Raw genomic sequence first — 124,743 nt, 5'->3', positions numbered from 1 at the left:
CATCCCTTCCTTGTTTTCTTAGCAGAGTATAGCTTTTTTTAAAAAAAAAAAGTATATTCTTTTAGCAAATTTTGATAACTTTATTTTATTTATTTATATTTTTAGATGGTGCTAAGAATCAACCCTAGTGCTTCACACATCCTAGGCAAGTGCTCTATCACTGAGTCAAAAACCCAGCCCAGGTATAGCTTTTATCTACTTGTTTCACTGGAACTTTAATGGTTATATTTCTCTAGGAGGTACAGGTCTATTTGGTCTGTTAGTTCTTGCTTCCTAAACTTTGATTTGCTGTGTTTTTCTCAGGACAAGTTTGATATACATATTCTTTTCCTTTGTTTAAGAAAGTTGGCAGCTACTCAGACAATTCTGAGAAGATGTGTTTTCTTGCAGATTTCTTTCTGTTTTTCAGAAGTGTGTCCTCCCTAGATGGTGAGAATCTGGTAGTAAAGAGTGTTAACAATTTTATAATTTTAGCCAAAATAGTATGTAGCCAGGTATTTAAATATATTCCCTAAGGCTGAGAAATTTGAGGTGGAATCAGACACAAGAGGTTCATACAATGTGATATAAAGGCAAAATAATATATAGTTTTAGAAGTGAGGATATTTATTGTTCTCAAAGAAACAGTTATTCTAGCACTCTCATTTTTTTGTTTTCATATGGATGATGATTATGTGGAACCACTAGAAGACCCTCTTTTGTGATGAGTTGAAGAGGAAAGGTGATGGAAAGGGAAGAGAAAGAGGTGCAGGTAAGAAAAAACAGGCACCTTGACTCTTTCACGGACTCACTTCATCAGACTACCTTTATCTTTCACATAATCTCTACCCAGAGGAAGAAAGAAAATTTGCAAAAATTAAAAAAGGAAGATTAGGACTTGACTATAAAAAGCATAATTTTAAACACATACAGATCATCCTCTTTGGGACTTCAATAAATTGAATAGATAGATGATTACATATGAGATTTTTTCTGAAAGAACCCAACATTGTAAAATTTTACCCTCCACCTTTTCTATTCTCCTTCTAACTGCTGGGTGTGCTTGGATAGAAATTGTGTGACAGGCCTTGATATAATTCTTAGTATCATCTTCAATTGTTCTGTAATAATTTTTTAAATTATTTAATTTTTTAATTATTCATTTCTCTCATGGGAAAAGAAAAGAAATCCTCTCTTAATCCTTTCTTAAGAAAAGAAAGCCTCTCTTAACACCCAGAATGAAGGTGCTTCATCACCCCTCTCCTCATGCTAGTGCTGCTGTATAAGATTAGGGATTTCTGGACAAAAGTCATCCAGGTGTTTGGTGAATGATTTTCTCTTTCAGATCTTGATTCTAGTCCTCATGTCCTCATGGTAGATCCAAAAGATGAAGGAATAAAGATAATATGCATAGGCAAGGGACGGTTTCCCCAGCATGGGGTATAATGGAAAGATGCAGAAGGAGAGAAAACACCATCTCCTTCTGAAGATGAGACCTACCTCTCCTTTTAAAAGAAATACTTAAGAAAGAATTTCATAAGCTCTCCATTTTCTTTGCCTTTACAGAGGAAGGGGAGTATTTCCATAGTGGGCATTTGGCATCAGGCAGTTATTTCTTTTCAATCAGAATGAAGGGATTATATCAGCAAGGTGAGTTCTATTATGTTACAATTGGGCCAACCATTTTGTCTGCCCCTCTCTTCTGATCCCCTCTTATTCACCCAGTTGGTGAGAGAGAGAACCTCCACCCTAAATTGCACAAGATAACCAAATGCATTATGCCCAACAGTGGACAGATGAGGTTGACAGCACTTTATTAGCTACATACCCTGGGGACTAGGGAAGAAGAACACTGCATGCCAAGCAGGATCACACAGGGTTGTAGTTTGGAGCTGAACAAACCAACTAGGGATGTAGGTATATGGTGAAGGAATAAGAGGTTTCCATCTGAAAAGGGAAAATTAAAGGAATCCTCCAAAGCAATTGTTATTTAAGCTGAAATTGGAATAATGTGATGGACTCATTCATGTGAATAACATTGGCAATGGGTTCAGTCAGGAGGAAATCTATTGTGTAACTACCCCAAAGCAGAGGAGAGCTACCTTAGTCAGAATGGCCCCTGATCATCTTAGTCTTTCCAGGTTTGTGGGTTGATTATCAGTTTCTACTAGTCTATGCTACTTTATTCTACATTGTAGTGACACGCCCCTCCTCTACCAATGCATCTCTTAATTTAACTTCTCCAGAGCCCTCACCACAAATATTCTTGTTAACAAAATAATAGTCAAGATCTCTGCTGAAGGGCTCCATGTGGTTATATGCCCTAATTCTTGTTGCTGTTCTATCTTGCAAAAACTAAATTTAACTGTAGACTTGATGGATGTACTCTGTTTTTGTGGTATACCCTGTAAAATCCCTCCTGACTGTTCTAAGAAATGGGAAAATAGGCACCTTCTGAGACCCTTGCAAAAATGTACACCTCCAAGCCCCCGCCCCACCACTGGGTATAAAGTTCAAAGAATTTCTAGACTAATGATCCAGAGAATGTTTTAGGTAAAAGCTCCATTTGGACCTGCTGCATCCAATAAACCTGCTTTCTGCTAATTCCTCTGGTGTATAGCTTCTTCTGTCCTACTTCAACATATCATTGTATCCACATTTCCTAATTAATTTAATATACAAAAATTCAAACATTATGATCCCCATATTCATATCCTTTGTGGAAAATCTTTATTGATGACATTTGGTTTTTAAAGAAGCAGACTGATTACTACTAGTTATTAGTACTATTATACTGGTATCAATGTTATTTGTAAGTATTAGAAGCTAAAATTTACCACGTGTTTACTAGGGACAAGATATAGTACTCAGTTTTGTATACAGCATCTCATTTATTTCTCTCTATATTCCTGTACTGAGGCACCTTAATAGTGTACATCATCATGAAGGTTAAATGAGGTTGAGAGAAGCAAAGCAACTTCACCACAATCACTGCCACTAAGGTGAGGGTTATTACCAAAATTCAGAAATTTCTGACTTACAGACCTTCATATCTCAATGATTAGAAACAGAATAAAGGGTAGTACAAGAAGAGGATGACTTAGTATATAAGCCCAAAGTAAAAATGATTATGAAGAGTCTTAAATGGAAGTAGACACACCAGGATTAGAAATATGACAGGATAATAAAAAAGCAAGCTACAAAATTTTAGGTATTTTTAAGGAAGATGGAGAGACCTAGTCCTGAAATGCCTGACCCTGACTGTTTCAGATGCAACAGCCATCCTGGCTAGATGTTTCTGAGTCTGTCTAGAACAGATGGTTACCTAAGGTCCTGTACAATCCTGGCCTTTATTATTTATACACCATGTGTCTTCTAGGATAGAACACAAGTTATTTCTGCTCTTCCTTTTGTCTTCCTCCAATGTCCTCGCTCAGCATTTACATCTTTCTTGATACCAACAAGACTCCATAATGCACTGAACTCCCTCCAGTGCTACACTTCCAGTAGCTATTTGTTTGGATTCAAACACAGCTCATTCCAACCTCATCCTATATAAGAGTAAAATAAATGTTTCTTCAATAGTGAGTGTTGCTCAAAACTGTGATGCTCTGGCATATCAAGGGTGAGGGGAACCTGAAAAAACCTTTAGTGTTCTGGGTCAGAATTGCTTTACCCCAGGGAAACATTATTGGGAGGTAAAAGTAAATATAGGGACATAATATTGACCTGCAACTAGGTGGGCTCTGGGTGTTTCTCAGATATAGTGAGGAGAAAGAGGTGGTTTGTAGAAAGTCCAGATAAGAAATTCTGGGTAGTGTGAGGAATGTAAAAGACATGGCTTTCACCACTCATCCAGAGCCTCTTTCACTAAAGCAGACCTCTCATAGGCTAGGAATTTTTCTGGTTCTTTACAACATGGTTCATGGGCCCCACATCTTCCTTTGCTGGAAACACCTTCTGTGAGACTCTCTGCCCTTATTTTTGCCTTTATGTAGACCTCTGAAAAATGTGAATAACGTTGAATAACAAATGCTAGCACCCTGAAGATCTATGATCATCTAGATCTATGACTATCTGCTTAGCTTTAGATCACACAGAAAGTATTGCTAATTCTTCTCCAAAGACCTCCATGACTCTCTTAACAAATGGTACAGAAGTTCCCTAGGAAGCAAACTCCCTTTATCCCCATAAGAAGTGAAATGTTGCTACCACCCAAGCTCCTTATAGTCTGTTCTCCAAGAAAGTTGTCCTTGGAAGGTAAGTAGATCAATGAAATCACTTAGTGTGATTTCAGCCTTTTTCAGAGAGTGAGAGGCAGAAAGAGCAACAAGAGAACTGGAAAAAGTCTACGGGGATCTGCTCTAGTTTTACCATTGGGAAAATGCAGTCTCCTTATGGGCAGCAACAATTCATTACAAGAAAATTCTGAACATGAGATCTCTCTCGTGTTTTGGTGCTGTGTGTTGAAATAAATACTTTTGACTACATTTAAAGAGAAATACATATTTTTATACTTTTTGTTGCTATCAAACCATGTAGGAAAGGTGGTGTTTGAAGGAGGGATTGTGATCAATTGTTCAATGAATTTTCCATATATGCTCCTTCTGTTGGAATTGCAAAGAAATCTGTTCAAATGTTTTGAAAAAGCTCAGCTTGTCAATTCTTCAGCCTCTGTTGTCCCATTAACATCTAATATTGGATTTTTTTCAAGGGATGGAGCAGTCTGGTATGTAACCATAAATCATTTGAGAAGCTCAAGATTTCTGGAGAGAAAAGAGTGCTTATTTTTAAAAGGTTCTCACTGGTTAGCAAACCCAGTTTGTGTGCCATCTGAGAATGTAATTGAAAAAAAATTGCTATTGTAGTTCAAGTTTTCAAAGAGAAAACGTTAGGTAGGAAAGGTGAAACATTTGTAGTCTTCATGGAGAAAGAGTCATTGTTAACATTGGTATTTTCTTTTTCCTTTCTAACCACATTTTTCCACATTGCTTCCCTTTACTATATCTAGTTTTCTCCAGTTCCTTATCACAAAATTTATGTATTTGAGGATATAAAATATGAGTTTCTCCTCTCTTTCCCATATGGAAAAGATCCACTTAGATTTTTCTAATACACCAACAGATGTTTAAACCTCTCACAACTTCTCTTGGAGATGTACCTACTTGGTGATATTTCCCCTGGCATACAGTCAATGAGTAGCAAAGTTATTGATTGAACCTTGGAAGAATAAATCCAGGGCCCAAAATCTTGAATTTACTGACAATAAAAGAGGGCCTGTATGATTCAAGAAAGAAATAGTGAAGGCAGAAAGGGGGTAAGCAAGTGGTGGGAAAATATTGGTAAGTACAATCAAATGGACTGGTGGGTGGAAAGGGATTTCTGGACATGAAAACTCTATACAAGGGAGTAACAACAAAACAAGAACAAATGGAAATGGAACTCCTGCTACAGAACAGGAGATAGTGGATGTGGTTTTAGATATGTTACTTCTGTTGTACACTCAGGACATTTATAAGCATGAGGTTCCCAAATGAGTTCTAAGTGTCTCTCCTACAGTACCTAAATTTGTGGTATGTTCTCTAAGAGTCTTCTGTCACTTCTCCACTAATTTTTAATGAGTTTTTGTCCTTCTTAGTTTAGAGATTGGGGAGAAATGGCTGAACATGGACAACAAATGAAAATGAGAAGGTTGGTGGTCTGTTAGAATCAGAATTGTAGAAATGTCAGGACTAGTAATGTTCATCTTATCCTCATCTGTACCTGTCAGCAAATCAATATGCAGTGAAGGGTCTCCATGGATTCTGGCAAAGTAATGACTTTGAATTCACTATCTGATCTCATCAATTAATTCTTTATTATTAGACTACCTTGTAAATCCCATTTTGAGTAAAGTTTAAAAAAGCATGATAAAGACTTGATTAGAATAAAGGAATACCTGAGGGCAGAGAGTAGGATTATATCTCTAGTACTAGCAGTAGTGAGTTCTACAGTGCTCAAGAAATACTTATCTATGAAATTATTTATGCATTTCATAAATGTTTATTGGTCAATTAATATAAGCTGCTTTTGAGGTTGGAAGGATACACAAAAAGGAAGAAAAAAATCATTGCCCTGATGGATATTTATATTCTACTGATAAATGAGGGGAAAAAACAGAGTGGTTAATTAACTTAATCTTTTAGTTTCCTCCCTGAAACTGAGATCCACTCAATTTATACATCTATTGTGAAAGTCACCCTGCTCTGCATGACTACATCCAGCTAGTCTACACATCAGGAATGAGAAGGAACAGATCCTTGATGGACCAATCAAATTGCTTATTCATTAGCCAGTGGTTGATACTGTCATCCTCAAGCTGCAATCCTACTTCTTCCCTATAGTTTTTCTAACTGTAATTGGGATTGATAAAGTAAATTAGTCATAAATTTTGGAAGCTAAAAGTAATTATGTTCTTTTATGTATAGCAAGGGAATTGGTGTGATAAAACATACACATATACATTTTCATGAGTCTTTTCTCTAGCTGATCCTACACATTTATACACACAGCCTTCAAAAGCACAGGATAGTAAGCAAAAAGCTGGATTAATAAATTAAGATGAAACATTCCTTGCCTTCCACCAAAATAGCAGTTAACTTTCAGGCATTATTAGTAAAACATTTTAAATTACATTAAGTCAAAATAGAGTAACATGCTGAAATATTTTCAAAGATACAATGTTTACTAATAAATATATCTTCAAAAATATAAAGGGTGTATCAATGTATCACAAAGCATAAATAATTTGTCAAACCTTTTAGAATGTACAATTCAAAATGTGTGCCCTAGCCTGGCGCAGTGGCACATGCCTGTAATCCCAGGAGCTTGGGAGGCTGAGGCAAAAGAATCATGAGTTCAAAGCCAGCCTCAGCAAAAGTGAGGCACTAAGCAACTCAGTGAAACCCTGTCTGTAATTAAAATACAAAATAGGACTGGGGATGTGGCTCAGTGGACGAGTGCCTGAGAATTCAATCCCTGGTACCAAAAACCAAAAAAAAAAAAAAAAGTGTGCCCTAATGTAAACTATGGACTTTAGTTGAGATAATGTATTAATATTGGTTCATCAGTTGTAACACATTAGGAGAATATGTTAATAATAAGGGAAACATAGTGTTGGAAAGGTGTATGGAAAATCTGGATTTGCTATTCAATTTTGCAATAGAACTAAAACTGTTCTTAAGCATAAAGTCTGTTGATTTAAAAAAGGAAGTAAGTATTCATTATGGCTTGGATGAATTTTGAAGATATGCCAAATAAAACAAAACACACACACACACACACACACGCACACATGTGCATGTGTGTACATTTTCTGCAGGACAGTTTTCTGGGTGAACTGATTCAGTTCTCCCCCTCCCTTATTTGCAGTTTTCATGAATGACTTTAGAATATTCTGGGAGTGCAAAATCCTGATAAGGAAGTACATGAAACAGACTGGGCCTTGCTCCTGTTCCTCTTGGGTATGTAATATAATGAGTTAGGGGAAACTGCCCAGGACAAAGTGTTGCTCCTCTCATCACTAGAAGGATGTCCTTTAAACCTTTGCCTAGTGAGTCGCATGGTTCTGAGGTATGCAACCCTCGGTACGCTGCCTTTCCAGGTCCTGTAGCTGTGGTGCAAGTGAGACTCAAGCAGTCAAGGATCCATCCACTTGAGCAGCTTTCTGGAGCATTGGGGCACTGGCTTATGATAGATCTGAGACTTTTTGTGTCCCTTGTTGCCTATCTGTAGGCAGTAAACCTGCTTCATATACTTTCATATAGATCACTCACTATCTTAAAGTGTGAATGATTTCATAGCACAAACAAACAGGTAATCAGTGCATGGTGGAGCTAAACAGTGTCCTGATACAGTGTATAGACTCCTGCTTCTGGCAGAGTGATGATCTTCCTCTCCTCTAGGTGATGGGAATTCTCTCATGGGATTGGTAATTAGCGAACCTGCTTTACATTTTATGATTACATTTGTATAAAAAATCTAGAGTATAGAAACAGTATAATTTGCAGAGACAGAAAGTAGAATAGTAGTTGCCAGGGACTTGGAGCAGGGAAAATGAGTAGTAACCACTTAGTAGGTATGACATTTCTTTTCTGGAGTTGGTGGGGGAATGTACTGAAACTATATAGTGAAGATGGTTGTACAACATTGTGAATGTACAGAGTGATACTGAATTACATGCTTTAAAATGATGAATTTTATTCAGTATGTACTTTACCACAGTTGAAAAAATAAAATAAATTTGTAAATACTTGAGAGACTACCAATTTCAAACATGAGCTTATGAGTTTAGAAACAGAAAGAAAATGTTATGACCCAAAAGATAGCCTCCAGAATGCTGTAGATGAATGAATGATCCTCAAAGGACAGTGACAACTTTGTGATGTTTGCATCCTGGAAAGCAGCAGTGTCATTGTCAGATATCCCTCATTCTCACTTCATGAGACTTTAAGACTCTTTTTTAAAAGATGTAACAAAACAATTTATAACTACATTTTATATAGTGTAATATTTAATCTCATACAGTACTTTGAAGGAACATATACTGGAAAGTAGGCCACCCCAACCCATCACCTTCATCATTGTCAATGTTCTCTAATTTAACTGTTAAGACTCTTTCTTAAAAATCTTTTTTAAAAAACAACCATTCTTTCTTCTTCCATATAAAGTTTCTCTTCTTTAACTTATTATCACTTTACTGTTTACTACTTGTTTCATTTATTGCTTACATTTATAATTATTAATTTTAAATTGTGCACTTTAATTTGCTTTAAAAATTAAAATGATTTTGTCATACACATGATACATAATTAATTTTTCTCTTGGATTGGTATTTCTAAAAATTTTCCTTACTCCTCGTTCTCTCTTAACTTTTGGAAAAAATCTGCAGTAGAGATTTCATAATACAGCACATTATAATTTTAAGATTATATCTTAGTGATCATATTTTTCTCTTTATATACAGCTGTTTTCTCTCAGTGTTCTTTAACTGTATTTTTTGTTTTCTCAGCTTCACTTACATGATCAATTTAATTGCCACCACCTTAAAATAACTGATCGGATATTTCTTGATTGCTTTCATTTCCTTCTATGTGCTAAATTGCATTTCCTATTGGATTTTGTAAGGATTTGGTCATATGATATCAGAATGTAATCAGGAGTTAGAATATCACAGAACTTGGACTAAGACAGGCCTCTGATGGGATCAATGGTGACAAGAGCCCCCTTCCAGCAGTTGGTAAAAGGAGGACAGTTCCAGGACTCTCGTTATCATCCTGTTTTCCAGAATTCAAGATTGTTGTTTCCCTTGGAGATGTTGAAGGGGTCCTTCTGGGTGCAAATATACAGAGAACCTATATCAGGGGACACAGGATGAAGAGTGGGTGCAGAATTCCAGAGAAGAAAGTTTGGGGAAAGGTGTAGAGTGGGCTCTTGTTGATCATGTTACAAAAGAAAGATGTCTAGAGGCACAGTCAGGGAGACTCTGACCACCCAGGGGCCACCTCAGGAGGAGAAGGTTTGGAGGAGGAGAGGTGATGGCCCAGTACACATTTACATAGCAACTATTGCCCAAAACCCATGATGGTCAGAATTTGTTTACTCCAGAGAAACATTATTGGGAGATAAAAGTAAGTATAGGGACAGAAGAAAGACTGAAACTAGGTGGTCTCTGGGTGTTTGTTAAGATACACCAGGAGAAAGGAGTGGCTTATAGAAAGTCCAGATAAGAATTTCTGGGTAGTGGAATGTCAGGTGACACAATGATGACTGTGACACAATGACGACTTTTCCTCAAGACATTGTCCTTGATACCAGGGACCCATCACCTGACCCCTTCCTCTCAATACCACCTTATGGATGTGAGCCATTCATGGTTCAGCAGGTAGAGCAGAGAGTCAGATCTCTGTGGGATGTCTAGCTGCATGAATGATCCTGGGTCATATCCTTGTGTTCCTCAGAAAGACTCAGTTTCGAGTGAGTTGTATTAGGATCAAGGGTCATATTCAATCTAAAGAAAAAAATTCATTATGATAATATATCAATTTCTAAAAGTATTAATTTCCTGCTATTAACATATAAACAGGCGAACAAGCTTTATGACAAAAGAAATTTAAAGTAGACAAACTTTCTGGGGTACACAAAATAACTTGTCAATATGTGAGATGACCTTCATCAATAAAGCAGGAATCACCAATAAGTAGGCCATTTCATTATTACAGGTCTTAGAGAAATGTTCATGCCAACAGAATCTCAGTGACATCTGAGCTCTTAGCCTTGACAATAGGATGACTATGCTACCAACATCTCTTCTTCCTTTCCCTTAACTGACTATCTGAGGAATGGCCCCAGGGATTCAAATTATTGTTTTTTTTTTTAATTCTGTTGCTTCTAATATCACTGTAAACCCCAAGTTCATTCATCATTGAGTCTTGATTACATGAATGTAGACTCATGCTTCATTAATTACCAAATATTCACTGAATGCCTCCCACATGTGATTGCTGAGAAGAGAGGCCAGGAAAAAATACATTGTATGTTCGACCACAAAGTGCACTTCACACTGGTCCTGTTTTCCTAACTTACCTTTCTTTTAGTTCTTCCTCCAGATTATGCCTATGGCCATGGCAAGAAGCAATCCCAAAACAGGTAGTATTGCCCATGAAAATGTCATCCTGGACTCTGAAATGGAAATCCCCAAATCCCAGTAAATCATGAAACTAGGAAAATACCAAGTGCATTTTTTTATCTGAGCAGTTCCTGGGTTGGAGAGGAGGAAGAGAAGTAGATCTCTCAAGGAAGCAGTGGGTCCCCTTTTCCTTGCTGAGGGAGGGAAGACTGTAAATTTATGTCTAGCTAGCTTTAGTGTTTGTTACTTTCAGAAATGTACATACACAATTATTCTCCCTTCTCTTTTTCCAATCATATCACAGTCACTGGAATAATGGCAAAATAATAAAATTACCCAGGCCACAGCCATAAAGATAGTGTTAAGGAAAATTATTTTCTAATCCATAATAAAATTCACCAGAAAGGAAAAAACAAAGTGCTAAAATTCTTTTCATATCAGAAGAGAATTTGTAGATACAGAGAATTAGAGGCAATAATTAGAATTTAGTGCACAGCCAACAATAAATATAACTTTAGAGCTGTATCTGGGTTATAAGCAAGAAACTCAGAGGAGTAAGATCCCTATGTGTCCTGAAGATAAGCTTTGTCAGAGATAGCAGGATATCTCATTAGAATTATATATAGACATGTATATTTTTATATTCGGATACAGAAAGCAATAAAATGAGAACATCTGAGTTGGTCTTAGTATTTAATTCCAAACCTGAGAGGAATATACAGAATCACCAACCTGAGAGAGTAAAAGCCGCTGTTTTCTCCTCACCCAGAGGGAGGTTGCTGATGGAACAAGTCACATTTGCCAATGAGCTGTTAGTGATCAATAGCAATGTCTCCACATGGAACAGCCCATGGCTGTCTGAATGCAGGATCTCAGAAGCTGATGGTATTGTCTTTCCTTCCATGTCCCTCCATTGCATGTGGGGTGGTGGGAACCACCCACTTGCAGTGCACATCAGCTGTACCTCTCCATCTGTCAGCACCTCCATGGTGATCCTCGGGGAAGAACCCACAGCTGGGAACAGAGACCAAGGAAACCAAGAATGGAGCCTCTGCTAGTGGTTGTGTTATTGGTGACTATGTTTGAGAAGGGCTGGGAAGATTCAGAGGGCTTGCAGGAAGAGAGAAAAATCTTAAGGGGAAATGACACTCCACCTAGAGAAAGACTGGCTGGAGTGTTTTCTTGTTTTGTCTTATTTATTTATTTTTATATTCCTGAATCATCCAGGGACATATATAAAGGTAAAATTTAAGATTTTAAATTCAACCTTTTTTTGCCTGAGAACAAAATAACTGACAGGATAAAAGAACCTAGGTAAGAGAATATTCTTAAAGATTAAAATTATAAATGTTCATATCCAATGACAGAAAAAGATGGGCCCCTTTAACTTCTCAACGTGTGTTTCTGTGGATATTCCCTAAATATGTTTATTAACTTAGATTGAAAATCCATGGGAGACATATTTCAGATATTCAAGATTTTTACCTGTGTCCTCAATGACATTTGCTAAACTTGGAAAATAAATTCTAGAGAGTGATTTTCTTTCTTCCTCCATTCATACCAAGATTGTCAATCCACATTATTTCTGTTTACTTGGTATATCTAGTTTAGTCTTCAAATTATTATACTTCCTGATATATTTCCCAGAATTTTAATAACATACTGTGTGAAATAATGAATCCTGTATAAAATAGAGTAAAATTCTCAGACCTCTTTAAATATATGGTAATTTTGTGGACATACTCAGAAGTATACAAGTTCCATACACAAAAATTAAATTTGGTTTGTTGGAATTTGTGGATTTTAAGTATCTATGATAGTTCCTATACATTGGTGGTTCAATATAAATCTGATAGCAAGTAAGCATTAAGAAAACTTTCAGTGCTACAGAAATTATCTAGTAACATGTTAAAGCAGTAGGAACAGGTGACAAATTCAAAACATCTATCTAGAGTCCTTACCTACCACCTTCAGATCCAAACTGGCTTTCTGGTAGACACCATCTTTTTCAAAAAGGCACTGGTACTGCCCTTCATCTGAAGTTGTGGCATTGTGTATCTGCAGGGTCAGTCTCCCCTCGTGGATGGCATCAGTCACCAGTGTAGTCCTCCCTCTGTAGTCTACCATCTGCTCTCGAGCCACATGGTCCCCATTCATATACACATAAACTGCAGGATAATGGTGGGCTTGGACCCACCTCACCTCCATGCTCTGTGCATTAGTCTTGGGGAACAGGGAACAGGTCAATTGTATGTCTTCTCCCACTCTGACAATGATGGGCTCAGAAGGTCCAATCACTTTTAAAGATGCTATTAAATACAGAAGACAAAATACAAGGAACAAATCAAAATGGAACAAATAAATGTCACCAACAAGTGAATTTCTAGTGTGGTTTAAAACCCATAACTTTCCTATGTTCATATATGAATACATGACCAGTGAAACTCCACATCATGTGGAATTGCAAGAATGGGATCCTTGATCCACTTTGAACTGTTATGTATATCTAAAAAAACAAATAACAGCAACAATAATAATTATAGAATGGGATCCTAATTAGAATAATTTATATTCTGTGTATGTATAATATGTCAAAATATACTTTACTATAATGTATATATGCAAAGAAAAATAAATTTTTAAAAAATACATTCAAAAAATTAAAATTAAATATATATCCCATAGGCATCCTGGGGGAGGTATGAGGCTTAAGGTCATCTCTTGGAAAGATGAGATCTTGTGATATTAAGATACAGGTTGTCCTTGTTCCAAGAAGAACCTTTCCAGGATGTATGCCAATCTGAAAAAAAAAGGGTCACTACCCACTCCTTCCCAAAATTTTATGCAGTTTAAAAACAAATGATAGAATAAATTTAAAGTTAGCACTCCCAGAATAAAATAAATATTTTTATCACTTCAAAGCTGGATGACTACTTTCTAATCTGAATATGCCTCCGTTTCTTAAACTATAAATTTTGCATATTACTGCCCAAACCATAGGATTGTTACACAGTTAAACAAAATAACCTATATAAGCCGGGTGGTGGCACACACCTATAATCCCAGTGGCTTGGGATGCTGAGGCAGGAGGATCGAGAGTTCAAAGCCAGCCTCAGCAAAAACCGAGACACTAAGCAACTCAGGAGACCCTGTCTCTAAATAAAATACAAAATAGGGCTGGGGATGTAGCTCCATGGTCAAGTGCCCCTGAGTTCAATCCCTGGTACCCTGCCCCCCAATAACCTGTACAAAGCACTTAGATGACTGTGCAGCATGAGCATAAGCATAGAGACCTGAAAGTCTTTTAACTACTGTAGGGAAATATGAAATGATCCCTCCAAAGCACTTATATACATGGCATGTAATTAAGATTTCCAAAACTAGTCATTATTGTTATAAGTCAATAAAATTATTTGCCAGGGTATGAGCTCTGGAAATAATAGGGTTGAGAATTGTGTTGGCCCATGGCCCTTTGCATGGGTGCTTCCTCTGAGCCCCTAATTATGAGGATACCACAGAGGCAGCAGCTATAGAACTCCTGAACTCTTCAGTTACCACAGCACATCCTCCCACCTCCTGGGGCACAGCCCTCCCCACCTGGCAAGGAGCAAAGGGAAGTTCTGTGCTTTTATCCTATATAATTGTGGTCCTGGAAGGTCATCAAAATTTAGGAACAACACAACATAGGATTGTATTTTGTGTGCTGGGTCTCCAGTGGGCATGCTGAGTTGGCTCAAGAACTCAGATGCGTGACTTTTTGCCTAAGACTTTCCTGAGGGACAGAGACTTGCGTCAGCCTGCCCCAAACACTGGCTTAGCTTCCTAATGTGTCACTAACAAGTTCTTCTCCTTAAAGTTTCTGTCTGATCAGGCACATTTACTGCCCTAGGCAGAGGGAGATCCTGCTGGAAAGGCTAAGCTCACAGGACTGGGTTTGTCCTCAAGTTGTGGAGCTATCTTTGACCTTCCTGAGGCTCATCCCTTTATATTTGTGGCCCCATGGAGTCAAAGGTGTCACACTAGATTCTGGCAGAGACTGGAATTGTGTTTACCATCTTAATTTCCCTCAAAAACTCCTACATGGGTTAAATAAAGTATGCTTAAGCCCTTTACAATTGCACGCACAAACACACACACACTTCCACAGGTGACTTGATGGACAATGGTACAGATGAAGGATATAATGAGCCATTCAGGTTCATGTGTATGTAAATAGAGAGCAGATGCATCATCATGGGCTAGGAGAAAAGCCATAGAAACAATAAATTGGAAGGAGGTAAAGGAAACTGAAAGGGGCTCAAACATCATTTGGTTATTTTTTAAATTACATCTTAGGCATGGTAAAATAATATCTGCTGTTCAACTACCAGGTAAAAAAAATAAGTAAATAAAAACCACATGAAGAAAAGGAAAATTATCACCCCAGTGGCAGGATCTCAGGTGCACTTAACAGCTTCCTTTCGATAGTGATGAGGTTAAGGACCTTCTGGGGTGAGAAGCAGGTGCAGGACCCATAATGACTAGAGGGTGGGAGTTGTGGGAGGTGACTTCCACTGACAGTGCCCTCACTGGCAGTAGGAATATTTTAAAAGGGCCTCTAAAGCTGGCCAGCTGACCCATACCATCCTGTGCACACGCCAAAGGCAGCTCCCTTTCTTCTAGACCCTGGCAGAGATGATGTACAAGTCCCCAAATATGTCATCTGGGTCTTGATTGGATCCCCATGATCTCCCAAAGTAACAGGTTACATAGCAGAAAATTCCCCAAAGGGGACTGTGGAAGACTGAGCTTTGCTGGTCTCCTCTCATATAACTTAACAGGGCACTGGGAAAGCCCTGCCTCGACGTCTCATCCAGATCCCAGTTCCGAAGCAGCTCCATAAGCTCCGCCCTCCTCTGGGGCCAGAGAAGTGCACCACCACGCCTGTGGGTCCTACTCACCCAGCTCACTCTGGAGTTTCTCTGGAAAAAAAAAGTGGGGTGGGGTGGAGAATAACGTATTAAGGAATTTGGTGTAAGGGAAAGGAGAGAAACTATTTCCAAGAAATAAAAGCCAGCTCTATGAAATGTGGAAAATATTTTTTCTACACATCATATGGTGATCCCATTTGCCTTTCCTTTTATCTGCACAACAAAAACGCTATCAGATCTATCAACCCAATAATGCTGTTTGTTTCTAATGATATTTATCTGTTAAAAAATAACACATACCTGTTTTTATAAATGCATGGAAACTATAAAACTGTACGGACATAAACAAGTATTGCTTATAATTCCAAACTAAGAATATAGAATATTGGTTTTTTAAATTTTAATATGTAATATCATACTTTTTATTTTAACCTATTTATAAATAATAATAAATCCAAATATTTAGAGTGTGCCACTTATAAGTTATTTAAAACCAATAAGTTTTTACATGATTAGAAATGTTTATTGATAGATGGACAGACAGATGTAATGTTTATCATTGAGTTGTACATCGTGAGATTATTTAAACCTCTAAAATTCTTCAAAAATGTTTTTTGTCAATATTATAGGTTTTGTAAAAAAATATTTTTTTTTTAGTTGTAGGTGGACACAAGACATTTAATTAATTAATTAATTAATTTTATGTGGTGCCGAGGATCCAACCCAGGGCTTCACACCACTAGGTAAGTGCTCTTCCACTGATCTACAAACCCCTCTTGCTATAGGTTTCATTAACATAAGACACACAACACTTCACTATCCATTTGGGTTTTTTTTTAGTATTTTATTTTTGCTATTTGTAAATAAGATAATAATTTAGATGCTGCTGTGTAAAGACTTCTATCTCTGATTACTAACATATGACAGATTCCTAGGGGTAATTGGCACAACACAGCATAGGAAAACATTTTAGTTGAAATGATATCTACAATGTAATAAATACTTGTAAGTAGAAAACATCAATGCAAATAGATGAAAAGGTAGAACTTGAAAATTACTGAAGTAATTAGTGGCTATTTAATCAAAATGCAATATATATATATATATATATATATATATATATATATATATATATTATAGTGGTAAATGTTTTATGCATTTTAATACATATTATTAAATGGTAGTACTTTTCCTGACAAAAAATATGAGTTGTTGCTGCTGCACAGTTCTGAAGTTCTGCTGCTGACCTAGGCATCTGGTCCCAGAGGCAGAGCACTGACCTGGGAGGGCAATGACTGCCCCCTTGACCTCTGTGAGGACAGGGTTGTAGATGAAGCAAGACACAGTTTCTACAGACATATTCCTGATCACAAGGGTGTCTTCCACGTAGAACAGGCCCTCTTCATCTTGGATGTGATGCTCGGAGACAGTCAGCAACCTCTGTCCTGTGATGTCTTCCCAATAGACCTGGGGCTCTGGGAACCAGCCCTTTGCAGTGCACACAAGCTGGACCTCACCTTCCCTGGGTCCTTCCATGTGGATGTTAGGGGCAGACCCCACATCTGTGGAGGGAAGTCACAGCTCTGAGCTCTAGAGCTCACAGAGGTACAAACTCTGGAGACAGATCTCAGTGATGTTGCTCACAGGGAGATGGTGGGAGCTCAGGGATTGGGGAGCAGAAAGTGTTCCAAATTTTTTTTCCTATTTAAGTTGGAGCTCTGATACATTTTGCTTGTTCTCCAATCTGATTTTTAAATTTTAGAACTTGAATATTTTTTTCAGGACAGGAAAATAAGAGGGAAGGGAGGCATCATAACATTTCTTTGTGTCTCTAGTACTGTAAACAAATGTGCTGTAATTTATTCATTAGATCTTTTATTCTCTGAACACTTTTCCTCTTAATATTGTCTGTTTCAGGCACTTTGTCTGAAATTTTGAACGGTATCTGGAATCTAATTTAAACAAAATGTTTAGGACAAATTTAGAAATCACCTCCATGGGTGATTCTTTTCATTTCTATTTATTTTGTTTGTGGTTGTAATCTTGGGATGCAGTAGACAAACTGCATGAAGATTCTTGTATTAAAATATTCTATCGGAGATGTTCTGTTAGGAAAAACATTTTTAAGAAATCCTAAAGCAATTAATGTAGTCATGAAATCCTTTCTCTATTCAACACTACACCTCTCAAAACCAAAGGAGACTATATTTTCTGTAGATGGATATTTTGTCTTTATCAATTGTGGATAGAAAGAGATCTACTCCCTTACCTGTAGTAATAGAAAAGTTTTGCCTTAATTTTAAATGTCTCAGAAAGTGCAGTGCATCAGTATGTACCCACTCCACTCATATCTCAGAGTCCCATGATTCCTTTGTTTTAAATGATCTTGAACATAGTAACCATTCATAATCATGAGTAATAAAAAAGGTGTTAGGAATAAAGTAAATCAGTGTCAGAGATGTTAAAATCTCCAGAGAACTGCTCTCCTGTTGAGGTAAAGAATTTGCCTGATTTTGCCTTAAGCACAATGGAGGAGCTATTCCTGTCAGGTTTACTTTTCAGATATTTCCCCACAAGATAGACCGTTATTTCCTTCCTTCCCACTCCTTCCTCCTTTGCTAACATGATAGCATTCTGAAGAACCCTGCCATCCATGGTGGGTGCTTCCAAAGGCACTTGTGAGCCCCTGATTCATTGAATATGAAATATTATAATCTCTATAAAAGCACAAAGCTCCTAATTTCTTTTGCCTCATCAGCTGATTTCTAATAAGGGGCATAAGACAAAAAAAAGTTTCACATTTCATTACTGCATAGATGAGGTTGGTAAAGTGACAACCCATTCCACTGAGATACAGATGCTGGACAGTCAGATGGCCATAGCAATTGACTTGCTCTTGTCCATCAGCCTTATGTGACACGAATTTGTGTCCTAGCAAAATTGTTGATGATTACATGTCATGGCTTTCAAATAATCCTTAAGGACTGTCAAAATTCAGGTGAATTAAATTTTGGAGAAAACTTTTTGTGAGCTTCCTTTGGAGATTCTGGAACCACCTGTTTTCAGATGGCTCAGGGTAGAGGACTGGGCATTAGGAAACTGCTATGTTGATTCAAAGGGAATTCTTCAACTGACATTAAACTTACCATTAATTAATATATTTCTCCCTCTGAGACCCAGTTTTTGCCCAGGTACTCACTTGCTACTTTGAGCAGCAAGCTTGTCTCTTCATGATAGTTCCCCTCCTGGAAATGGCACCAGTATTGCCCATTATCAGATGGCTGGAGGTTGTGTATCTTCAGAGTCACATTTCCCTTGGCAATGTTGTCATCTATCCACTCTATCCGGTCTCTGTACTCCTCCACCTGCATCTGGGTGACCTCAACTCCATCCCAGTGTGCAATCACAGGTGTGCCAGGCTCTGAGCGGTACCACCTCACCTCCATGTGCATTGCAGTCCTCTTGGGGAAGAGCTGACAGGTTAGTAAGGCATCTTCCCCAACCCTGGCCAGGATAGGATATGCAGGACCAATCACTCTAAAGTCATCTACAAAAAAATGAAAAAGAAGAATCAGAAATGCCAACCAGAGGAACAGTATGCTTGCTTTTTGCGTGTCCAACCTGTTAGAATAGAGGGATCTATTCTAAATAAATTCAGCATGATGATTTGCATGTTTTCTTGTTAAAGAGAAATGTGTTCTCCAAATAAAAGTAATTAAATTTGAGCATGAATGCTGAATCTATCACTTAACAGCTTTGGGAGAAAATCTGTTATTCTTAGTGAGACTTTGACATTTGGAATCTTAATTTCTTCATCTGTAAGGTACTAAAACAACCTGAGTTTCATTCTCAAGTTAATATGTAAATTGATTTTTAGTTGGGAACTTTGTAATTGTTAGTAATTAACATTTTAGCCATTTTCCCAGAATTAAAGTAATATATTGATTCATGAGATTTTTAAAGTTTTTTCAGTATCGCTTGTGTCCTAAATAAAAAACTTGAGGTTTTTTTTTCCTTTGTGGAGAAGAGAAGACTCTAATTAGTGGGACTGTGAACAAGGCAGTTTTCACAGAGACATTTTGTGGTGGATTAAGGGCAGTGTTCTGAGTTTGAGTCTTTTAATAAAATGTTAAGTCATGTTTTGACTTCTTCCTTGTTATCTGCAAATTGAAGTGATGTTTGATAATTCTGTGTGTGAGTGTGTTTAATAATTGCATATGTTACATATACTATATTCTTTCTCAGCCCAAATGATGCAGGGCCACTTGCCCTTTTCTGTGCAGATTTCAGTCCTCCTAAGACTAAAAACACATCTTATTGAGTTGCTGCTCAATATAAAACAGATGCTGCTCAAGAAGTCACTATAGAACTTGGGACATAGAGAAAGATAGTGGTGTAGAGGTGGTTGCTTTTCAAGTTGTTCTGTGGTGTGAGATCAGGAAAGCAGATAAACAGTGTCTCAGTGAAATGTGTGATGAGAGGGACTTTACTGGGATTTAAATACTGGACTCTTAGAATAGCTTAGGAACTCAGAAGTTTGGATATAATAAAAGAAAAGAAGAAAAATCCATAGGCCAGCTGGAGCAGATCTGTCTGGGGCAAATCAGGGAGGGGGAGTAGGAAGACCCACATTAAGGTGGCACTGTGGTGTGTCTTGATATGGAGAAATCAGAGATTAGGATACTGTTGGACTGATCCAGTGGGTGAACTATACTATATCCTTGTGAGGGAAAGACACCCAAGATGGGTTGTGGGTGTGTGAGTGGATGTGACTGGGTGCTCAGAGATTGAGCCCAGGAGGCTGGGAAGGGTAGGACCCACAGGTGGCTGAGGGAGAGGGGCAAAGGATTGGCTCCTGCACTGCACAAAGGGAACTCAGGGGAGACTCCCAGGGTGCAGACTCCCAGCATGGATTGGCAGCTGCCTGGCTCTGGAGGTGTGCTGAGTTAAAATCTTCAGAACAATCACCATTCAGCAAAGCATCAGGGTACTAAATAAACCTAAACCCTGCCTTTAGGAGCTCCACCTCTGGGAACTCCTCTCCCAGAACTCTACAGTGACCCCATCTTGAGAGTGAAGCACACTCTCCAAACTCCCCCACCTCATACTGCCCAGAAGAGAAGCCGAGAACTTTTGAACTCCAATTGGCAACTTGAGGAACAACACAAAAAGAGGAAGATTTGACAGACTGTGGCTACTATTCTTGTGCACAATACATACCTTAAGAAAAAAAAAGTGGAAAGAAAGACACTTGGGAGCAGACAACCAATATATATTATCATTGACAATTTTGATCACTGCAAGGGAAACAACTCCTTAACATTTTATCAAGAATATTTTCTTTATCTTTCTGTCTTTTTCTCCTCTCTCCTCTCTCTCCCCCACCCCCACTCTCTCTCTCCTTCTTTATTATGTGCTGAATGGTTCATGGACATTTGTACATATATATATATATATATATATATATATATATATATATATATATATATATATTTGTCTTACTTTTCTCATTTCTAGAATTTTTTGAAGGTAGTTAATTTTCATGTCTCTGTTAAGGGCTAGGGTCTTTGATTAGCATATTTTGGTTTGGTTTTATATTGTTGTTCATCTGTCCATTTTTCTTTATTCTCTTTTGTGGGGAGCCACAATGAATGACCCCACACTTCCAGTCCTGATGCCTCAGATTCTGACCAACTACTGCATTTTCTGTGGCTTGGGTAGGGTCTAGCTTGAATAGCAAGGGGTCTTCTTTGTGGAATGTGCCCTTATGGTTGAGTTATACTCACTTGTCCCTTGTAACCCTGCCCCTTCTGCCCTTTTTTGGATAGAACTTTCTAAAAAGAAGAGTCCTTCCAATAAAAATTCACTTCCAAACATTCTCTCTCTCTCTCTCTCTCTCTCTCTCTCTCTCTCTCTCTCTCTCTCTCTCGCCAGCCTCTCATGATTTTCTCTTGTTCTCCCTTTTGGGGAGCCTGAGGCCAAGAGCAGGGAAGCCATCCTTAAGCTTATGTAAAGGTAAATTGTGTCTGTGTTTTATTTGGTGTCCCTGCAAATTCAATAAGCAATCTAGCAATCTTAATTTCAGCTGCCCGAGTGCTGGTCAGGGGCAGCACTCTTTCTTTTGTTAACAGCCAAATTCTATTGTTCTCTTTTTATTCTTCCTTTAATTTTTTTACTTCTACTTTCTCTCCTCCCTCATAATCATCATATCTTACATCTCTTCTGCATTCTCCCTGTTTACCTTTTGAAAGAGCAGACCCTTTGAAAACTTATTGTTTTTACTGTTGGCTTACCATACAATTTCTGTTTATTGTGCTAATTAACCTTGTAGATATCATAATAGAAATAAGTATTTAGTTTAATGCTTTATATTGTTTGCATTGGTTGTTATTATTTGTCTCCCCCTAAACCATGAGGTACTAGAAATCTTCAGGGACACCATAAGTTCATAGTGTAGAAGCTCTGCCATGTTTGGGTAGACACACAAACAATAAGAAAAAGCAAGGGAATGAACCATTGGAAACAAACCAAAATACCTCATAACAGAATCCAATGATATCACAGTGAATAAAATGTCAGAGATGGAATTTAGAAAGTTCATAGTTAAATTAATCTGCAAGTAAAAGATTATATAAAGAGTAAAATCAGAGAGAGAAAAAAAACAGAAAGAGATAGATATTTGAAACAGAGCCAAATGGAAATCTTCCAAATGGAGAAATTGATAAACCAAATTAAAAAGCCAATGGAAAGCATCACCAACAGACTAGACCACTTGAAAGACAATGAAGACAAAATATATAATTCTAAAAATAAAGTTGACCATGGAGAAAAGATATTAAGAAACCATAAACAGAACTTTCAAGAAATATGGGATAACATGAGAAGGCCAAATTTAAGATTTATCAAGATAAATGAAGCCCAATCTTTCAATGAAATAATAGCAGAAAATTTCCCAAATCTTAAGAATGAAATGTAAAATTATATACAGGAGGCATACAGGACTCAAAACATACGAAATTACAACAGACTCACACCAAGTCACATTATTATGTATGTATGCTTGACATACAGAATAAGGATAAAATTTTCAAGTCTGCTAGAGAAAAACAGCAGGTCAGATTTAGAGGTAAGTCAATCCATATTTCAGCTGATTTCTCAGCCTAGACCCTGAAGCTAGGAGGTCTTATAATAATATATACCAAGCTCTGAAAGAAAATAGATCCTAACCAAGAATAGTATATCCAACAAAATTAAGCTTTAAATTTGAAGATGAAATAAAAATGTTCCACAATAAACAAAAGGTAAAATAATTCACAACTAGAAAGCCTGTAATACAAGACATATTCAATAAAATATATGATAAAGAATAAATGAAAAATAAAATTGAAAACCAACAGAGGAGGAGCTATAAGAAGAATGCTCAATTAAATGAGAAATTAATTCAAATAAAAAATTAGAAATTAATCAAAATGACAGGGAATAAAAATAATCTCTCAATATTAACATTGAATGTAAATGGCCTCAACTCATCAATCAAAAGTCATAGATTTTCAGAATGGATTAAAAAACAAGACCCAACAATATGCTGTCTCCAAGAGACTCATAGGCAACATCATCCACAGACTGAAGGTGAAAGGATGGGAAAAAAACATATCACTCACATGGATCACATAAACAAGCAAGGGTCTCTATCCTCATATAAGATAAAGTGGACTTTGAGCCAAAGTTAATGAGAATGGACAAAGAAGACATTTAACACTGCTTATGAGAGCATTATACATCAACAAAACATAACAATCTCAAATATTTATGCCCCAAACAATGGAGCATCTACATACATCAAATAAACCCTTCACAATTTCAAGAATTAAATAGATCATACAAAATACTTTATCTTACCTCTCTCACCACTCGATAAATCTTCCAAACAAAAACTAAATAAAGAAGCTATAGAACTAAACAGACATATATAGAATATTTCATCCATTCATGACTTTCTTCTCAGCAGCACATAGATCATTTTCTAAAAAAATCCATACTTTCTAAAAAATATGTTAGGCCACAAAGCAACTCTTAACAAATACAAAAAAATTTGAGATAATACTTTGCATTCTATCAAAACATAATTGAATAAAATTAGAAATCAATGATAAGATAAAAATAAAAGCTACTGCAACACCTGGGGACTAATTAATGTGCTATTGAATGATGAATGGATAGCAGAAGAAATCATGGTGAAATAAAAAAATTGTTAGAGGTGAGTGCAAATAATGATACAACATATCAAAATCTCTGGGACACTATGAAATCAGTTCTAAGAGGAAAGTTCATAGCATTGAGATCATTCATTGAAAGAAAGTCACCAAATAAATAATCTAAAATTATACCTTAAGGCTCTAGAAAAGTACAAATTAACACTCAAATCAGCAGAAGATAGGAAATAATTAAAAATCAAGCCAAAATTAGTGAAATTAAAATAACAAAAAAATTCCCAAAATCAATGAAAAAGTTTTAAAAAAATAAATAAAATGGATAAATACTTGGCCAAGCTAGCTAAAAGAAAGAAAAAAACCTCAAATTATTAAAACTTGTGATGAAAAAAGAAATATCACATGAACACTACTGAAATCCATAGGACTATCAGAAACTATTTTGAAAATAAATTTATACTCCAATAACTTAAAAAATTTTGAAGACATCAAAAAAAAAACTCTAAAGACATATGATCTGCCCAAATTAAACCAGAGGAATATAGAAAATATAAACAGATCAATTACAAATAATGAAATTGAAGATTCCATTAAAAGCTTACCAACAAAGAAAAGCCCAGGTCCATATTAATTCTCAGATGAGTTCTACCAGACTTTCAAAGAACAAATAAACACCAATCTTCCACAATTTTTTTAATTTTTAATTATTTTTTAGTTGTCAGTGGACCTTTATTATTATTTTTATTTATTTGTTTGTGGTGCTGAGATTGGAACCCAGTGCCTCATGCATGCTAGGCAAGTGCGCTACCCCTGAGCCCCAACCCCAGCCCAAATCTTCCACAAATTATGCCATGAAATAGAAAAGGAGAGAACCCTTTCAAACTCATTCTATGAAGCTAATATCATCCTGCTACCAAAACCAGATAAAGACACATAAAGGAAAGAAAACTTCAGACCAATATCCTTGATGAACATAGATACAAAAAAATTTTAATGAAATACTGGCAATCCACATACATATTAAAAACATAGTGCACCATGATCAAGTAAGGTTCATTCCAGAGATGTAAGGTTAGTTCAACATATGGAAATCAATATATGTAACTCATCACATCAGTAGACTTAAAGACAGGAACCATATTATTATCTCAATAGATGCAAAAAAAATTGACAAAATATAGCACCCCTTCATGTTCAAAACACTAGAAAAAATAGGGGTAGTAGGAACCTACTTCAACATTGTAAAAGCTATCTATCTATGCTAAACCCAAGGCCAACATCATTCTAAATGGAGAAAAATTGAAAGCATTCCTTCTAACAACTGGAACAATATATGAATGCTCCCTTTCACAATATCCATTTTACATAGTTCTTGAAACTCTAGCCAGAGCAATTTGGCAAAAGAAAAAAAAATAAAGGGATATGAATAGGAAAAGAGGAGTTCAAATTTTCCCTATTTGACAATGGCATGCTTCTATATTTGGAAGACCCAAAACACTCCACCAGAAAAATTCTAGAACTCATAAATGAATTCAGCAAGTAGCAGTATACAAACAAATTAACACCCATAAATCAATGGTATATTATGCTACGATGATAAATTATCTGAAAGAGATATAAGAAAAACTATCTCATTAACAATGTCCTCGGGGGAAAAAAAGACTTAGAAATCAATCTAACAAGAGAGGTGCAAGATCTCTACAATGAAAACTACACAATACTAAAGAAAGAAATTGAAGACTTTAGAAGATGGAAATATTTCCCATGTTCTTGGATAGGCAGAATTAACATTGTCAAAAAGTCTACCTTACCAAAAGTACTAAACAGATTTAATGCAATTCCTATTAAAATAATGATGTTCTTCATAGAAATAGAAAAAGTAGCCACGAAATTCATTTAGAAAAATAAGAGGCCCAGATAGCCAAAACAATCCTTATTGAGAAAAGTGAAGCAGGAGGCATCACAATACCAGACTTTAAATTACTCTACAGATAGCTTTTACGATGTTGAGATATGTTCCTGCTATCCCTAGCAAGATATGTCAACATCATAAAAGCAATCTATGCTAAGCCCCAGACTAACATCATTCTAAATGGAGAAAAATTGAAAGCATTCCCTCTAAAAACTGGAACAAGACAAGGATGCCCTCTTTCACCACTTCTATGGAACATAGTTCTTGAAACACTGGCCAGAGCAATTAGACAGATGAAAGAAATTAAAAGGATATGAATAGGAAAAGAACAACTCAAATTAGAACTATTTGCTGACAATATGATTCTATACATAGAAGACCCAAAAAATTCCATCAGAAAACTTCTAGAACTAGTAAATGAATTCAGCCAAGTAGCAGGATATAAAATCAACACCATAAATGAAAGGCATGTCTGTATATCAGTGACAAATACTCTGAAAGGGAAATGAGAAAAACTACCCCATTTATAATAGCCTCAAAAAATACTTGGGAATCAACTTAATGAAAAACTACAGAATACTAAAGAAAGAAATTAAAGATGGAAATATTTCCCTTGTTCTTTGATAGGCAGAATTAATATTGTCAAAATGACCATACTACCAAAAGCACTATACAGATTTAATGCAATTCCAATCAAAATCTCAATGACATTCCTCATAGAAATAGAAAAAAAAAATCATGAAATTCATCTGGAAAAATAAGAGACCCAGAATAGTTAAAGCAATCCTTAGCAGAAAGAGTGAAGCAGATGGAATCCCTATACCAGAACTTAAAACTATACTACAGAGCAATAGTAACAAAAACAGCATGGTATTGGCACCAAAATAGACTGGTGGACCAACGTTACAGAATAGAAGACACAGAGACTAACCCACAAAATGATGATTATCTTATATTAAACAAAGGCATTAAAAACATGCATTAGAGAAAAGATAGCCTCTTCAACAAATGATGCTGGGAAAACTGAAAATCCACATGCAACAAAATGAAATTAAACTCCTATCTCTCACCATGCACAAAACTCAACTCAAAGAGGATCAAGGACCTAGTAATTAAATCAGAGGTCCTGCATCTATTAATAGGGTAAAAAAGTAGTCCCAATTCTTCATCATGTCAACTTCCTTAATAAGACTCTTATAGCGCAAGAATTCAAATCAAGAATCAATAAATGGAATGAATTCGAACCAAAAAGCTTCTTTTCAGCAAAATAATCAGTAAGATGAATAGACAGCCTACATTTGGGGAGCAAATTTTTACCACTTGCACATCAGATAGAGTACTAATCTCTAGGATATATAAAGAACTCAAAAAGCTAAGCACCAAATAAATAAATAACCCAATCGATAAATGGACCAAGGAACTAAACAGACACTTCTTAGAAGAGGATATTCAATTAATCAAAAAATATATAAAAAATGTATAACAACTCTTGTAATTAGAGAAATGAAAATCAAAACTGCTCTAAGATTTCATCTCACTCCAGTCAGAATGGAAGCTATTAAGATCACAAACAACAATAAGGTTGGTGAGGATGTGGGGAAAAAGGTACACTCATACATTGCTGGTGGACTGCAAATTGGTGCACTTAATCTGGAAAGCAGTGGGGAGATTCATTGGAAATCTGGGAATGGAACCACCATTTGACCTAGCTATCCCTCTCCTTGATCTGTACACAAAGGACTTAAAAACAGCATACTACAGGGACACAACCATATTAATGTTTATTCCAGCACAATTCACAATAGCTAAACTATGGAACCAAACTAGATTCCCTTTAGTAGATGGATGGATAAAGAAAATGTGAGCATATATATATATATATATATATATATATATATATATATATATATATATAATGGAATATTGCTCAGCAATAGAAGAGAATAAAATCATGGCATTTGCAGGTAAATGAATGGAGTTGAAGAAGATATTGCTAAATGAAGTTAGCCAACCCCAGAAAATCAAATGCCAAATGTTTTCTCTGATATAAGAATGCTGATTCATAATGGGGTTGGGAGGTGAGCATGGGAGAATCATACTAATTCGAGATAGAACAAAGGGGAGGGAGGGGAAGGGAGGGGCATAGGGGTAGGAAAGATGGTGGAATGAGATGGACATCATTACCCTAAGTACATGTGTGAAGACACAAATGGTGTGACTCTACTTTGTGTATAGCCAGAGATATGAAAAATTGTGCTCTATATGTGTAAAAAAATGTTTTTTTTTATCTCCATAATAAGTTTATTATTATTTTCTAACACATTCTCCATTTGTATATGGTGCAAAGTAACCTTTCTCTGAAATCATTTGCCTATTTAAAATCCATATTTGAAGTGAAATACAGTTTGATATTTCTTAAAAAACAATTATTCTACAGAGCTATAGTAACAAAAAATAGCATGGAATTGGCACCCAAACAGACATGAAGACTGATGGAAAAGAACAGAAGACACAGAGACAAATCCACATAAATACATTTATTTCATACTAGACAAAGGCACCAAAAAGATGCATTGGAGAAATGACAAACTTTTCAACAAATGGTGCTGGGAAAACTGGAAATCTATATGTAGTAGAATGAAATTTAACCCCTGTCTCTCACACTGCAGAAAACCCAACCCAATGTGGATCAAAAACCTAAGTATTAGACCAGAAAACTTATACCTAACAGAAGAAAATATAGGCCAAATACTCCAACATAGTGGCTTAGGAACTGACTTCATCAACAATACTTCTAAAGCACAAGTAATAAAATTGATAGTCAGTATATGGGATGGTAATCAAACTAAAAAGCTTCTTTATAGCAAAGGAAACAATTAAGAGTATGTAGAGAGAACCTACAGAATGGGAGACAATTTTTGCTATGTACACTTCAGATAAGGCATTAATTTCCAGAATATACAAAGAACTCAAAAAGCTTAACACCAAAAACTAAACAAAACAAAACAAAAACAAACAAAAAAACAACAAATAAATGGCAAAGGAACTGAACAGACCTTTTTCAAAAGAAGAAATGGAAGGAGACCCTCAGAGTTATACAAAAGTACATACAAGAGGAAGTGAGGGGAAAGGGAAAAATAATACAAGGGGGACAAATGAATGTCAGTAGAGGGGGCAGAGAGAGAAGAGGCGAGGGGAGGGGAGGGGAGGGGGGGATAGTAGAGGATAGGAAAGGCAGCAGAACACAACAGACACTAGTATGGCAATATGTAAATCAATGGATGTGTAACTGATGTGATTCTGCAATCTGTATATGGGGTAAAAATGGGAGCTCATAACCCACTTGAATCAAAGTGTGAAATATGATATATCAAGAATTATGTAATGTTTTGAACAGCCAACAATAAAAAATTTAAAAAAAGAAGAAATATGAACAGTCAACAGATATGTAAAAAAAAATTCAATATCTCTAGCAATTAGAAAAATGCAAATTAAAACTACACTGAGATTTCATCTCACTCCAGTCAGAATGGCAATTATCAAGAATACAAGTAACAATCAATGTTGTGAGGAGGTGGGAATAAGGGTATATTCATACATTGCTGGTGGGACTATAAATTGGTGCAATATTCTGGAAAGTAGTATGGAGATTCATCAAAAAAACTACTAGTGGAATCACCATTTGACCTGGTTATAACTAATTCCTCATTATATATCCAAAGGAGTTAAAATCAGTGTGTTACAGTGATGTAGCCACATCAATATTTATAGCAGCTCAATTCACAATAACTAGGCTATGGAACTAACCTAGGTGCCCTTCAACAGATGAATGGATAAAGAAAATGTCACACACACACACACACACACACACACACACACACACCATGGAATATTACTGAGCATAAAGAAGAATGAAATTGTGGCATTTGCTGGCAAATGGAAGGACCTGGAGATTATCACAGTAAGTGAAATAAGCCAATCCCAAAAAACCAAAGGTCAAATCGTCTCTCTGATATGTGATATTAACCCAGAACAAGGGGAGAGGAAGGAAAAAAAGAGAAGTTCAATGGATTAGACAAAGGGGAATGAAAGGAAGGGTGTTGGGATGAGAACAGAAAAGACAGTGGAATGAATCTGACATAATTTTCTTATGAACATATATAAATACAGTACAGTGAATCTCAACATGGTATACATCCACAAGACTGGGATCCTAGTTAGAATAAGATATACTCTATGTTTTTATAAATATGTCAAAATAGAGTAACTGTCATATATAACTAAAAAAATCAAATTCAAAAAGTCACTATCAAACTTAAATAGAGATCTGTTTGCACCCTTCATTGATGGAGTGGAGATACAAAGTCAGCCCTCTGATTGACCTCTTTTATAGGTCAGGAAACTGCAGAGAGGGGACAGCAGCTTCATCACATCACACAACTTCCTCTGTGTTGAATCTGCAGCCTGTGTTTCCCCGTCCAGTGTTCTTCTCTACCTCACCTGGCTGCAGTTTTCCTTGGAGTTGTGATATTTCCCTCCCACATTGAATTTTCCTAATTCTTTTCAAGGCACACTTTGATTGATAAAATTCAGCTCCTGAATTTTCCAAGTCCATTTCTTGGAAGTCTTTTCTAGCTTCTTATTTATAAGTTTTTATGCCACATAATGTATGGTTAAAGCAGCTGTTTTTCTTGTTCCCAAAGCTCTGTCACACATGGTAGTAAGAGAATAGATAAATGATTCAGTGTTTTCCAGCCACTGATCCAAGTGCTTTCTCTGTGTGGCTTCAGGGACTTCCAAAGCCTGTGCTACCCTAGGAAGCGTAGGTACTGTGGTTATTCTCATGCTACAGATGAAGAACAAAAGCATAAGGTACTTGAGCCACTTTTCAAAGATGACACAGCTGGGAATGGGAAGCCCTTTTTGGAACACAGGTCTTGCATTATGAATCTGCACACTTTTTTTTTGGCACCAGTAATTGAACCCAGGGGTGCTTAACCATGAGCCACATTCCCAGCCATTTCTTATATTTTATTTAGAGACAGGGTCTTGTTGAATTGCTCAGGGCCTCCCTAAGTTGCTGAGACTGGCTTTGAACTCACAATCCTCCTGCCTCAGCCTCCCAAGCTGCTGGGATGGATCTGCACTCTTGAATACTCTACTAGTCCTTTTGAATTGCACACTCTGTACCTGGACTGGATCACTGGGAAGTTACATTAAAGGGAAGAAGGGGATCCTACCTGATTTCTTCATTGTCAGCAGGATGAATAAGAAGGAGGCAATCATACTCGACAGACTATATCCTGGAAGATCCACCATTGTCCCTGAAGCAAACACAGGAAAAGTATGAATGTAGTAAGCAAGCTGTGATACACCTGGCAGGCTCTGCAGTTTCCAGTGGCTATGCCATCTTAGCCAAGAGTCACCATCAACCTCTTCACAATGAAAGAGTGAAGTGGTTTGGCTCCATTTCTCTGCAGTTCTTGATCAAACCTGATCTCCTTCCCTAATGTATTTCACTTTAAGCTATTTCTTAGGCTTGAAGGCAGAAGGTTTCTGATTGAAATGAAAGGCAGTCTTGAGCTAAAGAGATATAATATTACAAAAAAGCTACAACAACAACAACAAAAAAAAACTCCTTGGTCTATCATTGATTATGCAGAAATTATAGAGCAGGATTCAGATATTTTTTCTTGTCCTCTTCCTGACCCCTCATGAAAAATCCTTCATCACTAGTTTCCTAGATGCGGAGGAAAGACGGAAGGCTCTGTGTCCCCAAGTTGCTACCAGGAAGCCAACATTCAGTACCACCATTCACAGAACTCAGGAGCACAGGGGCCTTGGAAAGTGAAGGAATGCTTGTGGAAATGGTACTACCAGAGAAGATGGTCAAGGAAATGACCTTAGTGGCCATTTAGAATAGTCTTGAAGACATGTATGAATGAATAAAATAAAGCCTAACTGGCAGAGATCAGCAAACCCAACAAGCCCATTGTACCAGCATGATAAAAATCCTGTACATAGCTAAAAAATTTAAAACTTACCAGGACAAAGATGGTGTGAGTGTGAAAAAATGAAAAATTCAGAGTGAAAGACACATAAGGCATTATATCTGATGCATCAAGTATTTTATTGAAAGAAAAACTTGCCTCACACTAGGCAGAAGAATCAGCTCTGGAGCAACATTGAGTCACTCACTGATCCCTTTTCCCCAGAAACTAATGCTAGTAAAATTTTATGGGGCAAGATGAAAAAATCAACAGTCTGAAATAAATATTATAAATTGAGATTCAGGAGATTATTATTAAGCTAATATTATTCTATTTGCTTTCAAAAATGTGTACTTTCATCTAAGACATCTCTAAGCAAACTAATATGAGCCCAGTCACAATACATATAAAAGAGCACTAATGTATCTGTATAAAAATGAGACCGAGTACCGAAGACAGCACAGGTGGCCAGGATTCCGTGGGAAGCCCAGCTCACTTCTCCTGGGGTTGAAGGGTCTTGGGACTACTTCCTCGGTTCCTCTTATGAAAAGTAAAAACATGGGGGTTTGTTTTTGTTTTTGTTTTTTGTTTGTTTGTTTGTTGCAAACAGGAGCAAAGAAAGGCCCACCAAGCTCGTGCCAAGCACTATCTCTCAGTCCTGTGAACTAAGAAGAGTCCACACTTATTACAGAGCTCTTGATCGGTTTGTATTTCTTTACATCTTATGTTAAAGAAAGGAGGGGAAGCTACAAATGTACTGTAGAGGAATTGCTTGTTCCCATCAAGGAAGGTTTTGAAAAACATTGTGAAAATTCATCTTAACCTTCCCTTGTGCTCAAGGATGGATTTTGTGAGAGGGAATAAAAGAAAGAATAACTATTTTGTACCAGGTCTCAATAAGGAAAAGAGAAGCTTTACCCTTAGAGGCATTTTTGCAATGTCTGGGAACATTTTTGGGGAGTCCTAACTTAGGGGAGGGGACACAAAATAAGAAGCCAGAGATTCTACTGAGCATCCTATACTGTGCAGGACAGACCCTATAGCAAAGAATTATTCATCCCAGAATGTTAGTAATGCCAGGGAAAACCCCTGCCTCAGACTATGTGCTGTCAGTATGTTAAAAGTCTTTGACACATTCTTTGGAAGATTAAAAAAACTAGATTTAAATAGTAATCTTTAAATTAAAATGGTTTAATTATAAGTTTTCAACATCTCTACTACTAAAATGTTGACCAAGGATCTTCTGAAACTACTATTGATGATAAATGTGATAAACTTTGGTGTCCTCAAATTCTTTAGAAACTCATTTAATTTTCTGCATGAAATATAAGTGTTAAGCAGCAATGATAAGTAGTAGTTTGTGTTTAGGTATTAGGTGAAAAACAATTCTAAATTCCAAGATCTATGCCTACACTGTTCATGTCAAAGAAAATGACAAATTACTACATATTGTGTCTTTAGAGTTTTTTTTTTCCTACTAAAATGTCTTAAATGTTTAATACACCGAAGTAGGCACAGTTTTGGTCAGTTTAAGGTTTTTAATTAACTGATAATAATTAGTTCAGTTAATAAAGTTTGAAGCTCATATGTCTACATAAAGCTTAAAAGCAATAGTAGTTTGTCAGATGTTGAAACAACACAATTGTATAGAGAAGGAAAAATAAAAATAAGAGTTCTAGAGGACAAGGTGACTTTGTTTCTATTTTTGTGACCTTGGGCATCTCAGTTTACCTTCTTGAACTTCTACTTTCTCTCCTCTTCGGTGGAGACCAGTGTTCCTAATATTTTCTCCAGCTATGTCATCACCATGTGACAGACAAGGAAATCATGGCTCAGAGACACAAGCCCAACAGCATACTGATGAAGGTACAGAATGATCTTGGTTTTGTGATTTTATTCTAGCGCCCTCCACCCAGCTGCTTCACAGGGTCACTGTGAGGATCAGGTAGACTGTGATGGCACTTTGAAAACGACAGTGGGAGATTGATATAAAATACAGTGAGAGGGATCATAACCAGGACAGAGTTTCCCAACGGGACGCTGACTGCATGAATGCCCCACCTCCTTCTCCTGGTTGACTCTCCCAAATTCCCATAGCTGTCCCTCACTAGGGACTCCATCACTTACTTGTCTCTGTCTCTCCTTGGAGATGAAATCAGGGGCTGCTGGGTCTTCTCCTCACTCGTTCTCAGATGTATCCTTCATTCACATAGCAGGTGTCCAAAGACTGGTCAGAGCTCTTGGATGTGCTAATTGGAGACAGAACTATGGGGCAGCCAGAGAGGGTGGGGGTAGCCCTTGGTTCCCTGAGGCTTTGAGTGAAGGAAGGCTTACTTCTGCCAAGCTAGAGGCAAAACCAAATCCCTGAGGCTCACTCTGAAAATGAGACTTCAGTCAGAATAGCATGTTCACCTCCCACTAGCTGCAATACTCTCAAAAGTGAAACTCAGAAGACAAGTGGACTTTGCCTGGGTTCAGTTGCGAGTTCTTTAGACCTGCAGAGGCAGCTGTGACATTGGCCTTCCTCATCCTCCCCAGAAAGCCAGGGATTCATGATGAGTCACAGTTCCACACTCATATGTGCCATCTCCAGTAAGGTCCTCACGTAGACCTGCTGGCCAGCATCTGTAAGGTCTTCATACAGTGTCTCCTCACCTGCCCTCCTCCTGCCACATGTCAAAGATTCCCCACCTGGGACCAAATTTCCACTAGAACATGGCACCCATGAGCCTGCAGAGCTGGAAGCAAGACTGCTTGGCAAATATCCCACCTGTCATTTCTACTGAGGAGAAAACAGTCGCAGAGACAGGAAGGACCTTCTTCCCAACCAGAGCACCCGCGAAGGTCCCATGTGGGCTACTTTACTGCTATGTTTGCTTCAATTCTTTGTCTCTGTTTTCTGAATAATAAAGGGTTTTGCCACTCTCAAATAATTACCAGAGAAATTTGATAAACTTCTCAACATAATGTTTGGGCACAAGGAGTGTGATGATAGAACTTCTAGGCACCTTTGTTTTGTGCTCTTGTTTCAGCCAGACATTCCCCTTACGTTTATTTTATTCAATATTTACGAGTCTCTTAGATACATTCTCAGGGTTTCAAGAGTCCTCCAGAATAATGTTCAATTTGAGATTTTCATTTCAATGTAATAGCATACTCAGCACCATGATAGGGTTTGGGGCTTATTTTTCCTGAAGTTTCTTTCCTGCCCATATTATGATCAGTCCCCATTTGGGACACCTCACATGGGGCTACTCTTTTCATTCTCCTCCTCCCTCATTCAGTATAGACAAGGAAATTTCTCATGGTGGAGGATGAAGGATTTTTAGAATAAAGAAATAAATAAGCATCAGTGAGAAATAAGGGTTTCCTGTTTGAACATTCAGTTGGAGTAGAGGGGCTTGCTCCTCACTTGGCCTCTGGCTCCCAGGTGGCAGCAATGCCTGTAGACTTCCTTCAGGCAATGACCCCTAAGAGGAGCAGCAGAGGGAACATAAGACAGGAAGAGGAAGGCCCAGGGAGACTCCGATACTGGAATGAAAGTTTTCTGCCTGAAATGCAACATGGAAAGTCAAGAACATGGCACCATGGAACAGCAGTCATTTCCACCAATATTTGGTGATGACAGCAACAACCAGGGAGCACAAGGTGACCATGACATGCAGTGGGGGTCAGTGCTGGAACTTTGAGAAGGGCCTCACACACCAAACCTGCACCACCTCTACTCCAAAACTTAGAAGTAACTCTGGGCAGAAATGAGGGACTGTTTTTATATTAGTGTTGTGAAAACCACTGAATTTATTTGGAAATTACTGGATTAACTCCAGAGTGAAGAAATCATAGTGCTTAATATAAAAATTGGTATCAGTAATAAGATAAGACAAACATTAATTTTTTTCACATCTGAGTTTGTAGCATGACAGTAGAGTACCCATAAACATGGGGGTCCTCTTGATGATAACAATATTAGGATTCTTCTAGGAGTCAGTATAATATTCATTTTTGAATTTTTGTTTGTGGTCAGTCACATTGGAGCAAACTGGATGCTTAACTTAATTTAGCTCCATTTAAGCTTCTGTGCATTTTTCCTCACAAATCATTCACATCTTGCTCTGAGGTCTACCAGTGTTGAAATAAGAACTGTGTCTTGCATTATGCTAGTTGTTACGGGTGGATATTCTGGGTAGGGACATTGATGGTATGTAGAAGAGGAAAAAAAGACACAATATCCTTGCCATTCTGATTAGAATCCACATCTGGGAAAGGCAAAACAAATGTCCATAGTATTGTTACCAGAAAAGCAAGATTCTTAAGAGGAGAGCAATAAGGAGTCGATCATCTATGTGAACACCAGAGGGCAGCAGAGACCTTCTCACTCTCTGGGCCTTTGAGGTCTTCTCTTCCTGTCTGGATTCACTACTAGAGTTGTTTCTTCCTTTAAAAGCTGCTGTCATGTGTGACCTATTTTCATGACTCCCTCAGCCAGTAGATGACAAGAAAGCCCTGAGCTTAGGATGGCTTGGATTTTAATTCTAAATTTGCTATGAACTTGGGCATGATTTTCTTTGGATAAACCTAGGGTCTCAATTTCCTTATTTTGAACACTGGAGTAATATACACCCTGCTCATATTGAAGTATTCTTAAAGGATATGGTGGGAATATAGTAGTGAAACAAAAATATCTATTTATATACCAAGTGTCGGTATTGGTAGTTGAGGGTTTTCTTGAAAAGAAGGAAGACAAACAAGAAAGGAGGTAAGAAATGAGAATAAGAAAACAACACTAATCCCAGAGATGGTGAAAGTCTTAGTTCTCTAAGCCAAAGAGCTCTTTGCACTGTTGGATCCATCACTCTTTTATAATTCAAAAAGTGGCTGACAAACCAAGGGTTAATTCTTCTAACTTTATTTTTAAATTTACTTTTATGAGAAAGTTACAAGAATATAAAACAATCATTAATTATCATCCATTATTTTTGAAAATGATAAAATTACAGAAAACTGATTTTACTGCATGTTTCAGCCTACAAGATTGAAGTTCCTAGGAAAAGACACAAACAGAAGAAACACAGACCAGTGACTGGCGAACCAATGCAGGTGCCTCACTTGGGGATTTAAGAGAACCACTGTGTGTTAATATTTTTACATTCCCTCCACCCAGGACCCCAAAGAATTTGTACTTACAAAATGAGTGACTCATTTCTATGTCTATAGGACTTGAACAATTTGTAAACCAAATTATAAGCCAATAACCCTGATAAACATTAATGCAAAATACTCAACAGAAATCCTCCAAAATTATATCCAAACAGCCTCGGTTTCATTGCAGGAAAGGTAATGAATTGATATTGTTGAAATACCAGTTTAACCTGAACCCCTTCTAGGATCTGCTTCCATTCCTTACTGACCCTGTAATGTCAGCCTCAATCCAGCATTTTAGACTGCAGTATTATCTCAAAGGAAAGAAATCATTCTGGTCTCCCCAAGATGACCAACTGTTCTGTAGGTCAGAAAAATGTATTTGCAAGAGAAATCAAAGAAATATGCTTTCCAGAAATTCAGAGATATTATCACACTGGAAATAAGAAGATGGTCCAAATTTAAAGGGAAAAAAATGGCTTAATTTTTAAAAAAATTTTTTAAAAAAGAGGAAAAAAAAAGAAAAAAACCAGGATTAGCCGCCTCCTATGGCACTATGTGGTTCTATCTGCAAAGCGCATTTCTAAGAGGAGGTTGCAACTCCGCATGTGACCAGCAGATAGCGGATTTGTTCCAGGGCACCCACAGGGTTTTGAGAAAGCAGAGAGCAGAGAGGGAAGGACTGAGCATAGTGTTTCAAAATGTCACAAATCTTACTTTTTTACTTTCTCGAATTATGTTTTTATATTTCATGGCAAACTAAGTTCGAAGCTTGTAGAATTAAGTCAGGAGCTGGTGCCATAGAATGTGCTTACCAGAAGAATTCAGGGACTAAATAAAGGGACAGGAAGGGGGAGGGGAAGAAGGGAAGCCAAAGGGGAGAGGAGAGAGGGGACCCTGTGCACATATGACCTGCCAAAATTAAGCCACAAGGATATAAAAAAGCCTGAATATACCAATAACAAGTAATGAGATTGAATCAGTAATAAAAAAAAATTCCCCACTAAGAAAAGCTCAGGACCAGATGGCTTTGCTGCTGAATTTTACCAAACTTTTAAATAACTAATGCTTCTCAAACTATTTCATAGAATTGGAAAGGAGGAGACCCTTCCAAATTTATTCAAGGAGGCCATCATTACACTGTTACCAAAACCTGACAAGAACACAACAGTAACAAATTATAAACCAATATCCCTGATAAACATAAATGCAAAATTACTCAACAGAAATCCTCCAAAATTATATCCAAACAGCCTCGGTTTCATTGCAGAAATGGCAGGAGAGTTCTGTAATGCCAGATTCGTGGGATCCCAATAGACCTCCAGGAGCCGAATCCGATGAAATCACACAAGAGTCTTTATTGCAAGCTCCAGCCTGGACTCACAACCCTTCCAATGCAGCCGTCCCAGGGAGTGAGTCCCGGTCCTTTGTTCAGTGAGATTTTATAGGTTTTGGGGGGATACTGTATGCATCACAACATCACACAGCGAATCATTCCATACCTCAGGAAAATCAAACAACAACTTTTAACATTGATTAGCACATTCACTGGAGGGAACAAGTTGGGTAAGAGGGGGATTCCTTTGAAATGATTGGTTTAGGCCACAAGGGGTGTATGTGCTAAACTACATGGTTTCCCAACATGTTATCAACCACCATAAACTACTGGGAGTCATCTGGCATCCCAGGTATTTTCCCTGTCTCATGCTGATTGGTGGTTGCTAGGGGGAGTTGCTATGGGTCCTCACTTAGTCTGAGTCAGGGACACAGATCTCTCCTGTTTTTTACAGACAAACAACTCAGCAGGGTGGGTATGTGCTTAGGAGTACTCTGTGGGTTTCTCCAAGGACAAAGGTCATACTCCCTTCCTTAGACAAGCTTTGCTCTGAGTTTAGAGGCTGGTTTCTCAAAAATGAAGACACATCAGTTTCTCAGTTCAACATATGCAAGTCAATAAGTGTAATATATAAACAGAATGAAGAATAAAAATCTCTTTATCTTCTTGATAGATGCAGAGCAAGCACTTGATTAGATTCATCATAAAAAGCCCTGAACAAATTAGGTATGGAAAGATTTCAGGACCTCAACATATATGACAAATCCACAGACAACACCATGATGAATTGGTAAAAAATGAAAACATTACATACCAGAATTCAAAATCAACATACAAAAATCTGTAGCAATAGTGAATTTTCAGAAAAAGAAATCATGAAAGCAATCACATTCCCCAAAACCATGAAATACATACATACATACATACACTCATACACACATACATACATACCTACCTAGGAATAAGTGTAACTCAATAAAAATTGCAAAACTGATGAAAGAAATTGAAGAAAATACTAAAAGTTTGGAAGAACCTCCCATGTTTATGGATTGGAATAATAAATATTTTTGAAATGTCCATACTATTCAAAATGATCTACAAGTTCAATGAAATTCCCATTGAAATACCAATAACATTTTTCACAGAACTCCAAATAATAATCCTAAAACTTTGGATTGGAGCACAAAGACCCTGATCAGCCAAATCAAATTTGAGCAAGCCCCACAAAGTTGGAGGCATTGCAATGTGTGATTTTAAGACATACTACAGAAACATAATAACCAAACTGTATGATATTGGCATAAAAATAGATGCATAGACCAGTGGAACAGAATAGAAACCTCTAGTCATCTGATTCTTGACATAGGTATCAAAAACATACATTGTAGAAAGGACAGCCTCCTCAACAAATGGTATTGAGAAGACTGGGTATGCACATGAAGAAGACTGAAAAATAACCTGTATTGTTCATTCTGTACAAAAATCAATTCAGATTGATCAAAGACCTACGTGCATGACCTGAAACTCTGAGACTAGGAGAGGGAAATCTAGGGGAAACCCTTCAAGACGTTGGTATAGGCAATGTTTTTTTGGATAGGTCCCCAGAAGCACAAGAAACAAACGCAAAATTGATTTTTTTTTTTAAAAAAGGATTATTTCATCAAACTAAAATGCTTCTGTACAGCAGTGGAAATAATCAACAGGCAACTTAGAGGATGGGAGAAAATGTTTGCCAACTATTTATTTGAAAAGTGTTAATATCCAGAAAATAGAAGGAACTAAAAAAATACTTTTAAAAATCCAATAAAAATGAGCAAATGATCTAAATAAACACTTCTCAAAAGAAGTACAAATGGCCAATGATCATGGAAAAAATAGCCATAAATAATTAACCATCAGAGAAATTGAAAACAAAATTACAAATGATAATATCTCACCCTAGTTAGACTGGCTACTATAAAAAAAACAGAACCTAGCAAAACAAAAACATGCTGATAAGGATGAGAAACACACTGTTGGTGGGAATACAAATTGGAACAGCCACTACAGGGAACAGTATGGAGGTTTCTCAAAAAACTGAAAACAGAACTACCATATGACCCAGCTATCATACTCCTGGGCTTATTTCCAAAGGAAATTAAATCAGTATTCAACAGGGATAGCTGCATGCCCATGTTTAATGGTGCATTATACATAGCAGCTAAGATATGGAACCAGCCTAGGTGCCCATCAACAGATAAATGGATAAAGAAAATGTATACACAGTAGACTGTTTCTTTAGCCTTCAAAAGGAATAAAATCCTGTCATTTATATAAAAATGGTTAAAAATGGAGGATAATATGTTAGATGAAATTGGCCAGGCATAGAATGACAAATTCCAAATGTGCTCTCTCTTTTGTAGAAACTAAAAAAAAGTCAATCTGAAAGTATACTGAACCCCACTAATAAGTATAATTAATATGTGTTAATGAAAAAAGAATTGGCTAGAACCATTAGTAAAGTTTACCTATCTTTAGTTGATTGATATATTTATTTCAAATGAAAATATATTAGTTCATACACATTCCTTTATGGTCATATACATTCCTTCTGAAAATATTCAGAGAAACATATTGTATTTTGAATAATCTGATTTGCTTTCTGAAAAAAAATGCCTTTATATTTATCTTGTACTACTTTCAATATGTTTTACTACACTTGTAGAAGTGAAATAAATTCATCAGATATATGCACGAGCACAAATAAAGAACATATTTAGAGGAGGTATTAGAAAACAGTACTTTATTTATGAATGCATACAAGAAATTTGGGATTTCAGATATTATCTTTGATACTAACTTCATTTTCCCCTTTTTAGTACTGTTTTCTGTATCACTTGGGACTGGAGCCCGACACAATTTTTCCACAGCTCCTTGTTGTCCCAGGCATTCACATGGGGTTAAAAGGCAGATGAAACCAGCTGCCATTTTGCTCTAACAGTGAGTGGCAGCAGCCCAAGACCCAAGATGGAGGGTTGGTTTACTGTTGCAGCCAGCAGTAGATTCCTACAATGCCTGATACCAATTGTGTTCTTCACTGTGCTTGCAACACTTTTGGAATTCACTTTATTGCATTTTCTCTCTCTGGGTTTTAAATACTTTGTTTTTTTTTTCTTTTAAATCTAGACCAGACTGAATTGTCTTGTAAATACACAAGTATAAGCAAGTATTTTTAAATGACCTGGATTTTAAAAAAAAAAAATCTAACAATAAAGAATGTTCAGTGTTGTTGGGAATACAGAGACACATTTATTGTTACTCTAAAAAATAATTTGTTCAAAATTTGAAGGGACCAATGAGATGACACATACCATAATTTAAAAATTTTTAATTTTGAAATAATTATACATTTAGAGGAGATTGTTAAAATAGTAAAGAGAGGTCTCTTATACCCATACCCAGATCCCCCCCCATGGTTGCATGTATATAACTATAGTACAATGACATCAAACCAGGAAGTTGATGTCAATACATATATTTGTAGATTTTTCTATCTTGTTTCATATGTAGATTCATGCCACCACCACTATGATCAGAAAACAGAACTGTAGTCCATCACTACAAAGGTCTCCTCATCATATCCTTTCAGAGCCAAAAAGTCTCCAACCTCACCATCCCTAACCTGTGCCAACCAATGATCTGTTTTTTATCTGTATAGTTTTTTGATTCAAAAAATTTTACATAAAAATAATGTGACCTTTAGATTTTTTCTTTTGTACACAATATGATGTGCTTGGTTTCTGCATTAGGGTGTTCCAGAGAAAAAGAATCAACAGAATGGATGTATATTTATGGAAAGAGATTTATTTTAAGGAGTAAGCTTACATGACTGTAGAAGTGTACCAAGTCCAAACTCTGATGGTGGAGGCCAGCTGAGTGAGATGGGGGTCAGGGCTGCCCTTGAGCCCCCAGTATCCTACTGTGGAACCATGAGGAGCTCATGTTGTGGATCAGGTTTGAAGGGTCTGCTGGAGAGTTCCTTTTTGCTCTGTCCAGGCCTTCAGATAAATGGATGAGGCACATTCACATAATGGAGGACAACCTTCTTTATGTGAACTCCACAGATTTTAATTCAACTGTCTTTCAAAAACTGCCAGATGGATGTAGACTTCCAGGTTTTGCACTTGGCTCCACTGACACTCAAACTGGATGGATTAAGCAACATGCATTTCTTTCTCACAGTGCTGGTCCAACCAGGGAAGTCCAAGATCAAGATGCCAGCAGGTTCAGGTGCTAGAGAACTTCAAACTTTGGGGTTCTGTGGCAGGGGTGCCTTGGGCCTCAGGCTGGGTGCAGAAATTAAGGCTTCTCCTGAGCTATTCTCACACAATCCTGGCTGAGAGGAAAAAGGGCACATCATCACTGCTCCTACATGTCCTCCACTGACACCAGGAACACAGGAGCACCCTTGTATGTCTGGGCAATGCTGAAAGTCCCAGCTTTCCACTTGGCCTCCTCTGACAACTCACTGGCAGAGTGGGTGAAGACTACTCCTTACAACTCTGTATAGACTTCCCTAACTCTACAATTTGGAGGTGGCTTCTTATTGACAGATGATAGAACAAGCCCTGGATCCCCAGGAGGCTTCTTCTGATACAACTCTCATGGTCTCAGGGGTGCATCATTATATCCAGGCAGTGGTGATAAGCCTAAGATCTTCACTCAGCCCTGCTATCTGAGTAGAGGGTGGGAGCCACAACTTGTTCTATGGTGATTAACTGGAGTAACTGTCCAGTTCTCTGCTAGACTTCTCTTTCCTTTCCCTTTGGATACAAAGTATACTCTCCTTAGGACATCTTTGTCTGTGCCTGTTGGTGTTTCTGTGTTCCAGCTTCCCTAGCATGCATTCCTGGATTAAGTGAAAAAGAGAGCCCAGAGAACTCACCATTATGCCATTCCTTATCACAAGGTCTGTGGCTAATTTACCTCTTTTCTCCACCATTCAATCTCCTTATGTTTGTCTCCAATTGTTCTTAGCAGAAGGAACTGGAAGAATTGCATCTGCTCCACCTTGTCCTGGAACTAGAATTCTCTCAATATAATGTTTATATCTGATATATTTTAAAATTCTGTGCACCCATCCTTAGATAATAATGTTTATTTTATTAAATTAATTTGGTAATAAAACAGACTGAATTTGGGGACCCTCCTACCTCTGAGTTGGGAACAGTTTTCTCGTGTGGAGACTAAAGGGCTACAATCCCCACTCTGACAGGTCCCAAAGACGCTGGGAGTGGAGCTGCCCATGCACTGGCCTGTGTAGCACAGGCTAATTACCTACATAGGTAAATCACCTGCTTTTTGTCCCACCTGCTGCTCCTTTTCTTCTATAAAAGTTCTGCTCACCTTCTGGGATTTCAAAGATGGAACTTTTGAAACAATTAAGTTTCTTCTATCATCCTTAGAAGCTGACTTTCAATAAATATGTTTTTCTACAAACTGAATTCTGAATATTTTGGGAGTGGCAAACATTAAGACCTAGCCTCCCCAACCCATTCCCTACTCTGGGGCCAATATTGAAGCTGCCTGGTAATAATTTAAAAAAGAAACAGAACTAAAATGACAGGTTTAAGATGAATTACATTCACAAAAGTATGTAGATCCTTTAAAATATGAGAAATATCTGTGTGTGTAAGATTTCTCATGTGTGCACCCAGGTTATGACATGCGTGCATGCACATACACATATGTGGTTGTATATAAAAAGAAAGAAAATTAAAATGACTGTATATCAAGACCCAGGGGTCTGCTAGTGTTTAAGTGCTAATATTCATGTGATTGGCACAGGCCACATTTCACTCTCAGAATCATAAGGATGTCAGACAGGAGCCAAAGCCAAGGGGCATCGTCAGGCATTCATCTTCAATGGGAAAGGTTCATAATGTAGTCCATGTGGTACAGCAGACAGGAGCATGAAAAGGAACTCCAAGATAAATAAGCATCAATATTACAGGCAAAGCTTTACTTGGGGAAAGGAAATGGGGAGGGGCTTCACTTCCACATGAAAGGGACAGCACTAAAATAGTAGTCAATATTGCTGTGAATGGCTCAGCCTTTTAATGAGTGGATGGGGCAAGAAGGATCTGGTATTTTTTATGATAATTTCTTCAAGGATCTTTTTTTTCCCTCTGGAAGAGACTCCTGTTTATTGGCACAACTCTACATTTGGAGTTTTTAGTTGATTTAGTTAAGAATATAGGAAATTATTTTAAAAAGGCACATTCCATACAATGTGACATAGGTCAAATTGGCAGGAGAATGGGTTTTGTTCAAAGTCAGCTTTGGGAAAAGATTGAAAAAAAATATATTGTTTCAAAAGTTCCATCTCCAAAAGCTCTGAAAGGAAGAGAGCTTTTAGAAGGGCCAGGGGATGCATTAGGATATAAGATAGGATTTTATGGGTTTCAAACAGGTTTTAACTCCTAAGTCCTGAAAGCCTTCCTTATCATGTCAAAGAGAGTGGGACTTCCAGTTTCAGAGGTGGATGGCTTTCAAGTTCAGTCTTTAAAAACTTCAAAACACCTACTTGTTACTTGATGCAACTTGCTTGAAATCTTTCCTGTGAGTCACACAGAACGGGTGGCTGAGAACTGTTGCAGCTGCTTTGGCTCCGTGGGCAGGTCTCACTCTGAAACTATTGCAGTGGTCTTCATGTTTTCAAAAGACTCAGATTCCACGTACTCCTGGTTGCAGAAGTACAGCCTTGATTTGGAATCCCACAGTTTCTACTTTTTAGGTGAGACCTTCACCAAAAGACTGGATTTCTTTAAAATCCAGTTTTCTCAGAATAAATGGAAATACAATTATCATTTAGTGCACATAATGGTGAGACTTACAATAATATCTATTATTAATAGTATTTTTAATTGGTGAGGAGAAAAAATGTACCAAAAAAGAAGAATTTCAATGAATCTAATAATAATCCTCTGGACTATTTCTTTCTACCTGAGAAGTTTCAAAGTTCAAAAAGTCACTTCAGAAATCCAGAATAGATATTTTCTATTGTTGTTTTATTTTATTTTCTAAAAAATATTTTACAGCATTGACCACTCCTTGTGTAATTATTCAAAATCTTGAAATGGTCTAGTCTTTAGATGCCATTTATCCAACTCATGTTCTCCTCCATTCTGTTGTGATCATTTAACAAATTTCTCTTATACTCTCTGTTTGATCCATGCAATATCTAAAGTGAACAAGAGCCACTTTCTCTTCACAGATTGTATTTGTGGGTAAAAATTTCATTCTTTCCTTCATGAAATTCAGACTTGAAATCTTAACTACTTAAGTACTTTTGGATCATTTCTACCACCTTCCTCATTCTGATCTAAGTAGTCAGCAAGCTCTAGTGATTCTTTCTCCATTTCCTAACTTCTCATCCTCATACCTCTTCTCAAAATCTCTACAATAAGTGTTTTGCATGTTTAGAAAGCAGCTCCTGAATGATGACTGCTGACCCAATATATTAAAAAATTTTTTAAAAATCTTCATGATTTCAGCTTCTCATCTTTAATTTTTTTAAGAGAGAGCGAGAGGGGGAGAGAGAGAAAGAGAGAATTTTTTTAATATTTATTTTTTAGTTTTCGGTGGACACAACATCTTTGTTTGTATGTGGTGCTGAGGATCGAACCCGGGCCGCACGCATGCCAGGCGAGCGCGCTACCACTTGAGCCATATCCCCAGCCCAACATCTTCAAATTTATACATACCCTTTACAGAGAGTAAATGTAGAAAAAGGCTGCTATACAGGTGTTCTCACAAGACTCATAAATAAACATAGATCATGCTTAATATATAACCATTTCTAAATAATGCTGCATAAGTCCAGAAAAATTATGTCAGGAGTGAATATGTTTCTTGGCACTGTTGTCTGGTTAGAGTCATTTCTCAGAACTACACTCCCCAAATTTTATCCTGACTAAAGGGTATCTTAGCACAGATATCTTTTTATGAACTTGTGAAAACTATTCTTTACTTTTTTCTGCAGAATGCCCGAAATAATGGAGAAAACAAGTTTTTGTTATTCTGTCTCCACTGACCAAAGGTGGTCAGAGAGAATTGCATGGATCATATTTAGGATATCCTTGAATAGGTTTGCTCTTTCTATGAATTTTATCCTTTACCCACAAAGTATGTGGGAAAGGGATTATCCCAACTTGCCTGGAATTTAATTCAACTGTTTCCTAAGGGAACCAAGAGTTTCTTCTACCTGACATGAAGTTGGGTGGTTTGGGGCAATGGAGTCAAGTTTCTTATCTTGCCCAGGAAATCCAGAAGGCAAGGCACATAGCCTGGTTGGTGGATCCTGGAAAAGGTGACTGCACTGGTAATGGTTTGTTCTTCCAGAGTTTGTGGACACAAAATATACTTCAGAGTTTCCTATACACCAGACATGAGCTGTAAGGAAATCTGAAAGGTTTCAAAAGCTTACACAAGAGAAAAGCTTTGCTCTGAGCATCATCCAGACCCAGAGAACACAAACATTTAACTGCCAGTAAGACACTTCCTGTTTTTAATTTTATCTTCCTCCTTCTCCCTGAACATACCCCAGATAGGCCGGGGCCTCAAAGAGCAGCTATAATGTGAAGAGGAAGGAGAACCAAACTCATTTTTGTCTGAAAAAAAAAACTTTCACTGGGGGGACAGAAAAAAGATTTCTATTAAATCATATTGGGCCACACTGCCATCTGCTGCACATGGCTTCAGTGAGATGCTGAAATCCAAGCCCAACAAGAAAGTTTCCTTAACCAAAACCACCAAGAAAGGCTTGGAACTGAATTAGAACCTGATGGAAGAGGAAAGGATTGAGCCCCTTTTTAATTAGCATCAACAGTACCAATAAAAAGTCCCATTGTGAAGATTTCTGGCTTTGATTGAGCCCTTCCTATGTGCCCAGTGCTGTGCCAAGTGTCTCATTTATTTCCCATTTATTGTTCCACACCATCCTCCTAGCATTCCTGTTATTTAGGAATTAAATTATATTATTACTGTTTTGTTGTTTAGGCAACTGAAGCTTAGCCAGGTTTTGTTTGCCTGCCCAAAGTCAAAAGACCAGCTAGTTACCAGCTGCAGGTGCAAGTGGCTGCACCCACCCATCTGTACTGCTTCTGACCCGCTTACCCTGGGGTGTAGCAGGTAGAAAGCAGCCAGTCTCCTGCTGGACAGAGATTTCATTCCCTAAGAATGGAATTCTATACCAGGCCTGGTGGCACACACCTGTAATCCCAGCAGCTCAGGAGGCTGGGGCAGGAGGATTGTGAGTTCAAAACCAGCTCAGCAATTTAGCAAAGCCATAAACAACTTAGCGAGACCCTGTCTCAAAATAAAGTATAAAAAGGGCTGGAGATATGACTCAGTGGTTAAGCACCCCTGAGTTCATACCTCCTACCAAAAGATAAATTGATATATAGAGAGAGAATGGAAGTCTACCTCCTTACGCCTTTGGCCTGCAATACAGGTAGAGCAGTGCAGATAAGCTGCCTCCCTTTATCAGAAGATAACAAGGCTCCTTACATTTCCATTTAGCTGTAATCTTCTTGGTGCAGGTAAGTGTTTCTAGATTACCAATAAATGAGCAAAGCAGGACCATAGGATTGATTCCATTGTTGGTCACAGATAAGTCAGAAGCCTGGGAAAGACCATGGGTCTAAATCCATGGCTTGGCTTCTCCTATAATTAGTAGCTCTGGTGCAAGTAAAAGGCAGTGAGGAGACACCAGATTAAAGTCCTAGAAGCCAGACATGGTGGCACACATCTGTAATTGGGAGGTTGAGGCAGGAGGATAACAAGTTCAAAGCCAGCCTCAGCAACTTAGCAAGGCCCTAAGCAATTTAGTGAGAATCTGTCTTTAAATAAAAAAATTAATAAAAAGGGCTGGGGATGTTGCTCAGTGATTAAGTCCCCCAGGATTTAATCCCTGCTAGCAAAGGAAAAAAAAAGCAGGTTTTCTCCCTCTGAGGCCACAGTTGCTCTACCCATGCTGCTCCTTGAACTCCAGAACCTCATCAATTGTCCCAAAGATTTGGAAATGTGTGGACATATACAAGTACCTCTTCATTTTCTCTGTGGCCAACATGAGGAACAGTAAGCCTAAGGACATCAGGAATACCTGGAAACATAGCCAAAGTTTTTTGGCAAAAACAAGGCGATGAGTGGGTCTTGGGTAGAAACTTGTCTGATAAGGATAGAGACAGCCTGCACCAGATGAGCAAGAAGTTGAGGGGGGAAGTTGGTCTCTTTTTTACGGACCATACAAAGGAGGAGATGAATGAGTGGTTCACAACATACACAGAAATGGACTTGCCTCTGCTGGCAACAAAGCAACTTTCACCCTGAGCCTGGATCCAGTGCCCCAGGAGCAGTTCCCCCACTCCATGGAGCCACAGCTGAGGTAGCGGGGCCTGACCATTGCCCTCAAGAGAGGTGTGGTGACCCTGCTGTCTGAATACCAGGTGTGCACAAAAGGTGATGTGCTGACCCTGGAGCAGGCTTGTGTCCTAAAGCTTTTTGGATATGAGATGGCTGAATTCAAGATGACCGCCAAATAACCATGGGATGTACAGTCAGGAAGTTTCCAGCAGATGGGAGATGACTTATCAGAATGCGCATCTGAGTCCTCAGAAGAATCAGAGGAAAATGAGGACATCTTACTCAGGGACTCAACACCAATATAAAATGGGGCTTTTGCGCCACCTGGTGGATGTAATTTTAAACTGCAGGCCTTTCCCTGGAGAGCAGCCCTCAGCGCTGGAGTGCCCAGAATCTGTTTCTGGCATCCTCCTGAACTTCAAGGAGCATAAGGCCCCAGGCTCCCCTGTGTCTTCAGACCTCACCCCTCTAGAATGAATGCAAGAAGACGGGATCCGAAGTCTAGGTGATTTCCTGAGAGACACTTCCCCTGTGCCTCCCAAGCAGGACTCACCAGCACTTGACCCCTATTGTCCCCAGAGGAGTGGCATGGTCTGTTCCTGTACATCTGCTTCCCTCAGTTTTGTGCTAACTTCTCAAGTTCTATCCCCTTTGTTGGTTCACCACCAATCCCAGCCCCCAATGTATGGGCAATTACCCTACAAGAATATTGAGATTTTTTTTAAAAAAATTAAGATAATGATGTCATATATAAAAATGCAGTATATATGCACAACAGAGTTTTACTCCACCATAAAAAATAATGAAATTATGGCATTAGCCAGCAAACGGATGGAAATGGAGAACATCACGCTAAGTGAAATGAGTCGGACTCCAAAAAATCAAGGGTCGAATTTGCAAAGAAGGCAGGTTGCCAGGGTTCAGGTATCATAAAGATAAAGGGGAGACCAGGCAGCGCACGGTGGCGCACACCTGTATCCCCGCGGCTTGGGAGGCTGAGTTAGGAGGATGGCAAATTCAAAGCCAGCCTCAGCAACTTAGGCTCTAAGCAACTCAGCAAGATAAATGGCCAATCAGTGGAGGAGAAGTAGAAGAAAGAGATGGAGAGGGAGGGAGGGAGGAGAGGAAGGGGCAGGAAACATGGAATGGATTTAACAAAATCATGTTATACGCCTATATAATTATTCCACAGGAAATTTCAACCTTATGTATACATAGAAAGTACCAACCGAAGATAAATAAATGAGCAAAAGAAAGATCAGAATAGAAGGAGAATAAATACGGGGAAGGAGGGAGGGAGGGAAAGGGGAAGGATGGGGACTGAAATTGAATTCTGTGCATGTATGATTTGGTCAAAATGAACCCAACTACTATGTATAAAGTAGTTGGGTTCATTTTAAAAATAAAAAATTTATAAAATTTATAAAGTAGTTTTTTTTTAAAAAAAAAAAAAACTGTCTTAAATACGAATTGTGATTCCAGAACAACACACTTTAAACTCCCATCCATCCCAGTTTGGGGGTGGTTTCCAGGGCGGCTTCACTCAGAGGTCCATGGAGTGACAGAGTCAGCAGGAGGAGGGGCCCCGACACCAAGCACCTGAGAAGCTCCTGCGCCCTCTTCCCACTCACACCAGACGCTGGGCCCTGCGGAGGCCCAGGACCTTGTTCTGTGAATGTTCTCCAAATTTTGCATGAACTTTTTTTGGAACCAGGGGTTGAACCCAGGGGCACTTAACCACTGAGATACACCCCCCAGCCCCTGTTTCATTTTTCATTTTGAGTCAGGGTCTTGCTAAATTGCTTAGGGCCTCGCTAAGTGGCTGAGGCTGCCTTTGAACTTGCGATCTCCTGCCTTGGCCTCCCAAGTCGCTGGGGTTCCAGGTGTGCCCCACTGTGCCTGGCTCCTACACAACTTTTGAGAGACACTTGAGTGGGCCATGTGGGTTAATGTTGTGGGAGAGACCAGAGGAAGAAGCAGGGAAAGGCTGTGCTGTGTTCCAACCTGAAGTGTCCCTGAAGGCCCGTGTGGCACAGGCTTGGTCCCCTGTGTGGTGCGATTCAGAGCTGATGGAAACTTTGAGGCAGGGCCAAAGGGGAGGCGTTAGGTCACTGGGGGTGTGCCCTGAAAGAGGACAGTGGGACCCCAGCCCTTTCCATTTCCCTTTTCCACCGTGAACTCCATGAACTCCTGTCAAGAACTCCCGCCATGAAATGGGTCTGCCTGATCACGGACTGGAACCTTCAAAACCGTGAGCCAAAGCAAACCTTTTCTCTTAATAAGCTGATCATCTCGGTACATGTTACAGTTGTGGAAAGCCGTTTAACACTGGGATCTCCACTAGGATCCTCAGTGACAGAGACCATGGCCACCCGCGTCAGTCCAGGCTTCGTCAGGAAAAGCTCAAGACACGGAGGGCCACCAGGATTAAAGAAAAATGCTGTGTCTGGAACTTCCCTGAGAGGGAAAAAGCCTTCATGGGCAAGAATCCGTGCAGTGGTGAAGAAGGAGGGTAAGGGCGCTCGTGGTTGGTGCTGGGAACCGTCAACTGGGTGTAGACAGTGACTTATGTCATTTGCCTCATTAACTAACACACTCGCTTTGTTCATAGACTCCGTGTACCTCAGCACTTAACGAATGTGACAAAAAAAGAAAAGGTGGCTGGCCACTGTTTCAAACCATGAAAATATCATCTCCTGCCTTTTAGGATTCCTGTTCAGAGAGTGCATTTTGACAGTGTTCAGGGACCTGCCACTTTACAGAAGTCTAATCATGTAAAAAAAAAGGAATGGAAACTCTGAGTCTCACCTGGTGCCAGGTATATCATAGGTGCTCAGTTAATCCTCAGAGAAGGATACCCAGGTGTCCATCCCCAGACCAGGGCCTAATGTGCCTGGGAGGTGGAGGGAAGGATGGAGCTCAGCCCAAGGCTGGAGAGAGTTCCAGAATCCAGGGCCCGGGTCGGGCCTCTGCCCACGCCTGCTCTCCCAGCGGCCCACTCCCCGCCTGATGGCCTCACGGTGGGTGAGGCTCACCGCCCTGGGGTAAGCAGAGCCCCTGGGATACGCACCTCTGAACAAACACCCACATGTCAGCCGGCAAATGCCAAAGCTGTAACTAGAAGAGTGACCCCTGAACCCCCCTCTCCCCAGCCTCTTCCACCTGGACCTTGAAGAAGTGAGGTCACTCTGGGAGCCAGGGGCTGGGTGGGGCATGGCCACATGACCTCCACAAGCCCCTTGTCCTCTCTGGCCTCAGTCCCCTGATCCATATAATGAGGGCTGACGGAATCTGACAGTCCCCTTCTTTGGAGTCATGTAGATCCAGGCTGAGGCACAGGCAGGGAGTGGAGCCGTCTCAGGGTCAGTGAGAGGACCAAGGACTTCCCCACCGAACCTTCTTTCCAAGCCACCTGCTTGGCCCCTTCCCGTAAGGCCAGGGGTCCCAGGCGGGACTCATCCAGGAGTCTCCCTGCTCAGGGGCTGGCCCAGCGCTGTGTCCCAAAGCCCCCGAGTCCTTATTGACTCCTGCACTGTGACTCAGGCCAGCGCAGGCCCCGTGAGGGGGTGGGTGTTTCCTGCCGGCTGGGCGCAGACAGGGTGGCTTCCTGCTTCTGGGGAAAGGAGGTGAGTTCAAGAAGCTCTCGTTGATGAGGGGGACACTCCTGCTCTTTCTCCCCGACCTGACCTGGGGTTGCCGAGCAGAGGCTCTGACCCCCCCAGGCCCCATCAGCCCTCAGGGCTGGGAGCAGAGAGCAGCTGCTGAGGGGACAGAGGTGTCCTAGTGCTCTGGAGCAGCCCCGGGTGGCAGAGCCCTAGCCAGCAGCACCGACGGCAGCAGGGCACGGCCTGAGGTTCCACGGAGACCATCCTATGGAAGATTCCCACTGCCTTGGGAGCTCAGGGCGGGAGAAGCAACCCCATTTTACAGATGAGAAGCCACTCCACAGAGGTCACCTGGCAGGTACAGGGACAGGAGCCCAGGAAACCACAGGTGGCGAGGAGGATGGTGGCCTTCACTGGGTCATAGTCATAGGGCCACCTGTGATGGCACAGAGGATGAGGAGGTCGGGCCAATTAAAATAAAGAGCTCAGCCAAGATGCCATGGACAGACAGGGGGCTGGGCCTTGGCAGAAAAGTGTCCCCTAAGGTCAGCAAGCCTCGTTTCCTTACCTAGAAACCTCAGGGGCTTAGTATGTGAATTAAATGAGATAAGACATAAGTGAGGTCCTCAGCATGAGGCCAGCACACAGGAAGCTCTTAAAAAGCACCAGCTACCAGCACGGTCATTTGCTAAAGCCGCCAAAGAACTGACTCTTTTCCCATTTCATACGTCATCCCCAAGGGTGGGTTTTTATAAGTGCACCCCTTTTGCAGATGAGGAAAACTGAGCCTCTGTGAGGGACCTCCAGTCCTCTCTTGGGCGGGGCCAGAGCCTGGCCACCTCTCCTGGGCTGGGCAGGTACCCAGGATAGGACAGCAAGACAGTCCACTCTGTTTGCATTACACAAAGGTTGACCAGCCTCTCCCAGTGTCCTGGGTGTGAGGCCTCCCAGCTCTCAGCCACCCCAGGCCCCAGGCAGCTTGGGGTTCCAGACGACAGCTACGATTCCAGGATCACACAATCTGTCTGGGAATCCCCGCTGCCCTGCAAGGAGCCAGGGGGCTGCCTCGAGGGGAGGCTTGGTCTCCGCCCCATCCATGCCCGGAGCCTGCTGGCCCCTCACAGAGGGACCACAAACATCTTGTCCTTGAAGTCCATCCCGCCCTGCTCCTGGCTCTCCGGCTGCTCCAGGTGGCTGCTCTTGTGCCGGACTTTCTCCTATGGAGTCTTCAGGAACCTGGAATCCAGATCCCAACCACAAATCAGCACCTGCCCCCCACACAGGGGGCTTCCCCTTGTCCCCTGGTCCCCAGGCTGCTCACCTGAACAGCAGCTTCTGCCCCGGCTCCTTCCTGATGATGTTCAGTTTGTAATAGTGGCGCAGGGCATGGGACATCTTCTCATAGGTCATGTTCACCCGGTTCTGGAAGGTGAAGCAGCCCCAGGTCAGCCCCCGTTCGACAGCCCAGGCCTCCAAACTTCACTCTCCACACGGTGAAGGGAGTAGACGGGGCGGAATGCTTTCCCAAGCCCCTGGGCCCAGGGCTTGGCAGGGTTTAGTGGCACTCTGTTGAGTTTGGAAGGAGACAGGCAGAGGTGGTCAGGGAAGGAAGGAGGGGAGACTACGCAGTGGGAGCGGACCGCAGGTCACTTTTCCAAAGCAAATGTCACAGCAGTAATAAATAACCACACATGCCCTGTGGGAAACAGGGAGAGGCTGCGTGGTGGGACTGCACGGGTGGCTTTGGCGCCAGTGAGTAGCATGACTGTGGCCAGGTCCCCGACTTCCCTCTGGAGGGCAGGCAGTACAGGGTCAGCGCGGGAAGCCTGGGTTTTGGCATCAGTGAGCCCAACTTCACCACTTGGCAGCTGTGTGACTTTGGACACGTTTCTGTATCTCTGAGTCCATTTAAATTGAAATGAAATGAAAGTTTCATTTGTTGTGAGGTTTGTTGTGAGGATTAAGTTAGCTGATTCGTGAAGATCCTCAGCACAGCGCTTGGCATTAGTATGTGCTCATTGAGTGGAGCTGCTGCACTCTGGGCCTCAGTTTCCCTGCCTGGGCGATATGGGGTTGGACCAGATTAAACACCCTCGAACTTTAGTCATTAACATCCTTCCGGCCACCGGCACTGCCAAGAGGCTGCAGAATAGTGCAGGGCAGTTGCTAGCCCAGGCACAGTCCCCACACTGTCCCCTTATTGGGCTAAACTCTTGGCACTTGCTAAACCTCTCTGTGCCTCAGTTTCCACATAACACCTGCCTCACAAGGGCTGCGGTATTAAGTGAGTTAACACAGGGAAAGCCCTCCCAACAGCAGAGGGCAGGCAGGTGCCACTCACTGCATTTTAGGAAATGCTAAAAACTGCTGATTATCATTATTTTTTAAAGTTAACCAAAAACACCTTTATTTTTTCAGTCTTCAAAAAACAAACTACTTTTTTTTTTCCAGGACAAACACGATTAACTTAGAAAACTGGTCATACAATTCAAGTTCAAAAGCATTCCCCTTTAATGGGAAAATTAGCTTTAGAGAATCTAAACATTAAAAATTTTTAAAAAAATCTACTTTGTTGCCATTATTAAACAAAATGGAATCCACCAGAAGTCAAGGGAATTCATTCATATCTCAGGTCCTCCTCCTCCCAGAACCAGCATCGTTATATTGTTTCCATTTAGCAAAATCTGATCTGAGCAGGGCACAGTGACACAGGGCTGTAATCCCAGGGGCTCGGGAGGCTGAGGCAGGAGGATCCCAAGTTCAAAGCCAGCCTCAGCAACTTAGTGAGTCCCTAAGCAACTCAGAGAGACCCTGTCTGTAAATAAAATGTAAAAAAGGGCTGGGGATGTCTCTCAGTGGTTAAGCACCTCTGGGTTCAATCCCTGGTATCAAAAAAAAAAAAAAAAAAAAAAAAAACTCATCAAATTTAGTAATCCTTCTTTCTGATGTGATTTCAAAATTCAGTGACATCTCCCAGCACTATATTGACAAAATCATCAAGTCCTAGAAGTGTCCCAACAATTTCTTTATCCCTCTTTGTCACCATGTGAATTCTTGTCCACAAGCTCTCAAAGCACCAGCCGTAACAGGGTGGCAGCAGCAGTGGCCACTGTGGCTGTGCAGAAAGTAGCCAGTTCTCTTCAAAAGACTCTTTTCTTTCCTTAAAGGAACCCGGATAGCGGGATGAACCCAGCAGCCCTCACCCACAGAGCCACACGGCGCCTCTTTTCATTTTTTATTCTGAGACAGAGCCTCGCAAAATTGCTGAGGCTGGCCTTGAACTTGTGATCCTCCTGCCTCAGCCTCTGCACTGGGATTCCAGGAGTGCAGCACTATCATTCCTATGTCACCACTGTGACCCTGAGACGGAGATGGCCGTCCCATTTGTTAATACCAACCCAAAAATAAATGTTGAATCCTGAGCACTAGGGTGAACCGCCTGCGATCTCCTCATGGACACCCACTTAGCTCGGCCCTTCAGCCCCCAGGGGAGCGAGGGACCTGGGTTTCTTCCCACCCTCCCTCAGATACCCAGCTTCCTCTTCTGGGCTAACCGGCAGGCACCATGCAGTCCACGCCAAGATCTTTGAAAGGCTCATACACCAGGGGTAGAGGCTGGTCTAGCTGGTGAGGCCCTGGGCTCCCTCCCCAGCACTGCCCCCCCAAAGAGGCTTAAGTACTAAGCAAAGGCGAGGTCACACCTCAGGGACATCCTCCATCCGTAAGAGGTGACTTTTAACCACTGCACTTCTGGGACCCCAAGGGAAGGGAAGGCTCCATTATCGAGGATGGTCCTCTGGTGCCCCGGGGTCCACTCTGACCCCTCGCTCTGTCCCCTGGGTATGTGGAGACCACCCCGCCCTCTGGTCTAGCTTCACCTTTTGGTTCCCCCAGAGTCTGGCGAGCCCGTTGGGATCCACGACTCGGAAGACCTTGGCGTCCTTGTCCTCCCACCTGACGTAGGGCTCGTACCTGGCGTCCCGGAGCAGCTGGTACACGTAGTCCCACAGCAGGTGGCAGTCTGCAGGTCAGCACAGAGGAGCCATGAGGACCGTGTCCCTGGGGACCTGGAGGCCAGCCCAGGGAGCCCCAGCAGGAGGATGAAGACAGTGGTGTCAACAGGAGCAATGGGGGCTCTTCTGTACCTCAGAACTCTAGGAGGTGGCTCATAACCCCAGGGGACGCGGGAGGGGATGGGCTCAGGGGGCAGGCGGAGCGCCAGGCCAGCCCAGCTCTGCAGACACTGGCCAGCTCCCCTATGCCAGGGTTGGCGGGGCCCACGGGCAAGACCCTGCCCAGGCACTCAGCACCCTGGACCCAGGAAGTGCCCAGAAAAATCAGCGCCCAAGGGCACCCTCGCAGATCTGAGCCCCAGGGCCCCGGGCCATATCCCTTCAGGAAAGTCACCCGAGGCAGCTTCCCTGTGAGGGTGGTGATGGGTGGTAGGTGATCAATGTGCCCAAAGCCCTCAGGACAGGTGGTTTATTGGCCTCGAGTCACTTCTGACCCAGAAGCCAGGCTTCCTCCCGTCTCGTGTCTTAGTACTAAGCTGGTGGCCCCACCATGGCTAGGAACATTTTCCGGAAAGACGGGTGGCTTCTCTGTCCCTGTGTCTGGCTGTCCGCCTAACAATCAATCCCTTAACAATGAAGGCGGACCGTGAAGTGATTCACCAGGTTAAAGGGCAGGCTCTGCAGCTAGACAATCTGGGTTCACATCCCAGCTCCGCCATAAGTGCTGTGTAATCCCAGGGAAGTCCTTAACCTCTCTGTGCCTTGGTTTCCTTATCTATGAAACCAGGCTAAAATAGTACCCACATCAAAGAGCTGTTGTACAACTAAATGAAGGCCTTGGAACCAAGCTTGGCACATAGTAAGTGCTCAGTAGAGTTTTAAGAGTTATGGAGCAGTGGCGGAGGGGCGAGAGGGGACAGGGGCAGGTACTTTAGCCAACCTGAGTGTCCGACTCTGACTGCCTAAATTGTCCCTGCCCTGGGGACAGGCTGGGCTTGGCAATCCTAAGCAATCCATCTGCTATGGTTCCAACTGTGGCCAACACACAGGACATCACCCCACTTCCCACCCCCGGCCCAGATCCCCTCACCCCTGGTCCCTGTCACCCATGACCCCTCTGGGACCCAGCCTCAGCACACCTCACGCCCGCCCAGGGAACACAGCCCCCTACTCACCTGCGATCCTGCCATCAATGGGGGCCCGTGGCATCCTGGGGAAGGAGCAGACCCCCCTGGTCCTGCAGCCGGGCTCTGCACAATGAGATAATCTGAGGGGCTGCCTGGCTGGACTGAGAGAACCCAGGTGGCTGAAGGAGCTGGCAAGCCCCAGGGCTGGTGGCTGTGACAGAAGGCACTTGGCGGTGGGTTGGGGGGCTGCCTGAGAGGGCCCGATCCCCTCTGCAAGCAGAGAAGCACACTGATCTTGTGCGCCCAGGGCCTCCCTGCCCAGGGCCTCCCTGCCCAAGCCCTCAGCATGAGCCTGGGACTCCTGTGGCTAAAGCTCTTCCCTGTCCACCTCCTGTGAGAGAGTGGGGAGGCCATGAAGTGCAGTGGCCGGGGCCAGACAGCCCAGCCAGCCCGTCACTCAGCCTCTGCTCCCTACAAGTCACTCGACCTGTTTCCTCTTTGATGCAAAGTCAAGCTGTGACAGCGCCAGGCCTAGAACCCAGGTGCCAGCATCCAGCATCCTCGCCATTTGCCCAGGAAATATTAAGAACTGTCTGTGAGCCAGGCATCGCACTCAGAATCTCAGGGACACATCCCTGAATCCAGAAACCTCTCTGCTGATCTGACACTGCTGTCTGACTCCGACTGCCGACATCGTCCTGGCCCTGGAGATAGGCGAAGCAGTACTACCTGCTACTGGGACTCATTATTTTTGTGAGAACAGATGATTAAAATGAAAAAGAAGATAAAAGCAGTCCTCAAGATGGGGAGAAAAAATAAAGCTTGCAGACAGATGAGGAATCTGGAAGAGGTTCTGCTGCAGGCTGACATTTGACGGAGCCCTGCAGGAGGTAAAGGAGGGAGCAATGCCAGTACTGAGAAGAGAATCCAGGCAGAGGGGACAGCAGGAGCAAAGGCCCTGGGGCACAAGCATAGCTCTGGCTTGTTCAGCACACAAGAAGCCCTTGTGGCCATAGCAGCAGGAACAAGGGGGAGGCCTGAAGAAGGAGCAGAGGCCGCTGTAAGGACTGTAGCTTCGACTCCAAGTGAGAAGGGAGCCACTGGAAGATTCTGAGCAGAGGCAAGACACAGCCTGACTTAGCGGTCTCTGGCAGCTCTGTGGGGAACGGATCATTGGAGGTCAAGAGCGGAGGTGAGGAGACCAGCGAGGAGGTTCTCCAGAGGTGATGGGGCGGCACGGGGACCAACAGTTGGGTGCAGGAAGTGCATGGATTTGGCAGAGGTTTGAAGGTGGAGCCAACAGGATTTGTTGGCAGGATGAAGACGGAGGAGAAACAGGAATCCAATGTGATGTCTGTTAGGGTTAGGAAATGAGGGTCCCCCCCAAAGCTCCTGTGTTAATGCAGAAACATTCAGAGGTGAAGCAATTGGTTTAGGAGAGCTGTCACCTGACAGCAGATCAATCATTTGATGGTTTAATAATCTGAAAGGACTACAGTATGGCGGAGGGGGGGGACCATGGGGGGGCAGTCCTGGAGCAGGTGGGTCAACAGGGCCCCCCAGAAGGGTTCTCCCGCCCTGTGCCCCTTCCCTCCTTCCTCTCTGCTTCCTGGCTGCAGTGACCTGACAGTCTTCTCCTCAGCCCCCTCTGCCGTGGTGCTTGGGCCCAGAGCCATGAAACCAGCCAACCATGGACAGAAACCTCTGAAACCATGATCTCAAAATAAGTTTTCCTCCTCTAAGCTGTTCTGCTCGGTGTTTTGGTCATAGAGATGAAAACCCAATTAACACGCTGTCCAGTGTTTTGAACTAAGCTTGGCAGGAGGAGCCGGGTTTTGCTGGAAAGGAGCAGTGTGGGGACATGGGGCCCCTGGTTTAGGAGCTGCTGGGGTTGAGATGCCCACTAGACACACTGGAGGGGGGACAGGAAGCGTGGGGGACAGATCAGGGCATGCCTGGGAATCACTGGCAGTACCTAATGTGAATTTCCAAGATCCAAACACCTAATGCCTGAATGTAGACAGAGAAGAGCCCCCTGACCCCGGGTGCCTGACATTTGGAAGTAGGGAAGAAGAGGAGGACCCAGAGAAGGAGATTTTTGAGGAGTGACCACTGGGGCTATAGGAAATCAGGCAAGTGGGACATCCTGGAAGTCAAAGGAAGAGGGTGGCAGGGAGATGACCTCTAGGTCAAAGACCGCAGAGGCCACAGTAAACAGGACTGAGAGGGTGTGGGCGTCCCATGCTCTGGCGCCTGGCAGGAGCGGTTTCCATGGAGACAGAGGCAGGAGGGGGACCCCGGCCTCATTCAAACGACTGCAGGAGCCAGGCTGGAGGGGGAGAGAGGCCAGCCCCTGCCACCCCTCCCTGGCTTTGCCCTGAGGATGGCCGGTCCCGCCACGAGGCTGACCTGAGCGGGCTCGGAGCTTCAGGAAGGGCCTCCTCACCTTCCGGGGCCTGGGGCAGCCCGGGGCGCGTCCTCTGCCGGCAGGTCCCCGGGAGGAACGGCCTGCACACCAGGGCTCGCCGCTGGGTCTTGATGAACTGGAGCAGCTCATACAGGACGTCACCTGGGGGTGGGCGGGAGGCAGGCTGCTGGCCAGGCCAGTGGGGAGCCCAGTCTTTGTCCCCTGTGGTCACCTGCCTCTCGGGGCGAAGCCCAGGGTGTCCCGTCACCAGCATCCTGCTAAAGGAGGTGGGGGCTCCGGCTGTTGGGGCTGACAAGGGGCACGGCCAATGTCGCCCCCTGGCGGTTACAGCTAAAAAGACATCCCTTCCTGGTAGAGGAAGGTGCTGGGCACCAAGGTCACCAAGGTACCCCCCCCCAGGTCAGGCTGAGCACCCCCACATGCCCCCAGTTGAGGGCCTGAGTTCAGTGCACAAACTGCACAACCGTGTCTCACATCCCTGGAGGCAGAGGTAGTTCTTCTAAGGCTCAGGATGATAAATAATAGGCAGACGTGAGTGGCGGGAACATGAGGTCAAGGGAGTAATTCTACACATTGGGCCCACTGCCCTGACCGGACCCCACATACTTGCTTGTTTTTTTTCTTCCTTTTTTTTTTGTGGTACCAGGGGTACTTTACCACTTAGCCACATCCCTTTTAGTTGTTGTTGTTGTTTGGAAACAGGGTCTCACTAAGTTTCTGAGGCTGGCCTTGAACTTGCAATCCTCCTGCCTCAGCTAATCAGAACACAAGGGCTGGGGTTGTGGCTCAGTGGTAGAGCATTTGCTTGGCGTGTGTGAGGCACTGGGTTCAATCCTCCGCACTACATAAACATGAATAAATAAATAAAGGCATTGTGTCCATCTATGAATAAAAATATTTTAAAATATAAAAAGAAGGGCTGGGGTTGTGGCTCAGTGGTAGAGCACTTGCCTAGCATGTGTGAGGCTCTGGGTTCAATTCTCAGCACCGCATATAAAAGTCTATTGGTAACTAAAAAAAATATATTTAAAAAATAAAATAAAAAGAAGAACACAAGACCCTCCCCACCGAGCAGTGGGAGATGGGGGAATGGAGATTTTGTGACTCTTACACAGACCTGGTCTTAGAACTCAGGGAGCTAAGAGGAATTCCCCCAACCATAATATCTATAAGAACAGGTTCCAATTAGAACCAGTCAGCACAGGACAAAGTGACCTCGAGTTCTCCTGGAACTTCACCAGGCGCAGTGGGCACTTGGATATTTAACACAATCCTGCTGTCAGTCAAAAGTCAAGAGGTGAACTTGGGCAGGACTCTGGAAACTTCCCTGGGACCCTCCAATAAAACTTCTGTCTGAGAGGACCCACTCTCCATTAAGTATGACTCCCGTTCCCTTTTTCCTATCCCTTCTAAACTTTGTTACTTTTTTTTTTTTTTAAACTAAATTTTGTGTCTTCCTGAAATCCTCTCAAAAAAGAACAAAATAACCAAGGGTAGGGATCTCAGCCCCCTGCTGGTCTCCTCTGCATAATGGGATTCCACAAATTTCATTTCACGGCTGCCCCTGTAGGGTGCACTGGTGCACACCTGTAATCCCAGTAGCTCCAGAGACCAAGACAGGAGGATTGCAAGTTCAAAGCCAGCCTCAGCAACAGCCAGGCCCTAAGCAACTCGAAACTCAGTGAGACTCTGTCTCTAAATAAAATACAAAATAGAGCTGGGGATGTGGCTCAGTGGTAGAGTGCCCCTGGTATCTCCTCCCCGCAAAAGGCTGGCCTGTCTTCTGAGGGACTGAATAGTCTTAACCTCTTCCTAAAGGCAGGTGGGCCCTGTCCATAGTCCCAGAAATGCCTCTTGACTCACACCTTTGGGCTAAGTTGCTGATGGTAAGCAAGAAAAAGGGAAGAGGAAAGTGGGGGGATCCCTGGGTGGAGAACCACCTGACAGCCATGGGGTAAGAGGTACACAGTGGGCTCCTGAGGACCAGGGTTGCTTGCAGGAAGTGAGAGAGAATCACAGGCATGCTAGGGAGCAGGCCTGTGCTCACCTCAGCCCAGCCCTGCCTCTACCCAGACAGTCTCCGCTGTGGGAGAAGCCAGAGCCTGGTTCTCCTCCCACCACCCACCAGCCCCATTAAAACCAGGGAATTTCTAGCTGGGTGCAGGGGAGCACACCTGTAATCCCAGTGACTCGAGAGGCTGAGGCAGGAAGACTGCAAGTTTAAGGCCAGCCTCAGCAACTTAGGGATGTAGCTCAGTTAAAACACCCCAGGCCCAATACTCAGTACTAATAAATAAATAAATAAATAAATAAATAAAATCCAGGGAATCATTGAGAATAATTAACTGCATATTTCATAATTTCCAGAAGAGGGGACTCCTGAATTTTCCCAACATAAAGAAATGATAACAGTTTGAAGTGCTGGATAGGCTCATTACTGTGACAGCACATTGTATACATGTGTTGGAATGTCACACTGAAGCCCATAAATAAGCACTAATACAGTGTGTTAATTTTTTTTTAAATGGGTTTTTTTGTGTGTGTGTGGGGGGGGTGTTGTTGTTGTTTGCTTGTTTGTTTAATTTAAATCCAGGCACAGCCATTCAAGAAGGCTCATGAGGGGGAAAAGTGCGGCAGAACCTGAGAGGTGGCAGTGCGGTGGGGTGTGTTAGAAGAAAAGAAGTAAATTAGAATAGTTGAGAAAACCCCTTCTGCCACTCAGGCTTTGGTCTTGCTTGCCAAAGACAGGCTGCAGAGAAAACAAGAGTGTCTTCTTAAGAAGACACCAGATCAGCACCAACATGAAGAGCCACCAGCGAGAAGGCCAAGGGAGGGTCAGACGGACTCCAGAGGCTCTGCTGCTGCCACCACCAGATTCTGCTCCTGAAACATGGTTCCTTTGACCTCAGGCCGGGTTCTGGCTAAAATAAAAACTCATACAGGGGGCCAGGCTTGAGCTCTTATCAGTGTGAATCAATGAATTCTGGAACTTTCTCCAGTTTTGCTCTTGGCTGGGAGGGAGCGCCTTCCCGAGAAGGCTCCCTGCAGGACCCCAGGGGCTTGGGGCCTCCCGGGCCTTCCAGGGTTCCCACCAACTCACTGAAGAGTGGAGCCCGGAGCTTCCCTCACCTGAACCCGGAGCGCGGCGGCGGAAATCGTCCTTGGTGAGGATGCAGAGCGCGCGGCCGTTCAGCTGGAAGCCGCGCTCCGGGGTGCGCGGGAGCGAGTACTCCTGCTCGGCCCAGCGCAGCCAGTGCAGCACGTCCTCCCTGCTCCACAGCGCCGGCTGGAGGCCTGGGCGGCAAGCACAGGCTGGGGCGGGGCAGAGGCTGGCACCTACGCCCCATCCGTCTGTCCAACCATCATCCATCTGTCCATCCATCCATCCATCTGTCCATCCATCCATCTGTTCGTCCATCCATCCATCCATCCATCTGTCCATCCATCCATCCAGCTGTCCATCCATCCAGCTGTCCATCCATCCATCCATCTGTCCATCCATCCATCCATCCATCCATCCATCCATCCTTCCATCCATCCATCGTTGCTCCTGCTCCAGGAAGTCAGGGCTTCCAGTCCTCTGAGAAGCCCACCCTGAACACTCTAAGTGGGTCCCTTCCCCAAACCCCATCACCTCCTCTCACTGTCCGTTCTTTTCTGTCGCACCACCTTGCTTTTACATTTGCCATAATTATGTGCTAGCTTTTATCACTCTATATGTATTACGGATGCATCTGCTTATTTATTGTTGGTACCCCACCCCTGCCTGTTTTCCAATCATTCCTTCAACAAATGTTTAATGGGGACCTGCTATGACACTGGACTGGGTACTCGGAGGCACATTGTCTGTGTATTCTGCACCTGGAACACACACATGTATGTGTATATATGGCCCCCCACCTCCACCATTTACAAAATCAACTCCAAGTGGGATGGGTTCCCAAAAAATAGAACAATAGAAATCTTAAAATAGAAACAGAAAATTATATGCACTGAAGGAGTAGGGAAGACCTTAACCATGACAGGAAACACAGAGGCTACCAAAATAAAACACATTTGACTATAATTGGGGGGGAGAGCAAAACACCACAAATGAAACTAAAAGAGGGTAGATTTGGGGGAAATATTTACATCACAGATGACAGATAAAGGACCAGTGCCCATCAAAGGTCAAGACAAGAAAAAAAAGTTACCAGTAATTCACTGAATCCAGCAATTCAGTGTGGTCTAATTTCTCACCTCGGGTCCTATTAGCATGGTGGGCCCCATCTCTTTGCTGTGGTGGCTGTCCTGTGCATTGAAGGGGTTTTAGTAGTATCCCTCCCCTCTGCCCACTCGATGGCTCTCTGCCCACTCAGTGGAGGCCCAGGTAGAACAACAAAAAATGTCTCCAGACATGGCCAAGTGTCCCTCAAGAAGAAAGGCAGACAAGATTTGCTGCCTAGCAGCTTGGCAGGAAAACATCCCAACTGGATGGTTATTCTCCAGCTGAGGGATATTTGGAAAGTTTCCGTTTATTTTCTATTGGTGGGGACGGAGCTCAGTAGAGGAGTGTTTGCTAGCCGCATGAGGCCCTCACTCAATCCCCAGTGCCAGGGGCTGGGGCTGGGGCTCAGTGGTGGAGCGCTTGCCTGGCACATTTGGGGCACTGGGTTGGACCCTCAGCACAACACAAAATTAAATAAATAAATAAATAAGCAAACAAATAAATAAATAAAGGTATGGCGTCCATCTACAACTAAAAATAAATAAATAAAAATTCCCCAGTGTCGCACACACAAAGAACAGGCCATGTTAGCCAGGCAGGTGGTACATGCCTGTAGTCCCAGCTACTCTGGGATCTGAGCCCATGAGTCTGAGACCAGCCTGGGCAACACAGCCAGGCCCTGTCCCAAAACAAAGAAACAAACAAAACAGAATAGGCAATACCAATCTGGGGAGATAAATCAGAAGAGTCGTCATCCTTTGAATGGGAACGGGAGGCACAAGGAAATCTCCTGGGGTACTGGAAATGTCCTAGACCCTGATCTCAGGGGTGGCTACACGGCTGTCTATGCACATAAAATTCACGGAGCTGCACCCTGAAATACACTTGACTGAGAGTTGGACCGCAAAAAAAAAAAAAAAAATTATGAAAAGTAAAAACACACAATGAATAGTACTGATGATGGTGTCAGGCCAGCTGTGACCTAAGTGACTACCTCTGTTTCCTCATCTGCAAACCCGGAATGATGACAAAATCCACACCAGCCACACAGGACTGTGCCAGGGAGGCTGTGAGGTCACCAATTTAAAGAGCCGTGCCTGGCAAAGCCACAGGCTTGTTCTGAGACAAGGCTTGGTACGGCTGTCAGATGGGGTGATACTTGTGAAATACCTGGCACAGCAGCCAGCACACAGGGCTCAGCCGGGCTACCAATGTGGCATAAGGAGTCCACTCCCTCCAAGAAGTCTCCCTGACCTAGTTTCTGGATGAGCGTCTCTGGATTCTCCTTACCAGTCCAACCAGGTTGACTCTCCAGGTTTCACCTGCCCACAACCACGGCCTCTCCCTCTCTCTGCAATAATCCAATGTATTTTCAGTTTTATCTTATTAACTGTGTCTGTCTCTCGAGATTCCAGTCAGATATCGCCTTACTCTCCCCCTGGTGGGTCACTCACTGGGGATTTCCAGCTTGGTTGGCTCCCAGCTCCCAGGACAGATCTGGGCAGTGGTCCCAGCTGGGGCAACCAGCCAAGCTGCCTGCCTGATCTTTCCAGTTTATGCAGTGAAGCATGGGCTCCATCCCAGGCACTGAGTTTGGGAAGGGGAAAGGTCTTCATTCTCCAGTCCTTAATTTGTAGAATTTCCCATCTACTGCTAGCCATCTTCCTTCTCATCATCAGGGGGTGACGTCACTGTCAAAACTCTCCCTTCTGGGCTGGGGTTGTCGCTCTGTGGTAGAGCGCATGCTCAGCCTGCCTGAGGACCTAGTTTCCATGCCCAGCACCCCGCCAAACAAAAGTATTTATCTTGTCCCATTGAATTGATTGAACTTCCTTAGTAAACCTTGACCAGCATTTTGAAAATAAATAAATGGGGTCCTCAAACCAGCAGCATCAGCAGCATCAGGAGCTTGTTAGATGCAGAATCTCAAGTTCCACCCCAGACCTACTGAGTCAGAATCTGTATCTCAACAAGGTTCCCAGAAGATCCACATGCACACTGGAATCTGAGAAGCCCTGGTCTACAATACCAGGAAACCACGCTTGTTAGAATGTACCTATTAAACTAAATGCCACAGGGAAACAACCAGAGAAGGAGGTGGAGAGGTGCCACCCTGCCCCTGTGAGATAGAGGAGGGGGCCCTGTAGGTCTCTTCCCATGGCTTATTCACAATGAGGAGTTTTAAAAGTCAATTCCAAAATGCAAAGCTGTCCCCATTCCTTGGCACCCAAGTAGGATATTTGCAGAGCTTCTTTAGGGAGCCAGCTGTGGGGAACCAAAGAGGCTCAGGAGCAGGAGCAGGCACGAAGACCCCCAGGGCGACCACCTGTGTCACAGCTGACTCTGTGGCCCTCACTAAGCCTCCCCACCACCTGGCCTCTTTCATTGCCACTTCTACCCTGGGGAAGTTGGGCCACACCCTGCCAGAGCTCCATGGGCCCCACTCTTGCATCCCGGCCCACCTCCTGTCCTTTGCCCCTGTCTAGACAGCGCAGTTGTCCTTGGAGTGAAACTGCCACTGCTCTCCTGCACATCGTTATCTGGCAGGCAAATCAACACAGAAGAGCAACACACAGGAAAGAAGATGCTCTTCATCACACGCCACCTCACAAGCCGAACACAAGCCGAAGCAAGATCTATTTAGTTTATTCACCTTCCTGCTGCGTCACATCAGCCCTGGAATCTAGAGGTGGAAAATGGAATGGAGTGGGTGACTGGGAAAAAATATGTCAGAGAGACGCCCTGAGAGGGCAATCGGTTTCTAGAAACGAGGGGCGCAAGAGGTTGCTATCACCCCAGGCACCTGCAAAGCCGACCTTCAACTGGTGTCAGCAGTTTGCTTATTTAGAATGTTGTTGGCAGGAAAATGAGTCATTTAGTGTCCCCTAGTTACCAAGGTCCAGAACTGGGTGGGGCGGGAGGGTCTGAATATCCTCAGAAGTCTCCATGGTAGGAATCATGGACTCTGTGGTGACGGGGGAGTGGACGCTGCCCACAGCACTTGGCCTCAAGGCTCCACTCTCAAGGCGGCCACCCCACTCCCCCAGGAGCTTTTGGTGACTGCAGGAGCCCCCCTCGGCTGGTGCATGGGGTGAGGTGGACATGCTGGAGTCAGGACCCCTGGAGACAGCCCTTGCTCCATCATGGATGGGCAGTGAGGGGGTAAAGCCCCAGCTGCCTTACTCCCCAGGTGGGAAAACTCAGGGTATGCCCCTCCCTGTTCCCAGAGATGACCACTGGGATGGAGCACATGCTGTCCACAGTCTTAAATGGCCTGAGGAAACTTTCTGAATTTCCTTCTCTACTCTCTCTCCCCCAGTCCTAGCCACTATTTCGGGGTGGGCTCCTGAGGAGGCCTGACCTAGTTAGCAGGACAAGTGCCTCAGGAGCCCTGATCTAGGGGACAACAGGCCACAGTGACCTCACCCTGAGTGGTACAACCAGAGCACAGGCTGATCCAAGAGGGGTGGGTGTGCCTGTCACTTGAAGTACGCAGGAGACCTGGGGATCCAGAGGGCCCCACTAAAGGGGTTCTGCCTTGGTTGGTTTTGGTGCCCTTGGTGAAGACTCCTTGTCACTCATTCGTTCATTCAACAAACAAATAGTGAGTTTCTGAGCTTATAAATTAAATGTGGTCTTATGGAACTTACGATCCTCCCCTTTCCCGTGTTCCAGGGAGAGTCGTGGATCTTGAGTTTTTGATTTTTTTTAAGTTTTTGTTTGGTTTGTTTTTCGAAGGTCTTGAGTTTGAACTTCACTTTTAGGAAGTGTTTTTTTATTTATTTATTTATTTTATTTATTTATTTTTTTAATATTTATTTTTTAGTTTTCGGCAGACACAACATCTTTGTTTGTATGTGGTGCTGAGGATCGAACCCGGGCCGCCCGCATGCCAGGCGAGCGCGCTACCACTTGAGCCACATCCCCAGCCCCAGGAAGTGTGTTTTAGAGGTCGAGTTAAAAGAGTTAAAATTTCCGTCCTTATGTCTTTAGTTAATAGATATGTAGGTGTGTCTTAAAATCAGATCAAATTGTTCTTTTTTTTTTTTTTTAACCCACTTTTGGAGAAAACAAGAACTCCAGAAGTCTTTTCTTGAAGCATGCAAAGAGTCATTAATCACAGGGTGGGGGTGCCTGGTAGTCTTGAGCTACTCCTCCCAATTCCTACCCCCCCCCCGCCCCAGCTCTGGCTCTGCCCCAGCTTTCAGGCTCCCTCACCCCCAGCCTCGCCCTTCCCTACATCCCCAATGAACCTGTGAACATCAAAAAACTAGAAGGTGGTGTATTTGTACTGATCCAGGCAGTGACTAAACTCTGAATTCTCACTTCTCCTTCTGTTCCCCTCACCCAGCAGGCAGGGCCCTGAAGGTAGAAAGTGACCTTGACACAGCCTCCGGGCCTGGGTTTCCTTGTTTGGGAAGTTAAGGGAGTTTCCAGGGGCCACGTCAAAGCTCTTTCCCAGGGTCGACCTTCTAGGACTTGGCGAGTGGGACAAAACAAGCAACAGAGGGTCCTGGTGGAGCTCCCCCGCCTGCCACCCTGCTCTGCAGCACCTCCCCGCTAGACTCCCTCCAGCACCTACTCAGGGAGAGTGTACCTGTCAGTCCCACCTTCCCTCTAACCTCGGAGACACGGTTATCTTCCCAATTAAAGGTCAGGAAGTGGACCACAGAGGTGTGAAGTCACCTCATCCTCTGTTAAGCCACAGCTTAGTCCTGTCATAGCTCAAAACGTAGGTGGCAGCCAGGAAACCTGTCAGGCAGTGTTCCAGGGCGCAGGGAGCAAAGTGGTCTAGGTGCTTCACAACCAACATGCGTGCGCATAGATGCCGCGGACTCCCATCCGGATCAAAGAACCTGGCTGGGGTCAGCCAGCTGCGGAGCCTAGGATTGCCATGGTTTAGGAAGTACATTTTTAAATATCTTAATCTGGGTATGGAGGCATGCACCTAACGTCCCAGCTCCTCAGGAGCCTGAGGCAGGAGGATCACAAGTTTGAGGCCAGCCTGAGCAACAAGACCCAGTCTCAAAATAAAAATAAAAAATTAAAGAACTGGAAATATAGTTTAGTGGTAATGTGTCCCGGAGTTCAGTCTCCAGTTCCGCAAATAAACTAAGCTAAAATAAAATAAAATAAAAACTAAAAACCAAGCAAAAGTATTCTAGAAGATGACCAGCAGGACCAAAATTTGGCCTTAGAATCTACCAAGAGCCTGTGTGAGGGCTGGGGCTGGGGCTCAGGGGCAGAGCGCTCACCTAGCATGTGTGAGGCACTGGGTTCCTTTCTCAGCACCACATAAAAATAAATAAATAAAGTAAAGGCATCGTGTTCATCTATAACTAAAAATTTTAGAAAAGAGCCCGTGTGATCTTGAACATGTCACTTAGCTTTTTTTGCCTCTCATTTGAAATACAGACTCAAATACATTAATTTCCAGCCTGCTCCACTGCTATGCGTATCCTGGGGTAAGAACATTACTTAGGAAAAGGAAATGAAAGGAGACTACTAATGTTTCCCATGGTTACTGTAGGTGCATTTGACTGTTCTCTAGTATTTTCTTACTCTTCTCTGGCATTGCCTAATTTTTGACAATAAGCACATGCTACTTTTATAATAATAAAAATGATACATTGTTGCTTAAAAGAAGGTTTTATGTGCATGCCACTGTTCACTGTTTAGCCCCACCCACTTCCTCTCTGCCAATGTCTCCAATCCTGTCTCTAACCTGGAAAGGACCCAAAGGCTCATTAAGCGCCAGCCCTCATCTCACCACTGAGGACTGCCTGCCGGTCAATGCCAGCTGTACACCTTCTCTGACTTCCTCACCAAGGAAGAGCTAAAACCCAGCCAAAGAACTGGAAACGGAGGAAAGGTAACTCCTTGAATAAGCAGTGACATTTAAGACTTTAACAAAAAATGAGCTTTTCTCCTCCCCTCTACTCACGGAGTCTTCCTGGAAGCTTGCAGATTCCAGTCTCACCCAGCAGTTGCACTTGAGCTTCACATCTAGCTTGGACCTGGGTGCCTAAGGGGTGTGTGGCCGCTGCAGGACCTACAGGAGAATAGGCCAGTGTTCCTTCCTAGAGCAGGAGAAAACCAGAGCCGTCAAAGGAGGCTTAGCCATACTTGAATGTATTGAGAATTATTTTTGGAGAGAAAGAGTGTTTATCTCTGCCAATAGATTGTGTCCACCTTAAAGGTACCATCAACATCTTGTTCACAGCAGACACTGGATAAATTTCATCCTTCCAAGTCAAGTTTTCAACTCCCTGAAAAAGACTCCCTAGCACAATTTGACTTGTAACTGAAATCTGAAGGCCTAGAAATACTCTCTGGATTCTTAGTGAGATCACAACATGGAGACCAAGGGACCAGGATGAAAAGACCTTAACTCAGAAGTAAATAAACACTTTTTCAAAAAGGAAAAAGGAAAAAAAAAAAGAATAAGTTTCTGACCCAAAGGTCTCACAAAGGGAAGACTTTTTTTATTATTTAATTTTCTTTTTTTTAGCTGGAGCTGAAGATGGAACCCAGGGCCTCACACATGCTAGGCAAGCTCTCTACCACTGAGCCACAGCCACAGCCCTAAGGGAAGTCTTTATCCTAACAGTTTTACAGCCAGGATAGCCCTGGTGTGAGTTGGTTCATCCAGAAGGATGAGAGAAGAAACAAGTGGCCAGATGTGGTATTTGCAGAAGGATCCCTGGGGCTGCAGCCCAGCCACAACTGCCTCAGTCAGAAAAGGAAAAGTGAAACTAGGTCCTGAGAGTCCATTTCACTCTAGGATCTTCTAGAGTTTTATACCTATTGGTCTGAGGAAGGTAATCCGCGCCTAAGGAGTGCAGATCTGGAGCTAGCAGAGCAAACTCCACAAGCCTTGGCTCATGCAAAAGGGGATTTGACGTCTTTTGGATAGTTCCCATTTCGTTTCTGGAGGAGAAGGGCACCACCTGTCCCAGTTGGTGCTGTTTCCTAGATATCCAAGCCTCAGAAACTGAGAGGAAGCAGACTCAGGTGCCACAGCCTATAATCCCAGTGACTGGGGAGGCTGAGGCAGAAGGATCAAAAATTTGAGACCAACCTCAACAACTTAGGGAAACCCAGAGGACTTCTCAAAATAAAACATAAAAAGGGGGCTGGTGGGAGCTGGGGCTGTAGCTAGGCGGCAGAGCGCTTGCCTAACATGCCTAAGGCACTGGGTTTGATCCTCAGCACCATATAAAAATAAAAATAAATAAAATTAAGGCATTCTGTCCATCTACAACTACAAAAAAAAAAAAAAAATTTAAGGGGGAAGTGGGCTGGGATATGGCTTAGAGGTTATGGGAACTTGGGTCCAATCCTTGGTACCAAAAAAGAAAAAAGAAAAGAAACTGAGGGGCTGTGTGCTCCCTTGCTAGAGAAGGGGCTCAAGACAAGGACTTGTCCACTCCTCCACCCCACTGCAAGCAAGAGGAGTAGGCAATCCTGAGGCTGTAACTGTCTGGGAGATGCAGCCAGGGAGTCTACAGGGTGGAGACCCCCAGGTTTCTGCATGAAGGCCTGGGAGAGGGCTGATAAGTGGGCGTGGCTCTTGGAGAGAGGGAAGTGGAGAAAGGCCCTGGGGTAGGATGGGCCCCAGCTCTAAGGGAAGAAAATGGAGAGGGACTGCTGAGGAAAGGGGTCCCAGTGGGATTATGTTTGACAGCTGGGAGGACCTGACTTGTGGAGGAATTTCCATGGACTTCCCATCGGGTTAGTGTAGCAGAATGAGGAGGGAAGGAGACTTCGGAAAGGATCTGGGGGCTTGGGGATGCTGTGTGGGATGCCTTCGTACCGCACCGGGATTTGGGGGGGGGGGCGGGGTAGAGAGAGAGAGAGGCGGGACCTCGGGACCGTCGTGAGGAGCGTCTAGGGGTGGAGCAGAGGGACAGGGTTGGTGGTGAGGGTTAGGAATCTGTTGGAAAGTGAGACTCCAGGCAGTTAAAGGTCTAATAAAATGGAAATCGAGATGGGAGCGGGCAGGTGGATCCGTGTGCGCGGCCGGCTCCTCTGCCGGGCTCTTACCTGCATCCCAGGTGGAGGTGAGGGGCCACCGGCTTTCTGTCGCGAGCGCTCCCGGCTGGCGCTGCTGGGCCCTGGGCGGTGCTCCTTGCCCCTCTCCCCGAGGCCCCTCGCTGGGCGCTGAGAACTGAAAGGTCGCCTGGGGCGAAATCTGGCGAGAAGCGCCGGGGCGTGAACCCTGGGCCCCGAGAGCAGGCGCGCGAGGCGCTGGGGTAGGCGCTATCCTTCCGGGAAACGAAAACGAAAGAGCGGGATCCGGCTCCACTCCCGCCGCCCAGGGCTGGGGGAGGGCCGGGGCCCCGCGTGAGCCGAGCCGGGGGCGCGGGCCGCGCGCCGGCTGCCGGAGACGTCGCTCCTGCTGGCACCTCCTGTCACAGGCGCGGACAGGCCCTCCTGCGCTCTGGCCCTGATTCCCTGGGGGTCGGCCGTGGGATTCTGCAGGATGTGAAGAACCGGGGACACCGGGTCCCGAGACGTCGACGGAACAAAGCATGGGAAGGGGCCACCCATCGGGTCTTCCTAGAACAGCTGCCTCTCTCTTTAGGAGTGGAGTGACCTTCCCGCCCCCACCTGGTCTGGGCCTGCCTTTTGGCCCCAGGAAGCCAAAAGCTCGCGACCGCAGAGGCACCAAGGCCCTATACTCAGATGCCCCCAAGACACCTTTTCCCTGACTCTGGCTGCTGCAGGTGTGTCGCCCGCCCAGCCATCAGCGCGTCCTCTTGCCTCGGCTCCCCCTGCCTGGATGGGGAAGCTCAGGGAGACTGAGCCAAAGAAACGGAGGGAAAAGCCTTAATAACCCTTGTAGAAAATCAGAGCGCAGATGCTGTTATAAAGAAGGCGGAACATTGGTATATCATAAACTCAAGGCCAACGACCCATCAGAGAAACTAGCCAAGGACAAGAACAGACGGCCCAAGTAAAACCAAAGGCCAGATGGCCCCTGCATATAGAAAAAGATGCTCAGGCTCATTGTTAAAGATGTGCAGTTTGAGCCGGGGGCATGAAGCCCCTGCACCAAAAATCCCATCGATTCCAGGCAGGAATATCTCAAGTTTGAGGCCAGCCTCAGCAATTTACCTAGACCCTGCTTCAAAAAAGGGGAGGAGGGACTGAGGATGTAGCTCAATGGTAGAGCACCCCTGGGTTCAATCCCCAGTACTGGTTTAAAAAAAAAAAAGATGTGCAAATTAGAGTTGAGGAGGTAGCTCAGTGGTAGAGTGCTTGCCTAGCATATGGGAGGCCCTGCATTCCATTCCCAGCACTGGAAATATCCCTTAATATAATAAAAATTCAAAAATTGAATAATATAATCTGCTGAAGAGGGTGAAGGGAAGGTATTTCCATAGGGCGTGCAGTGGTGCAACCCTGGTGGTGGGCAGTGTGGCGGATCCTGCAGTTATAAATGCATTTGCCCTTGGCTCAGCAGTGCCAGCAACAACTGCATCTGCATGTATCCAAGACACACATGGTTACTTATCTCATCAGGGTTTATAGTTTTAGATGATTAGAAATAGCTCCAGTGTCCATAGGGGTCAACAGAATAGCTATGGTACATCCGTCTAACAGAATACTGTCCAGCATCTGATGAAGCTCTCTGAGGACAGAGCAAGCCCTTCAAGAGACAGCAGAGCACGGCAATTAAGAACTGGGACTCAGGAGACCAGACCTGGCAGCTGCTGCACTGACACAGACCCCCTGAGACTGCAGCTGGCACAGGGACAGCAACAATGACACTGAAGATGTTTCATTGTTTGACCCAGAAAAAGAGACAATAGACCAAGAAAATCCAAAATCAGGCATCCACTGGCATCATTTTTCCATTTGTTCTATCCATTTCCATTTGTTCTATGGGTGCCATTATAGCCTAAGTTCTCTATGAATTGCTCAGCAGCGGCTTCATTGCCTGTCTGATGAGAATTATCTTGTTGCTGCTATGTGAATTTGGGGTAGTGAAGAATGTCGCAGCTAGACTAATGGTTGGCCTCCTGTGGTGGAATCACATGGATGAGGATGGAAAGAGTCATTGAGTGTGTGAGTTCAGGAAGGCAACTCCTCTGGAGTATAAAACTGTCTCAGAGGCTGAATCAAGAGTGTCTTGTTTGGAACTGATTGCCGGTCCATCGCTGTGGTTGATATTTGCCCTTAGTGCTCTCTTCAGTGGTTGGCTGTGGTTATGGTGGGTGTGGTGCTACAAAGTGCCATTTTGTAACTGTATGGTTACAAAATGGTCAGCAGGAAGAACTTAACCAGCATAGCTATGTTGTACTCGAAAAGTGTCATTGGAGATGATCAGATTTCTTAAATAGAGAGCAAGCTTATGCATTTTGTGACATTGGGGAACAACCAAAGAGATTCTTACTTACTTTAGAACTGTTTGGAATCAGTCCATTGCAAAGAGGAATATCAGTTTTATTTTTTTCACTTAAAAACTTTGTTCAAGGGGCTGGGGCTATAGCTCAGTGGTAGAGTGCCTGCCTCACATGTGAGGCACTGGGTTCGATCCTCAGCACCACATAAAAATAAATAAATAAAAATATTGTGTCCATCTACAACTAAAAAATATATATTTTAAAAAACTTTGTTCAATAAAAGAAAAAATCTGTGCAAGGTGGCGCGTGCCTGTAATCCCGTGACCTGGGAAAGTGAGACAGAAGAATCACAAGTTTGAGGCCAGACTTAGCAAAGTGCCCTGTTTCAAATTTAAAAAAATGAAAATAAATATGTCGGGGGATGTAGCTCAGTGATAAAGTGCCCCTGGGTTCAATCCTCAGCAAGAAAGAAAAAGAAAAGTTTTCCTACTAAGTTTTTTATTTACTTTCTCTAACAGAGTTAGGAAATTTGGGTCATAGGAACATTGTCGGAATTTATTTTATGGTGTACATATCTACTTACAGTATGCATATATGCATATAGTAATGTCTCATTATATTCCGAATTAATATATTCATTTATATATGTTTCAGAGATCTTTGCATTTTGACCCATAGAACCTGGGAGGATGTTCTTAATCTATCTCAAAGTTTTATGTGTTTACATGCTATTTCTGTAGGTTATGTTCAGAAATAGGTTTTGATTCCATTGTAAGAGTGAACACTTAGTTTTTGTATGAGTTGGAAAACTGTTAATTTCTCATATATACTGTATGTTGAAATTGCTTACTTTAGACATGCACAAGTAAAAACCAAATTCAGGCCAGTCCTATTGACTAGTTTCTAAAATGTTGTGTTTATTTTTATACTGCAACAAGTCATTTACTTAAGGCCCAATTAAACATAAACTTTAGAGTTTCTGTTTGAGAGATACCCAGGGATTGCTGCTACTCTATTCATCGCATGGAAAGGATAGCCAGATTTTACTTTGGAACTTCTTGGAAACTCTTCAATGGTCTTTGGGCTAATAAGATCTTATCTTTTATTACTAAATGAGTATTATCCGTATGTCATAATAATAATCATTTAATACTTGGCATAATAAATGCCTAAAAGGCATTTTATGAATTTTTTCTTGCTATAATGGGGATACTGTAAATCATACATTTATGTTATTTTTATGGGAGAGGGGGGTACAGGAGATTGAACCTAGGGCATTAACCACTGAGCCACATCCCCAGTCCATTTTCTTACTGTTTTTTATTTAGAGACGGAGTCTCACTGAGTTGCTTAGTGCCTCGCTAAGTTGCTGAGGCTGGACATGAACTTTTGATCCTCCTGCCTCAGCCTCCCACACCGCTGGGATTATAGGCATGCACCACCTTGCCTGGCTTAATGTTATTTCTTTAAACAAGGTAATATATGTAACTGTAAACTAAATCAATCTACAAAATGTTGTAGGCATCTGTAAATTCTGTTGTAGTTTCTATAAACTTCATTGGAGTCTTTTAATCAGATTATGTTGTGAATATATTTATACACTGTTAAAATATTTTTAAAGGTGTTTAGTTGAATAAATATCTTTGTTGGAGTGATAGCTTGGAAGGTGCACAATTTCACATTTGTAAAAACTCTATTGTCTACAAAACAAACAAACAAACATAACTGGACTCAGGACAGCCTGCCTGGCTTGGGATCCCAGCCCCATCACTTACTGGCTCTGGGCCCTTGAGCAAGTTAGTTAAACTCTTTACTGCCTCTACTAAATGCTGCCTCTGCTTCCTTAACAGTAAGAGAACTAATAACGATACCTATCTCATAAGGTTATTGTGCAGAGTAAATGAGTTAACATTTGCAAAACACCTGGGAAAGTGTCTGACCACCACGTTAAACAGAAATTCTAGATACAGACTGATGTGTCTTACATGCCACTGTGTGTGTGTGTGTGTGTGCGCGCGCGAGCGCACACACGCATGGGTCTTGGCCTTCCATATCCAACATCCTCAGATCCAACTAACTTGGAATCAAAAATATTTGGAAAAAAAGTTACTTCTGTACTGAACACGTACTGACTTTTTTCTTGTCATTATTCCCTAAACAATATAGTATAACAACCATTTACGTAGCAGTGACATTGTATGAGGTATTGTAAGCAACCTGAGGATGATTTAAAGTATACAGGGAAATGTATGTCAATTATATGTAAATACTACACCGTTTTATGGGAGATAAGCATCCATGGATTCTGGTATCCATGGGGTTTCCTGGAACCAATTCCCCTTAGATCCTGGGAGATGACTAATACATGTATTTACAATTTGTACAGAGAAACTCTCAAGGGATACATAACAAACGTATTTGGAATTCAGGGTAGAAAATAAATGCAAGAGATTTCACCATAACCTTTTACATTGTTTTGATTTTTTTCACCACATGAATAAATGACTATTCAGAAGAAAAAAAATGAAAAGGAAGTTGCAGGGTCTCTTCCATGTCAGGCAGCCATAACATGGCTGGTGGAAATAAAGGAGCATCGCCTGAGACAGACTAAAACCTGTGACATTTCCCTTTAATAGGACAACGCAATGCTAGAAATACACAAGGTGGGCACAACTACGAGGCACCAGGAGCAGGAATGAGGAGACTCCCTCCTTCACCAGGAAACATGCACAAGTGTCTCATGGCCAATAAAATAACAATATTTATTTCATTTTAAAGTTATTTTTTAAATAACATCTTTCCTATGAAGAACTCAAGATACATCTGTAAAACTTCAAATTTATAACAAACTCTGTGAATACTTGTAATTTATAAACAGGGCTAGATGAGGCAGATAAGAAGGCAAGAGGGGAACAGGGAAGGGGAAAGGCCCAAGAGAATGAGCTGGCAGAGGGCCTGTCCACCAGTCACAGAGAAACACTCAGCAGGGGACAGCAGGCCCAGGTTACTGCCTGGTGGTGAATTCATAACTCCCGTCTTGACCCTGGGACTGCTGGCCCAAGACTGACACTGTAAGTAAGCAGGCCAGCCCGAAGGAGGCTGGGGGGACAGTGAGCGCCGCCTGCAGGCAGCGTCAAGAGGTGGTAGAGAGGGGTCAGGGAAGAAGGGGTCACAGAGGAGGAGGGAGGGAGGGATGAATGTGAGATAAGAACCTCAGTGTGGTAGAAGCCACACCGGAAACACCCAGCAGCAGTGGCGACAGGAGTGGGGGGTTCCAGGCACGGAAATGGGAATGAAGGTCTGTGTTGGATTTGAGTGTTAGAACCGGAAGCTTCCTTCAGACTTCCCAGAGTGGAGGAGCCAGGATGGAGGGGCGCTGGGCAATGTGCTGAGAAGCTGGCACTGCAGATCTGGACTTAGGGAACAAGAGTGGGGCCAAAGGTCAGGAAGGGCATGCTGCCCAGGGAGAAGCCCAGGAGGGAGTGTCCGTCTCTGCGACCTCTGTTCTGAGGACAAGGTTCTATTTCATTCACGGAAGGAAATGATCAAGGTTTCCATGCAGGGAGCATTGGGACCATCCACAGGGTTGGCATTTTCTGGGCTCCTGATTCCTCCTCAGGCTTCACCACGATGCAGTTGCAGACATGGCACAGCTGGTTGCTTGGACAAAAGCCCAGTGGGTTTGCAGTTCTCCAAAAACCCACATAGACCAACAGTGATGAGTAAAAAGAGAAGGAGGGGGAGGAGGGTCTTCTTCCCATCTGTCTCCAGGATTCACAGTTCTCAGAAGGTAGAGGGAAAACACAACTTGACGTTTACATTCCTTTTACAGCAAACGGTTGTTCCAGAAAGAGCGCAGCAAAACCTGAATTCTTCTGAAGACAGATAAAGTAAAATGAACCAGTGCATCTCTGACTTCCTGTTGAGGATCCTGTTTAAAAAAAGTGAGAGGGAGGAATTAAAAAAAAAAAAAAGCAATAGAAATAATCCAAATCTAGACACTTAGCATGCTAGGAACTAGTCATTCGATCCATGTGGCAAGCAAGCAGTTTCTGAACCGAGGGAGCTGAGGGTAGGTCACCAGGCCTCTGTTGTTTGCTTCATCCTTTTTGCTGGGGAGCTGGGAGAATGGGCAGGATGTGGGCTGGGGAAGAGGTTAGATGAATCCAAGCCAAGCTGGAGGTGGCAGGGAGTTCACCAGCTTCGTTGAGCAATAGGCAGAGGTCCCTGTTTATGTGGGAACATCGAAAAGGAGGCTGAGCATCAGGCACGCTGCCCCTGTCCCTGCCCCCACTGCAGTGCTGCAGTCTCTTCTCAGCAGCACAGCCTCCCTGGGTGGTTCACCTGGGCTCCTCTGCTCAGTGATCTCAGATGGCTCCACCTCACTCAGAAGGAAAGTCAGGACGACTTCATAATCCTGGCCTTGGGCCCACTGTCCACCTATCTGACCACGTTTTACTACCTTCTTCTCTACTCAACCTCAGCCACACTGGCCTCCTTGCAAGGCCAGACACACTCTGGCTCAGAGTCTTTGCTGTCCACAGTCTCCACGGCTCCCTGCTTGTGTCCCCCTTTCATGCCTCTGAAGGTTTTACCCAAAGTCACCTCCTCAGCGAGGTCTTCCCCCAATGCCCAGGCTTACAACTGCAGACCTTCACTCTTCCCTTTGCTAGAATTATTTTTCTCTTAAGCATGTATCACTAACTGATAAACTATATCCTTTATTGTTCGTCTCACTTTACAAACTCCATGAGGTCAGGGAGCTCTGTCTTTGCCTCACTTCCACATTTAAAACAGCCGGGCACATAGCACATGCTCAGCAAATATTAGCTGAATAATAAATCAATGAACAATAGACCATTAGCAGTAAGGTGAGGAATTTAGACTATCCTATAAGAATTATAAATCATTAAAGGATTTTTTTATGTTAACATCAGTTAGGAAAACTAAATGCATTTCCTTCCAGAATGACAGATGAGAAAAAAAAATACAGAACACCAAGTCAGATGCTCATATATTTAAATCCCAATTTTGCCACTTAGAAGCTAAATGACCTTAGATGATTCACAATCTCTTTGAAACTCAACCACTTCTCCTGAAATACTTATGATGGCAATTTGTAGGGCTACTGAGAGAATTCAGTAAAACATGTAAAAGTGTCTCCAAGAGTACCTGGGAGAAATGTTAGTTTCTCTTCCTCTTTCTAAAAAACTAAGAAATTCCCTATCATTACTGTATCACTCAGGGTTCCAGAGAAAATAAAATAACACCTGAATTAGGCTAATTTGAGAAAGGTTAAATAAAGAGACTGGGCTGGGGATAGCAGAGCTGCCACCATTCCTGGGCCCTAGCAGGAAAAAAGCAACAGTTTCCAGAACCCAGAAGAGAGTCCTGTGGCGTAAAATTGCAGATCCTAAAAGCAATGAGAAGTTTAAAGTATGTTATTTTAACACACCTTATATCTAGGGAAATTACATGACCCAGATTTAAAAACATAAGACTAACAACAGAAACCAACCAAGCAAGGTATCTGAACAAAAATCCCAAATAACTAACAGTAAAATAGAGGCAATTTTGAGAAACACAGATTACTTCTGAAAACACGTAACACTAATTTAAGTGGAAAGACCCAGAAAGCAAGAACCGTGGAAGGTCAAGAACAATCAATTTAGCAGACAATGATGAAATCTGGCGAGTTCCTTGCTCGATAGTTTCAGGAGAATGAACAACAGTTTCTTTAAATATACCAGCAGCAGGAAGGCAGTCAGAGAATCAATGTGACCACTTGATTATATACAGCACAAAAGGTAAATAAATGATGACATCTATGAAAGAAAGGAACTGGGCCAGATTTGAAATTCTATTAAAGTTGTCTGACCTAAGCTTTGAAGCAGCAGAGGCTTTAGCATTTTAAAACCAGTCTGAGGAGAAATGTTTTAAATGACTACATTTAGAATACCTGCTGTGACTTAAAGGTATCCTAAAATGCAATTTTGTAGTGGAGGGCAAGGTGACTTTAAAGGTCCAGGTCAAAGCCAGATGCAAGAAAAGCTTGAGGAAATGTAAAGATAGGATAGAATGGAATAGGATTGAGAGTCCAGAAATACCGCATCACATTTGCAGTCAATTGATTTTCAACAAGGACAATCAATAGGGTATAAAACTGGTCTTTCAACAAATGGAGCCAGGACAGCTGCAAACCTACGTGCAAAAAAAAAAAAAAAAAAAATTGAAGATGAACTTCTAACTCAAACTGTTTATAAAAATGAACTCCAAGTGGATCAAAGACCTAAATTTAACTAAAATTACAAAGCTCTCAGAAGAAAAGTGTAAATCTTCATGCCTTCGACTAGGTCATTGTTTCTTAGCAATCATATGAAAAACACCCGAACCTAAAGAAAAAACAGAAAAAGTGAATTTCATTAAAAACTATACTTCAAAAAACACCATCAGAAAATGAAAGGAGCCGGGCACGGTGGCATAGGCCTATAATCCCAGCGACTTGGGAGGCTGAGGCAGGAGAATCTGAGTTTAGAGCCAGCCTCAATAACTTAGCAACATGCTAAGCAACTCAGTGAAACTATACCTCTAATAAAATACAAAATAGGGCTGGGGATGTGGCTCAGTGGTTCAGTGTCCCTGAGTTCAATCTCTGGCACCAAAAAAAAAAAAAAAAAAAAGGACTAGGGATGCAGCTCATTAGTAAAGCAACCCTGGGTTCAATTCCCAGCATCAAAAATTTAAAAACCTACAATGACATAATAGACAGCTAATAACACATGTTTTAAAGGGTGAGGAAAAACTAGGACCTCATAAACTACAGATGGGCCACAAAGTAAAATGGTGAGCCCAGGTCCTTTCACACACTAGGAAAACACTCTACCACAAGTTACATCCATCCCTAGCCAGGTGAAGCCACTTTGGAAAAAAATCTGAAAGTTCCCCAAAAGTAAAACAGTGGACATATGAGCCAGCACTTCCAATTTTAGGTATGTACCCCCAAAATAACCACATCTACCCAAAGCTTTTTTTTTTTTTTTACAAATTTGATAGCATCATTATTCATAATAGCCAAAAAGAAACAACCCAAATGTCCATCAACTAGTAAACAGATAAACAATGGAATACTATCCAGCAATAACCAGTAGACACATTGATTCATGCTACAACATAGATGAACCTCAAAAGAAAACAGAATAACCCAAGAAAGAAGTCTAAGGCAAAAAGCTCCACTTTGCGTTATTCCTCTATATGAAATATCCAACACAAGTAAAACCATAAAGACAGAAAGTAGGTTGGAAAGACCAGCAGGAAAACTGAGGGAAAAAAGTGACTACTTGGGCTTGGATTTCCATTTTAGGGTGATGAAAATTTTCTAAAATTGATGGCACTGATGATTATACAGTTGGGTGAACATACTAAAAATCAGTTAATTGTACACTTTGAATGGGTGAACTGGGTGGTAGGTGAATTATTCTCAATAAAGCTGATAATTAAAGAAAGAGAAGCGACAGGGTGTCAGTGTCACTTTAATGAGCTGAAGGGGCTAAGTTGAAGACTCCTAAGAAAATGCAACTCAAAAGGGAAAGGAGAGGGGAAAATGGGAACCGGTTACACGGAGCAGTAACCTCTGGACTGGGCAGAGGCAAACAGGAAGAGGATGGTTGTGACTTATCCCACTGTATTTCTTTCCTCCGAAAACAAAAACATAAAGAACAACGAGTCCTCAGAGTTAGCCAAACATGAAGTACACAAGTTGAGCTGAAGTTCATAAAGTACAGTTGTCAAGAAAACTCTCCTGCAGAAGAAACTGTAGCAAAGGACAGAGAGGGAGATGATAAACACCGGGAATAGGTCTAATAAAAGATACAAAAGTACAGAAGTATTCAGCCTCAAATACAGAAAGGGCAAAAGCAAACAAAAATTATTCTTATTTAGATAGATAACTTGTGTGTGTGTGTGTGTGTGTGTGTACCAGGAATTGGATGCAAGGGTGCTTAACCACTGAGCCATATCTCCTGCCCTTTTTATTTGTTATTTTGAGACAGGGTCTCCCTAAGTTGCTTAGGGCCTTGCTAAATTGCTGAGGCTGGCCTCAGACTTTTGATCCTCCTGCCTCAGCCTCCTGAGTCTAGGATTACAGGCATATACCACTAACTTTAGATAGCTAACTTTTTTAAAAATATATTTTTAGTTGTAGATGGGCACAATATTTTTATTTTATTTATTTTTATATGGTGCTGAGGATGGAACCCTGTGCCCCACACATAAAAGGCAAGCGCTCTACCACTGAGCTACAACCCTAGCCCTGTGAGTCGGTCTCTAAGAGAATTACATAAATTTATCTCATTTAAACTTTCACAACAACTCTATAAGGTAAGTACCATCATAATCACCATATTACAGATGAGAACCAGGAAAGTTAAGTAACTTGCCCAAGGTCACACAGTAAGTATGAGCCAGGTTTGAATCCAGTATTTCAGCTCTAAAAGCAGCACATTTAACCCTTTACACCATAGTTGGATATTCACTGAGTGGTGAGTCCATATGTAAATATCTCTTGTATACATGTTAATCTGCCCTGGTATTCTGATAAGGTTGTCCACTGAAGTTGAAGGGTGTGGCTTTCAGGTTAGGACCTCTGAAAGGGGTCCTTTGCAGAAAATGTACAGAGGCAGGGAGGTATTCCCACCTCTCTCTGGGCCTCATTCTCTTGGGTCCTGATATCAGATCAGATGGCGAGAGGTGGCTCTTGAGAGACAGTGGTCACCAAGCAGCAGCCTGTATGGTAGAGTGTGTATGGGTTTGGGAGCAAGTCAATGTGGCTTTGAGTCCTAAATCAGCAACTCGCCCTCTGTGTAATTTCTCTAAGCTTCCTTAATTGAAAAGCAGAAATAATTATAGTACCAATGCCATTGCTAGTTGAAAGAGTTTAAAAAATAAGGCAGGTAAACACTTAACACAGACCCTGGCAAATAGCAAGCATTATTTTTACATAGATTCAGTTTTTCTTCCAACTGGAGCTAGTCTGGGAGATAGGACTTGAAAGAGGCTAAAAAGCCCACAGAGAAAGCAACACGTATAATCCAAATTCTAATCTCAAGTCTCAATATCCCTGGTTCTTATAACTCCTACACAATTTCACAGCTTCTCAATTTATATTTCTAATAGTAATTTATTTTTTTTCCTAGTACTGGGAAATGAGCCCAGGAACACTCTACTATTGAGCTACATTCCTACCCTCTTTTATTTTATTTTATTTATTTTAGGATAGGGTTTCACTAAGTTGCTGAAGCTGGCCTCAACCTTGAGATCCTCCTGCTTCAGCCTCCCAAGTGTCTGGGATTACAGGTATGTGCCACCACACCCAGCTATTGTTAATAGAAATTTCAGGCTTATATGTCTCAAACAGAGCTCTTCTATTTTCCTTAATCTGTCCTTCCCAGTTCTCCCCATCCAGTAAACAGTACCACCATCCATTCAGACACCCAGGCCCAAAACACTGAAGTCATCCATGACTCTTTCTCCCTCACTACCCATATCCAATACATCAGCTGATCCTGCGGGCTCTTCATCTCCATTTTAATCTGACGATGAGTCTGATCATCCCTCACCACCTCCACTGCCACACACTGCTGTCTTTGGAGGTTCCTCTGGAACCCCTCTTGCCCTATAAACAGCCTGTTCTCAGCATGGCAACTGGACTCCACTCTAAATGTGCTCTCCCTCTCCAGAACTTTCCTTCACACTTAGTGTAAAACCCGAGCACATAATCTCCACCTCTGAAACTGAGGCCAACTCCCACCCCTCAGCTCACTCTCCCCACAGGGGCTTTGCCCTCACTCTTCCTCTGCCTGAAACACTTTTCCACAAGTGTGCCTGTGGCTTGCTCCCTCACCTCCAATCTCTGCTCACCTATCACCTCCCCAGGGAGGCCCCCCTAGTGGCCCATCCAAAGCCACTCTCCATCCTTCCGTCTCTCCTCCTCCTGCTTTGATCCCACATCCCTGTCTGGCAGGCCTGTCCCTGTTCATCTGCTTCACGGCCTCGCCCCTGCATTTTCAGTGCTGTGAGCTTGGATTCATCTCTGTCCTGCATGCTGCACTAGCTACCAATGCCTAGAATTGAGCCTGGCATAGAATGTACTCAGTGACTTTTGTTTGCATGAAATGAGTTTATCAAATATTTCATTTGATTGTGTTTGTTCGTTTCCTTCTTGCTTCTATAGCATTATTATTAGGGCCTCCCCTTCATGGTCTGTCTCAGGGGGTGTCTGAGGAAAAGGCTGTGTACTCTCCACTTTTGGACCAGAATACAGCACTCCCTGAAGACCCTGCAGCGGCAGCTAGAGTGATTAACAAGAAATTACCATAGCACAGGTGAATGTAGGGGCAAGACTACAGGCTCTGAGGGGCAGGCACCCCTACTGTCACAGAGCCCCATGTGACCGCTATCTGCTGCCAAATACAGGTTGTTGGGGAGGCAGACTAAACAAGGTGTGAGTTTCATCATCCCCAAGATTCTGAATAGCAATCATTTCCCATGTCCTCTTCTGATCTTATCATAATCAGAAGAAACTAAGATGGCGGTGGGCTCACATCACACCTAGGGCTGGTTCAAACAGGATAACCTTATGCTAAAGCACAGGTTCTCCCCCCACCCCCCCACCCCCGCCTGTGCATTAAACTCACCTGGCTAGCTTTTAAAATACTGGATGCTCAGGCCTCACCCTCAGTTAAGTCAGAATTTCTAAGGGTTGAGCCCAAGCATTTGTACTTCCCAAAATTCCACAGGTATTCTAATATGCATGCTACTTGAAGGGTGTGGAGCAGTTTCTCAAATTTTAATGTGCAAACAAATCCCCCCTGCCACAGGAATGTGTAAAAGGTAGATTCTGATCTGCGGTGATGTGGGCAGGAGCCTGACATTTTGCACATCTAACCAGTTGCCAAGGGATGCTGATGCTGCCCGTCCAGTGGCCACCAGCCACCGCTGGAGTAGCAACTGTGAGATCAAATGCTGACTTTGACTCAGGCTCACCATGTACAGGTCTAATGTTTGGTGATCTAGATATTATGAATCTAAGTCCCGATTATTCCTGGGATCTCAGCCCGTGGCAGCCAGTGCTGTTGCTTTTCCTACCTGGCAGGATCTTACTGGGGAAACCGAAGTCTTACCTCTTGAGCCTCCCTATAATCCATGCTATCTGCAATGTATCTCAGCTGCATGACCAAGTTCTGGATCATTTCCTCCTGGTGATGATTCTGGACAAGGCTATTCTCCTTGGACTGAGAAAGTGGAGGATGACCTGCATTGACAGAAAGAGTTCAAAAGAGATAATTCCACTTTCTCTGTAAAACCATTTACTACTAGTTACTAAAAACTGTCTCAGACAACGAGAATGATGAAATCCAACCATTATAATTATCAAAAGCAAAGCCTTGCATTGGAATAGATTGGCCCTATCCAATGGAAATATAATTCAAGCTTTTTTTTTTTTTTTTTTTTTGCAGTGCTTACAATTGAACCCAAGACCTGGGTTCACCAAGCACTCTATTAGTATTACTGAGCTATACTCCCAGGCCTACATAAGTAATTTTAAATTTTCCAGTAGTAAAATTAATTTTTTTTATAACTTTATTTAATTTATGTGGTGCTGAGCATCAAACCCAGTGCCTCACATGTGCTAAGCAAGGACAAAGTTTCTGTCCTCTAGTTGCTCACAACCCACAGGTTAGGGATGATACGATTCCCAAGAAAAAAAAGGGAATGAATTTGGACTGAAGTAGATGTAAGTATGACTTTGTAGATAAAGCCAATTTTATGTTGGACCTGTTTTATTTCAATGAAACATGAGGATCTTTAATTTTGCAGGTTTGACTCTAAGATCCAGTGGGAGAGAGAGAAACACTACCACCTAAGATGTTATAATAACAAGATTGGCACAGAGTCAGGGAAATGTCCCAGGAAGATGATCATCTGTTGAATCTTGAAGGATAACAGATGACTAATAGTCATAAATGATTCAATAGCCTGGAGAAGAAAAGATAGATGCGGTTGGGTCCCAGCTAGGCAGGGGCTGCAGGCAGGGAGGACAGGGTCTTAATGCATGAATTCGCCTCAGCCAAAACCCCTAACAGGTAGCTTATATAACAGGTGAAATATATGAACTTTTGATCAAAATTGCAACCCTACTCCCAATTATTTCTGTTTTCTATTGTTATTTTCAAAAGTACCTTGAAGCACTTGCATATTAATGAGATTCTCACCTCAGGCCATTTTGAAATAACACCCTAATGATCAGTTGACACTTGCAAAGACTACTTGACAATCTCCTTAGAAAAAGTGAGGACATCTTTGAGGGCTGAGAAATGAGAAGATGCCCAAAGAGAATAAAGGGGAACCAAATGGGGAGACTCTTCCAAACAATTGCTCCTATTTCAAAACAATTGGCCTGCCTGAGCCAATCAAAAGCATATTAATTTACAATTATTTGTTTAATAAATGAACTGTCACCTGGGAAATACAAAATCTAATGTCTACATTAGGAAAATGAAATACAAGTTGGATAAATTTCAAAGGGACACTAGAGAAATGAGGAAACCCACAAGCTTTAGGTAGCTCAGTGACCAGGGGAGTTAGGTAGACAAAGGGGCAGAGAGGAAGGACAGGGCACAACAGAGGGGTGAGTGCTAAAAGTGAGGTATATTTGCATTCCAGAATGATTACAGAATGATTTGCATTCCAACATGATTACTCATATTTTGTGCATATCTAATTGACTAAATGGCAAAACTCTGAAGGACATGGATCTATTTCACAGCTTGATGACCCAGCTCTGTGTCCTATACACAGAAGGTACTCAACAGATAATTGTCGATTAAATTTGGGTTGAATGATAACCGTGGACCTCCCTTCACCAACCCATCCCTCAACTACTGGTTACTAAGTTTACCTAAAGACAGCCCTACCTTTTAGTTAGTATTGAAGTCAGCTCTTTCATTTAAGGTTATGAAACAGCAAGAATAATGCACATCCGTATATTTTAAGCTTTTGGTATAGAAACTTATCAGAAGCCTGGAGATACACTCACAATTGCTGGTGTGAGCATTCACTGGTACAACTTCCGTGGGAGGAAGCTGGACCTCTTCGAACTTATGATGTCATATTTAACATTTATATGTGTAATTGGCTACCATCTGACCCCTTAACCAGACCATGCTCCATGAGGAAAGGAGTTATTGCTGTTTTTGTTAACCATTAGTGCCCCAGTAGCTAGCTAGTGACTGAAATATAGTAGGTCCTAGTATTTTCTTTTTGGAACTGAAGATTGAACCCAGGGACATTCTACCACTTAACTACTCCCCAGCCCTTTTTATTTTTAAATTTTGAGATAGGGTCTGGCTAAGTTGCTTGGGGTCTAAGTTGCTGCCCCTGGCTTGAACTAAGATCCTCCTGCCTCAGCCTCCCAAAATGCTGGGGATTAAGGCATGGGTCACTGTACCTGGCAGTGTTTTCTAAATGAACAACAAAAATGTATACCTTGGAGGTACACCTAGGAGCAAACCAAAAAAAAAAAAAAGGTGAAAGGAAATATCCAAGCACCCTCAAAAGAAGTTGAACAACTGAACTCTATATCTATATATCTCATTTAAACAATACATAGACATTTATGTATTTTGCTCTTTCCTCTCAGTAATTCCTTTTTTTTTTTTTTTTTTTGGCGTGGTTTTGGGGGTTGAACCCAAGGGCGATGTACCACTGAGCTAAATTCCAGCCTCTTTCTAATTTTGACACAGAATCTCGCTAAATTGCAGAGATCGGCCTCAAATTTGTGATCTTCCTGCCTCTGCCTCCCAAGTCACTGGAATCCCAGGTGCATGCCACCACGCGAAGTTTTAATTATGGTATTTTTGCCCTTTGTCAAGACAATCACTGCATCCCCTCTTCCCCCAGCGATGGTGGGCGGGCCCTCCTCTTGCTTTTACTCATCTTTGTTCCCTCCAAGAGTTTCTAAATCAGCTTACATGCTGTATCAGGACGGTCACTCTGGATTTCCCACAACCTACCCATCCCGCAACTCTTTCAAGAAAAAGCGGCTTTAAATTCCCCCATACAAAAACCATGCCTTTTTTTCTAGTTACGTTTATATGAGTAGATTCCCCACAAAGTAACAGATAAATCTTGGCTTCACCAAGCCCCTTGCCAGTCAATGAATGGATTTCCATTTCAGTCTGTGTCACAGTTCCGACAAAAGCCACCAAGAAGACAAGGGGACCTCCTCAAGTCATCGGCTTTCCCAGTAAGAGTTTTTCTCTGAGCAGTATTTAAGGATTTTTTTTTTTTTTTTTTAAGGGACCTCTATCGACCTCCACCACCCAGACGAGGTCCGCCCTGCGCCATGCAAACTTCCAATCCAAGCAGTTCGATGGCGGGAAAAGCGCGCGCTGGGCGGGAGAGTTGGGCTGGCTGTAGCCAATAGGAAGTGCACACGGGCGCAGCCTCCGAGGACGATCTCCTTAGCCGCTCGGGGCGCATGCGCCGCTCGCCCCGCCCGCCCGCCTAGTTACGCAGCCTTACGCGCCTCGGCCTTTGGAATCTCCTAAAGGCACCTTTGCACGCACCTCTGATCTCAGTCATCGTAGGCCCGTTTCTTAAGCGGCATCATAAACTAACGGTTATGAAGACAAACTGTGTTTCCTGGGCCAGGAAAAGTGTGGGAAGGAAGTGGGGGGCGACTCTTCCTTGCAGGACCCCTTGCTTTTCATTGTTTGGCGGCGTGGGGTGCTCACTAGTGGGCCGCCGCGCCCAAATAACCAGGTACCAGGGGGGTTTCACCTATACAGTGAATGCAGAAAGATGCGGAGTTCTCGGCATGCAAATAAACACGAACGTTAGGACCTCGGCTGTTATGGATAAATCAAGGGGAGTAGGATCAGGAACGTGGCACCCTGCTTTTGCTTTTGAAGTGAACCCGTAATTAAGAAAGCATTTTAGGTAAATGTGGCAAGGCCTCGGGGCAAGATGCCTTCGGAGATGGAAGACAGCCTTCAGTACTGAGGATTCTGCGGAGTAGCGAGTGGGAAAACGTATTGGAAGGGGTTAGAAGAGTGGGGACGATTGCTTAACTTCTGAGCATTAGAGAAGCCACTATTGCGTCTCAAAACGGTGAACTTTGTGGTCTAGGATTAAAAAAAACAGCAAGGGCTGGGGCTGTAGCTCAGTGGTAGAGCGCTTGCCTCCCATGCGTGAGGCACTGGGTTTGATCCCCAGCATCATAAATAAAGATATGTGTCCATCTACAACTAAAGAAATTTTAAAAATAAATAAATAAAAAGAAGAAGAAGTATAGGGACTGGGGCTGGGCTCAGTGGTAGAGCGCTTGCCTAGCATGTGTGAGGCACTGGGTTCCATTCTCAGCACTGCATGTAAATAAATGAATGAAATAAAGGTTCATCAACATCTAAAAAAATATTTAAAAAGTATAAATTCTAGAAGTTATTCATTAGGTGACAAAAATATCACATTCTGAGAAATCACTGACGCAGAGATAAAATTTAAAATTTTAGTCAACAAGGTTTTTGTTTGGGTACTAGGATTGAACTCAGGGGCACTTGACCACTGGGCCACATCCCCAGCCCTATTTTGTATTTTATTTAGAGATAGGGTCTCACTGAGTTGCTTAGCACCTTGCTTTCGCTGAGGCTGGCTCTGAACTCCCAATCCTCCTGTCTCAGCCTCCCACGCCCCTGAGATTACATGTGGCGCTACCATGCCGGGCCCAGTTGGTTCTAGAAAATAGGTACCACATTTGGTGTGGTGGCAAACAACTATTAAAATGCCTTTGAAATTCCACTTTTTCTGGGCTGGGAGAATGGTTTCAGTGGTACAGTACTACACTAGCAGGTGCAAGGCCCAGGGTTTAATCCCAGGACTACACATTACTTATAATAAACATGGAACAGAAAAAAAAAATTTTCCAATTTCAGTATCTCAGCGGCATGTAATCTGTTTTCAACTGAAATTAATGTTAGTAAATCCTTACAGGTATCTAGCATATTTTTTCACCTAAAAGCATAAGACCCAATACATTTAATTCCAACACTCTCCCTTAATGCTCAAAACAAGGCTTTAGCTGGTCCCGGTGGTGCATGCCGGTGATGCCAGTTACTCAGGAGGCTGAAGCAAGAGTTTGAGCCAGTCTTGGCAATTTAGCAAGCCCCAGTCTCAAAATAAAAAATACAAAGGCCTGGGGATGTACCCCAGTGGTAAAGTGCCCCCAGGTACCATCCCCACTACCAAATCAAACACAGAAGGCTGTAGTTTGCCAGCATTCCCAGACATTTAGGAATCACATGTTTCTGCAAAACAAAATTGCCAATTTATCTTTCCTTATATTGGTAAAATCCAGACGGAACCTAATCTGAATGATCCCTACCTTGACAATACAAATATTGTCAGGTCAAATTTAAAGACAAGTTTTTGTTAAAAGATAACTTTGATCTACTTTGATTATTTAGGATCATCTTAATTAATTGTCCCATCAATGATTCAGGGCTAAAAGAAAGAAACTTGGTACCATGAAATAAGTCAGTTTTAGATTTTTGCCACCTAAGACCTTGGATGAACAGATTTGCCACTGTCTTCTTACAGTTAATTTTCAAATAATATACTTAATGCCCAATTTTATGTCCTCAATACCAAGAAAAAATATATTAAGAGGGAATATTATAATAATTTAATACTAATATCTTACCTGGGTTCCTTGACATGGCTGAACCGTCCGGGGAGCTGACAAGTTGAGTCATGTATGCCCTGGGATAACTATATTTTTCCCACAATGATTTGTAACAATTTGTTACTTTGAGAGCGGCGGGTTTCAGAATTTCTTTAGGTTCATAAACAAGGCCCTCGTGACTTTTCTTCTTCATGTTTTTTCTCTGTTGAAAAATATATTTGGGGTTGGGGCTGTAGTTCAATGCCTAGCACGTGTGAGGCACGGGGTTTGATCCTTAGCACCACATAAAATAAATAAATAAAATAAAGATACTATGTCCATCTACAACTACAAAAATATATTTAAAGAAAAGAAAAACATATTTTCAGAGAATGTCTCCAATTTCCCTTTAAATATTTGGTATGTTATATGAACAGTGATGCTTTAACAGCACAAACTGCTTTAATTCCACAAATAAATATTTGGGGGTTTGAGTGAGAAGTGAAATAGGGTGATCTCTAGGTCTTTTTCAATTTAATTAAACATCTTTCTTAAGTTTCTTTAGATCTTCTTTACCTTCCCATCACACCCCGCCCCCCATTCTAATCTCCCATTAGTTTTTCTTTTCAATAGCCACATTCTATTAGGGGAGGAGTTTTAAATTGGTACAGAAAAAGAAAATTAGGTTAGGGTAGCCAAAAAAAAAAAAAAATCAAAACACAGAGAGGTAGGGAGGAGGGGAGATGGTAATACATTGTTCTATTTCTTTTGTTGTTGGTACTGGTGATTGAACCCAGAGGCCCTCTGTCACTGAGACATCCCCAAACCTTTTTTATTTTTATTTGAGACCAAGGCTTGCTAAACTGCCCAGGCTGACCTGGAATTTGCAATGTTCCTACCTCAGTCTCTGGAGTCACTGAGATTACAGGCATGCACCACCTCATCCTGAGGTGGGATAGAAGGAATAAGGATAGGTACAAAGGAGACGAACAGGGAATGGAAAAGAAACTCATTTTAAATGTGGAGAGTCCCATGAACATCTCATTTTTATTCTTCAAACCCATTTTCCTCCAGACACAAATTCTTAAAAATCTCTTGAATCTTAGAGTACTGTGAGTCTGCATGATAAATGTCTACTACATTCATTACTAGCTTATACAACATATTTTCTTTAGACTCAATAAAGCAAAGGGAAAATATTGTTAGAGACTGAAGATGTAGGTATATTTCAAACATTATTTATTGAGTGGATGACATCAACCTAGAGATTCTAAAGAGAACCACCACCCTGACCCACCCTGGGCTCCTGGAGTAAAAGAATTCAACTCACCAAGCTGAGGTCAACCCCCACGTGCTTCTCATCTTCGCTATTTACAATATTTGCTTTAAAAAGAAAAGACCCTGGGCTGGGGCTGGGGCTGGGGCTCAGTGGTAGCCCACTTGCCTGGCATGTGTGAGGCACTGGGTTCGATTCTCATCACCCCATATAAATAAATAAATAAAATAAAGGTCTATCAACAACTAAAAAATTAAAAAAAGGAAAAGCCCAAAACTACATCTCACCCTCAAGCACCCCACCCAATCAGCATTCCTTCTCCCTTTGAGTATGTACCCCGCTCTATTGTTTGCTTTCCTGAATAAACCCTGTTGCTCAACTAAATAAAGCTTTATTTGAGCTTCTTTTGATGCATCCTGAAATTCCCTTCTGTGGCATAAGTCAGGAATCTGCCAGGGATGACTTGAGGTCCCCTTCTCCATTCTGGGTGACTTCCTTGGACCTTCGTCTGGTGACAATCCAGTTATTTGTCCTGATTCTTCATGTGTATGAGTCCCTCTCCAGAACAATTCTTATATTCTTCTCTCCTTTTTCCTCTTTACAGGTACCATAAAGGCTCCCTCCTATGCCACTCACTTTACCTGATTTTATAGCACCAATTCAATGAGTTAAAAAAATTGAATTAAGACTTTCATTATCTTTCTTTCTTTATTTTCTTGATTTAAAGATTGTAAAGTGAAAGTACAACTTTCTATTGTACCTTCCAAATCTAACAGTTACTGAAAAAGGAAGGAATTAGTCACTATAATGAGTACCAAAAGAAGGTCATAGCAGGACACAGTGGCACATGCCCGTGACCCCAGCTACTCAGGAGGTTGAGGCAGGAGAATCACAAGTTTGAAGTCATCCTGGGCAGCTTAGCAAGACTCATCTCAGGATAAGAAATAAAAATGGCTGGGGATGTCACTCAGTAGTAGAGCACCCCTGGGTTCAATCCCCAGTACTGAAAAAAAAAATTTTTTTTTAAGGTAATAGAGGAGGCCTTCAGGAGCCTTAAAGCAGTGCTGTCTAATAAAAGTAAGTGTTCCAAATATGTAATTTTAAGATTTATAATAGATAAAAAAGTACAAAGAAACAAGTGAAATTAATGTTAATGACCTATATTATTTCACTTAGTACATCCCAAAATAAGTCTAAATGCTAGCATTTCAACATGTAATCAATATTTTTTAAACTTTTTAAAATATGCATTTTTAATAACTTTTTATTTTATTTATTTATTTTTATGTGGTGCTGAGGATCAAACCCAGGGCCTTGCACACGTGAGGCGAGCACTCTACCACGGAGCCATAACCCCAGCCCCTGTAATCAGTATTTTTAAATGAAATATCTTACATTCTCAATAAGCTAAGTCTTTGAAACCTGGTATGTATTTGGCACTTGAGGGAGATGTAGGAGGGCTTAGGCAGCCAGGGCAAGAGGGCAGTGAGGAGGGGCGGGGCCAGAACAAAGGAGCTTGGAGAGGGTCTTTGATGAGGTCAACTTCCTGCTTGATGAAAGTGTTCCTGGACATAAGGGGGGACCCAATCAGACACTCATCCTCTAAGTGGAGGATCCAATAGAAAGACTAAAACAGACGCGTGGACAGAGGGGGCACCAGTCAATAATAGTGAGGAGCACTTGGACAGGGGAGGAGATAAGAAACCAGGAAGTTCCAGAGACCATATGAAGAACAGACCCAAACTCCCCCACCAGATTCCCAGCTCCAGGGCCCCTTCTGTTTGGAGAATCTATTTGTGTTTCTCTGTCACTTTTGCAATAAAACTACTTCCTGCTTGCTAGCTCTGTGTCCTGTTCTTCAATTCTTTGTTGAACAGAGACGATGAACCCAGCACCCCTAGAGTGTAACACACCCTTCAGCACATCTCAGATGAGCAGCAGTTCAGGTGCTCAACAGCACAGCTTCAGAAGAATGGGCAAGGATTGAGAGGAAATCCACTTTGAGAGAAAGACAATAGACGGCTTTCTCAGCTGCACAGAACCAAGGGGAGGAAGGTCAAGTAGAATTACCACTCAGCATTTTCCAGGGTAAAATGTTTCTTCAATATATTAATTAAGTTTATAATTCAGGCCAAACAGAGAGAAAAGGAGCTAAGAATAACAGGTTGTGGGTTTCTGGGTATTTTTGGTGCCTTGGGTATACTTCATTTCATCTATACTTTGTCAGGAAACTTCTGTCCTTAATCAGACTTCTCAATAAAACTTCTACTGGGAAAAAGATTTAATATATTTAATACTTAACATAAGTATTAAAATTCCTATATGGGCTAATTGACAGTCAAGATGCAGATACAGGTAAGTGTATAGTAAAGATGGGTGGCTACCTCTTTCTGCTACCCCTGCCAGCTGCTGCCAATATGCCTGATCCAATGAGGACCAGGTCCAGGATTGCTCTTTTGTGTCTGGGACATTAAAGTGGTGTCCAGGAGGGGGAGAAAATGGCCAATTAAGCCTCCCCCTCAGGGTGAGTGTCTGGTTATATCAGGTGTGAGGAGGGCAGGGAAGCAGAGGTTAGGAATAGGGAGTGTCCAGCTGTGAAGAATGGAGCTTCTGCAGAGGAAGAAGATGCCAGCTGGCTCTGGGGTGACTGAGTGACATTGTAAGTTGTGTTGCATAGATAACTGTTAGGTGGCATGGTGGAATAGAGACAGCGTGGGGGAGGGTGCAGCAAAGTAGGAGACATTGGAATAAAGTGGTCTCAAGGAATTGTTTGAGAAAATGGTGAAGAGAGAGGTTAGACTGGAGGTCCAGGAGAGGGACAGTGAGTGAGAAGTGAACATGAACACATAGGATGTCTTCGGCTCCAGCTACCTCTGGCAATGGTAGAAAGGGGACTGCTGAAGCCACTGGGTGAGGCCCACGAGAAAGAGGGGAGAAAGAAGGAGAAGGAGAGGTGGGAGTAGGAGATGTGGTGTTGAGGTCAAGACAAGGGGCAGGGGGATGAAGGACAGGGCCAGACAGGAAAGATGGGTCCCTGTTTAGTGAAGGGGCCTCCAAGTGAGTTGATGGAGGTATGGCTGGGCGAGGTGACAGAGAAGCATAGGGTGGAGGTTGAGAAAGTGAAGAGTGATCTTGCGGCTAGGATTGGGAGGTAAAGGGGATAAGGGAGAGCGAGCAAGGAGGTCCTACACAGGGGAGCAGGAGTGACACAAAGAGGGACGAAAGTGAAGAAAAGAGAAGGCTTGAATACAGCGGATTTCGGTCAACTTGCTGCTGCAGAGACAGAAATTGTATAAATCCTGTATAACTTTGGGATTGAAGGTCCCATTCTCTGGCCAAGAGGAGTCATTATCTAATTTATATCGGGGCCAGGCTGTGTTACTATTGAAGACGAGTTTGGGAGATTTGAGATCTGGAGACAAATGGAGAGGGCAAGGGTTTCTGAGGAGACAGCCAAGGGGGGAGGGGCAGGGAATCTTGGTTTGGGCAGAGCCCAAGGCAAAGAGTTCTCAGGAACCCAGAGAAGGGAACAGGAGGGGAAGGGGTGTCCTCACAACCTCTCTGATTTCCCATGAAGAAGCAGACCATCAGTGAGGATCATCACCACCCCTGACAGGTCCATGGCTGAAGCCAAGGGAGGCCCTGACCCAGCGCCGGGATTTAACAAGAGAGAGCCAGTGAGAGCGCAGAGCCGCTACTGAAGGGTTCCAAGAACTCACCCCAGTAGAGGGAAGGCTGTCAAGAGTCGAGTTCTGTGGTGGGTGAGGAGGTCAGCAACAGCAAGAGGCAGAAACACCCTGTTGTGGATATTGGCCAGGGAGAATGAGGTACAGTCAAGGTGGCTCAGATCCCCATGAAGGGACAGCCAGCAGGCAATAACCATGGACCCTGTCCTGAGTTTCAGCACCAAAATGTTAGGGTAGCTGGTGCAAATATCCATGAGAGACACATCTCTGAGTTCAAGCAAAGGCTTATTGACAGAGAATATCTGTCCGGCTGCCCTTCTGCAAGGTGCAGCAGCCTGCTGGAAACACTTCTTAACTGTGTAGTCATGTACAATGGAGTAGTTAAAAAATAACCCATCCAGTGGAGAGGATCCAAGATGGTGAATGAACAAGAGGGAGGCTGCATTCCTTGTCACTCTGCGACTCAGAGATTCAAGCCAAGGAAATGCTGTTTCTCTGCAAGGCAGCCGTCGCTGCCCACTGATCCCCTGCTCTTTAACCCCCATTTATCTGCCGTGATTGCCCGTCATCTACCAGGATGCTGCCAGTCTTGTGAGCATAGACGGCTCACTGACTGCTGCCGATTATCTGCCATTTGCCCATCTGCCCACCTCTTGCCTGCCCATCACCTACCACCCAACATCCACCCACAGATTGCCCGCCATTAGCCTACAGACCACCAGCAGATTGCCCGATGCCCACTGCCCCCCACTGCCTGGAAGTCCATTGTCACAGTACCCACAGGCTTGGTTACATGTGGCTGCTGCCATCTTGGGACACCCACCAGGGCCTGCAGGTTTGCCACTGCCATCTTGGGGCACAGCCGCCTCAGTCTGGGGACTGGATCGGGAATTATATTGTCGGGGAATCTGCAGGTCTCTCCTGAGGTCTTCCTACTGGGTGTGCTAGTGGCCACCATCTGGCTGCCTCCTTGCAGGGTGGCTCCCTGTGTGAATGCATCCCTGGTGGTCTCCTTGCAAGTTGAAATGGCATTGAGATCAGCAAGGCAGAGCCTGCGGAATCTGAATCCAGGTCTGTCAGGTTGCAGCTGGGTTTGTGTGGGCCAGTCTGGGTCTAGCAAGCCTGTGGAACACCAGAGACTAGGGGCAGTTTGGAGTGGGGGGAGGGAAACACAGGTTGGAGAAACCAGAGAAAATGGGCTCTCTCCAGCTCAGGGAATCCTGAAGTGCAGGGGGACGGAAGAGGCCAGCAACATCAGGTGGGAAGCCTGGAAGAGGGTGTGAGGACATCTTGCCACCAGCTCACCTATCCAATATAGGTCCAGCACCCACCAGGCGAGAGCTACCATCAAACTTCAGACAATCAGACCTATCTGCAAAGAAGGGAAGCTGAGAAATTCTTTGAAAGCCAATGGAAGCTATCATTCAATTTTCTGTTAACATTTTCCTTCATTTTTCTTTTCCCCTCTCTCTCACATCTCTACCATCTTTGAATCCAAATATTTTTCATGCATCAATTTATTGAGGAATGGGATGTCTGAATAGTATATTACAATAATGTTACATACCCTTATAGTTTTACTTTTTAAAAAATCTGTATATAATTTTTTCTCTCACCTGTCTCCTTTTCTCTTTCTTGCTTTTCTCATACTAACAGCCAAACTCTATTAATTACTCCTTTGCTCTTTCTATGAATTTTTACCTCTCTCTCCTTCTCCTTCATAAACATTACATCTTACACTACTTTTGTTCCCTCATTAGAAATGGTAAACCCTTTTAGCAAACTTAATGTTTACATTGTAGATAATAATTAAACACACCATTTCTGTTTATTGTGACAAAATTGTAGACAACTTAATACGAACTATTTGGTTTAAAGATGTATGTTGTTTGCATTGGTGCTGTTAATATTGGTCTCCCCCTTAAAGGTGAGGTACTGGAAGCCTTCAGGGACACTATAAGACTACAGGGTAGAAAGTATACTGCCTCAGATCCATACCGATGGATGGGAAGACACACAAACAACATGAAAAAACAAGGGAACAAAGCACCTCAAACAAACCAAGATGTTCCAACAATAGAATCCATAGACAACCCAGTAGAAGAAACATCAGACAAGGAGTTTAGAAGTTACATAGTTAGGCTGGTCTTCAAAATAAAGGACGGTATCAAAGAGAAAATACAGAAGTGAAGGATCACTTCAGTAAAGAGGCAGAAATTATAAAAAGGAATCAAGCAGAAATCTTTGAAATGAAGGAAACAATAAGCCAAATTAAAATTTCAATGGAAAGTATCACCAACAGACTAGACCACTTAGAAGACAGAACCTCAGGCAATGAAGATAAAATACATACTTTTGAAAATAAAGTCAACCGCACAGAGAAGATGGTAAGAACCATGAACAGAACTTCCAAGAAATATAGGATACCATGAAAAGATCAAATATAAGATTTATTAGAATAGACAAAGGCATGGAGACACAAACCAAAGGAATGCACAATCTTTTCAAAGACATAATAGGGGCTGGGGTTGTGGCTCAGTGGTAGAGCGCTCATGTAGCACGTGTGAGGTGCTGGGTGCGATCCTCAGCATCACATAAAAATAAATAAAATAAAGGCATTGTGTCCAACTACAACTAAAAATTTTTTTTTTAAAAAGACACAACATCAGAAAATTTCCCAAATCTAAAGAATGAAATGGAAAATCAACTACAAGAGGTTTACAGGACCCCAAATGTACAAAATTACAGCAAATCCACACCAAGGCAAAGTATTATTATTTTTAAAATATTTTTATTTTTTAGTTGAACATAATATCATCTTTATTTTATTTATTTATTTTTTTATGTGGTGCTGAGGATCGAACCCCGGGCCTCGCACATGCTAGGCTAGGCGAGCGCTCTACTGCTGAACCACAACCCAGCCCCACACCAAGGCAAATTATAATGAGAATAACTGACATACAGAATAAGGATAGAATTTTAAAGGCTTTGAGAGGAAAAAAAAAATCAAATTACACATAGGGGGAAACCAATTCAGATTTCAGCTGATTTCTCAATCCAGACTCTCAATGCCAGGAGGCCCTAGAAAAAACACATCAAGCTCTAAAAAAAAAAAAAAAATGGATGTCAACAAGAATTTTATATCCAGCCAAATTAAGCTTCAGATTTGAAGATGAAATAAAAACCTTCCATGACAAACAAAAGTTAAAAGAATTCACAACTAGAAAGCCTGCACCACAGAACATTCTCAGCAAAATATTCCATGGGAGAAAATGAAAAAAAAAAAAAAAAAAACCACAATGAAAACCAGAAAAGGGAGGAGCTACACTAAGGGAAAGGTCAATCAAAGGAGAAACTAAGTCAAGTTAAAAAACAAAAATAGGGCTGCGGTTTTGGCTCAATGGTAGAGCACTTGCCTAGCATGTGTGAGGCACTAGGTTCAATTCTCAGCAACACATAAAAATGAATAAATAAAATAATGGTATTGTGTCCATCAACAACTAAAAATAAATAAATAAACCAAAAATGACCAAGAATATAAATCATATCTCAATAATAATCATGAATGTTACTGGCCTAAACTCATCAATCAAAAGACATAGACTGGCAGGTTGGATTTAAAAACAACAACAATATGCTGTCTTCAAGAGACTCACTGCCTAGGAAAAGACATCCGCAGACTGAATGTGAAAGGTAGGAAGAAAACATATCACTTGCATGGACTGTATAAATAACCAGGGATTTCCATACTCATATCAGACAAAGTGGGCTTCAAACCAAAGTTAGTCAGAAGGGATGAAGAAGGACAGTTCATACTGCTTAAGGGAATCATACATCAACAAAACATAATAATTGTAAATATTTATCCCCAAACAATGGAGCATCTACGTATATCAAACAAACCCTTCTCAATTTCAAGAACAAGACAGAGATGCCCTCTTTCACCACTTTATTCAACAGTTCTTGAAACTCTAGCCAGAGCTAGACCGAAGAAAGAAATTAAAAGGAAAACAAATAGGAAAAGAAAAACTCAAACTATCATTATTTGCCAATGACATGATTCTATATTTAGAAGATCAAAAAAAAAAAAAATTCCAGCAGAAAACTTCTAGAACTAATAGATAAATTCAGCAAAGTAGCAGGATACAAAATCAATACCCATAAATCAAATGCATTTCTATACATAAGCAAGAGAAATTAGGAAAACAACCCTGTTCACAACAGCCTCAAAAAAATTAAAATGCTTGGGAATCAATCTAACAAAATAGGTGAAAGACCTCTAGAATTAAAACTATAGAACACTAAAGAAAGAAATTGAAGACCTCAGAAGATGGAAGGATCTACCATGCTCTTGGATAGACAGAATTAGTATAGTCAAAATGGCCATACTACAAAAAGCCTTATACAGACTTAATGCAATTCCAATTAAAATCCCAATGACATTCCTCGTAGAAATAGAAAAAGCAATCATAAATTTTATTTTGAAAAATAAGAATAGTTAGAATATCAAAGCCATCCTTAGCAAGAAGAGTGAAGCAGGAAGCATCACAATACCAGACCTTAAATCTACTACAGAGCAATAATAACAAAATTGGCATATAACCACACAAAAGACAGAAATACCTTTTTCTTTGGGGTCGCTGTGACGGCTCCTCTGACCTTAAGGGTCCGCAGAAAGAGAGAGAGCGCACGTGTTGACCCCTTTCATTGACGAGAAGACATTCAAATGAGGCAAGGGGTCAGGTTTCAGGGGGCTGAGTCTATCTTCATGATGTCCACGGTCAGCAGGTTGACTGACACCTAGGTAGGCCACACCCAAGGACAGAGTAACTGCTGCCCCTCAGGTGTAGAGAACCAGACGCCTCGGGAAAAATCCCTGCCATAAACTGATACAGGTGTTTCTCAGGTGCTGATACCAGGGGTCACACCATCTGGATCTGTGAGCACCAGGTTCCCAGCACAGTAGCTTTGACTTGTAAATTTACCCGCTTCCCTCCCTGGAGGGTCAGGAGGGTACCCCCTGCCCAGGGCTTATTTGTCCAGTCCATGGCCAGCCAGTGCTCCTTGTCTCCGATGCAATCTCTTGAGGAGCTGGCAACAGGAAGTTGTTACTTGTGCCCCAGGCTGGTTTAAGAAAATGCTCAGAGGAAGTGTCCTCTATCTTCAGCCTTCATGCTGGTGGCTGCAGGTCAGATGACACAGAAAGGACCATAGTCCGCGGCTGTCTGGGCTTCTCACTGCTGATCTCCCCAGTGCTGCAGGCAGGGGAGCACCCACCCCTGAAGAGTCGCTGTCAATCCCTGGGCTTGTTCCAGTCTGTTCATTCCTTCAGCTAATCCAGCTCCTGTTGGGAGTGGCTGGTGGGAAATCCACAGTAGGCCCTGGTCTCCAGCCTGCTATGGTGTGTCACAGCCTGCGAAATGGGCTCCTCGGTGTTTTAGTCAGCTTTTTCATTGCTGTCACTGAAAGTGTTAAACCACGATCCAAAGAAAAGACCACCAACTCCAATTTAAATCAAATTATGTGATGCTGAGGATCGAACCTGGGCTGCACGCATGCCAGGCGAGCGCGCTACTGCTTGAGCCACATCCCCAGCCCTTAAATCAAATTAAAGCAAACTTGTAATTCCCACCTGCTGGGGCTGTCTCTCTGGAAACTCGAGGGAACAGAAGACAGTCCCACAGCTCTCTAGGAGCGCAGCTTTATAGCACAGAAAGTTGCAAAAAGGGTGGGGAGGGGTGTCTTGAGAACTTACAGATAACAGGATTTTGACAAGCACAACACAAAAGCTGGTTAATGGTCTAAATGGTTCAGCACTTACGGAGTAAATTTAGATCCCAACATCAGAATTTATGAGGCGCCATTAGAGCTTCAGAGAGGGCTGTTATCTGGCCAGGGAAAGCCAGAATTTAAGAGGTGCCACTAAAGTTTCAGAGAGGGCTGCTATCTGGTCAGGGAAAGCCAGGCATGGGTGAGTTCAAGGCACGGGCAGGCATTCCAAGCAAGTTTAGAAATCACAGTAATTTATAGTAAAACTGAAATTAACTTTTCATGCCTTTGTGGCGAGATGGCTCCCATCTTAAGAGGGATTTTAAGCTGCGTTTATCAGCTGCACCTATAAACTGGGGGAATATATAAGATGGGTGGCAGCCCACTGTGTAGGTGAAGTTCTTCCGATGTTTTATGAGAACACTCCTTTACTTTACAACCAAACCTCATCATTCCATTTTGAGTCTCACCTATAGCAATCTTTTCAACTCTATTCTACAAATTGCATAAGAATAAGAGTTGGAATTAACAATTTTATTTTTGTACAACAGTGGCATTTTTTATCGTGGATAATGTGCTTGAATCCCTATAATCATAGACTTGTGGTAGCAAAAGGAAAAAAAAAAAACCAGGAAAACACTCATTTTCACCTTGAATATGTAAATGGTTAATTGTGTCCTGTGCCTTAAATGAAAAAGAATTTCTTTGCCTTTTCCTTTTTTTTTTTTTTTTTGTTTTGTTTTGTTGTGTTTGTTTTGGTGAAAGCATGTCTTTCCTTCCCCACCATCCCATGGTATGTTATTTAAAATTGAAAGGGTATTGAAATCATAGGTTTGTCAAGTTTAACATAAAGCACTGATATAACTTGCTAAGTAAACAGGGGACTATTAACGTTGCCTATCCAATCTTTATATTGTGGAAGTATGTAACTATTTTTGGAATTTTTTGTTTCTCAAGCTGGGAATTTAACCCAAGTCCTCACACAGGCTAGGCAAGTGCTCTACCACTGAGTTACATTCCAAGCCCTGTCAGATTTTTAAAAAGTATTACAGGGGTGCACAGCTGGAGTTTTTATTTGAGTTTAAGGTGAGACTTTAGACTTGGACTATTGATGCTGAATAAGTTAATAACTGGGGACTATTATCATGAATGAATGAATTTTGTGTGGTGAGATAGACAGAAGTCTTGGGAGCCCAGAATGGAATTCTATAGTTTAGGTATAATTTGAGAGATTCCCCCAGTTTTCTGTATTGGAAGCACAGTCCCTACGATGGTGATCTTAAGAGGTGGTGGACCCTTTAAGAAGTGGGGAGTAGTGAAGTGGTCAGTTCATTGGGACACTGTCTGGTCTCACCCAGTAAGTTAGTTCCCATGCCATTGGGTTACTATCAGAGAATGAGCTGTCCCCTCCAATCTCTCTGGCTTTCTCTCTCTCCATGTGACCCCTCTCACGTGCACTTCTGCACACACTTCCACCACTGTGAGGCCATCTGCCACGAAGCCATCAGCAGAGCTGAGCAGATGCCAGCAAATTGCTCTTGGACCTTCAGGTCTGAGAGCCAAACAAATCTCTCTCTCTTTTCACATTTCCCAGCCTCAGGTATTTTTTGTGTAATAATAGAACACAGAGTAACAGAGGACTTTATTGGAAAAAGTAGAAAACATGTTAGATCATATGGGCAATGTAAGCAGGAATGATGGAAATTCTAATAATAAAAAGGAAATGCTAGATGTCAAAACCATTGTGTGATGGTTGCTTTTATGTCTCAACTTGACTGGGGCATGAGGTGCCTAGATATTTGGTAAAACATTACTCTGAGTGATTTTGTGAGGATGTGGTGTTTTGTTTTGGTTTTATTTTTCAGTACGGGGAATGAATACAGCAGTACTCTTTTATTTTTTTATTTGGAGACAGGATGTCACTAAGCTGCTGATGCTGGTTTAAACTTCTGATCCTTTTGTTTTAGCTTCCTGAGTAGCTGTAATTACAGATACATGGAGCTGCAAATGTTTTTGGGTGAGATTAGCATTTAAATTGTAAGACTGAATAAAGCTCTCCCTATTCTAGATGGGTCTCCCCCACTCAGTTTAAGACCTAAACAAAAAGGCTGGCTCTCCTCAAATGGCCTAAATTACTGTGTCTCCCACATTCATATGCTGACATTTTAATCCCCAATCTGATGTTATGGGGGTGGGGCATTTGGAGGTGGTTAGGTCCTGAGGGTGAAGCCCTCATGAGAAGAAATCAGTGTTCATAAAAAAGAAATTCCAGAGATCTCTCATCTCTTTCTGCCATGTGAGGATACAGATGTTGTAAGATTTGTATACTGAGAAACAGGGCACCAGGCGTTCAACAGGAAGCAGTGTTGATTTCACGCCAAAGGCCAAGTTCCTGAATGCAGTGAGGATGTAGCCCCTGCTGGTCCCCCTCTCCCCCTCCCCACTACATACTAGACCCTTTGTTTCCCCTACATGGAAAAATACATCTTCATGGTTTTTTTTTTTTTTTATGAATTCATAAGGAAGTTGTGGCAGAGCTGCACAGTGCACTGGGTGGGGGGCAGCAGGGTTGTTCATGCCCCCTGAGTATTGGCAGTGTTGTGCATGTGCCAGAGAATGCCATGCCACCTTCTCTGTGTCTAGGGAATGCAAGCACAGTGGTGTTCTCCACCGCTGGCCACGCCCTGTTGAATCAGTCACACATGCGCACACAGGTGCTAGCCATGCCACCTCATCTTTTTTGAAGAGGGCTCCTGCCACATTCCCTGCTTTGATGCTCTATGGGGAGGTGGGCAGCTCCTCATTAGGGGTTCCCATTAGAGGTAACTGCCAAGGAATGTGTAAGCCACCTAAGAATTTAAAGTCTAAAATAATTAGTAAAGAACAAAAGACAAAGTCAAAAAAGACAGTTTCAAAAAGGTAGAGCCCCTGATAGGTCCACTCCACACAGGAGCTGGAGCTAGACAATTAGAAAATGGCTCCCGTGGTTTATTTAAGGGGGTACATCAAAGGCAGGGATAAGGTTAAGGGGTGGAGTCTGGCTTTGTGATGTCTTGCATTCACAGGTCACACCCATGTAAGAGGGGCTGTGCAGCTACAGGAGGTCACCCCATCTCCAGGGCTGTGTGGGACCTGTGGCAGAACTGAGGGGGAAGTTCACCTGCATCAGGCGGTCTATCCCTGTGGGGGTGCCATGGGAAGTTCCCAATGCCAGACCTATCCCCTCACTGGCTGCATTGCTGATAGTCCACATACAGCCCACAAATGGCTTTCGGCAATGCTGCAATTCCTCCAAGGTCAAAGAGCATCATCTTGACTTAACAGCTTACTTTTCCACAGCATGACGTGTGCAGCTGTCTCTCTTTCAACCATAGCCTCCATTGGCTAGAGACAGACTTGATGACCAGAGGTAACAAGCAAGGTGGGAGCAGGCAGGTCCTCAGCATGAAATCTACAACACTTACAAGAGTTATGAATCCCCCAAAAGTTGTAAACCTCTAAATAGGTCTTCGGGGTTCCAGCCCTTCCAGGTCCAGACCGTGACATGAGTAATCTTTCTTACATGATCTGTAATTTCTTCTATGACCTTGCTTTCCTCAGCAATATGTAAGCAACAGATACTCAGGTTAATTTTCCACATATCCCACCTGCGTAAGCAAGCAAGTAGTCTAAAGACAAGTGGTTTTTTTTTTTTTTTTTTTTTTTTATTTAAATATTTATTTTTTAGTTATCGGCAGACACAACATCTTTGTTTGTATGTGGTGCTGAGGATCGAACCCGGGCCGCACGCATGCCAGGCGAGCGCGCTACCGCTTGAGCCACATCCCCAGCCCCAGACAAGTGGTTTTGATAGATAGCATCATGCATTTGAGTACTTTGTTTGGCCCATAAATTGAGGGCTTACATGGTCTCATTAGTTATAATTTCAACAACTGCCTGGAGCCCAATGATTCAATTTAACATGTAGATGGGGGGTCCAGTATCCCAAGAACTCATCCTCTGCCCAGGTGGCTGGACCATGATAGTGAATTATCCTCTCAGGGGCCATTCATCATCTTTCCAGTCACCAATTGCCAGGGGTCACTGCTCTCTTTGAGCTCCTCGGTCTTCATATACTGGGACTCCCTCTTGATAATGGAAGAAGGGAAAATGGAGGGGTGAGTTGTCCCCAGTACACAAGATCTGGGCCTGCACAGTCCACCCCGTGCTTGCCATTCAATTTCTATGGCAGCATTTTCCTAGGCCTGTTTGAGGCTAGAGAAATTTGACAAGGGATAGAGATTTGCTTCTGTGTGATTTAAGGATCCCATTGGTTTTCTGGGTAATTTACATTATAGAATTTTGGGTCCAAACATATTAGAGTCCCAACTGAGATGTTAAATGATTTTCCCTCTCAGGGAAGACAATATTTTCCAATAATAGAGGTTTTGAGGACCCAGACTCCAGTGGTTGAACAAGGAGACATGGTTCCACTATAGGGCTCATGGGGTCTAGCTCTTTAGCCTCCCATGGCCACTGATCCCCCATATTAGTTCCTCCACACACAGAGCAAGAAAAGACATTCAGAGATTGAACTATAGCCTCTGCCAAGGTTAGGAACAGATTTCTGTTTGTAGTGGAGATAGGAGGTGGGCTTTTCTCCATTTTCTCATAAAAGGAATGAGACCTGGAGGGAGGAAGATGTAAGTGAAGTTGTGACCCCTTTGAAGTACCATCTGGTTCCTGGGTCAGCACCTCGTCCAACTATACATAGGCCTGTTCAGTGGCTCGTTCTCCATCCTGAGTCTTTGGGGTCAACAAAAGTGAAATTAACAGTGTTACGGGCTCCCAGGTCATAGTCAGGTGTAGCAACATCCTTTTGAAGTAGAGCAGTTTTTCTCCTACTCTGTCAAATGGCCCATGAACACCACTCCAAGAGGGACCAAAAAATGGCATGATCAGTACCTGTGGACCACATACCATCTTCAGGCTGTTCACACATATGCTTGTCCTTGAGCCTGTCCCCCATTTCCCCAGATATGTCTCCATGTGATGTCACGGACATACGGTAGGGCATAACAAATGCCCAAGTCTTATTCATGCCCCCACATGCGTCAAAGGGTACTGACATTGGTTGCTTTAGATTAGTAAAGTGAATTTTATAAATTAATAGGCCCTGTTCCACATCTCCTTCTGGTCAGCTTTGGACTTCCAGCCATTCTTTTTTTTTAATATTTATTCTCAAACTTTAGGTGGATACAATATCTTTATTTTAAATTTATGTGGTGCTGAGGATCGAACCTGGTGCCTTGTGCTTGCTAAGTGAGCACTCTACCACTGAGCCACAACCCCAGCCCCATTCCAGCCATTCTTCAATGGAGAAATACTGTGGGTTGAAAGGAGCATATTGATTCCCCTGTTGGCAGATAGAATAGGTGGTCTTATTATACCTTCGGTCCCCAAGACTGTTCCCTGGCAGGAGAAATGGACATAATAAAGTAGATTATAGTGATACCTTGAGCTAATTGAGTCATGTGAAGGCCTGGGTTACGGGATGAGGGACTTAAATCTACAAATGGGAGCCAGATCAGATACTTCTAATAGCAACAAAATGTCCTATCAAAAGGAGGTAAAAGGATGGGGACATAGCCCACTTGGTAGAGTGCTTGCCTCGCATTCACAAGGCCCTGAGTTCAATCCTCAGCATCACCAAAAAAAAAAAAAACTGTTTATAGATACTTTTCAACCCAGTGCCAGTAAATTGGAATAGTCTCCGCTAATCCTACAGCAAAAATGTAAGGCTAGGACCATGACAACAGACAGGGGTAAGGGGTTGACAGTGAAAAGACTAATGTAGGAGGTAAGAATAGTCCATTAGTCATGGCAGCTGGTCTATTCCTCAGTCTTCTGCCATGTGTAGATTAGTCAGCTCCAGAGTGACGAAAGCAGGGCCATTGTCCTCAGGGTCCTCTTGAGGTTCAGCTTGCTTATTTTGGATGGTCAACTTGCACAGTGAAGTTGGATCTGGAATGCACCCCCCATCATGAGAAGCCGGTTTCACTCTGCTGTGGTGAGTCCAGGGACCACCTCAGCCACCTTCACTGCAGTAGGGGTGCATAAAATGACAGTGAACAGACCCCTCCCCCACAGAGGTTTTAGGGGTTGGACATTCCATTCTCTTACCCTGCATCTCTGGTTACAAGGGGTGGGCATCAGTGGTCAGGCTCACAAGTAGCTGTTCCCTCACCCAATGGTACCTAGTGACCAGGGCTGAGCCTAGAGCCTGCATCTGCTGCCTCAGTAATGCTGCCCAGTTTCTTTAGATCTCCTCATATACCCCTTATAATGGGAGAAGGGCATTTGTAAAGAATCTCATAAGGGGAGAACCCTGTCTGTCTAGTGGGGCTAGACCTAATGCTCAGCAAGGTGAGTGATGGGCAATACCTGGTCCTAGTGGAGGTGGGTTTCCTGACATAGTTTGCCTTTTGGGGGGCTCATTCCCATAACAAAGGCTCTTCCTCTCCCTATTTTGTGGCCTCATAAAGGGGCTTTGCTAAGATAGAGAAGTTAGGTATCCAGATTCCACAGAAAGCTGCTGCCCTGAGGAGTTCCTGAACCTCGAGTCAGGTTGAGGGAACCGAGATTGAGCAGATGGCCTGCTTTCTCTCCAGGCCAAGTTGACATTGTCCCTGGGGTAGATGAGGTATTTGACTTTTTTTTTTGACAGATTTGGGCCCTTTTCCTTGAAACCTTGTAGCCAGCTTCCCATAGGAGGGTGAGGGTTGTTGTGTCCCTTCCAAGCCATCCTCCTGCGTCTGTCTGGCAAGCGGTAGGTTGTCCACATACCGGAGCAGCATATGGCTATGTTTATCCACTGGGAAGTCTTTTAAATCAGAGGCTAACATTGTGCAAAAAAAGTCAGAGAATTTTTACATCCTTGAGGCAGTCTAGTCCACGTTAGCTGGACTTTGTCCCCATTCTCAGGATTTTCCCATCGGAAGGCAAAGATTGGTTTACTGGGGGGGCGGGGGGCAGGTGGATACAGAAGAAGGCATCCTTGAGATCCTGACATGTGAAGAAAGCAGCTTCAGTGGGGATACGGCCCAGGAGAGTATAGGGGTGAAGGACGACTGGGTGCAGGGTATCAGTGGCCTGGTTTACTGTTCTGGAGTCCTGAACCAGCCAGCTGGCATCTGTTCCTGGCTTCTGGACTGCCAAGAGAGGAGTGTTCCAGGATGACTGGCAAGATCAGAGGATTCCAATCTGTGCCTTTCAAGGAATGAAATATTGTTTTTAGAGGGTGGGCCCAGTTTCTGGTTTTAGTTTTACTACTATTGGGGGTTCATTTGGGGCCAGTTCAGGAGACTTGTCCTCAGCCCATACCCCAGGAACCTTGAAAAGAAGCTCAGATCCCTATTGTGGCCTTTGTACAAGACTACAGAAGCACCACTCTTCTCCTTGGGGGACCGGGAGAGTGAGGATTTTTGCTTTTGGCTTTCCTAGGGTCAAGAAAGCCTGGCCACAAGAGTTGAAAGTTATCTGGGCCTGCAATTTTCCTAATAAGTTCTGACTCATTAAAGCCACAGGCCAGTCAGGGAGGTATAGGAATTCATGAATGACTTCATGGCCATCTAAATTGCATCACTGAGGGAGCACAAAGGATCAATGAGCTAGGCTACCTGTGGCTCCCACAGTAGTAGCTTGTTTCTGTGAGAGAGGGCCCACAGGTTGGGTCACCATAGAATGTTCTACACCAGCATTGACCATGAAGTTCATGGGCCAGCCCCCACAGTCACTTGGACCATAGGCTCCTGGGGAGCCTAACAAAATGGAGCCCAGTCTCCTGGTTTTCATTATAGTTTCCCATAGTGCCCAATCCAACAAAATTATCCTCAAGGACTTCATATGGTTGCCATGGTGGTTGGTACCACCCTTGAATCACTCAGCGCCTCCCCCTTGGTCCAGGGACTGGATGGCAATCCTCTCTCAGCGACACTTGTTCTTCAGTGACCTTGATGGCAACAAGCACATTGGCTCTGTCTTAATCAATCTCTGGGCGAGGTGGTTCTTCTCGATGGCTGCTTCTCTGGCCTTCACTCTAGCCCTCCAGGATACCTCTCGGGGCATGACCAGAAGGTCCCACGAGGGCAGTGACAAGTAGATTTACCTTCTTCATTCTCTGGTCTGCCTCACATGGGCCTATTGGTTTCAATTGATGAATGCTTTCATCATTACCTCCAATAGTTAGTTTGCATTCATTCCAGCGAAGCCATCTAACTTCAGCAGTTATGTCAGAAGTCTCCCTGGGTATGACCAACAAAAGTTGCATTAACCAGCTGCTGATTTTCAGCTGCTTCTGGGTTGAAAGGTGTACAAAGACAGACCGCTTCATGTTGCCTCTCATAGAATTGACTTGGGCTCACTTCTGGTCCCTAGAACACCTCTGAGGTCTTGCTCATGTTCATGGCCTTCTTTCCTCCCTCTTTCATGCTGCCTAATAGTGCTTCTTAATAATGCTCAAGCATCTGAAATCCCTGGTCATCGTTAGGGTCCCATTGGTGAATCTTTCTTCAGGAATTGGCTCAGGGCATCAGCTTGGGCATTCACAGTTCTGCCACCACATTAAGTGTTCTTCCAACCACTTTAACATGGCCTGGGTAACTCAGCAGTGTTCTTCAGTGTTAAATTGAGTCAGAAGTAGCTGGTGGCGCTCAGTGCAAGTGGGCTTGTGGGTCTGAATGATGGATTGCATTAAATCAATCATAGCCTGAGGCTTGTCAGTGAAGGAGGGGCTGTGCTTTCTCCAATACAGGAGATCAGTGGTGGCAAAAGGCTGATAATATGAAAGTCCGTTGTCCTCCTTGCACCTATCTTGATCATAGTAAATGGGCCCCTGGGTTTGTCTTAGTGGCATTTGCAGGGCACCTTGGCATCTATTTAAGGGGGGCTGCCAGCAGGTCCTCCTGGCACTCAGGAGGAATAAAGTGGAATATCCTCTGTCTCCCCAGATAGAATGGGTTTCTCAAGTTCCATAGCATTTTGAGGCATCATAATTTTACAGTTCCAGGCCATCATAATTTTACAGTTCTCTTCCAGGCAAGCCGTTAGCCAATATGGCTGAGAGAGGATGATGTCTTGCCAGCAATCGATATAAGAAAACTGGTCAGAGTGCCCAGGGTCACCCTTAACAACTCTAAACACTTTGCTAACTAGCTCTGTCTAGGGACCCCTAGGTGAGCCAGCCTACTCGGAATGAGGGCCCATTTATTTCACAGAAGGTCTGGAGCTTTCCAGTGGTTAACTTAACCCCATAGTCTCCAGAATATCCCTTTTTGAAATTATTTATCGTACACCCTAGGGGTATACACTTACTCTGTTTGCCACCCATTTCCTCCTTCTAAAAGATGACAGTCATACACACAAGAAGGGAAAGAGGGAAAGGAGTGAATGATAACTCCATCAGTCTCTGGCCATCCTGTCTCGTCAGGTGCCTCTTAACATTGGCAGGTTGGTATAAACCCCTGATCTGGACCAGGCTTGTCGACATTATGGAGAGCCTGGTGTTGGCACAAGCTGTATGAAGATCATCGCGTGTCATGTTCCATGACTAAACACTCAAGAGTCACTCCAGGTGAACTGGGCTGTACGAAATAATCACAGAGAAATACCTTTTACTTTGGGTTCGTGGCAGCTCCTTTGACCTTGGAGGTCTGTGGAAAGAGAGAGCAAGCACATGCTGAACCCTTTTATTGGGGAGAAGCCATTCAAATGAGGCAAGGGGTCAGGTTTCAGGGGGTTGAGTCTAGCAGATCCTTTGTCACTAGGGTGCAGGCCTCAGGATGCCGTGGGAGGTGACCTCACCTGGTGCCAGTGATCTATGGGGAACTAGCCCTCCTAACATGACAGCACAAGGACCCCTGAGAGCACAAGGGAACCTGGTGGGGCCACAGGAACCAGCTCAGGGAACTCACCCATCAGACAGTTAGGAGCCCTGATTCAAGAGGTAGACCTTCCTCAAACATCAGAGTGGCCCAAGTAGTCTCAATGGTGCAAGACAAAAGTGCAACTCTAAGGTGCTAGGCAAAGAATTGGAGACTGTTGGATGCAAGTCAATGGTGATTGGATGAGGTGGGCTAAGCCCAGAGTGAGTGTAGAGTCCTGATCTGCAGTTCCATGGTTGTTGGGAGCTGCCACATAGGAACTGAGCGCCCCTTGGTCTTGAGTGATGAGAATGTGGAGATGTGGCAAGCCAGCCATGGGCTCTGTGTGTGTGAACTATGTGTATTAAGCACACAAAGTGGACTGAACTGACGTTGCCCCTCTGTTTGGGCGGGCCTCGCTCTGGTCTTTTCCCTTGCTCTGCCATGATCCCCACATAGCTCATGAAATGGGCGTGGCCTTCCTAGATGTCAGTCAACAGGACATCAGGAAGCTAGAGGGCACAGTGCAAAATAGGGGGCCTCAGATCAAAAACTCAGGAAAAATAGATGTGATTCAAACCAGGTTACCTAGTTTGAATATTACACAATTGTTCATGTATTTAAACATCACACAGTAATCTATAAATATGCATAATTTTATGTATTGAATAAAAAATTTAAAGATACTAAAACATTGAGTTTTTTCCTTTTAATCATTTTATTTGTTATAAACCATAGTAGGGATATGCTGCAATGGAGTAGACTATTTTTCTTCTTCTTCCCACTAGGTAAATACATAAGACTGTGAATGGTGGAGAGAAAAAGGCAGACTGGAATCCTCAGGATCAAAGAACGATGTGTTGATGACTTTCCTGGACTTTCTTTTCACATCATGTGTCCAAGACTGGAAACTGAAGAAGTCAACAATCTAGAAATAGTAATGGAAGAACACCAACAAAGCCAACCCCAAATTTCTCTCTCTAGCCAAAGGACCCGAAGGAGGGAAGTCTAACAGTTTTTGGACAATGATGGCTTTACTCTAGCCAAACATCAGCAAAGGCCAGTAGAGAACCTTTTACACTCACCTGCCTGTGAAGTCACTCCAAATCCCCCTTGTCTTCATCAGTTTTCTGTTACTATAGCAAGATTCCCTAGGCTGATAAGGTAGAAAGAAAAGAGACTTATGTAGCTCACAATTCTAGAGGTTTAAGGTCATGGCACTAGTATCTGCTTGGCTCTGGTGAAGGACTCATGGTGCATCACAATGATGGGAGGACATGTGACAGGAGAGATCACATCTTAATTCAGGAAACTGAAGCACAGCTGGGGTCCCATGAGAACTACATCAACCCCTTCCAAAGGCACACCCCAATAATCTAGAGACTTCTCCCTAAGACACACCACTAAACACCCTTAAATGTCCCCCCACCTCTTAACATTCTTATAATGAAACCTAGGCTGGGCTCTCCACAGATCTACAGAATTGGCATTTCTGGGTTGGGGCTCAGGAATCTGCATTCTCACCGATGACCCTGGAAGTTCTAATGCTAAAATGGAGGCTCAGTATCCTAGACTATTTGACAATTCTTTCTCTTATTTTGTATCATGCTTCTGTGCTGTGAAAAGAAGACCTAACTATACCTGCTTACATGTTTCAAAGATCCTTATGCAACACAGGAGCAAGCTAAACCTCATAACATTCTGATACTCAGTCCTCACCCAGAATTCCTGAACCCTGTCACCTTGCTGCTTAGTTTGTGAGTTGTAATTCCAGACTTTAATCTCACAGAGAAAAAAAAAGACTAAAAAAAAAAAAAAACTTGGGTAATGTTGGGAAAAGTATAAACGGCAGCCATACCCCAGAGAAAAAACCCCAACATGGCGCCTAAGCACCTCTTCTTCCTACCTTCTTCTTTTCTGCAGTGGCGCGAAAAGTTCCCGCCCGTGTGAACTCTCCCGCCGGCGCCAATTTCAAATCTCGCTGGCGGGGAACCTTAGCCCCAATGAGAACTAATTCCTGGGCTCTGGAGCTGATATCTGAAATAACTTGCCAATAAACGGGTTGCCTGCCGTTTATCTAAGCCCTACCATCTCCCCCTTAGTTCTATATAAGCACACAGCTTTTTGCAGTAAAATTGGAATTCTCCCGGCGAAGTGTCTTTGCGTGGGGAATTCTTTCAGGTAAAACCCCCAATGTCAGAAAAGATACATAAAAACAACAAAATAAATCAGTCAACATAAATAGAAAGGATAAAGGAAATGTGGCAAATAACTGGAAATGTCTAGAGATACAGCAGTTCTGGGTCAAGGCCAGGAGCTATAGCCATGTCTTCTGAGAGGTGGCTGTGTAGACCCAGGTACACAGTCAACCTCAAAGCTACTAGTGGGGCTCACCCTGGTGACTCAGCCTGAGGTGTTAGGACAGCTGGGCTGCCCCTGGCCCATGTGAACCTGACTTGTGTTTGCATCCCACCGTGAGGCAGGGTAGAACATGAGTGCCCAGAGTAGGTGGGCTGCAGGGCCTTGGAAAGCAGGTTCAATAACAGAAGGAAAACAGATACAGGAATGAATAAGTAATGTCCAACAAAAGGGTGGGCTTTTTTTTTTTTTTTTTTTTTAACACAACCCCAGTAGCTTATCATAGGGTGGGGAGAGAATCCTAGGTGTTGTGAGGCTGCCTTGCAAAGTAGCTCCCTTGCTCTGCCACCTGCCTGGGAAAGGCTGACACTCCCTGTTCTTACACCCTGACGACTCCAAATTGATCCCAACCATCAGTATCTTCCATTAACTATCCAAGTGAAATATTGGACATAGAAGTGGCATAATATAAAGGTGAAATTAGCAAAAACTTGAAATACAAGGGTTGGAGTGTGGCTCAGTGGTGGAGTGCTTGCTTACCATGTACAATGAGGCCCTGGGTTCCATCTCCAGCACTGCCAAAAAGCACAAAACAAAACAAAAAAAAACTTAAAATTAATGTGAAATATTTCCCATTAAATAAAAACATTGAGATTGGGATCTGAAAAGTAAATGAATAGTAAAGCTTCATAAATGTGGAATGAGGAGGGGACCAGAGTGAGGGATGAATATTGTTCTCTCCTCTGTAGGTAGAGAACTAAAAGATGTTAACCTTTCAATTTTTTAAATGGTGACATAGAAACTGACAGTTTTCAAACCACCCAAATTTGGGGGAACAAAGAACTAAAAGCTAGACCACACAGTAGAAATATGTAACCAAACGGTTTAATTATTTGAAAAAAAAATAGTGGAACAATTAAATTGAGGTGGCCTGATTCAAGCCAGTCCCATCAATTGTTAACAGTAAATTTCAATAAAATTAGGTCTTCTGCTAAGAAAGCATCAGTAATAATATCCTGATATATGTTGTTTAAAAGAGGAATGCCTAAAATATGAAAATGGATAAACTTCAGACAGTACCAATAAACACCACAAAAGTAAAATGCCAAGATTACTGATGTGTGATAATACAGAATTGAAAACCACAGCCATCAAGTGGAACAAAGAAATATAGTTCATATTGACAAAATTAGTGAGAGCAGATAACATGAACTGGGTACTGATGAAGTTACAGTTACTCATCTAAGTTGTTAATGACCATTTATTTATTGAAATGGAAGTTTTGAGATAAAACTCATTTGCCTGCTTCTGCTGGCAGGTAACACTGGGGTTTCTCCACTTCTGCTGGCGGGTGGGATCTGCACAAGAGGCAGCCTCTGCGGCCCCAAGTGTTGCAGTTCTTAATGGCCAGCCCTGCCCTCCCTGCAGCTCACCATCAATCTTTTTCTTTCTGGGTTCTTGTCTCAGGAATTCAAAGAATGAAACCCACAGACCAGGCAGGATGTGTGAGTATAATAGTAGAATTTATTCAAGAACAGGAAAAGAAACCTTGCCATCCAAGAGGGGACTCCATAGCATGTTTCCTTGCAGGAGTGTGCTAGACTGGGGATTTGTCTAGCACTTGGGTCACTGCTATTGGTCCAAACTTTTGCCAACTAGGGTTTGAAAACTACTAATGACAATGATCCAAATTTATGCTAATTAGGGTTTGTAAACCTACTAACACTATATATCAGCTCTAGAATCTGGACTTCCATTCAGGTCTGCTCCATTTCCATTTTCTTACCACAGGTCAGGAAGTGGGGTTGGGGGTTGAGAGTTGAGGTCTTCCAATGGTCATGATCGATGCTAGCAGGTTGCTGCAGCGCTGCATGCAGCCGGTTTCTGCCGCAAGCATCTATCTGTACCATACCCAGGCCTGGTGGACAAAAGGTGACAGGTCCTCCCATCTTGGCTCTCAGAATGTCAGACCAGGGGCCATGCTTGCCACCTGAGCTCCAACCCACCCAGGCCACTGCTCCACTGCTCCTCTGCAGCTTCTAGGAAGGGACCCGTAGGCTTGCTGCTCCACTTGGCAGCTAGGGCGCCAGTATCTTTACATCTGGGTAAAATTTGCCTCTGGGGGAAAAATGATCAACCCTATTTAGAAACAAGGAAGCTGGGCCTGGCACCACCGCGCAGGCCTGTAATCCCAGCGGCTCAGGAGTCTGAGGCAGGAGGATCGCGAGTTCAAAGCCAGCCTCAGCAACAGCAAGGCACTGAGCAACTCAATGAGACCCTGTCTCTAAATAAAAGACAAAATAGGGCTGGGGATGTGGCTCAGTGGTCGAGTGCCCCTGAGTTCCATTCCCAGTACCCAAGGGAAAAAAAGAAAGAAATGAGGAAGCTGAGTCACAGAAGCCAAAGAACTTACATGAAATCCAGTCCGTGCCAGTGGAACAACCTGGCTATGAACTTGAACTTTCCAGCTCCACATTGCTATGAACCATCACATCAGTTTCCAGTGTGTGCTGAAGCAGATAAAAACCAACTTGGGGGATTAACACAAGGGAAACTTATGCTCTCCCACTCCCCCAGGGCCGAAAGTCCAAGATAGAGGGTTCCAGGGATCTTTCACTCTCTGCCTGAACTTGGCCCCCAGTCCCACCAGCTCTGGAGCATGTGGCCTCCTGGGGGCCTGTGGACATCCCTCCTGGCAGGGAACATATCAGGAAGTCCCTCAGGCTGTTCCTGCTGGGGCTCTCTCTCTCTCTTTTTTTTGGACCACTGCTGGTCCATCTTCCTCTGTGTCTTCATCTGCCACCTCAACTTCTGAGTCGCTGGAACTAGTAGACACCCTGAGCAGGGCCCATGTCCAAGGGCCCCAGTTTCTAATTGTTGCCAACAGGCTCTGGGCAGGCCATGTCTTATCAGGTTAGCCTGTTGTCATTCTGTGACCTGCATTCACTCATCTGTAGGTTCTAAGGGCCGTGACAACATATCTTTGCTGTCAACCTATGCTAAATGGGGCATCTCTCTCTAGTTTCAACTGTTCCTGGGGTTGGGGAGGACGAGTGGCTAGCTCAGGTCTGTGGCTAAGTTTAATGCACACAGCAGGGGCCTTGCCAGCCCTGCAGCACCCCTCTTTGTGTTTTGGTGGGGTGGGGGCATCCCTGTATTCATGTGGTGGTCCCCACCCCTCTAAATCCCTCAAATGGGGGAGCTACCTCTAACCACATGAAGGCTCCTGGCAAGCCTAGTCCCTCCCCCCACCCCCACACTCCACCCAAAAGCCTACAAGTGTCTCTCTAGGATCCAGCTGACTGCACCTATTATTCAACCCCAGGGCTGCAAAGGCCCCAGGGTGCTGTTTTTCAAGAGGTTTTGGCCTTTTTTTTTTTGGTGGGAGGGTACCAGGGATTGAACTCGGGGGCACTCAACTACTGAGCCCCATCCCCAGCCCTATTTTGTATTTTATTTAGAGACAGGGTCTCACTGAGTTGCTTAGTGCCTTGCTTTTGCTGAGGCTGGCTTTGAACTCTCTGCTGGAATTACAGGCGTGCGCCACCATGCCTGTAAGGTTTTGGCCATTTTATTCCTAATTAACTCCTTTGTTGCTTACCTAATTTATCCCAGCAGCGCTGGGCTTAAGCTGCAGAAATACGTAGAATAGATGCCTGCCCACAGCACAGGAAGGCCTTCAGGTATTTCATGAGTCCATTCCTTTACCGACAACCAGGACCTCTGTTTAGATCTTCTCCTGAGGCCTGCAGATAAGGACAGTGGCCAGCCCCCATCCTCATTTCCCTCATTACCTCTTTTTCTTAGAGACCTAATCTCATTGCAAGCTTTCCCATACGCTGCCTAGTGTTCAACCCAACAATTAGGAACACACAAACATAAGCCAGAAAAAGATCATCACTGCTAACAATTTTTTTAAAATATTTTTTTAGTTGTAGTTGGACACGATACTTTTATTTTATTTATTTATTTATTTTATGTGGTGCTGAGGATCAAACCCGGTGCCTCGCATGTGCTAGGTGAGTGTTGTACCGCTGAGCCATAGCCCCAGCCCCACTGCTAACAATTTTAACTTGGAAAACCCCAACTTGGTAAAGTGTTCTCCTAAAGCCAAGCTAGTGGCACATGCCTGAAATCCCAGCAACTGAGTAGAAACTGAGGGGACTGAGGTAGAGGATCATAAGTTACAGGTTACCCTCAACATTTAGTGAGGCCCTAAGCAACTTAGCAAGACCCTATCTCCAAATACAAAATAAAAAGGGCTGGGGATGTGGCTCAGTGGTAAAGTGCCCTGGGTTCAATCCCCAGTAACACACTCACACACACACACACACAGTGTTCTCCTAAACTTTGTAACTTAGAAGGTTTGTACACTTGGTGAACATAAATACAATGAAGTTTCAAAGAAGCTGATAATAATTAGCATTGCAGTTACATAAAAGTCCTTTGCACATTAATCTAGCTTTTATTTTTGAAGTAAAATGTAGAATCCCTGGTGTGTAGGGTAACTATCATTATGTGACTCTGCCTTTAATAGGTCTGTACAGTTTAACATCACTGACCGACCAAAATTAAAGAACAACATTAAACATCTTGTAAATTTAGGAAACCATGCAAATGATCACAAATAGACTTGTGACCCGGTGTATAATTGCATGTCATGTAAACAATAACAAAATGTTTACTCAGTCAAAGCAAACAGAGGCAGATTGGGTTTTCAGCGGCAGGGCTGCCCAGATAGCAGGATTTTTCAGATAGTATTTCAGAGTACTGTCATGGGAGGAGAGGTATTTTCAGAGAAATGACTGAGGGGCTCCCAGAGAGAAGTGGGAACCTGACTCAGGATTAGCAGGGTGCTAGGCTCACATGTGGAAAACCAGTGTAAGCAAGCGTTATCCAGAGACCTAGACAGAGGTTGATTTAGGAAAGTAGATTCACATTCAAGGGAATGTGGAGCATCTCTAGAGTGAGAAGTGTGTCTTGGGGTTCCTGTCACTCCTTTTAAAGAAAACCCGGGGCTGGGATGTGGCTCAAGCAGTAGTACGCTCGCCTGGCATGCGTGCGGCCCGGGTTCAATCCTCAGCACCACATACAAACAAAAGATGTTGTGTCCGCCGAGAACTGAAGAATAAATGTTGAAAAAATTTAAAAAAAAATAAAGAAAACCCGGTCGGGGCTGGAAATATATCTCAGTTGGCAGAGTGCTTGCCTCACATGCACGAGGCCCTAGGTTCAATACACACACACACACACACACACACACACACCCCTGATGAGGGATAGCTATGGAAAGGAACATAGGAATGAAATCAATCTGGTGATCTCAAGATTGTTTGTATTTTCTTTTTTTTTTTTTTTTAAATATTTATTTTTTAGTTTTCAGTGGACACAGCATCTTTCTTTGTATGTGGTGCTGAGGATCGTATCCGGGCCGCACGCATGCCAGACGAGCGCGCTACCACTTGAGCCACATCCCCAGCCCTGTATTTTCTAATTTATAAATTAAACATCATCACGGGTATGAGGCAAAAAAGTATTTATAGTTCAGTACCATCTAAGTTTTCAGATATCCAATGGGGGTCTTGGAATGTGTCCCCCAGTGTAAGGGGAAATGACTATATATACATTATTTTTTAAATTTCACTGAGATCGTCTGGGAAGGAAGATTAAAGCTAATTTTTAAAACATTTCTATTTTTTACACTGCTGTATTTTTTTAATCATCTCTTTCCCAAAGCCTATTGCTACCATGGATAGTTCGCCTCCTAGGACCTGACACACAGTAGGTAATAGATAGACATTGGTTCAATGAACAAACAAAATGAAAGTATGGAAGCCTTTCTTTCTTACCTTTATTTCCCTTCAGAGTCTATTTCTTGAATTAAATTCACTGCATGGGCCCCTCAAATGTTCCCCCAATTCCCAAAGGGCTGGGTAAGTGACAAAATCACCTTAAACATAATTCCTACAGCCTTCCTCTCCTGCCAAAAGCTCAACCATTTTCATATATTCGTTCAAGAAATATATATTGGTCACTTACTATATGCAAAGGACATATTAATACCAGCAACTTCTCCAAAAGATTGTCCTAGTGAAGTCATTCAGTCAACAAATATTTGGGCACCTTCCACTATTTCAGGTGCAGGGACTGCAGGGGTGGCCTTAAGGTCTTGGTGCCAGAAGTCTCAGCCCCTTCAGACACAAAGTGTCCTCAAACAGGTCACGCTTAGTATCCTGTCTACTATCTGAGGGAAACTGCAAGCTCACATGTCTACATGGTGAATTTGGAAATGCCCAAACTCTAAAGTAAAGGAGAAACGCAGGGAAAACCAACCTGAATGCTTGCGCATGACTCCTGCCACAACAATACAGAGGTCACAGGCCTCTGTGCATAGAAACACCCTGAAAAATGATCCCTAAGGAAAAAAAAGTTATTTAGAAATTTTAGTGTGTTAAAACTGTGCGCAAATTCAGTGCGCTTATTTGTAAAAGCAGGTTCTATGCTCAGATCATTACAGATTGTACTTTGGTCTCCGTGACAGTCCCGTAGGACCTGGGTTGTGGCTGACTCACCTGCTCAGGCAGGGATGTCTAGGGCCCCTGCCCCATCTGTCAATCACTAGCCTGGCTGTACCTTGGCCTTTCCCTTCAAGAATGCTGGGTGTGGCCACTAGGGCTGCAGGCAGTAACCAAGTCAGAAGCTGCACTTTCTCACTGCAGGGTGTCTGGAAAACACCTTGTGAGCTCCAGCCCAGAGCCAAGGGTGCTCACTTCCCAGGTGCTGGAGAATAGGATTCCAGCTGAGGAAGATATGAAGGTGATGCTGAAATGAAGCCCTAATTATGAAGAACCAGGCCTGCCACGCCTTCCCCAGGCCTGTGTGCCAGGCTGCATCTGCTCTTTTCTTTTGGTGCTGGGGGTTGAACCAGGGGCACTGTACCACTGAGCACATCCCCAACCCTTTTTATTGTTTATTTTGAGACAGGGTCTCGCCAGGTTGCTGAGGCTGGCCTTGCACTTTTGATCCTTCTGCCTCAACCTCCCAAGCTACTGGGATTACAGGCATTAGCGACTGTGCCCAGTTTATATCTCCTCATTTACAAACACAAACCTGGGCAGGGAGTAGTGGCACACGCCTGTAATCCCAGCGGCTCTGAAGGCTGAGACAAGAGGATCCCGAGTTTGAAGCCAGCCTCAGTAAAAGTGAAGCACTAAGCAACTCAATGAGAACCTGACGGTAAATAAAATACAAAATGTGGCTCGGTGGTTGAGCGCCCCTGAGTTCAATCCCTGGTACCAAAAAAATATTTAAAAAAATAAATAACACAAACCTGTTTGTCTTCCTTTCCTCTCCTTTCTTCTTTTGTCTCACTATGTTGCCCACACTGGCCTCCAACTCCTGGACTCAAGGGGTCCTCCTGCCTTAGTCTCCTGAGTGACTGGGACTAGAGGTATGGGCCACTTGAAACTAGTTGCTTTTGTTATTGTTGTTGAGCAGACTTTATTCTGGACATAGGTGGCTGGGTGCTCAGTCCCCCAGCAAGATAGATGCCTCACGCACATATTGCCATACCACATGGTCCAACAAGGTGTGCACATCTCTAGCAGCTTGGGCAGTGGCCTCTAGCACCCGCTGCAAGTGGTCCTCATGCAGCCGGGCATCCATTTCAATCCAGCCTGAGGCTGGCAGCAGGGCCAGGGCTAGTTGGGGACCACCAGCTGTTTCCTCTACGTGGCTGAGGTCTCCCAGGGCTGTGTCTTCCACAAAACCAGCTGAACATGCACAAAGTCCGGCATGGGTATCCCAGCATCCAACACTGCCATCACACAAGCTGCATAGGTTCCACTATCAGCCTGCAGCACCTGCACACAGATGTCAATCTGGGATCGTGGGTGCAGCTCAGTAAGAAAAGGTCTGGCACAGCTGTAGGCCCATTTCACAGGTCTTACAGCCTCCATGTGGCCTCTGCTTGCGCTCACCTGTGCTGAAGGTTGCTGAACTATACTGACAGTTCACCAGAGCCCGGTCAGGCAGACTTGGAACCCCGATCTCCCTGGAAACGGTTATTTGGAATTATCTCCTCTCCATCCACCAGCATTCTTTCGGCTTTGCAGAAATGTCATGTTTGTTTCTATCCATTGCCTTCATCCTGGCTTCTTTCACCTAGGAAGTTGGGCTCTCACATTATGTGCTAAGCAATTAAAAATTATTTCTGTATTGGGGAGGCACTTTTACAGCGTAGAACGTAGCAATAAAATCAGACAATTTTATTTAAAGTCGAGGCTCTCAGAGAGTTTATGTTTCCGTGAAAGACAAACGAGTAAGATTAAGTAGAAATGACGTTCCCAAACGTGACGTGAGTAGAACTGCGGGGAAGTGGCCGAATGGGCGACAGCCTGACATGATGAGGAGCCCGACTGCGGAGTGCAGGGCGCAGGAGAGAGACAGGGCATACCCAGGGATGCACCTTAATAACTTGGGCATTTACTCATCCGACAGGCGGCATTGAGCATTCGTGCGTAAAAGGGAGGCGCTGCCCGCTCGCCTCGTGCGGCCCGTAGACCACTGCCAGCGCCTGGGTGTGAAGATTGCTCTACATAGGCAGAGCCGTCGGTCTGCGCTAACACGCGCCTGCGCGCCTGGATCTTGCGCAGCTCCGCGGCGCGACAACTGTCCACCCGGTAACCCAGGTCAGACAGGGGTCCAGCTCCGCCAGGTCGCCGACCCAGCTCTCTGTGTCGCGGAGAACACGGCACCCGGAAGCCCGGGCTTGGCGGATTCAGTTTCCGGCTGTCCGTTCCCTTCCAGTTCCGGGAACTACGATTCCCTACGATCCGGACACTTTCCGGGCCCGGGACTACCACTCCTCCGGACTCATTCTGGCCGGGGACTACGATTCACCTTTCCGGCGAGGACTCCCGACCTAAAAGCAACATTTTTAAGGCTGTCTGGTTGTCTGGGAAACAGGGTTCTGGTAGCTATCGTGTGAGGGTGCGGAACTGATAGAACCTTAAAGGACATAGCAACAGTCAAGAGCCAGTTGGTAGGATCAGGCAATAGTTTCTTGTTATTTTTTTAAATTTCTTATGAATTTTATTTATTCATATTAATTATAATGGATACATTGCAGTCTGTTATGAATTTAATCAATATAAAATATAAATACATTACAACGAGTGCAGTGGCCAAGCCTACAATCCTAGCCATTCAGGAGGCTGAGGAAGGAGGATCACAAGTTCAAGGTCAGCCTCAGCAACTTCGTGAAACTCTGTCTCAAAATAAAAAGGTCTTGGGATGTGGTTCAGTGGTAGAGCACCACAGAATTCAATCCCCAGTATACACAAAAGAGTAAATTTATTTTATTAGCGTATTGCTCCCCAATCTAAGTGACCTGTAATCTCATTTTCTAAAAACGAAGGTTTTTTTTTTCTGTTAAAAAGAGAGATACACATGTACATATTTTTTTTTAAGTAAAAAGCTGTCTTTTCTATATTGTTTTATTGTGTAGCTTGCTTTTCCCATTCAGAAAATACATCATTTTCTCCTGTGTATTAGTGAGCTTTTCATTCTGGTAATCAAAACTCTTGACATAAACAACCTAAAGGAGGAAAAGTTAATTGTGGCTCAAGGTTTCAGAGGCCTCAGCCCAGGGTTGGCTGCTCCAAGGCAGAAACATCATGGCAAAAGGGCTTGGTGGAAGAAGGCTGCTCAGCTCATGGTAACAGGGAAGGAGAGGTAGGGGAGGGGATATTCCCCACTTTTTAAGTACCGGCAAATTGAGGAACCATAATTATCACACATCAAACCAGCTGGAGTACCAGATGGGGCTTTTCTCCCAGTGCTTCCTCCTTCCTTGAATTTCTCATTTAGGTGGAAGAACCCCTTCTCCTGAAACTGCCTGGGGCTTCTGAGCTAACTGATGGCACTTGTGGTTAGTTACTGTTTATGGGTCTTGCATCCAAGGCTTGTGCCCCAAGGCCAGCTGTCTCCCTGCATCTCATGTTTATGTGCTCATTTGCAAGACAAAACTGTTGGGGCTCAGTACACAGGGCAGTCACCCCTTATGTCTTCCCAATGAGACAGTAAGGTTCCTTTTGACCATATTATTTAGGGGCTTCCCTGTGAGTCTGCTGCATTTCCTGAGCTATTCCCTGCGCCACCTGCACCCAGTTGGGTTGAAGGGAACAGTGCCTCCTATCTTTGATATGTTTATAAAGTAAACTCATAAAATTTCTATATTAAAAGGGAACAAGGGGGCTGGTGCTGGGGCTCAGTGGTAGCACACTTGCCTGGCATGTATGAGGCACTGGGTTCGATTCTCAGCACCATATATAAATAAAAAATTAAATAAAGGTCTATCAACAATTTGAAAAAAAGTGTGTGGGGGGGAGCAAGCAAGGTAGCAATGATCAGGAGAAAGAGACAAAAAAGCAAAAGGACAGCTTTTGTAATGCCAGATTTGTGGGACCTCAATAGACCTCCAGGAGCCCAATCTGATGCAATCAATCAAGAGTCTTTATTGCAAGCTGGAACCTGGACTCACAACCGTTCCGATGCAGCGGTCCCAGGGAGTGAGTCCTAGTCCTTTGTTCAGTGAGATTTTATAGGTTTTGGGGGTACTCTGTGCGTCACAACATCACACAGCAAATCATTCCATACCGAGGGAAAAATCAAACAATAACTCTTAACATTGATTAGCACATTCAATGGCAGGAACAAGTTGGGTAGGGGTGATTGGTTAGTACAAGAGGGAGATTCCT

At 42.9% G+C, this 124,743-nt stretch overlaps 3 protein-coding genes and 3 pseudogenes across 6 annotated transcripts; 2 read left to right on the top strand and 4 right to left on the bottom strand.

Annotated features, from left to right (window-relative positions):
• Positions 1 to 8,260: 8,260 nt before the first annotated feature.
• On the bottom strand, positions 8,261 to 34,074 carry LOC124096666 (butyrophilin-like protein 2). Its single transcript, XM_046450592.2, has 9 exons — positions 33,795 to 34,074; positions 30,918 to 31,001; positions 18,755 to 19,102; positions 16,836 to 17,117; positions 15,586 to 15,606; positions 12,607 to 12,954; positions 11,378 to 11,659; positions 10,603 to 10,698; positions 8,261 to 10,027 (listed from the first exon to the last, which is right to left on the bottom strand). Exons 2-8 carry the CDS (start codon positions 30,994 to 30,996, stop codon positions 10,610 to 10,612), a joined length of 1,449 nt encoding a protein of 482 aa, XP_046306548.1. The 5' UTR covers positions 30,997 to 31,001; positions 33,795 to 34,074; the 3' UTR covers positions 8,261 to 10,027; positions 10,603 to 10,609.
• Positions 34,075 to 46,888: 12,814 nt separating this feature from the next.
• On the top strand, positions 46,889 to 48,851 carry LOC124096711 (mRNA turnover protein 4 homolog; annotated as a pseudogene).
• A 4,020-nt stretch (positions 48,852 to 52,871) lies between these two features.
• Etv7 (ETS variant transcription factor 7) lies at positions 52,872 to 72,312 on the bottom strand. 4 transcript variants are annotated; one of them, XR_006852988.2, is made up of 8 exons: positions 71,973 to 72,309; positions 69,871 to 70,006; positions 62,849 to 63,013; positions 59,738 to 59,860; positions 57,340 to 57,561; positions 56,030 to 56,218; positions 53,473 to 53,573; positions 52,872 to 53,387 (listed from the first exon to the last, which is right to left on the bottom strand). XR_006852988.2 is itself a non-coding variant. In XM_046450673.2 (8 exons), the coding sequence occupies exons 1-8, from the start codon at positions 71,976 to 71,978 to the stop codon at positions 53,369 to 53,371; spliced, it is 867 nt and encodes a 288-aa protein (XP_046306629.1). In that variant the 5' UTR covers positions 71,979 to 72,312; the 3' UTR covers positions 52,872 to 53,368. The 4 variants fall into 4 exon arrangements, 3 of the variants coding, with proteins under 3 accessions (XP_046306629.1, XP_046306628.1, XP_046306630.1); XM_046450673.2 differs by having other exon boundaries at positions 56,124 to 56,218; positions 71,973 to 72,312; XM_046450672.2 differs by having other exon boundaries at positions 56,030 to 56,172; positions 71,973 to 72,294.
• Positions 72,313 to 72,614: 302 nt separating this feature from the next.
• LOC124096710 (Golgi apparatus membrane protein TVP23 homolog B-like) lies at positions 72,615 to 76,277 on the top strand (annotated as a pseudogene).
• Positions 76,278 to 77,147: 870 nt separating this feature from the next.
• Pxt1 (peroxisomal testis enriched protein 1) lies at positions 77,148 to 91,209 on the bottom strand. Its single transcript, XM_046450657.1, has 3 exons — positions 91,035 to 91,209; positions 85,456 to 85,586; positions 77,148 to 78,209 (listed from the first exon to the last, which is right to left on the bottom strand). The coding sequence occupies exons 1-3, from the start codon at positions 91,207 to 91,209 to the stop codon at positions 78,105 to 78,107; spliced, it is 411 nt and encodes a 136-aa protein (XP_046306613.1). The 3' UTR covers positions 77,148 to 78,104.
• Positions 91,210 to 112,271: 21,062 nt separating this feature from the next.
• LOC124096708 (exosome complex component RRP41-like) lies at positions 112,272 to 122,880 on the bottom strand (annotated as a pseudogene).
• Between the last annotated feature and the right edge of the window lie 1,863 nt (positions 122,881 to 124,743).

Source organism: Marmota monax, unplaced genomic scaffold, assembly GCF_021218885.2.
Source record: "Marmota monax isolate L192 unplaced genomic scaffold, Marmota_monax_Labrador192_F-V1.1 WCK01_AAM20220418_F8-fsc00127, whole genome shotgun sequence".
In the NCBI taxonomy this organism is placed as follows: Eukaryota; Metazoa; Chordata; class Mammalia; order Rodentia; family Sciuridae; genus Marmota; species Marmota monax.
This window is presented reverse-complemented; position numbering and strand designations above follow the sequence as displayed.

Coding starts and splice junctions, on each gene's coding strand:
- LOC124096666 (XM_046450592.2), bottom strand. CDS start 30,996: ATGGTGGATCTTCCAGGATATAGTCTGTCGAGTATGATTGCCTCCTTC. Junction 17,118..18,754: donor CTTGCTGCTCAAAGTAGCAA/GTGAGTACCTGG, acceptor TTCCCTCCACAG/ATGTGGGGTCTGCCCCTAAC. Junction 11,660..12,606: donor TTTGGATCTGAAGGTGGTAG/GTAAGGACTCTA, acceptor CTCTGTTCCCAG/CTGTGGGTTCTTCCCCGAGG.
- Etv7 (XM_046450672.2), bottom strand. Junction 63,014..69,870: donor CAAGCTTCCAGGAAGACTCC/GTGAGTAGAGGG, acceptor CTTGCCGCCCAG/GCCTCCAGCCGGCGCTGTGG. Junction 53,574..56,029: donor GACTCTGGGGGAACCAAAAG/GTGAAGCTAGAC, acceptor TTCACCTTCCAG/AACCGGGTGAACATGACCTA.
- Pxt1 (XM_046450657.1), bottom strand. CDS start 91,209: ATGAAGAAGAAAAGTCACGAGGGCCTTGTTTATGAACCTAAAGAAATT. Junction 85,587..91,034: donor AGCCATGTCAAGGAACCCAG/GTAAGATATTAG, acceptor CTGTCAATGCAG/GTCATCCTCCACTTTCTCAG. Junction 78,210..85,455: donor ATTATAGGGAGGCTCAAGAG/GTAAGACTTCGG, acceptor TTTTTTAAACAG/GATCCTCAACAGGAAGTCAG.